Below are 144,179 nucleotides of genomic sequence, written 5' to 3' on the forward strand. Positions count from 1 at the left end.
TAGCTACTGTACATATGTATGTAAATAATTTAGCTACAACTTATATTTGTGTTAAATTTTCAGACGAATCTAATAGAAGCTTAATGCATAAGCTTAATTAAAATTTTATTCATTATGCTTTTCATTAATCTTATTAAGCTACTAAATATGCAAATGTAAATCATTCATGCAGTTTTTCAATAACTTATATTTCAGACTAATCTAAGAATTACACAAATCTAATAGTAGATTAATGAAAACGTTTATTTATTATGCTTTTCATTACACATATTCATTATACATATGTAAGTCATTCATGAAGCTTTTCAATAACTTACATCTTCAGGCGAATCTAAGTTTTAGACGAATCTAACAATAGCTTAATGAATAAGCTTAACGAAACTTTCATTTATTATGTTTTTCATTAAGCTTATTCATTAAGCTACTATATATACGTGTAACATAAATAGCTACAATTAATCTTTTTATGTTATTTCTTTTCCGTAAATCCTTTCCTTAATTTATTATTCTAATCGAAACACTTTCTCACACTTTTAAATTCACATCCTGTCCTTAAATTCATTAGAAATCATGACTATCATCCTTAGATACAACATATGTCATTCATGAAGCTTTTCAATAACTTGCATTTTCAGACAAAACTAACAATTACGTGAATTTTTAGACGAGTTTAATAATAGCTTAATAAGCTTAAATAAAATTTTATTCATCATACTTCTCATGAAACTTATTCATTAAGCTACTATATGATTGTAAGTTAGAATTAAGCTTTTTTAAGCTTTAATTTCAGACGAATCATACAAAAAATAAATTTTCTTTAAACTGTAACATAAGATAAACACCAGACTATTTAAACAAAAAACTAATTACTTTGCTTCGTTGACAAATTAAAATAGTAATTAAACTTTCAGAATATTACTTTTTATTTTCATAAGTAATTCATAGATTAACTTCTTTCTCTGCTCCTTAAATCTATAAAACATTCTCCTCAGGCGATTCCTATAAAATTAATACACTACAGAAAGTTCTCTACAATTTATTTATCCTGCGCGCCTGCTTCTTAAAAATCCTGACTCCAAATTACCCATTCCGGCCATTCGGCGTGGTTCTCCGTTTCCTTTTCAATAAAAACGGGAAAAATATTCCAGTTTTGGAGAAGATGCCGCACTTGTCCTTTTGCATAGCATAAAATTGGATAGCATTTTACCCGGAGAAAAAAAGGGGGAGGGAAGAAACTTATTTCAACAACAGATTCACCGTTTTTCTTTACGCTCTTCTTTAATGTATTCCAACTCCTTTTTTTTCCCAAAAATAATCTGGAAATATATATTTTTTATTTTATATTTCCGAGATACTAAACATAAAAGGGAGGCTTTGCTGGAAATAAATTCGGGAAACTATTTAGAAGTGATGGGCGAACGTATGTTTATATCTATATATAATTCGGTTTTTCTTTCTAAACGGGATAGGTTACAAGTACATGTTTTAAATTGGAGTATTTTTTTTTTTTTTTTACTTGTCAACTTTAATTGTGTGCTTATCCAGATTATATAATCCAGATTATTATTTCTTAAAATCCAGTTTATTATCCATAAACCTACATTTTCTTCTTCACTTTGAGATTATTCCTTCCTATTTATATTATGTTTATTTCCAAATCCATATTATTTCCATAAAACCAGAAAAAAAAATTTCTACGTTTAGATTTTCTTTTATGTTTATAGATTCCCCCCCCCCTTCACCAGAATGATGCAAACCCAAACCATTTATTTTCAAAAATTATCTGAAATTATACTGAAAATTAGATGTAAGAAGGTGTTTCTTTATGTTATTTAGCAGAAATTCTAGTTACTCGTACAGCGCATATTTCGAGGAAAGAGAAAAAAAGAAGTTTTGTGCTAAAATATCATTTTTGGAAGAAGTGTGACTTTTCACAATATTGCCCCAAAATTCCTATATAAATTAAGAAAATTTTTTATAAACTTGTGGCGTCCGCCCACTGATTTCTGATACTCCTCAACCCCCGAAGATCACTTACTTAAAAAATAAGGTGTTTTTGAGGTTAGTTGAGGTTGTTTTGAGGCTTAATGAAAATTTTATACATTATGCTTTTCATTGAATTTATTCATTAAGCTACTATATATACATATGCAAGTCATTCAAACAGTTAAAAAAATACACCTGAGGTAGAAAATGAGGTTATGTTTTTCACCAAAAATAACCTCATTAATAAACCTCAATTTCAACCTCATTTATACCTCATAAAATCATTCACACATAACTCAGTAATACTTTTAGTTGAGATTGGTTGAAATTATTCACACCTCAAATATACTTATTCGCTTGAAGTGTAGAAAAAATAACCTGTACACCTCAAAAATAACCTCTCTAAGCTGGTTGCTCAAAAGTAGATTTCCAACAGCCTCAAGTGCGAATAAAACAACTTCATACACCTTGGGGGGGGGGGGTTGATCTTTTAAGATTGTTTCTTGAAATCAACTTCAAATAACCCTTAAATCCATATTAACATTTCAAAACAACCTTAAATTAACCTAAAAAACACCTTAAATTTTTGTCAGGGAACGCCATGCACTCTTATATGGTTTGCATTGCAAATCACGCTCTTTTTGCTCGTTAAATTAATTCCTTTGAAATGCATTCTAGAGTAAAATCCTAATGACACCTAACTTGACCCCTTGCTCAACCCCGCAAGAGACACCCTCAGGGAGCATCTATAATGAAATATTGAATTTTTCTATTTTGTTTTAAAATGAACATTGTAATAATTATAATATAATAATTATTCTTTATAATAATTCGTATTTTGATTGGTTGTTGTTTGGATGAAAGAAATGGATTTCATTTTATTTCACGACCGTCATTGAGCACCCGAACCAGTTTTGAGTTTATGGCTACCTACCTATGTTCAACTCCGTAGCCTTGTAATTTATGAACCTGATTCAGAAGACAAGGAAACTTCTGGGTCTAGTATTGAGAGAAAGCCTTCGTGAAAGACATTTTGTGGAACTGACTGGCATGCAGAGGAAAACCACAAAAACCGCCCATGGTTAGTCTAACGAAAAGAGGACTCTAATCCATGATCTGCTTAACACTGAGGTCAGCACTGTGGTCGGTGAAAACCAGGTGCGAAATTCATATCGACCAGCCATCGTTGAGATTCGAACCCGGTTTTCCTCATTGGGAGGTCATTGCGGGGGTAATATATAAATTTTATTTTTTGAATTATTTTAATTTTCGATTAATGAAATTATTTCACTACCGTTATTTCATTACCGTATTTCATATTCCTGGGTTACGTTGGTCTTTTATATTTATTTTGATTATTCTAGCTGGATTATAATAGATAAATCTTTTCATCGCAGGTACCTCTAGTTTCCAACTTCAGATGCATATCCCCGAGGAAAAATTGTCGAAGGTAAAATATATTTATTTTAATTATTTTATTAAATTTAAATTTGATACAAAATGTATTATTCAACACTTACGCAATTTTATCTGCTATGTTGATGATAAATAAAGATTGTCGTCAATCTTAACGTTTTCGCACAGATAAAATATATGGATAATATAATTCGATTACTTTAAATTTATATATGTACAGTGTATATTTAAAGTTACAGTTATTATAGGTAAAATATATACGTATGAAATATCTTAGTATATAACTGTTATTTCAGTATTTCATGTGTGATAATCGAATGATTGTAGATAAAATGATGAATAATTATGGCTAAAGTCAGATTTTAATACTTTCCAAACAGAAATTGTACCTAATGTACCATTTCTGTGAACACATATGTTTGGTAATCAAAACTGTCTGTTTTATATCAATAGTTGATAGTAGTTTCAAATTCTAAGAATGAAGAAAGTTGCAATGTTATACATTTAAATGTCTCAAATAATTTTAAAAATTATGCCATCCAATTTTAATAATTATGCCATCTTAAATATTTTTTAATTCTTTAAAGTCAGTATGTTTGACTAAATTTTGTCACATATTCATATTTGTTTTGCTGATGAATTTACTTTTTATTGCCGTAGATTATTTCTAATGTGAGTCTTTTTTTTTAAAAAAAAAAAAATGTAATATAATCCAAGCAATTAAAAAAAATAATAATAATTGTGATCGCCTATCGGTGATCATAGGTTACTGATTGGCAAAATGGTTGCTGTCTATTTTTTTTAATTTTTTACCCTCTTTATTTGTAATATTTACCTGAATTAGTATTGAAAACGATCCAGTTTGAACTGTAGGTTAGAATTTTTGATTCTTAATTAAAACAACAAAAACAAAAATATCGTACAAATGATGAAATTCTCCTTTATTCGCAACTCAAGAAGTATTTATGGAATCTCTCTGGTCCCATATCTCAAAAATAAACTCACCAAATTAATGCATAACAAAATTAAAAGCGAAAAAAAGGAATTCTAAAAAAATTATCAAACAGCAGCGGTCGCCATAGCAACGCATGCAATGACGACGCATGCGCACTGTTTACTATTACTCTTGAACTCAGTTGAAAAGTGTGATGACGTCCAAATAAAGTGCGCACGCCATCAAACCCAAAACAACACCCATTTTGCCGATGGGTAAAAAGTTTGTAAAAATGGCTTTTAAATAAAAAGGACTCATCGATGTCAGTCATAGACTCATTAAGTTTGAGGAAAAAGTGGCTTCTAAGTCATTAGTCTACCGGTCATTGGTTACTAATTGAAAATTTACAATCGTTATTACATAAATCTATATTTTACATCACAATGAAGGAGATACAAACAAATTTTTCATTAAATATACAGTTTAAATACCTTAATCAAAAGTAATCAATGTAATTATAATCGTAGATTATGAATACTTATAAACAACATTAGGCTATCATGATTACTAACTATGATCTTAACTACACTTTTAATTGTTATTACAATTCTACCGACATTATAATTACAACATTGCAATCACGATTAAAAGTAATTCTTTTCTTGTATCGTGTTTATTGATTATATATGCGTAACCATAATTACGATTTTGGCATTTATGATTCAAGTAAAAGTAAAGATTTTTTTTCCTACCTCATTAATTTAATTATATTTTAATAATTTCTTTTTTCTTTCTCACAAAAATATTTATTTTAAATGCAAATTATTTTTTTATGAAAAAATTTGATTTAATCAAAAGTAATAAGAGTTACTTTCTTTAGTTTATTGTTATAACATTATTTATCTTATTAGTTGATTGTTATAATGTTACAACATTTTTACCTAACTCTCATATACAAGAAAAGTTTATCCAATTTTTTCATGTTTATAAATTTTATCACAGTTTAATAATTTCTTGTGAAAAATATTTTCAAGAATGAAAAATATTTTAAACAAAATTAATATAATTCGAACATAAGTGCTAAGAATAACCCCATTTACTTATTTCGTCTGGAATAAAGTTTTTTTGTCGAACTTAGATACATCTCTATAGTTACACTATTTTTTTTCATGTTAGAGTTACAGTTGATAATTTACAATAATTTTAATAAGGCAATAATTTATTCTTCGAGAAAAATGTTCCTTATGAATACAAAATATTTTTTACGAAATGAATATGATTCAAACAAAAGTGCAAACGATAATCATTTTTAGTCAACAGTTCTAAATACAAGCTAAAGAACATTTTTTTTTTTTTTTTTTTTTTTTTTTTTGCTTAATATTTAACGTTAAGAACTTTTTTTTATTTGAAGCTAAATCTTAGTTTGATCTTCCTATAAATATCTTTTTCTTTTGTAGTATCTGTTTGTATACATGACCTTTAAAGGCAAAGATCCATTTGATTCGTGTCAAAACCATTTTTTTACAAACTCTGCGTAGGAGAATATCATTAAAGTTGAGTAAAACAACCCGCGCTGTTTTCATTGTTGCCAGTGATCAAGAGACTTGGAGCGCCATCTATCGATTGAAATACAATCTTTCTCACTATCGATTTTCATTTCCCTCATTTCACCACTCCATCAGGTTAATTGTTTCTCTATTCGGTCTAAGCCAGTAATTCCAAAGGGGGTGTCATGCTACTGCTACACACCTGTCTTAAAAGGTGGGTGGGATCTGTCGCCAATTTCTTTTAAAAAGTTTCTTTTCTACGGGGTTTGTTTTAAGTTTTATTTTTAGAAACATTTTATTATTAATATTTTTTCGATGAGCATTAATATATGAAGGTAGTCAATCGGACTCTTTGTTTTCTAATTTATGTGTTTATTTCCTTGGATTAAAAATAATTGTTACAAAAAACACAATCCGCTTTTTTTCTGTGGAATTAATTGTTTAAAAATTAAATAGCGATTGGAAAGTGATAGTATAGCATTACTATCAATTTAATTTTTTTTTCTTTTAAAAAAGCAATGCAATTTTAATTTTTAAAAAATTCGTTTTTAGGACGTTCAGTATATTTATTTCACCCAAAAACAGCTAGACAAACAATAAGTACGGACCACACCTTTTCAATTTTGACCTAGTTTCAACTGTTAAAACAATTAAAGTGAAAGTGTAGGTTTTAGTCATACATTCTGCATTTTATTTTATCCAAAAACAGATAGACAAACAGTAAATATGGACTACAGTATTTCAATTTTGACCCACATTCAACTGTTAAAATAAAATCAGAGAAATTTAAAAATGTTTGAATTTTGTTGCACATAAACTTCGATTGACGCTCAATAAGAGTATTCCGCAATTGTAGTTTTATGAAATATATATATATATATATATATATATATATATATATATATATATATTACTATTGACTATCAAGTCGTGGTGGCTCAGGGGATAGAACGTTTGCCTCCCAATGAAGTGACCCAAGTTCAAATCCCAGCAATGGCTGGTTGATACGAGCTCTGCTCTCGACCCGCACCGACCACAGTGCTGCCATAAAAATATCCTCAGTGGTAGACGGATCATGGGTTAGAATTACCTTGTCTTCGGATATACCGAGGAAGGTTTTCGTGATTTTCCTTTCCATATGACGCAAATGCAGGTTATTTTCATCAAAAAATCCTCCACAATGGCTAGTTTGTCCCCATGCTCGATCCAGGAGTTCCCTTGTTTTCTGGATTGGGTTCGAAATTACAAGGCTATGTGAATTAAACACTGATCGCCGGAAACTTAGAATTCGGTCGGCTGATCAACTACTGTTATAAAATATGCACAAGATCCACATTTAATAAATACCCTAAAGTTTTTGAAAATGAGAAACTATTTATTTTTCTCACACGTTTCCTGGAGTTTCTTTTTCTCAGTAAGTAGATGCATTAACGAATTTCGCGAATTATCTTAACATAAACGTAATCAACTTCATTTTTATAAATAAAATATTTTCCCGGATTGCCTTGCAGCTTCCTTATTTTTTTTTCCAACAAGGGACTTTATCTTTTTCTCCTGCTAACGACAATTCCCAAAACTGAATGTACCATTGCCTTTCTAGTTTTCCCCGAAGTTATCGCGTGGCAGATGGTTGCGATGGAAAAGGGGAATAATATCGATCGATTCCTGGAGAAATTTTCTCTCCTTTACCCGTAATCGGAAGAAGTGATTCGCGGTTTTAAGAAGAAAATAGTTTTTTACTCCCTCGAAGTTTTCACCGGTGGATCTTCCAAGAAACTCATAGGTATTGGGTCGATTTTTTTTCTCTTCTTCCCCACTAGGAATATATATGGTATATCTATAGAATCTTATGGGAGAGGAACCATTTTTATTTCTTTCTTTTGTATAATGGAAAGGTTTGAAAAGTAGTGATGAAATTCTGGAAAAAGATTCATTGAAAGGGTATATTACATTTTTTTTTTCCTTCTCATCTTTACAACTAAACCCGAAATATATTTTCTCCAAGATTTTGCCTTTTAAAGGAATTTAGTCTAGTCTGAAGAAATGGTGATTTATTATCAGGTTTTACTTTGTTTGAGTTTTACGAAAGCATTAATCGTGATTTGAAAGTTTTCAATAGTGTATAATGTAAGCAAAAATGAATAATACTGCTAAATAATGCGTCTTTCAAAAAATTATAAAAATCTGATATTTTTAATGCCAAGTTTTGCTTTTGTTTAAGCTTTACGAAAGCATTAATCGTGATTTAATTTTCAATAGTATACATTATAAACAAAAATTAATAATACTACTAACACCTTTTAAAAATTGTTAAAAAAATTTATGTTTAATTACCATAATTTACGTTTGTTTTAGCTTTACGAAAGCACTAATCTTAATTTGAAATTTTTTAATCCTATACAACATAAACAAAAATTAATTTAACCATTAAATAGTGTGTTTTTTAAAAATAGTTTAAAAAAAAACATGTTTAATTACCATAATTTGCGTTTGTTTAGGATTTATGAAAGCTTACGATTAGAGCTTTATGAAAGCATTAATCGTAATTTGAAAATGTTTAATACAATTAGGTAATTCGTCCTTTAAAAATTGTTAACAAAAAATGATAAAATTCGAATGTCTACTGTTTTTAATTTTTTTAAAGCCTTATGAAATGATGATAATACGAACAAATAATATATTTGTTAATAAAAACTTAAATAAATTTCAATTAACTGTAATTTTTACTGTAAACGATTTAGTTATTTATTATTAATTAATAACAATCTCTCCTACCCACATGATCTCCACTACTCTATGAGGACAGATAGCGCGTGTAAGTTGTCTTGATTTCATAACAACTGTTGTTTAAAATTAGAGCATAACTACATAATAATCATGAAAATGCATAAATAACACAAGTCAGCATGGTAAGTTTAGCAAAAAAAAATTTCAAATTATCTGTGGAATTGAGGGCAAATTCTCCGAACTTTACTTTAGCAATATAGTTATAACAATTAAATATGTATCAATAGTTTAACTATTAATCGATACTCAGAGATTTTCCTGTCATAAATAAAAATGAGTGCATATTTTTGAAATATTAATTGAATCTCTTGTGAATGTTACCAATCTTAACGCAAACTAAAACTTCCAACTTAAAGGAACATAAAAAAGTTTAATAAAGGTACGGAATATTTCCACATATTTTTGTAGTGCCGGATTTCTAAATACCTGTAAGAATTTTCGAACATTGCTCTTTATGAGCTTATCTTTATTTTTCGGTATATTCTAAACCAACAGTTTCCAAATGGTGTTTCATGGAACCCTAGGGTTCCGTGAGTTGGTACTTTTTATAACTAGTGAAGAGTTTTGAAACCTCTGATTAAATTTAGATCCAATCTAGATTTCATAATTTAATTTTTCGGTTGCCTTTGGGAAATTACTTCAGGTAAAATGCAAATGAAACAGAAAACGTTTTTTTGAAGAATTTTTTTTTTTAATAACAATAAAATGAATAAATTATGAAAAGAACAAGCATTTATGAAACACTGCAGTTGTATTTCCCAGCGCGCTTTTCAAATCAAAATAAAATAACAAAATTCCTTCATAAAGGAAGGTGTTTGCCATTTATAACGTTGATAGCAGTTCTTTTCATGTTTTCATTTCGAAGTAAACTATAATTTGGCTTATTTTATTCATTCATGTATATACACCAAAAACTAATTCATAGCTATAGATACAGAACAAAGACAGCAAATTTAATTACCAGACATAAAACCCAATTTAAGGTTATTAATGATAAAACGATGAAAAATCTTCATTCTTCTAATTAAATATTTCTAAAATAATTTTTTAGATTATAACGTTCACAATTACTTTAATAAACTAATTTATTAAATCAGGGTTTCGCCAAAAGCAGGTTGATTATTTAGGGTTCCGTAGTCGATAAGAATTGGGAATCACTGTTCGAAACAATACAACAAATTAATGAATTTTCTACTATTCCCCAATTTTCATACGTTTGAAAGTTTTTCCCCTTCCCCATAGATCGATTTTTCTGTTTGATTCAATTTATATTTCCATTGATTTTAATCAGATTAAATAGAGAATATTTTGGTCAATGTGGCAGAATTTTTCCGGTTTATCTGCGAAAAAACTCTCAATCACTATCTTTCTGCGTGCTACTTTTAATAATAACAAATGTATATATTTTACTAATTTAAAATGACGAAAGCACTGTGTTTACAAGAAAAAAAAAACATGTATAATTTTTTTAATTGAACATGTAATAATTTTTAATTATAATATGATTGGTGATATTCTCGCATTTTATTGGGGGGAGAGGACGCACAAATTATTTCCTTCTTCGCATTTTGTAAATAATCATCAGAATAAAGAAAATAATTAAAAATCATGAAATCTGTAGTAGTAATTGCCCAAAAAAAATATCGACAACGAAAGCAAGCAAATCGGACTCCTCAAATGCATGTTTCGTTTCGAGATTAGGTTGTAATATATCAGGGCGGTCCAACTAGCGGCCCGCATGCAGCCCCCCCCCCAACACATATTGTGCGGCCCGCCAACTTCTTATTCAGGCTGATCGGCCTCAGTTTCCCCATTAAAATGCAAGCAAATCGTTCGATAATCCTTCTGTTCCATTGTTTTATAATTCCTAATTCAACTATTAATTGTTATTGTATAAGAGGTTATTGTTCAACTTTTTCAGTTGATCAGTGATCGGAATTCAGGCCCGTGGGCTCTTTGCAGTTGGACAGCCCTGTAATATATAATACCGTAAAAAAAAAATATCGGATTTAAAAACTATGGAAAAATCAATAGCTGCCAAAAATTTGACAGAATTATTTGCCTTAAAAAGTAAATACTCAAATGCACGATTTGAATTTTTCCATATGGTTCGAAATACATCGGAGTATTTAAATTCCACGTGAAAATCGATATCAATAACTTCCGAAAATACAATCGAAACATTAGATCGATTAACGATACTATGAGCGTAAATTGAGCGCGTTAAAAAGTGATTTTCTAAATGCATGATTCAAATATTACGTGTAAATTTCTGTAGGAAAGAAAAGTAATTTTTTTCACTTTTGAAAAGAAAAATCTTTCTGCAAAAACTCTGTAACGTTCTGCGATTCTGCCTCGGGGATTTTTGTTGTTGAATTGTTTTGTTTCTATCAGAGGAAAACGTTCGATTAAACAAAAAAATTTTATAAAGCAACTATGGAAATAATTTTGGTTATTGAATGGTATTGTTTCTATCAGAAGAAACGATTTTAACAAATTTTCTTTTATAATACATCTATATAGAGAATTTTGGTCGTTGAATGGTTTTGTTTTTATCTGAGAAAACCAATTTATGACACAAACAATTTTTGCATATTGCATCGATGAAAAGAATTTAGTTCATTGAATGGTTTTGTTTCTATCAGAGAAAACCATTCTATCACACAAAATTTTTTTATAATTCATGTATGGAAAGAAGTTGTAGTTCTTGAATGGTTTTGTTTCTATCAAAGAAAACCATTGTATTGAAAAAATTTTTTATAATACATCTATATAGAGAATTTTGATCGTTGAATGGTTTTGTTTTTATCTGAGAAAACCAATTTATGACACAAACAATTTTTGCATATTGCATCGATGAAAAGAATTTAGTTTATTGAATGGTTTTGTTTCTATCAGACAAAACCATTCTATCAAACAAAATTTTTTTTACAATGCATGTATTGACAGAATTTTAGTTCTTGAATGGTTTGGTTTCTATCAAAGAAAACCATTGTATTAAAAAAAAAATATTTATAATGCAAGTATGGAAAAAATTTTGGTTCTTGAACGGTTTCGTTTCTCTTATAGTAATTCATTCTATAAAACAATTTTTTTTTTATAATGCACCAATAGGAAGTTTTATTTCTAGTTCATGTGTGAGGTAAATGATATTTATATGTATAATGAGCAACATCAAACACACCAAAAAGATATCACTAGATATTGTTTCTTAAAAACATTTTTTTTATTATACATAAAAAACAAACATAAAATACACTAAACACTTTTTAATTATGAACTGTTTTTTTTTTTTTTGTAGCACATTTCAATCTCAATTGCAGGTTGCCATATTACAAAAATGCAATTATATAGGGAAAATTACCCAAAGAAGATGGGTAGAATATAGTACATAGAATGGGTATATAGCTATTCCATGATTGAATGTAAAATAACAATACTATATACTTTGTTTTATGAGGGAAAAGTATGCAGAGAAAGTTAAATTTAAAAAATTTTTTATTCTGAGAACATAGTGGAAGAGCATGTTAAATGGCAATTCGAAAACACATTTTTTGATTTTAACGCTATTTTTCGAAGCTCTGTCGCCAAGGAAAATGAAAAAAAAAAAAAGCCATAGTTTAAGTGCCTTACACTTGAAGCAAGGCGATGATTTTAAATAAATATATATAATCTTGCCGCGAAAAATTATCTGGGATTTAGCACAGACAAATAACTTATATATTTTAAAAGTTATTAAACTTTTTTAAAAGTCGCCAATTTGACGACGTTTTTCCACCTAGATGAAAATTATCAAAATCACTGTTGTATTCTCAGTTTTTGCAAATTTTTATGAGTCCAGGTAACGCTTTTCATTTTTACAAAACTGGCTTTTTTCCATATGGACGTTGTGCGCCATTTTAAAAATAAGCGTAGACAGCTCTGGCTTTAGATAGGCTAAACTTGTCCTAACAGTTATAAGTAAGGCCCGGATTTTGATGACATTTGCATTTTTTTGCATTTCTGGACATTTTTTGTCTTTTAGAGCATTTTTTTAGATTTATAGGGCATTTTTCCTTAAATTTTGGGGCGTATTTTGCATTTTAATGCATTTTTTAAAGTTTTCTGTTAATTTTTTCCAATTTTTATTATTTTTTATCAATTTTCAATATTACACTGGCTTTCAAACAATGAAGAAAATCTATAGGATATTAACAGGTGAAGCAAAATCTTTTCAAATTGAAGAAGAATTGTCAGTAAGTGAGACCGTCTTTTTCAAGTACACACCTATAACATCAGTAGACGTTGAAAGAAGCTTCTGCAGGAATGAAAATTTACTTTCAGACAAGAGACGCTCGTTTACATTTCAAATTATCAAAAAACATTTAATAATCCAATGCAATTCTGATATTTAGTAATATTATGTTACTAATATTTTGGTGTTATATCCATCAAAGTTTCTATACAAAAGAAAAATATTTTGGTGTCAATATATTTTCCTTTTTTTGTTATTTTAGGATATAAAACATATTTTTCAAACTTTAGTGAACGTAGAACAAGTATTGCATTGCTTTATATTTTGTAAATGACTCATAATAATTTTAAAGAGCAAAACATTTTTTTAATTCAATATTTTTACTTTATTTAAGGCAATTTTTGCATTTTTAAGGGCATTTTTTGCACTTTTTAAGGGCATTAGTTGAGATTTTTTAGGTCATCAAAATCCGGGCTCTAGTCATAAGTAACAGTTGCAAACTCTCAGCAGTTACAAAAATAGCATATTATTCGCAAAAAAGCATAATTTCATACTACGACGGAGCCTTCGAAAAACAACCTTAAAACATCTTAAGGTACGCTATAAATGAAGAAGGTTAGTTTATTGTGGTAAGTCCTAGACGGGGTAGTTTTCTATAAGATGTCAATTGTTTATTTATGTTTCTATACAACGTATATCAGATTTTCAAAAACTGATTAAAATGCCATTCAATGTATTCTTTAACTATGCTTCCGCAATATAAAGCTAATTTTCAGAAATGCATTATAATTTCACTTAACCTGTTCTTTCACTTAGTATATGACAATTAATTTGGTTATAGCCATTTTTGAAGTTGTTTAAAAGAAAACATTAATGTCAGAATGCTTAGTGGAAGAACATGTACATCTTGAAAGAAACTCAAATTTCTATTTTATAGAACAATTTATGTTCCGATATAAATAAAGTTAATTTGCTTGTAGTAGACCATAACATGTTTACATACCAGAAAATGTCACTTAACATACTCTTTCCCTAAGATCTATAATGAGCTCAGCCAAGTCTCTAAAAAACAGTTCTTAATGGTTCACATGTTCTACTACAGAGTTTAGAACATGTTAAAATTTTGGAAGAACATGTTAAGCGACTTTCTGATAGTACACAAATTCTTAAAACACTTTATGTTTCATTACAGTTTAAGAATGTTTACTTACTTATAGCTGCTAAAAACATGTTGTTCTTATATTGTGAAATTTGAGTATTTTTTAAATGCCACTTAATATATTCTGAAATCAAGTTCTTCAGTAAACAGTCAAATGTCTGACTCACAACATGTTCTTCCAGAGGTTTTAGTGGAAGAACATAGAAAATGAAATTTAAAATAATCTCTAACTCCCTATTTACAACTAAAGATAGTTATTTTAATTATAGTTGAGCATGTTTCTATACCAGGAAATTAGTGCTTTTAAAATTCCACTTAACATATCAAAGATTTTAGTAGAAAAATATGTTATGTCGACTCTCTATATAAAAAAAAAAGCCGTTGTTATTGGTAATCAACAATTTCCAGATGTTTCTGTACGTTCTTAAGCTGACATTTGTTAAATCATGAAAATGGCATTTAACATGTTCTTCCATTAAGCTCATTCATTGTATGTTGATAGGTTTTTTTAAAGTTACATAAAAGTAGAGGGGTCAACTTTTATGTAATTGCCCGAAACAAAATTCTCTACCCGGAGTTAAAAAAATTTTTGAACCAAATCTGGATTGTCATTTAAAATTTATCTTCACCTAATTTTTTTTTTTTAAATTTTTTCTAAGATTTTAAATTTCGTTTTCAACTGCAATAATCATAAATGGTTGATTATATAACTCACATTTATATGAGTTTGTTACTTGTAGAGATGTCACCTGTATGGATAATTGTGAATTTAAAAAAAAAAAAAAAAAAAAAAAAATTTAATTATTGGATACATTTTTTCAACTTCGCACAATTTCCTTTTAGCAATTATTGAGCAAATTATGTTTATTTTATACAAACTTTATCTGTTTATAATACCGTTTACACATTTCAGAAAATTCTTTTTTTTCCTTTCAGAAAATGCGGTTAGTTATATTTCTGGCATTTTTTTTTTTAAATGGTAAAATGTGGTTATTAGTGACATGGTTAGATTAAGGAGTATGCTAAGGTTTCGAAATAAAAAAAAAGTAAATAAATACATAATTAACGTTTTTTCAAACTATTAAGTTATTAGCTTGATTTTAATAATAGCAAAAAAACTCAGATTTAACATAAGAATATAAAACTTAAAAGAAACATAATTTAAAAAATATTAATTTCATAATAATATTAAAGAAAATCTTAAAGCTATTTAAGTACTTCAGATACATTAGCTGTACTCTTCCCAGGGAAAGACAATTTTTTTTTAATAAAATGAACTAAATAAACTCATTTAGGTGAAAAAGTTATGCATCAAAGCGAGAATCCTGTACTTAAAATTTTTTTGGCTAAATTCAGTGGAACAATAAAACAAGATGGGTATGAAACAGTACAAAAATACAACAGGAACAATTTTAGCACCAGACAAAAACAACTTATGGACAATTTATTAAATCAATAATATTAAGATATACTCACATGTATATTTAATTGGGTAATTTAATTATAATCGAGCTGTATTGCATTGTATTATTGTGAAATGAATAATAATTCTATGGATAAATTATACCTGAAATTTATTAGAGTAAGCTTTTAAAAATTAAATGAAACGCAGAATAAGTTTGTTTTTCCTAATTGTTGGAACAAAATCTAATATCCGAAAGATACTTAAGTCGTTTAATTAGAGTAATGGGGAGCTTCCAATTTGCAATAATCTATCCCTAGAATAATTTTTTTAAACATATTTTCATTTATAGTTATTTAATTAAAGGGTTAGAACAAAAACGTGGATCAGATTTATGAGTTTTATTTCTTACATTCTCAAAACCTCTACGGAAAGAAAAAAATCATTTGCTCCAAAATAAATGAAGGATGCCAACAAGTATTAAGCGCTCGAAACCGACGCTCTTTGTCAGGAAGTGAATGATGATAAACAGAAATTGGTTTGAAGCAAGAATATACACTGTGGCCAACGAAAAAAAATGGAAGGGAAATTAATGGGGTACTAAGTAAGATTGGCTTAGTGTGGATGGTGTTTTCAATATAAATGTAAACAACAACCATCTCGAGCTCTCGACCTGCTCTACTTCCGGTTAGAAAGTATACAGCTACTTACTACAGCGTATTCGCTCAGGCGATATTTTCAAACAGATAATTTTGTTTTTAATAAAAGAAATAAATTATATAATTTCTGAAGTCAAATTTGCTGTAATTCATAAGATATTTAGTGATTCTGTTGAGTCTCAAAACGCAATGATCAAGTCGTGAGCCACAATACACCGAAAACAGAAACCCGGAAGTATAGGCAGTAAAGAGCTCGCAGCGCACCCTAGTGTAGAATTGCATCATTCTAACAAGGCGCGTCGTGTTCGAGCCTCGAAACAGGTCTTTTTTTTTTTTTTTTGACAGCGAACATATCAATATATGATTCACCATAACTTTCCTTTACCAATTGTTTTTTACCTAAAAATAATGTATACAACTTTGTAGAATTATTCACACAAAATGTTCGTAAAAGTAAACATTTTATTGAAACTTAAATATAGTTGCAACAATTACTATTTAAAAAAAATGTAAAATAGCTCAAATTAAATTAAAATTGCCGATTTTAGCTGCATACGAAAGAAAAACTTGTCATCGATAATCTGAAGCAAAACAAGATATCACTGACAAAATAATTAAATAATGTTTAAAAATAAATTTTATCAACTATACATTTGTTAAAGTATAAATATTATAACTATACTAAAATGATGATATGCATGATATTAAGTAACATTTAAAATCAAACAAGAGCTAGGGGGAAACAAAATACTAATCAAGCATGATGTAAGTGCTAAAAAATATGCAATTAATTACAAACAAAACTATAATATAAAATGGCAACAAGATTCAAAAGAGAGTCATTAAAATAGTTTTAAAATTAGTTTTCTTAAAAATGGAAACTCATTCTTAAATAATGATTACATAGGGTGTTTTTTTTTTTTAATTATTTCTATATGTTTTTAAGACTCTTCGTCAAAAATGAAGACAAAAAGTACGGCGTAAAGGGGGGGGGGCGCAAAATGATGCTATTAAGAGAAAATAAAAACTTTTTAGAAACCTGAAAAATTACAACTTGAGTAAGAGGGTGCATTAAAATCTGTTTGTTTGTAGATTTAAACTTAAAAATGTTTTAATAATCGCCTTTCTACTCTTCTCTGTTTCCTTCCGGCAATCAAACTGGTTTTGATATTTTCAGCCCACGTGATTCTTCAGATTAATCAAACATGCGGTTCGAGCACCCATCTTCCACAATTGTGATCAGTTATACTGTTTATAAATATAATAGAGGTCTCAAGGTTACACGATTTAGACACTATTTAGACACTATTTCCCCCTCTCCGTTACTAAGGTTTCGTCAATAGGTTTCGTTTCAGTATGAAGTTGGAAAATATGGCATGAGGAAAAAGAAAAGAAGTAAGATTTGCCGAAACCATGGTATCGGAGAGGGGAAATGAGTGAAGAGTAGGAAAATGGCATAACTTTGAGACATCTATTTTATTTACTAAGACAATCAATTTTATCTATAAAATTAATAATATAAAATAATATTAATAAAATAAATAATATAAAATAATTACCTATTTCATTTATAAAGACTATATTAATTTTCTATCGCTAGTGGTGTATAATTTTTGACAAAGATTCTAAAAATATATATATATATATTAAGAACTGTCCTTACAGAACACCCTGTAATATTTTAAAGAATAAAAACACGTATTTAGAGAACAATACGAGATAAGGAAATTTCGAGTTTTTAGTTTTCACCAAATAAATCCACCGATTTGTTCCAATTTCATTAGTTTTCATAATCAGATTCAAATGACATTCAAAGAGAACATAAAAAGAAAAGCATGGCTCGTTTGGCATGATTCCATTTGGACTTCCAACGTGTACAGTTCTTTTTATTGCACCGATGTACACAGCATGTCTGTACAATGATATCAAAGAAAAGCAATAAATAGTGAGAAAGAAATTGAGGGGGTGCTTAAGTCGGCTGTGAATCATGTACAGTCACTACCGGCTCGTTTCTTGCAGAAAGCGCCTCGCCTGTTGTCCAGTTCAGTGGATGTTGACATAGCTTTATGGGGATCGTAAGGGACAGAACTTTCGTGGGGTGCGCGGGAAAAAGTATCTACAGTGGTAGCTGCCGATGTACGTAATTTTGAGGAGGATCTGATTTTATCTAATCGGGCAAACGATCCTAAAGAAGTTCCACTCCGTCCAATTGCATTCATGTAATCAGCAACCAGCAATGTTATTTCCAATATCTGTAAAAACATAAAAATATAATTTATGGTTGATAAATAAAATGTAACACATACACAATATTGTAGAAAGATTATAATGGAAGAAAATAATTAATTTAAGATTGTTTAAGTATCAAATATTTAACAGGAAGTTGAATATATAGTTTTATGCACATACTTTTCATAATTAAGTATCATGGTATCAAGTTTTCGACGCGCACTTTAATGCAGTTGTGCATCAAATTTATAACATAAATTTTAATGAGGTTGAGTATCAAGTATTATTCACTTTCATGCATTATCAATGTAACAGAGCATCAAGTTTTCAGCGTGTAATTTTTTGCAGTTGGGTATCAAGTTTTATACACGTACTTTTACGCAATTGAGTATCAGTGTATCAAGTTTTCAACATGTATTATGTGGTATCGAATAACACATTTTTATTTTAAGAACTTTTATGCGGTTGAGCATAAGTTAACGAAATGTAATTTTTTGCAGTTGGGTATCAAGTTTTTATTGATGAACTTTTACGCAATTAAGTATCAGTGTATCAAGTTTTAACATGAATTATGTAGTATCGAATCACACATTTTAAATACATACTTATGTGCCATTTTTATTATAAGAACTTTTATGACCTCTTTATGAGGTTGAGTATTAGATTTTCGAAAGTTAATTTTTTGCATTTGAGTATCAAGTTTTCAACATGTACTTTGAAGCAAATGAGTATCAAGTTTTCAACATGTACTTTGAAGCAAATGAGTATCAAGTTGTTTGATTAACAATTAATATTCATAAACGAAAATGTGGGGGCGGAGAATAGAGTGTTCAGTTGTCGCATGGGTGACCCCCGCTAAATTTGGGATTAGCCTGCACCGATCACAAAGTCGACCTAGAATGTTCTAAAATGCAAAATAACACTGGGAGGTTTTCCTTTCTGTTTTGCGATTTAGCTTAGTTAAAAAACGTCTTTGCAAAGGAAAGTTTGTTTTAAGATTTTTGATTTGGTCGTTGAATTTGACTTTTTCAATGGATTAAAAAAAGTTAGAGTATTCAAAATAAAGAACAGACCATTAAAAATCGCACATTCTTATAACATGGATAAGATGTTTGACAACAGTGATAAAAATAAAACGTTAATACACGACATACACAAAGAACATAAAAAAAAACAATATAATTGAGCTTAATTATGTTACAGACTTTGGGCAACTCTTGAATTTTAAAACTAGCTCAACTTTTTTTGATAATATTTTTGTTTCTTTTTTTTATTTTTAAAAAGTCTTTTTCATTTCCCCTTTCTACCACAATGAAAGCAAAAAAATATCGCCCCACACCATTTGTTTTACAAATCAAATTTTTATTATTTTGATGAAAAGTCAATTTTATTTAAGAGATTACACTCAAAACAAGAGTCAGAAACAGCGAATGATTTCAAGAAAGATGTAAAACGAGGTTTTGTAATGTCAACAACATCAAAATTTCAATAAAATTACAACTAAACTTATTCATCTTTCCCCCGCGAAGAATAGAAAAAGCATGAGAAATCAATTACAATAAAAAAAAATTTCCCAAACGGAAAATCGATGTCTGAACGTCAGTAACCAATAGAACTTGTGGCGACATCTAGGGAGAAGCGACGCAACGATAAAACCAAGAGTCATTTTATTCTGAATGATCTCTTGAGCAACTCCTTCATTTTGTGAGCATAGCCGCAAGTGCTCAGACGATTGTTTTCCATCACGCACAGTCGCGATTAGTGAAAGGGGATAGGGGAGGAAAAAAAAGAGGGGGCGCAGATCATTGATTGCAGCTGCATAAGTGCTCTCCCCCCAACACGGAATTCCCCCAAGGTCGTTCAATCAAAATGTGGGGAAATTATATTTTGTGATCATCTTTCCGAAAAGAGAAGCAATGGGGGAGTAAATTCCTTTTCTTCGAAATGACGATACGTCGAAAGATCGTTTGCAGTTATAAGAATAAAACCATCAATTGGAAAGATGCTTTAGTTGAAGCTATTTTACTTTATGGATTATCTTTAAAGAGATCTTTATGACGAAGGTTTAACTCTTATTCGGCATGTTCAAAATTTAAAAATACATTTATCCTCCCCCCCTTTTTTTTATTTATTTACTTCCGAATTTAAAATATTACTCTTGCTGTCACATCCAGCAATTATGGATAATTTTAATGAATTAATTGCACAATTTTAAAAAAGGCGTGTTCTAAAAAATGCAGAAATGACTGTTTTAAAAAGAGAGCATATTTAAATATTGCATCTGGAAGAGTGAGATATTGCATATTGTATTGCACATGTTTTTCCTAAGTATTTTTTTTTCGCTGAATCAAATAAGGTAAATAACAGGTCTGTAGAAAAAACGACTTCAAAAGTCTAAGAGTTTTATTTCTTAGTCAAAAGCTATATTTTTTATGTATTAAACCATCATAACTTCTAAATTATTAGTCAGATCGATTTGGTTTCATTTAATTCAAAGGAACTAAAAGGACACGCATAAAAATTTGTTCAAAGTTTCTCCTGTTTAATGGTGAAAATGAGGAGGAAAAAAAAAAAAAACTGTTCACGAAACACTTTTTTTCGTTTATAACTGCCTCATTCAAAATCTTAAGCGAAAAGAATAGTACTCTAATATCCAAAAAAATTTTTGAAATCGTAAATGATTATTTCGACTAGAATAGACATTTTTAACTTATACATAATTAATTTGGAGAATTATTGAAAATCAGCATTTAAAATTTCATACATTCGAACAAAAATTAAAGTACAGTTAAATAGTCTTGTTAAGCTAGTTAAAAATATAACTTGGCATTCCTTTAAAAAAAATAATTTTCTCAAATATTAAAAATGTAATGTAACAGAAGAACAACAGAGGAAACAATATCACGGCAATTCTTAAATCATGAATAATGACTAAGCGTTACAAAAACACTTTTAATTTCAAAGTTTATTCCCTCTATTAAAATGTTAACATATTCAGTTAACAATTTAATACAGCATTCTTACTCACAAAACAAATCAAAAAATGTATTTAACGCGTGGCTATTAAATATTTTTAAATTACACCATTAAAAACGCAACAAAAACATCGTTTAAATACACTTATTAACAAGCAATCGAGGAAGCAGTAAAAAAAAAAGGGGGGGTCATTAAAGTTCAGTTTTCAATCTAAAAAATTAAAAAGGGAGAAAATCCCATTAACTCGTCTCACCGACAGATATAAATAAGAGTATGACAATAATAAAATTAACTTAAAATAAAACCCAGAAAAGATTGGGGGTGATGAATGCAAATTCTTCAATCTCCTACACCCCCGCGCTTATTTATTTATCGCCTGCGCCTTAATACTACAATTCGGCGAGGAGAGCTTCACCCATTTATCACCACTCTCACTTCCCATTCAAAAGGTCGTACCACGCGATCACCATAATTTCATTCCGTCCCACCCCCGCCTGCCACCACCCACACACACCTCCGCTTCGATCATCGTTTGGACGGAGGACTTTTTTTTTTAACGATGGCATTAGCAAACAAGAAGCTTCCTAAAGTTTTAATACATCAACAGGGACCGAAAAAGGGGGGGAATGACAAAGATGGGCATAAAGTTCTTTCTTCAATCGAAAGCGTGGGTGGATGTCGGGGGGGGGGAAATATGGGTGGATTTCCGCTAGTACAGATATAATGTATTGAGATTTATAAACTTTTTTCCTCCCTTCACCCCTCTGAATGTTTTGTTCATAAAATGGGGATCTTTATTAGGGCGGTTTTTAAAACAAAACAGACTTTGCACCGGCTTTGTTTATGCGTCTTTAGTAAAGCCGCGTGGACAGTGTTGATCGCAATTTATGGCAATTATTTTTTAAATTTATGAGCCATTGTAGATTTTGGATCTGCTATGGGACTCATTATTTTCAAAAATATGTTTTACTACTCATCAAGCTTAGAGAAATATTTGGAAGCATTTTAGAAAAAAAAATTAAGGGGAGGAAAGAATGATTTTCGAATGGGTCAAGCTAACTAGAAATGTCTTCAGTACCTTCTAATTAGTTTAACACTTTTTAGGCCAATAAAGAAAGTCCATCATTTATTGCTCGAATAGCCTGATTTTATTTTAAGCTGTTGGCAACAAGCTCAAAATACTTATAGGCGGAGGGACCGTTCACATATTACGTAAGAATGCTTTTGGCAGTTTCGCACTTTAGTCTTGTCTACAAAAACAAGTAAAACACAAACCCCTTCCCATAACTCATTATAGCATCATCCCTTTCAGGTTCACAACCTCTTTAGCTTTTTTATTTTATTTATTTATATTTTATTTATTTATATTTTATTCATTTATATTTTATTTATTTATATTTTATTTATTTATTTTTATTTTATTTATTTATTTTTCTGCCTTAAAATTTTGCTGCAGTTACCTTATTCCAGGATTAAATTCAAATAAACGATGTTACGTTGCATAAAACCAGATCTATTTTTCAATTGATTTTTTAAAAAAAATTTGAGTAGAAAATTCTTTACGAATCTTATGTTTTCTTTCTGCGGTAAAAGATCTTGAGCTCCATAATTATAAAAAGAAATTTTTTGCCATAAACTTAACTTTTACATCAAATATTCGCTGTATTAAAAATAGAATGAAATTTCTTTAAAAAATATCTGTTGTAAAAAGACTGTTTTTTCTTTAATTAATAAATGGGATCCCTTTGGAGCCGTTCACATATTACATATAGCATGTTTTTGACGATTTTGAATTCGCCCTCCCCTCTTGTCGGAAAAAATAAGCAAATCACAAACCATCTTCCCATGCTCAGGCAAGAAAATTATAACAAACCCCTCCTTAAAGCCGTGGTGGCTCAGGGTATAGAGCTTTCGTCTTCCAATGAGGGGAACCGAGTTCGAATCCCAACAATGGCTGGTCGATAGGAATTCCGCACCCGGCTCGCATCGATCACAATGCTGACGTAAAACATCCTCAGTAGTAAACGGAGTTTCCACTTTCCAGGAGTTTCCTCGTCTTCTGGATTGTGTTCAAATGACAAGGCTACGGATTTGAACATAAGTAGTCGTAAACCCAAAAATTTGATCGACTGTTCAACGACAGTTACAAAATTAAATAACACCCCACTTTAGCGTTTTGCTTTGAATCTTATAGTAGTATTTTTATTTTAGGATTCAATTCGAATGAAAGATGCATTTTTGTACGCTTTTATACATTTTATAAAACTTAAAGTCGAATATTCTATATGAATCTTTTGTGATTTTCTTCAGCGGTAAAAACTCATGACATTCGAAATTCTTCAATTAAATTATTCACAACTCTTTCTTTCCCATAATTTACCTTTCGTGTCAAATAAGAATTTTTCCATTTCTAACTTCCTTGCATTTAAAAGAAGAAAAAAAATGAAAATAAGATTGATTTTAGCGCCTTTCGTTGAAAAAAATATTACTCATACCTACCTCCCCTTATGAGCAAAAATGAGCAAATCATAACCTCCTTTCGTAGGTTAGGTGCCTTAATTTAAAAAAAATGCCTGTATTTCGACAAAATTGCTAATTATATTGATGCTTACTTGTCTAAACCCTGAATTTTTTTTATGAAACATCGAACCCTACACCCATATGTCCAAGTCGCCCAGGGTAAACAAATAAAAAGCTAATCGATAAACAATTGGGGGTAGTCTATTATTATATGGATATTCTCAATTTCGAATATCGTTTTGTTCTTGAAACAAATGGAGAAAAACGAGTTTGGTTTCCCCTCCCACTTTCCTCCTTAACAAGTTAGAAACAGTTTGGCTGGGGGAAAAAGAGGGGAGGGAAATAATAGCGAAAAGTGAATACACAAATAACATTGCGGAAGTAGGCGAAGAACTTTTATTTATTTTTAAAACAGCAACAGATTTTTCCCTTGTCCCATTCTAGCCAAAGGGCGTGAAAGTAAAAACAGATATTTAATAACAGTTAATAAAAGTATGAAGCAATGTTTGAAAGTTTTTTTTTTTTTTTTGGTCACAACAATTAAGGAAGTGTCTTATTTTAAAGCGTGTCTTTCAATAAATATCGTTCTCATTTTTTAAAGCAAAAGTTGAGTACATTGCTTTACATGAGATATATGTTGATATTTCAAAGTTTAACACAAATTAAAATTATTACAACTAATTGGAAATGTCAAAAGAGTTTTGAAAAATAAATCATTTTGTTAAAAACACATAAGTTTAGAATATAAAATAAGAAAACGATTCTGAAAATGAGAATCGTTGCTCTAAAAACGTTGCTACTGAATCGTTTGCTCTAAAAACAGCGCACCCCCCCCCCTGTTCCATCTTATTCCTTCAAAAATCCTTCTTTCACTCGAAGAATTCAATTTATTTCCCCCCAACAACAATATTTTTTTTTTCTCAATACTATCACAAGTTGTCACGTACACTCCTTTTATTTGTCATAAGATTCAATTAGAAAAAATATTTTTGGAAAAATAAAGCGTGATTTTAATAAACCATAATCGTTCCCTTATCCGATTACATGATATATGAATAATAACTTAAAATATTATTCAGTGCCTTTATCCTTCAAATATCAAATCTTCAAATATTTCTTCGAATCTCTTAATTAAATTTTTGATTATCAAAACCATGACCTCGTAGCCTGCACTTATACTCGTTTCATTTGTCATAAGAGTATTAAATTAGAAAAAATATTTTTGAAAAAAGAAAAGAAGATAAAAAACAACATGATTTTAATAAATAAATAAAAAATAAATAAATAAAAAAAGCACAACATAAACGTTCCCTTTATCCGAATACATGATACATGAATACTAACTTAAAATTTTATTCATTGCCTTTATCCTTTAAATATTAAATCTCTAAATCTCTTAATTAAATTCCTAATTATCAAAACTATGACCTCGTAGCCTGCACTTAAAAAATAGACTATAGTTCGTTCACCAGGAGTTGTCACTTGGCTCCTCCTTCATCACGTGGTATCCGACGATACTATTTCGCTATTTTTGGGAGAAGGATGTGGGCAATCCCGAACAAGGTTGCGATGTGGCGATCGTATGACAAAAATACTTATTTTGCAATCTTTATGTGCTTCTCTTTTAACATTAAATATTTCATAAATTTAATATTTCTCTCTTTTGAGTGAATAGTTTGTCCTTTTTGAGAAATTTTGCTGGGAAAACAGCAGTTTTTAAATTTCAAATATAAATTACCTAGAGTAACAAAAGGTATAATAATAGATGATAAAGCGACTGTTAGCGTTTGGCGAGCATTAAGGGTTGTCTCAATTTCAAGCGCGGAGATGTTTATCTTACTCCAGCGCTGAAATGAATTATGCGTCCGAGGAGGTCAACACCTGATGAACGAACTATAGTAACATGGATATCTTATATTTCAAGTACAGAATTTTAATAAGCGTTCTATTTATTTTTGCCATTTGTTAAATCAAATTTCCAAGAAAAATATATCTCATTCAGATCCTCAAAAGATTTTTGAAGTGAAAGTCGAGTATTTAAACAATCGACCAAAAAGGGTGACAAAATAAAAGAGCGATAATTGCTGGGCTTCGAAAAGGAGAAAATATCGAGTAAATTAATTAATAATGCAACTAGCGTCATAAACTTCCCTGCATTTTCCCGAAAAGATTACGCCAATGCCAATTTCACGCCAAGAAGTGACTTTTCCGGAAAAAGGAAGAATAAAAGGAAACACACAAAATCGATTTTTCCTGTTAACAGGAGAAGAAAGTCCTAGACTTAACCCCCCCACCTACCACCGGAAGCATTTCAGGCGCAGAGGGTAATGTATTTTTCAAGAGAATTCTTTGGAACTTAAGAGAATGAAAAATGTTAAAATTATGACATTTTGTTTCACGCCAAAAGAAAAGTGTTTAATAAGCTTAGGAATAAATGATATTTTGTAGCGTTTAACTGTAACTGCTAATGAATTCTATTCTTTAAATTCTATTAAGTATTCCGATTAAGAAACGCTTTAATTGGAAGCATCGTCATTTAATTACTCACCTAATTAAGTTAAATGAATTGGATATTGAAAGTCGGGATACGCTAGCTTTATACCAATAAAGTTTAATTAGAAAATCGTAAAATATTTGCTTCTTTTTTCCCCCCCATCTTTATTCAAATACACATACGTTTATTGTCTCGAGACACAGCGTTCAATATATTGGGAAATCACTTGCTACAATTTTAGAACACAAAAATTCTATTTTAATATTTTTCTTTTTGTATGCATTAAAAAGTAATTGTCAGAGCAAAAATTTGATTGGATTTTTCCTTGTCTGAGTTTTTAATTAAAATGAATCGGAAAAGTAAGAAATTCGATTCGTTTGGATGCTTTATTTTATAGCAATAAATATTTTATTGTCTCAGTCAAGTGAATTTTATTTCCCGGTCAATGTGTGAAGAAATGCACTATAAAAAAATCCTGAAATTAAAATTTATCATTTTTTAATGCAATGATTAAAAATAACTAAAAATATTAAGTACGTTTAGTTGAATTTTTTTAAAATATTGTATCGTATTTATGAGTTTACTTTCAACAAAACTACTCAATAAAGAAGTAAAGTTTATAAGCTAATGAAGTCTATAAGCTTCTAATAAAGAGTAATACAGTAGGGAACCGATTATCCGGAACGATCGGGACCATCGCTATTCCGGATAACTGATTTTTCCGGTTTTCTGAATCGCTACAAAAAGCCGTTTTTTTTATTGTTAAACCCAACTAAAAAAAAAAATTTTTTTTTGGAAATAATCAAAAAATAAGAAAAAACGATGGAGTAATACACTAATGATTATTTCCAAAATGATGGTAAGGTAAACATCTTTCAAAAAAGAAAGAAAAGTCCTAAAATATTATGAGGAACATTTTTTTTTTTTTAAGAATGGCGGGAAAATTTATCGAATTTCGTTCCGGTTTTTTGGTTTTCCGGTTTTCTGATTTCCGGATAACGGGTTCTGTACTGTAATATAAGTAGTAATAATAATAAGGAAAAATCAAATTTTTTCCGTAATTTAAAACATAATATTGTTTAAGCTATCAGCATAGGCGTAGCGCGGGGGAAGGGGTGCACTCTTTCTATTTTAAGTTTTATACATACATTTATATGCAAATATAAATACATGTTTTATTTTATTTTATAACAGCCGACCCAATTTTCGGGGTTTACGACTGCTAATGTTCAACTACGTAACCACGTAAGTTTGAACCCAATCTAGAAGACAAGGGATTTCCTGGATCAAGCATTAGGAGAAACTAGCCTTCGTGGAAAACTTCTTGATAGATCTAATCCGCATTTGCTTTGCATGAAGAAGAAGACCACGAGAACCTCACACGGTTAGTCTGACGGCTAACGCATGATCCATCTACCATTGAAGATATTTTACGTCAGCATTGTGGTCGGTGCAAGCCGGATGCGGAATTTATATCGACCAGCCATAGTTGGGATTCGAACCTAGTTCACCTCATTGGAAGGTGAACGCTCTATCCCCTGAGCCATCACGGCTCCATAATACCTATTTTATTTTATAACCGTCGTTGCACAGTCGACCCAATAAAAAAAATACGTATTAAAAGTAAATATGCCTATATACATAAAACTTAAAATAAACGAACAGTTTTCTAAGAACAAAAAAGTGTGCCCTCTCTCAAGCTACGCATATGGTTATTAGTAAGGCCCGGATTTTGATGACATTTGCATTTTTTTGCATTTTTGGACATTTTTTGTCCTTTAGAGCATTTTTTAAAATTTTTGTTAATTTTTTTCTAATTTTTCTTATTTTTTATTATTACACTGGCTTCCAAACAATGAAGAAAATCTCTAGGATATTAAAAGGAGAAGCAATATCTTTTCAATTTGAAGAAGAATTGTCAGTAAGTGTGACGGTCCTTTTCAAGTACGCACCAATAACATCAGTAGACGTTGAAAGAAGCTTCTCCTGGTATAAAAATTTGCTTTCAGACAAGAGACGCTTGTTTACATTTCAAAATATTAAAAAAAAAATTTAATAATCCACTGTAATTCTGATATTTAGTAATATTATGAGATGGAAGTTGTTAGATTCATTTAAGTTTCTATACAAAATGAAGATGTTTTGGAGTCAATATATTTTCCTTTTTTTTGCTATTTTAGGATATAAAACATATTTTTCAAACTTTAATGAACGTAGAACAAGTATTGCATTGCTTTATATTTTTGAAACGACTCATAATAATTTTAAAGAGTAAAACATTGTTTAGTTCAATATTTTTACTTCCATTTAAGTCATAAGGCATTTTTAGCGCAATTTTCGCATTTTAAGGGCATTTTTTGCAGTTTGTAAGGGCATTTTTTGCACTTTTTAAGGGCATTAATTGAGATTTTTTAGGTCATCAAAATCCGGGCTCTAGTTATTAGTGATATGGTTGTGAATTAGAACTGAAACAATTCTTTATTGCAGATTTAGATTTTCTAGGGAAAAAAGTCCCTAATTCGACTAACTTGTTTTTTGAATAATGGGTCACAGATGGCGTTGTAATCGCGAAATGAGAAAGGGGTAAAAATTGTTTAAAATGGAAATTCATTGATGATGAAGTCGGCTGATTCATCGTTTCGCTCGTTCATTTATTACCTTAATCTTTAACTGCTAATTCGTTTATTGATTGATTCAATGACTTTGATTTCGCTGATTGGTTTTTTTAACATAGCTGCATATTTATCAATTCGTTCATTCAGTTACTTGATGCTTCATTGATTTTCGTTTGTTTTGGTAATTCGGTGATTTCAATTCACAAATTAGCTCTTTCATTGATTTGCTGATTCGCTCATTAGTTTATAAATTGTTTTGCTTATCAACCGATTCGTTGAATCATTGATCAACTCCTACATTGATTCTACGCAGAGTTTTTCATCATTTTATAAATTTGTTGAATCACCAATAAATCAATTTTGTGTACTTACTCTGTTAATTTAAACGTGCAGTCAGAACGAATTTTACCTAGAAAAAACAAGCTCTCTCCTAATTTCTGGAATAAGAATGCGAAATTACGAGTTCTCATAAATATTTTGATTTTTTACAAGTAATTAACGAGTAAAAATAGAACTTTCCTATTTACGATAACATAGGCAGTGTTAGGTGAAACCTATGAATGAAACCTCGACTCTTTTGTTGCTTAGTATTCTTCATTAGGTTTTTAGATTAAGTAAGTGGCTGCTCAAAAATTACGCACGAAGCATATTTTTGGCAATTTCAGACACTTTTTCCTGGTCAGCAAAATTAAGCAAATCACAAAGTCTCTCCAATGCTTACGTAAAAAATTCGCAACCATCCTAAGGTTTCGTAACAGTTTTGTCTTTCTAATTTTAGGATTAAAATTCATTTTATAATATTTTGAGAAGAATAATCTTTAGGAAACCTTTTGTATTCAAAACTGTTGACTCCTGAATTTCTCGGAAGAAATTTTTTCTTTCCTCAAATTTCAACTTTCACTCAAAATTTGAAATTTTTTATGCAGGGGTTATTCCAGACTTTTATGAAAGGTCCGGTTTCACGAAGTGAAAAACCTACTCAGAATTTTTTAAATTTGTTAAAATAAGGACCTGAATTTTTTTTAAAAATTAAAAAAAATCAGTGGTGGATTCAAACTTTTTGAGAAAGGCCCGTATTTGTGAAAAACTTTGTGTTGTTAATCGGCGTAAATAAGATTGTTTTTTTCGGAAAAGAAACATAAAAAAACATGTATTTCAAGAAGTCTTTGTTGTAGAAACCGTTTTAACGATAAACTATTTCTAGAAGTTTTCATTAACGAACTCAAATTTCTGATAAAAATGACCCTTGTTACGTTACATTTTTATTTTTTATAAATATATATTTTTTTAAAGAAAAAAGAATTGAAGATTTTAATGTCTGACATAAGCATAGAGCTCACACATCGCCCCTTGTCATTAAAAATCAACAAATCATACCCCCCCCCCCGGTAGTTGTTTACATTATATTCGAGGGGTCCCTAATACCTATTAATAATACCCCTACTTAAGCGATAAAAATTAAATCGAAAGTTTGCTACGCTCTTTAATCCAGAAACCACAGCGGATAATGTTCGCTAACAATTACGTGGTTTACATAAACAAACTTACTTTCATCATTTAATACATTTATAAAGGTTGGCCAATACTCAAAATGGCTTATAGCAGCCATTTTTGTTTCTTGTACCAAAACAGAAGTTTACTTCATATATTATTCCGTTTATTTCATCATCGATAATAGAGCAATAAAAATATGATTCTTCAGGAATTACTTTTATCTGCCCAATCGTTCCCCGTTCCGACATCCTGTTGCAACCTAATGGCCTAAATAGTTTCAGAACAAATAGAAGAGAGCTCTATTTGACACCCCACATGATAAACTTTCCCCCGATCCCACTCATAAAATAAATCCCCAGATCATAAAAATCTCCCAAAATCAATGCTCGCTCGGCCCATCAAGATTGAAAAACAGTGTTGAGTGAGTCACACACAGATGATTCAGTCTAGAACCTCCCCCCCCCCTTCACAGGACAAATGATTTGTCAGCAGAAATCAATGGTGTGTGTGTGCACCTGCATTTGGGAGCGGAATATTTGTCATCCGTGTACTTTTTTATACCGGTGGGTTTATTGTTGGCATAAAGAGATGTCACCCCCACTACTGTGGTTGTCATTTCATTGGAGAGAGATGATGCTTGAAGAGTTTTCATTCTGGTACCTCCCGTTTAGAGCGCCACACAGTAGGAAGATACTACACTATCAAAATGGTTAAAAGAGGGTTTCCAAATATGATTAGGACGTATCGACAGACCTTTAATATAGACACAAGCGGCGTTCGCGGAAAATGTATCACCATTCAAAATTTTATTTTATTTTATTTTATAACAGTTGCTGAACAGCCACCACAATTTTGAGTTAACGGCTACCGATGTTCAACGCTGTAATATCAGAATTTATCATTTTGACGATTATTTGTTTTAAATCAGAGATGGCGCTGCCATCGCATTGCTTTTGGTAGTTACCTCCTTCCTAAAAGGAGTAATTAATATTCTAACCGGCAACGAGCAATGTTGTCCAGCTTAAGATCATTTGTTTATGTTTTATTTCCTAATTTTTAATAAATGTTATTAAGTTTAATTTTGGAGTTTATTCAATAGACCCATACACAAGAACCGCTGATACCACAAACGCAGTAGCCTTATAATTTTGAACCCAATTCAGTAGGCAAGGAAATTCCATGATCAAGCATTGGGAAAAACTTTGCCTTCGTGGAGGACTTGTTGATAGATCTAATCCGCATTTGCGTTATATGGATATGAAAACAGCGAAAACCTCCCACGGTTAGTCTTACGGCCAGGGGACCCATGATCCGTCTACCACTGAAAATATTTTACGTTAGCACTGTGTTCGGTGCGAGCCGGATGCGGAAGTCGAATCCACCAGCCATGATTCGAACCCAGTTCACCTCAATGGGAAACGAACGCTCTATCCCCTGAGCCACCGCGACTCACCATTGAAAATTCATCACTATTACTAAAAAAGATAAAATCCGCCTCTTCAAAGAAAGTTAGTATTTTTCAAATCCTCCAGAAAAAGAAAAATGATTTTTACGCCTTTTCATACCAATGCAAGCGCGCAATTTAAAATTACATTTGCAAGATTTAAAATCACACATCGCGATTCCTATTGACGCGATTTAAGATCAGGCATTGTGTTTCGTATTTTCATAATTTTATATCGAACATCGCATTTCTTATTAACGTTATTTAAAAGCCCCTATCATGATTTGTTTTCAAGTGATTTCGATCTAAAAATGAAACATCGGGATTCGTATTCACGCGATTTTAAAATTAAATGTTGAGATTCGTATTCGCGTGGTTTGAAAATTACGAATTGAGATTCATATTTACGCAATTTAAATATATAAATAAAATCTCACATCGGTATCTTTATAAAAACGTTCATGCCATTCTGTGGATAAATGCTTCCTACATACTTTTTTCCTGCTCAAATTTCAGGTGTTTTTTCAATTATTTTAAAAGTACTTTTGCACATAAAATTCTTTGGATTTCCGTTTTCAGCTTTTTTCTTTCTTTTTTTAATCAAACTTATCCCTACAGTATGAATCAATATAGAGTTCTACAAAAATTAAACATTTCAAAAAAACATCCTTGGTTTTCAAACAAATTTCGCCAAAATGAGGTGGTGACAGTTAAAGTTAATTAAAATTTTCTACCCTCGTCTGCTCTCCTCAGACAGTTTGAATTTAGTTCCTCGATTGAAGACCTCTCACGGAACTTAAGGGTAGTGAATAAAATTTTCATTATGGGCTTTATTTCGTAAAAATTACGACCACTCGGATGATATTAAATTCCAGTTTAGAATAAAATCACTTGACATTTTTCATTTGTTTCATCAACTCATAAGAAAGAGTTAAATATTTTCACTCGCAAAAGTTAATTTCAACTAGCCTCAAAATGTGTGATATTCAAATACCCTGCAGCAATCAAATTTATTAAATGTGACATTGATTTTGTCTGGCAAAAATGAAAAATAATAAACTATAAATGTCAACATAGTATCATCATGTCGTGAAGCTATTAAAAGTTCGCTCGATATATTAAATTTCTTCCACCAGCCACATGGGGGGTGGTCATAGTTTGAAGCGTAGGTTGCCGCCCACGCCATAAAAAGAGAATAGAAAGGCCAAAGTTACCATGAAATAGAAACCCTAAAGGTCAAGTATATGTTAGATGATGCAAACGGCTATTCGTATACGAAATTTTTTTTTTTCCTTTTTCAAATTGTATTTATATTTATTTATTTTTAGTAACGAAGTTACAAAGCAAATTTCGTTTTCATGGAAAAATCTAATGCAGAACCTCTTTCCCAAACAATTACAATTATTGACAGTGCTTAGCAATAACAATCTGTTTTCTGCATTCAGGATACATAAAAGTCAGATCACCCTCCCTACATTTATTTCTGATATATTTACAGAAGTCTAAGTTTTTTTTCTTCCCAGCAGAATGAAAAAAACCTAAAATACACTCTAGAACAAAAAAAAAAAAAAAAATCGAAGCACCAAGAACGCACTAAGACGCTCGATCAGCTGGAATGATGCCGACTGGGGACGTATAGTCTTTAGCGACGAATCCCGCTTCCAACTGTGTCCTGACGATTATCAAAGACGTGTTTGGAGACACACAGAGCAGAGGGAAGATCCTGCCTTCACTATTGCACGCCACACCGGCTTTCAACAAGACATTGTGGTCTGGGGTGCCATTTCCTTTGACAGCCGGACCCCTTTGGTCGTCATTAGAGGTACACTTACTGCACAGCGGTACGTCGACGACATCCTAAGACCTATTTTGCTACCGTTCCTTTTGCAGCGCCCTGGGCTGGTTTTTCAGCAGGGCAATGTCAGACCACATACGGCACGTGTTGCAAGCTTGTGAAACTCTTCCTTGGCCTGCCAGATCACCAGATCTCTCTCCCATCGAGCATGTCTGGGATATGATAGGAAGGCGATTGCATCTGGTACGGAATGTTGATGACCTCGTTCGACAATTGAATCGAATTTGGCAGGAAATACCGCAAGAGACCATCCGGGAGCTTTATCGGTCTATGCCGCGCCGTGTGGCAGCTTGTATCCAGGCTAGAGGCGGGTTAACACCTTATTGAACTTGTTACTGTGACTCTGCAATAAATTATTCAATTGTTCTGAAATTTTAATCATTTACTATTCTGTACATTGTCTTCCTATCCACCAATTTTCGTTTCAATCGGACAACTCCTTCTTGGTGGGTCGATTTTTTTGTTATAGAGTGTAGTTAAAATAAATACTTTGCGACGAGTACTTTCAATACCGGTAAAACACAAATCTGGTTCGTGAAATAAGAGTTTATTGACGAACTCTGCTTCGGAATTAATTTAGTAACCAACCAATCTGTTTTATATTGTCTATAAATATATTATTTTCTTGTTTATACGTGTATTAATTTAATGGAGAAGATATGAATCACCTTGGTATTTTTTTTTTGCAATAAAATTTGTAACCGATTTATGAATCTTTAAAGTACTAAGCAAAATAGCAAGTGCAACACAATGATTCAAATTTTGCAATAAAATTTTTTACCGATTTATGAATCTTTTAGGTACTTAGCAAAATAGCAAGTGCAATACAATGATTCAAATTTTGTAATAAAATTTGTTACCGATTTATGAATCTTTAAGGTACTTAGCAAAATGGCAAGTGCAACAAAATGATTCAAATTTATACCAAAGTAACACAAATTTCGATTAGTTTTAATCAGTGGGGTGTAGAAAGGGGCAACGGTCCTACATTCAGTTGAAGGCTGCGTTTAATAGACAGCAAAGTTCATTAATACCTTACATCTATTGCAAGATTATTATTATTTTTATTACTGGACAAAAACTAGGGTTTAAAATATGATTTCCAAACAAAATTAGTAAGGAAGTTTGAGATTAACTCATTAAAATATTAATATTTACATCTAAGAAAATGTAAGAACATTTTGTTGGAAAAATAAATTTAAAAAAAAAGAATATATGGATCTAAATTGTTAGAGAATATTTGTTATGAAATGAAAAGGAAAAAGCAGTGAAATATTTACTTTTTTTTTTTTTTTCTGTTGCTCAGATTAAAGTTCTATTATTGCACACTTTACAGAGATCATAGAATTTGTCCTAAACATCCACATACCATGCGACTGATTTTTAGCAATTTAACAGGAGACATAAAATCAGCCAAATTCATTTTCAAGTATTTTACAGGAAGCAAAAATTATATTTCATTCAAACAATTGAATTCTGATATTTAATGTATTTGAACAATAGTTATTGTAAGTTAGCTATAATATTTCTTTTATGGAAATTCAAATTGAGCTGGTTGGCCTATTTAAAAAAACTTTATTTTTTTTTTTTTTTTGGATGAGTGTGAACTAAATTTCATAGAAAAAAAATTTCTAGAAATTTTTTTGTACCATTTTATTCAATTTAAAAAAAAAAAATATGCAATCATTCAAAAAGGATAATTTTTGCATAAAAATGCTAGAACGAAAAATTCCTTTTAAATGAAATTCAGATATTTAATATTGAAGACATGGTCAAAAAAATATGCTACATTCAATTAACTCCTTGACTTAAAAAGCCCATGATAACTCAGCCCAAGATAACAGATAAGTTAAAGGGTTAAATGATTAAAACATATTAGTTTGTTGTTCACTAAAATGAGAAAAATTTTAGTCTCTAAATATAGCTTTTTAATGCATACATTTTGGATTTTTAGAAAACCTGTATATTAAAATGCTTTTTATATTGCATTTTATACTTTGAAGCAAAATACAAATGATAAAATTAAGCATATTAAGAGTCATCATAAAATAATATTAAACAGGGTTGCCACAGAAAAAAATGAACAAAATAGTTGCTTTTAGTAGCCTAGAGCACGAAAAAAGTTGCCGAAAACTATGAAAATAGTTGCCTAAACAAAATTCAGCAAAATGAGACTAAAATTTTATGAAATGACTTAACTGTCATGTACCATGATTCATTTAGTCAAGTTGGTTGCAAATACGATAATTTTTACATAAACGTTAGTCAAATTCAAAATTTTTAAAATTATTTTTTAAGGAAAGAAATTCAGTGTGCTCAGAGATCCCAGGTTTTCAACCAAATTTATGCTAAAAAAACATCGCTAGGAGTATGGAAAAGTCTCCTGCTTTTTCAGCCTTTTCAGGCATAAAAAGTTGCCATAGTCGTCTCATGCTGAAAACAGTTGCATTTTAGTCGCCTGTGGCAACCCTGTATTAAACATGTTATCCTGACATGAATTTCTTTAGGTTTTAAATTTTTTTTTAAAATAAGAAAATATTAAATTTAGAGGATAAACAGAACATAGCATAACATACATTATGATAAATAGAACATTTATAAAGTCAAAACTGATTTATAATACGAAAGAAAGAAAACCCTGTACTTATTATTATTATTATTTTAACATATTTCACAACACAGTGACCTTAGGCAAGTCATTCTTTCTAAATGCCAAAACTGTCACAAAATATGAGCACTCTTAGGCTGGATGCAAAGTTATTTAAGAACAGTGACGAAGAAGCAATAAGAAGACCTGCTTGCAGTTTCAACAATCATTTATTTTGTACTCAGTACAAAAATAACTATTTACAAATGACTGTGAGGAAGAAAAGCAAGCCGATGCACAAAGTTTTCCAGGAAACTTTACAACATCTTGAAAAATTAAACGAGCCAGCTCACCGAACCTTGTCGTAATAAACAATAATATGAACACTAGCCATGATATCACAACATCCTAGGTATAAATACATAATACAGTTGCGTCATGAATCGATTCGTAATACCCTGGACATCCTGGATAATGAAAAAACAGTAACAAGTTTAGTTGTATACATCCTTCTCCTTCAATAAGTTATACAAAGGGTATGTTATTCCTATAGAAAGATGACATAACTTTTAACTTTAATTTTACCTTATGGTGAGTTAGGAAAAAGCGTAATAAAAGAGAACATCTGACTAATCAGTCAAGTTAATTCCAACAAGAACAAGCCCAACGCGAACTATATGCACAAACAATATTAGCTGTCGCGGGAAACTTTGTTTTACAAGCTGATATATAACTTCTTAAAAGAACCATAAGTTTACCTTTGGTTTAGGCATGGAGAAGAGGAGGCGCTCAGTCACCTGAATACCTTCTCCTGACGTTTTTTGGTCAACTGTTGTCTGGCACACGACCAGCATAAAATCCTCTTTACATCCACCGAAGGTAACAACTACGCCATAAGGATAGCGAACTATGGGTTGCTGAATGAGAGAAATAAATATAAAAAAACATTTAGACCACAAATAAATTATAAAATTTATTTATTTTATATCAAAAATAGCAGTTACTTTACCCATATTTAAGACATATGCACAATACCAAGAAACTTTTAATGCATCACATTAACAGAATTTAAATTTCTTATTTAAGTTGAATTATTGAATGCTTAAAAATCATTAAATTGTCATTAGATTATTTTAGGATCTTTCAATAAATACTTAAGTTTAAATGTCTAATTGACTTATACATCATCATTTATATCAAAAAGCTTAGGGAAATTTTTTAAACAGTTCTCATTTTTCTTATGAATTTATTCTAATAATAATCTTAATTTGAATAGAGCAATTTCAGGATCCAAGTACTTTATTCAGGGCCGTTTTCATCCCAGAAAATAGAAATAACTAAAAGTAAAGCTGTTTAATTTCTAGTTTGTTTTTGCAGGAAATAAATGTCTGATTTGCAAGATTTATTATGCTATTTTTTACCAAAGGAAACATTCTTGTATATACGTTACAACTTTTAATTAGTTTGAGTTCTTTATTTCTCTCGAAAACAAGCTAGATATAAAATAGTTTCACTACCATATTTTGTCTTTTGTAGGGTACAAATAACCCTATTTATTTCTAAGCACTCGATAAGACAATTGACTGTTTTACTGCTTACCATTGTAGTGAAATCTAATAATGTTATACAATCTTCAGAAACAGCTAGCCACACAGATGATGAGTCAACTTGTTTCAATTGAGTCTGAAAAATTATAAATATAAGATATGATAACTAAAACACAATTAATTAAAGCAGTTAGTTCTACTCCACTTACAAATAATGTCAGAATACAAAAAAATTTTTAGTATCGGAAGAAATTTAAAAAACAACCATTGTTGTAACCTGATGACAGTAGGTCAAGTGAGTTGATTCAATTAGTTTAAAATATCTACTATTGATTGCAGTTGAAATCACCATATTAATACATATTTTCTGAATATAATATATATCCTAGACATAGCTCAAAATGTATATTTTAGAAAATAGACACAGCATTCAATTCAGTTTTTTATTCTTCTTTACTTCCTTTTTTAAAAAAATAACATGTGAAACCAAATAAATTCATTATATGTCTCCCATTTGCATAAATCATTTATTTAAAACAATATTTCAAGTCTTTTTTATAAACTTAGTCGACAATCGTTTTTAAAAGGTTGTCACACGTCTTAAAAATTTTCACTAGTGGGAGTACATTTATGTTTAGGAATTTCAGATTTTTAAAAACCATTTTATCATTTATTTTATAGTTCTGAATACAAAAGTTACGTCTTTAAGACTCCTAGCCACACCAATCCCAAGGTCCCTAGCCACTTTGTCCCATGATGATTATGCTAAGCGTTTAAAAAAGTAAGTATGGAATTCTTTGCTTAGTTGTTAAATTTGAGAGGAATATTGAAAAGGTATATTTTGTTGCGTCCATTTTGAGCTGTACCTATTTTTATGCATTTTGAGCTATGTCCCGTGAAAAAAATCTCAGGACAATTTGCTGGTTTTAATGTTACAAACTACCATTAAAAATCCCACTAGATCTAGAGATATATATAATGTGATAAAACGTTCTCAGGCGAACAATTTATCAGCACTAAACTTTCATTTATTGTGTGTGTGTGTCCTGTATGGTCCAAATATTCTGAATGAAACCAGAGCTCTTTTAACTTTGCAAAGGAAAGAACAAAAAAATATATTTAGTCAATAAGTGGGAAGGTGCATAGTGAAGGGAAATTAAAAGAAGACTGTGTTTGACACACAGGAGGGATTTGTATCTTTGTTAAATGGTTAGAGAAGTATTTGAACACATAAGGTGTCCAGGGCAGTAAATAACTGATTAACAAAAGAGGAATGATCGTAAATTAACTATCTGAATGCACCTTTGAAAAATTATTGTTAATGATATGCATTTTAGTGCACATGTAAGAGTTTTTTTTAAAAATTTTAATAACAAACTGCTTATTACTAAAATTAATCTTAATTTTTTTCCTCACAAGAAACTTTGTGAAAATGAGCAAACATTTCTGCTAAAATAAATACAAAAATTATAATGTTACTAATTGGATTAATATGTACTAACTATTTCCTACCTTAATCAAAATTATCGAACCAAAAATCATTTAACTTGGTAAATAAATTAACAGGGTTCTCACTCAATTTCAGACAAAAGAAATTTCCTGACTTTTCCAAGTATATCAGGTAAATTTCAATGAAAATCCATACCATGCTATTTTTCATCAGCAAACTTTGATTTTTTTTATTTGTGACATCAAATGTTAGATTTTGTGAGCAAAAAACATAATACAATAAAATGAGAATGGAAACATGAAAACAAGTTTTACTAAAAAGCGGAGTTTTATAAAATAATTGTAATAGATGTTAGAATTATTTAACCCGAATCTCAATGATTGATTACTGTAATTGATAATTCCGAGACTGGTTATTTTTCAGTTAAAATATAGGAATTTTCCAATGTTTTTGTAAAAAATTGAGACTTTCTCAGACTATTTCTCATTTTATAGAATTAAAATAAAATTCCCAAAAAATTCCAGATATTCCTTGACCTGGGGAAGCCCTGATTAATGTTAATGAATAAAAGTTTATCTTTTGTGAATATAGTTATGAAGTATGGGCATCCATAGCACCACCTGTATGGTAATTACCCAGTTCACTGCCTCCTGTCCCTTTCCCAAAGAAGTGCCTTTAATAAAGTATATGGGTAGAAAGAATATTCAGCTGTGGCACTTAAGTGCAAGATTCACATTAAATCACAACGGTGTATTGATTACCATGGTTTATACACCCTGATGAACCATATATCCCCTCTTCCCTTTGCTATGGTTAGTATTGTTTTAAACATGAAATTTATGTTAGCTAATGGAAAAATGAGTTTTCTGAAATAAACAGTGATAAGGATTAAATTGATAATACAATTTTACAGATAGATTTCCAAAAATAATACGAATGTACTTTGTAAAATTTTAGAGATATCAATTTGGTGTAAAACTTACCTTGGCACTAAAAAGTTTGGCACCACACAAAGACCATCGTCTTGCACAATTTAAGTATATTCTAACACAGTCCATCACACTACGTCCTCGCAAACTAGACCACTTTTCCTTTATATTTTCTAGTAGTTGCCTGATAATTCAAAAAAAAAAGTTTTATTAGTTATAATTTGAAAAAAAAAACAAAAAAAAAAACAGAAAAAAGTTAAGAAAATTTATTTTTCAAATAATAATTCAATATTTATTAGTATTTCCTCTTCAAGTATGAAAAAATTAAATAGACAGAGGTGATGACACCTTACAGTCACATTTAATGCAAAAAGCCAATCTAACTTTGCAAGTATGGCAAACTTCAAACCCTTCTATGTTCATCTTTATCATAAAAAGAAACGAAACAGTCGGCTAAATTGTAAAGTTATAGCATTCAAATCAAATTATAGTTTGTGAATTTAATCAACATTAACTGTCTGCTGACTCCTAATTTATTCTAACTTTAAGACAATTAAAATTGCTCCAATAAGAATTATTTATGGGAAAGGTAAATTTTTGGCACAAATATGTAAAAAAAAAAAATTAATAAATAAATCAGATGCATCTTGTTAAAACTTTATGTAAACAGCTAAATTTGGAATATTTAGGTGTTTCAGGAGAGATCTTGAGCCCAACTTAAAAATCCTGAAAATTTCTTGAGTAAAATCATTAATGACGCATTTCAAAAAAGTAATATCTTTATAAATTTAAGTCATTGATACATTTAAAACATGAAATTCTAAATAAATTATATGTAACATAATTTAAATGAATAATTATGCATAAGTTAACTTTTATCTCTAATCAAAAAATTCGGAGATCAGGAATTTTTCAGGAGCACAATCATCTCTGGGTTTTGACATTGTGACTACATTTGTGGAATAAACTCCTCACGTTTGCTAGTTTAAAAAAGTAAGGATGTTGGTGCTATGGCAAATGTTATATTTGATTACTTATTTATGTTTTAACAAATGTGGAAGAGTATTTTCTTGAAGCTATGCTGATTTATTTGGCAATAATAAAAATAAACTCTTTTTTTTAAAATTTCAAGGATTAAAATGCATTGCACAAAAAAACTACCCTTTTCAAATAGTACATACATAATGCATCTAAAAAAAATATGAATATTTATCATAGAGAAAAACTAACTTACTTTTCATCACCCTTGTCTCTATAACGAGACGGATAAAACCTCTCTAATATACTTTGCATTTGCTGCTGAGGAGTCGTCGGTCCAGTACTGCATCTCACTTTATCTCCATTGTAATCACCATATTCAATCTAAAAGAAAAAAGAGTTTAAAAAATTTAAAATGTTCAAATGAAGATTAAGAAGGTGCCTCAAATAAAAATAAAAACTTAGCTTACTTGAGACATTAAAACTGCAAGTTCTAATGCTAAATCTTTACTTAAAGGAAACTTTCCACTAACTACATCCTCATTTATTTGATATGCTGTTAAAAGCCTTTCTTTATCAGTTTCTGCTTTTAACAATTGTCGGAAACATAACCTAAAAATATATACAATCCACGTATTAAATAAACAGTATATTATTACAGAAATTATCTGTGCTTATAATATACTATTACTATGCTAATTTTGTTAGAACAAACAGTTAATTTGTATTCAAAGGTAAATACATTTTACTTTAAATGTAAATCATAGATAAAAAATATTAAACAAGACAATCTGGAAAAAGAAGCTGACCTAACCTATCTTTATGATAACTGGAATTATGTGTACCCAGAGCTAAGAATATACAGAAGGGAAGAAGTCTAGCTTTCATTGACAGAATGTAAACTAGTCCTTTCTTCGAGTTTAGGTGTGGTCCCTGTGTATAAAGGAAAAAGCAACATTTAGGGGCACAACAGGGTTTGCACCCTCCTCTCCAACTAACCAATACTCGGAATGGGGAAGCGTTGGGGGGGAAGAAGAAAAGTTTTTTTTTTTTATCGTTGGTTTGTTCAGTATTTTTACACTATTGGTAAACAGCACTGTACTAATTAATTAAGATTATTCTTTGAGAATACATCTATATCATTTATGTAAGTAAATCTGCTAACATATTTTGATATAGAAAGAAAGTATAAAATGGCGATTGGCAAGAAGTAGTGTACCCAGCAATCCATGTAGAGTTGTTCACATGGTTCCTGACTGTAACTTTGCTTTTTACGGATATGAGCTGTTAACTTAGTTCAATTGACGTTCTGCTAAATCTGAGTATGCTCAACCTGTAAGTTGTTTTTCTAGTATAGCGTACCGAACCGAGCAGTACTTTGCGTTGGTTGTTTATAGGTTAATTAATCAAGCAATAATTCTAGTATGTTTAATTTGAATAATTTATGTAGATAAAATAATCTTTGTTGTAATTTGCAAACATAATATCTGTTTGAATGTCACTGCTCTATTTTAAAATTAACCCCTCAAAAATACTTAAAAAAGTGAAATTAGTCTCTAAATATATTTCTTCAGATAACATTGTATGTATTGCAATATTTAACTTCATAATTAACAAAAATTTTTTACATTCTATCTCTTATTAATAAATGAAAGTATCATGAGCTAAAATAATAACTTTATTAAAACTAATTTAAAAACTTATTTAAGCTATATTACAATTAATATGATACATAATAAAAATAATAATTTAATAAAAATGAAATACCTATTTTTATAAGTAAGCTTTACAACTTTAGTACTCTCAAATTTTCCTAAATGTTTTTCTCTAAGAGCTTGTTCCCATTTGGATATTACATCACAGAGCTGGAAAAAAAAGAGATAATTTAAAGAATATCAAAATAAAAATATTGCCATCAATAAAGATTATACAATAATTTAATTATAGATCTTGACTAATATTAAATACATACATAATATATATTATATATATATATATATATTAATGTAAGGTGGTATGTAGCAAATGCCGCCAAGTCCAGTCAAGTTTCAAAGTAGTAAAACAATGTTCAATTAACACATGAAATGACCATTTCAATTAATTTTAAACTTATTTGTTTTAAAACAAACACGCAATTTTTATTTTTATGAACTGTGTATATGTAGCTGCTTTTTTATTCCATAGGTATTTTTTAAAAGTGAAAACAGTGTTGGGCATGTAAACTTCAGTGTCCTTTTATTTGTAACTAAATATTTTATTTTTTACTGCAAATTTTTTACAGTAAAAAACAGCATTTGCCATGCGAAGACTGACAAAAATGAATTTCAATGTTTTTTAATGGGAAAAATGTTTCCTTGACTTTTAGAATGGTTTTTTTAAGAATGTCTTTTTAAATGTACAAAAAAAATTTTTTTTAGATAACAAAATTAAATAAAATTTGAATAAAAATACCATAACAGACAATATAAAATACTCCTTTATGCTTAGCTGAATTTTTATTTCTGTAATTTTTTTTAAAGTGAAAAAAATACAAGTACATTTTTATTTATTGTAGTGAGTTTTAAGTAAAAACTACCATTGGGAGTGCCTAGAATGCACTTTTAAGAGTAACTAAATTTAGATTTCATTTTTTGAACTTTTTTAAATGGAAAATAGTAAGAGGTTTACTACAGCAAATTTATTAGAATATAACAATGTAACTAAATTTTAAAAATATTTTAAAAAATGGAGCTTTATTATACTCTTGGGTGATTTTTTAAGAATACATTTTTAAAAGGCCCTTGTGCCATCTGAGTGGATGTCTGGGAGGGGGGGGGAGAAAAATTCTAAATATGCTTCTAAACCTTTTTATTTATTTATCACAAACTAGTGATGCATATTTACTCTATACGGCTGTATCTTTTGATACATATAATATACAGGGCCTCCGCCTAATCGCAATTTGGGATTTAAAAAAAAGGGTGAGGCATTTTGGATGATCTATAAATGCTTTCCAACAAATTTCGCGAATACAATTCTGCAATCAACAGTTTATGATAGGTAGTTAAACAGTTGACAGTTGCTTGTTTTTAGATAAATATCTTTGTTTTTATGTAATCGGATTTATCAGTTTAAACTATAACTATAATTGTTTTAAATTGCTTACTTAAAACCACAAATTACATAATTTTATTACTTAAAGTTTTGAGGAAAAATTTATAGAAGTTTTAAAAGTTATCAAGAGCAATTTCGCCTTAATCTAATAAAGCCACCACTTTATTTTCTACATTTTGTGAAAGGTGTCGTACTGTGATACTATACTATCACAAGTAAAGAGCAAAAAATATCAAAAAAAAAATTAATTAAAAAATTAACTTAAAATCCAAGATGGTAGGGATAGAGGTCTCTTAAGTGTAACAAAATTTTTATTTTTCATAAATCATTACAATTTTTCATTACATTTCAAAATTCAGTTTTTACTCACCCACATATTGAAACCCTTGATAAGCATCAAAATAAATGAAGAAAAACTAGAACTTACTTTAGCAGTACTTAGAAGGCAGTGTTCGAGCGTTTTGTCGATGGGGTCATCACTAAAAAGAGCAAATCCAGAGTGGGTAGAATCTCTTATCCCGGCCTCTTCATTAACAGTCTGAATGAATTCTTCAACAGTAGTTGAGCCATCAAACCCAACAACCTGAATAGAAAACATACATTTAATACACCACATTTATCATACTCACCAATACTTTTTGCAGCTTTAAAAATACAGTATAGTTCTAAAAACTTTAAATTTTGTAAATTTTCTCCCCACGACATTTACCACATAATTCCTATTTATTTTTCATTGCTACATTAAAATTTAATTTTTATTTAGTGCAAACAAACCATTTTGCAGATGTTTTAAAAAAGAATGTAGCCTTTTCTTATTGAACTTGTTGTTGGTACTGTAGTTCATGAAAGCACTATTGCAAAAAAAGAATTTTTTTTTTTTTTTTTTTTTCAAATTTCAAAATATTATTTATGCTTACATCTTGTCTTACAGAAGTTGTTTGCTTATTCACAGCATTATAACGTAATAGCTGTATTATATTTCAAAATTGTAGAATTTTTTGTTTTTTCTTAATGACTTTTTTTTGTTGAAAAAACTATACAAATTTTTAAAAAATCTGCACAAAGAAAAACTCAATATTATATTATAAAAACAATACAAGTAACTAGAACATTCATAACTGAGAAAAGACTTCTGACCAGAAAAACATCAAACTTTGTGAAGGCAATAACTCAGTGGTTAAGGCAGTGAATTGTTATTGTAAAGAATTAATATTTTATTTCAAGTGGCAGCTCAAAGCCCACCTAGCTTTAGATGGATAGGTACCAGCTTATCTATGAATTAAAGTATGCAATGCTGACGACATTGCCCCAATTATATGGTTAGCCATGGAATAGTGGGCTTAACCTCCTATAATAGGTTGTTGTGGGAATGATTTTTTTTTTTTTTGTGATAAAAAACATAAAACATATTTGAAGTGACTTAAAAAATGTCAAAAAGTAACACTCACCTGGTAGGTACCATTTAGAAAATGTACTGGAATGCTATGAGGAAGAGAATGATGATAGGGATTTTTTAAAAGAATGCTAAGAACTTCCATTCTAGAAGGTTTACTCTCCCTTCCTCCATTTAATAAAGTCCTTTCTAACGTCCGTTGACAGAAAATGGCATACTTTCCAGATTCTGTCCTAGATAGGTAGAAACAAAAAAATTAAATATAAATCATTAATAAATTAAAACAATTTTCAATAACACCTCATAGCATAGTGATTCCGCTTACATGCTTAGCAAAACAAAAATCATAGTCAGGATAAATATAAAAATTTATAATGGGGGGGGGGGTATTTCCGTTGCATAAAAATTAGCAATAAACTAGACTTAAGGCAGCTATTAAAACAGATTAATTTTGGTCTTGTAGGTAAAATTAAACCAAACTCTAAAAAAAAAAAATTCTCCCCTATAAACAAATCAACACCATATAAAGTTTTTATCACGATCTTTTAAAAAAATGGTATAGTAATTTTTCTGCGTAAAACATTCAGAAACATTTGCAGCTACAAGAAAGCTTATAAGAAAGGATATTTCTATACAGTTAGTTCAGAAGTGTTCACATCCCTGTAATTTCATTCAATATAATAACTTATTTTCATTCAACATCATCTGAAACATTTTAAATCATAATTTTGTACAAAAAAAAAATAAATAAATAAATAAAGAAAGAAAATAAAGAAAGAAAAACAGCAATAAGCAATTATTATACATTTAACTATTTAATTTGATAAAGATGAAATCATATATTTTGTGCTTAGCAACAAGTCCCTAAAGATTTTTTTCAAACTTGAAATTAACAAACTTAAATATGAAGCATAAGGGGTTAAAAGTTATTCTATTTCTCTGCTTGATTAATATTTTTAGAATCCAAGTCAAAAATAAAGTTGAAAAGAGAGATTGGAACATCAGGGATTAAAAATTAATATTTAAGCAAGAGTGTGTGACAAAAATTTATATTAATTTATGTCATACAATAAAAATGTGGCAAAATACTGTACAAAGGTAAGATTGAAAAACATCAAAATCCATTGCAGTATCAGTTTAAACCTGAAAGTATACATATTTTTTTATCTTCTCTGTTTCTTCCACAATTTTACACATTTTGATATATTGCAATCCTGCCTTTTACAATAGAGATGTCAAATTTTGATAGTGCTTTTTCATTTTCCCCCACTTAAATATTAAATTACAACCCCCAACTTGTACTATGATTCAACTTTTCTTTACTAGGATTCTAAATATATATATTAAGGGCAGTAATTGCAAAACTTCCAATATACGGGGCTCATGCTAATCATTCGCCACTTCACCAAAAATTTTGTTTCGGGCAAAAGTATTGACGAATGATTTTTTCTACCGAAAAGAAAAATACACAATACCCTGGATCTGGAAAAGAAGGCCAAAGAGAAGTTTTCTGAACTAATCCTGTATTTTTTCATTTGATTCGATTACTGTAATTTCCATTAGATACGTCCCATATTCAATTAGAATTATATTAAGTCCAGATAATATTAGCAATAAGTAAGCAAGCATGAGACAAACTACGGTAAAATGCAAACCACCATGTTCATTGCTGAATAACAAACATTTCCCCCTGCAGCTTGTGTCAATAAAACAGATTAAGTGGTAGCAAGATGCATTTTATCATCCAACTATTTTTGCAGAAATTATGTGTCCTCGAGACAATAACATATACAATATTGTGACGATAACATAATGTCACTTCAGATTTATCCTGCTCTAGTCTTAGAAGCTAAAAAAAAATCAACCCCAAACTATTCCGATTTCCCCCTCCCCCCTCAAAGATGATAAACAACATCTCTATTTTTCATCCTCTCTTTTATTCATTGCTTATTTACTCCTCCCAAACTACAAAGTATTCTAAATTTGAATTTGCATTACACAAAATAATTGAATTTTTTGTAAATTTGTAATTTGATTTAAGTTTACTATGGGGAAAAAATCAATCATAAAAAATTGCTAAGACTTGCCTTTGGCAAATTTACTGGCTAATAATTTGAAGCTCTTAGCTGTATATGTATACATATATACAGGGTATCTGCTACATTTTAGAATTTCAAATTCATGAATTTCCATGACTTATTCCCAGAATTTTTCATGACTTAATGAAGTTACTATTTTCTCCGACAAAAACACAACAATAAATTTAAAAAAGCATGATAATAACATTCATTGAAATGATACTCTGTTATACCCTGCATCTTCATATTTATAGATTTTAGAATTAAAAAACAGAGTTAAGGAAGAGTTGAAGTAATAAAATAACTAAAAATAAATACAAAAGCAAATATTTTTTTTCTCTTTTTTTTCTGCAGAATTACATTTTAAAGATACTTTTCTTGTTTATCGGAAAGGAAAGAAATACTCCTGATTTTTCTGTTCTTATTACAAAATTTTAAAAAATTCGACTAGTTTGCCTCAGCTAGAATTTTAAATTGATAAAATTAAAAAATAAATTATAACAAAAATTCCGAAATCACAGAAGTATAAGAGATAATTCACTCTAGAAATTATGTTTTTTCTTTCATTTTTTGAAAGAACACCACAATTTTTAAGGAACATGATAAAAACATTTTATATTTTAATAAATATGTTTGTGAGTGAGGATTTTGCTATAAATTCTGATATTTGGAACACCACGAAATTGGGGGGGTAAATTAAATTTTAAAAATTTGATTTTTTGGCGACCTAAATCCATGACTTTCAATGATATTTTTTTTAAAAATAGTTAAAATCATGACATTTCATGACAAATTTCGTCTAATACCAAAATTCATGACTTTCCATGATTTCTCATGACGTTCCAGGTGAGCAGATATATATATATATATATATATATATGTTCTAAAATGCACTGCACATAAGACAACATAACTGCACATAAGATAATAAAACTTACTTAGGATCTGAATTTCTTGCTAAGTGCATTCTTAGATACCATAATGTCCTATTTTTAGGTACAAAGAGTGAAAGTGCTAAAGCTAGTAGCTGCCAGCTTTGGACAAAGACAAATGGCGGTGGGTTAAGTTTGCTTTCAGGAGGTGGGATGCGATCATGTGATGTGGTTGAGGTAGGAGACAGCTTTTCAGAAGAGTCACACAAGAACAATGACTGGGTAGCACAAAGAAGCAATTGCTGTAAACATTTAAAGTAAACAAATATTACACCAGGAATATCTAAACTATACTTTGATATTGTGATGCCATAATAAAGCATTACATATTTTCCAACTTTTCAAATTTCTTTAATTTCATGAATTTAATTATTTTAATCATTCTTAATCCAATTTTATTGAAACCAATTATTTAATTTTTATTGCATTTTAAAAAAGCAGAGATAAATATTTTATTCATTTCTAAAGAATCAATGTAACGATCAACTTTTTAATCCCATACAAATGTATGTCTCATTAATTCAACGTCATGACTAAATCGAACATGAAAATCAATATTTAACACTTCATTTCTTTTACCGCAAAAATTTTTCAGTTACAGGGTTATTAAAACGTTAAAAAAATAAACTCGTAGCCTATACGTAACAGTAAACTGAAAAATAAGAACTTAATGATTATTGAGCATGTAAATTTCCAGTAACATTTTCTCAAGATGTTACTATCTTTAAATAAAAATTAAAATATTGCTAAAAAATAATATAATATTTGGTAACGTTTCAGTACTATGCATTTAGTACTAGTAGTTTTTGGTTCTATAGTACTACTTGCAGAATTTTGTACAAATGAGATAATAGAAAATGAGGTACCTGAACGCCAGGTTTGTGATAAGAATGGCGTGATGTTTGCTTCATCAGCTGACATAGAAGTTCATTTTGCAGTTCAGATTGCGTTAGGCACTGGTGCAAGGCATTTTGGGCCAGAGCAACATGATAATCGATGCCCGATGCATCAAGAGGCACTGAAATGAACAGCTGGATGGACTGAAAAAAGAAAAAAATTTTATCAAGATTAGCTTACTAATTTTGCATAAAAATTATTATTATTCTTTTTAATATTCGATAAAGATATACTATAGGGCATCTTTTTTGAAATATTGCAAATTTTTTAATATAGTGTTAGGGGAAAAATAAATCACAATATTAATTAAATTACGTCAAGAGAATGAGAAACATTTAGGGTACCTACTGGTTGCTATGTTTCTCTAGGGAAACTAGTTTCTCTAGCAAAAATGCACAGCAACAAAAGAGACTTAGATTAGGAGTGTATAAAAAGAATATTGGCGTGTCAGAAACCAAAAGATAAATTTTTAAAATGTAAAATAAATATCAAAGTATTTATTATCAGCTTAGTGAAAAACATTTTCGAATTGTAAATATTTATATTAGTAACAAACATTAAAAAAAAATCAAACCAAAAAGTTACTTAAGAAAATTTAAATCTAAGAAAATTTAACCTTGATTCAGTAGACTTTTTGTACAAAATATATGCAATCGATGATGTTATAGATCTATTTACTTTGAACCTCATTAAGAACATATTGTCATTGCTATCATGAATTTTAAGATAAATAAATCGCCCAAGTTTGCAGGGCTGCCAACTTTCTACTCTTTTAAAGAAAATTTCTTCAAGTGGTAGATAAGTTTATGTTTTAATGTATAATTCTTTGTTTAGTAAATTTGATATAAAAAAATTCTCCACACCACTGCATGTGAATGATTCAAAAGTTTATAATACAAACCATTTTGTTCCAGCTCTCTCATGCTGACACTTGCAAAATGTTGGCATGCAAAGTGTTTAACTGTCTACCACTCTTACGCAGTAGTTGGCAGCCCAGAGTTTATGGCAGAATTAAATATGCAAACTATGTCTAAATCCCTGACTATTTTTTGGCCAAAATTCCTGGAAAATTCCAGGTTTTCTTTTGAACTCTATCTTTAGTTCGTATCTTTAGTTAGTTTAGTTATCTTCGATCTTAAGTTCTTTTTATTCATGAAAAAAAGGGGAAAAAGAATTTAATTTCGCTTGATGAAACAGTAGATTAGCTTAACTAGTTACCATATGTGGCTTGTTTAGGATATACTTAGAAGTTAATTTAACATAAATGCATTGAAATTCAAAGTAAAAGTGATAATAGTCATAAACTTCACTGATAAGTAACATCCACATGTAACTTACACTTAATTTTAACTGTAAAAATTTTAAATTGCTACCTTAAAAAGCTTAACAGCCTCAGCTTGAAGTTGTTCGGACGGCAGACTAGTCAATGGCTGTGTCAAACTCTCCTTTGAGTATAAAAGTAAGGGATGTTTCCAGATGACATTATCTGAAAAAGGATTAAAATACATCAATTATAAACAATAAAAAATAAACTAAAAAGTACCTAAGTCTATGTATAAACTATAAGTAAAAATACATAAAGTGTCCTAGTTATTTAAGAAATATTATCTTCTTTTTTAGTTATTGAATGCTTCTTTGTAATTCAAAGCTTCTTTGCTTCAAAGTTTCAAGAATTTCTTTGTAATTTCAATGAGTGTTCAATTTCCATGTTTCAAATTTATCTTTTTGTTCGAAAAGTTATATTGAAAAACTAAAGCATATCATATACAAGATCTTTACTCCAACGAACAGCACCTGTTTCACAACAGTACTTTTCTGATCATTTGATGGTCAGTTACTAGAATAATACCATACAAGATTCCTAAACAGAATGATAAGAACTTAATCCAAAAATTCTGAAAAAATATTTATCGAGAGAGTGATATCATAATTAAACACTCAAAATCAATTGAAATATTTTTTCTAACCAATATAAGAGAGTGATATTAAAATTAAACATTCAAAATTGGTCAAAATATTTTTTATAAAAAATATAATACAAATTTTAATGAATTTATTAAATAGATTAATTAAACCTTTAGATCATAAATTCCTAACCATTTTTTAATCACTGCCCACTAATTACTAAGTAAACATTAAGATATCAGAAGTTAATTATATTTCTAATATCCTTTTGAATCAGAAGCAAAGGGAAACATAAATTAACTAAGAAATATATTCAAAACTTTTTTCATAAAATCAGTTAAAAAGGAGAGAAAAGTAAACAAGATCTTAAATATTTTGGTTAAAAACTTAAAAAAACAAAACAATATTAATAACATAACTAATTTAAATAAGATAACAATTTTAATAATAAATATTATATGGGTAAGTTAGAAACATAAATAATTTTTCAATACCAAACTGAAATATCAATGAGTTTTGATGAGCACTCAATACAAATTTCTGCTATAGTTAGTTAAAGACCCTCATAAAATCTTTAATAAATGGCCAAAATTTTCTAATATAGCCATAGTACTCAAATGGCCATGATTTTTATATCGAGTGAATATAAAATCGTGATAAGTGGTTTTTAAGTTACATAGTTAAGTTACATTTTAAAAACGTGTTACGAATATTTAATACGAATAGTGATGTGTAATTTTTATCGTGTGAATACGAATCATATTTTATTTTGAAATAATGTAAATATGGAGATGTTTTATTTTGAAATTATGTAAATAAATTGTGATGTGTAATTTTTGAACAGCGTGAATATGAATATCGATGTTTGATTTTTTAAATACGAATCACATTGTTTTATTTTTAAATCACATACATACAAATCGTGATTTGTGACTTTTAAATAACGTGAACACGAATCACAATGTTTGATTTTAAAATTGCATGAATAAAAATCACAGGTGATTTCTAAATGACATGAATACAAATTACCATGTAATTATTTTAAATTGCGTGCATACGATGTTTGATTTAAAAATTTTTGTCTATGAAATGCGGATACTCGAGGATCACAAGTGTCACTTGTAAGTCCAAATTAAATTGAGATTTGTAATTTGTAAATCAGGCAATTATTAATATTATAAAAAAAATTTGATTTAAACAGCATGTGAAATAAAAATGGGTCAATCACATCGTTAACATGAATTGTGATAAAAGATTCACAGAAAAATTTTTAATGAAGAAAATAAAATTGTAAATGAGAAACTAAATTTTGCCTATTAGCAATAAAAATTACACCTTGAAAGTTAAACAGAAATGATAAAAATCAATCAACTTCTATATTAACAGTAAATTTAAAATAACTAGGATAATAAAGGACTAAATGAACCAAAATATTAAAAAGAGGAGTAAAAAAAACTTTAAAAAACAGATTTGGGGGAACAAAAGAGGATCATTTGGGAGACTTGGCCATTATGTGGGGTCAATTGACGTAGCTTATTTTTAGTAAATTAATTTGGATAAATATTATAAATATAACTTACTCTCTTCACCATCTACTTCCATTAATCTAGCAACTAACTGCTCATATTGGGTACCTACTAAGTTGTCTCCACATGATACTATAGTAAGATGATACAACCAGGTATCCTAAATAAGTAGCAAAAGTAAGAAACAAATGCAATCATACTAACAAATGCAATTTTTATAAGCACACATTATTTCATTACCATCTCCTGTTTTCCTGGCATGATGAGATACGTTGGTCCTTGATGATTTGGAAAAATGCCGATTGTATACTCGGATTTGACCATTGAATCATCTTGGTCGTCCTCATCACTATCAGATACGTGCAAAACTTCTTCCACTCTTGCATCACGCATATTTATTTGACCCAAGGGCTTCTACATGAAAATGTTTAAGAAATTCTAAGCATTGCCTTTTCAAGATAATACAAACTGTTAAATATTACTTTGAATTTACCATGTGAATTTTACTTTTTGCAAGAAAAATAATTGAAATAAGAGATCTTAAATCTCAAATAAAGCTTACCGAATCATTTGGAGTTTTATAATATAAAAACATTCTTCCGACCAGAGAGCACCAGCATTTCTTTGAGTGGCCATGTTTAACCTAAAGGGAATTGACAAACATTTCAGGAAAATGTTTTGAGTGTTGTAAACTTAGTATAAACAATAGATTCTTTTTACCTTAGTAACCCAACCTTGAATTGAAGGTTTATTATCATCTTTATTTAAAGCTAACTGAGTAGTATTCCGCCTAATAACGTTTTGCAAAACTGAAACCAGAAAGCGTTATTAATATTAGAATGAGGAAAATATTCGTAAAAAAGTTTTATCATATCAATAAAATGGTGAAAGTTAGATTCTACAACGTTAAAAAATTAATCTGAAATCAAAATTTAATCAAAAATTCTTTTTCAAATCTAAGATTAGATATTTTTTTAAATAAGCTGACCAGATATATTTCCATAAGATCAAATGAACATTAAGTAATTAATTATAAATAAAATAAAAATCAGTACCTCTAATCCAATCTTCCATTGTGGAGTTAGAATCAGCAGTTAGGTAGTATGTTCTTTTAGAAGTGGCAATCTATTATAAGAATTGAACACAAAAATGAATAAAGGTAAAAATAAACAAATTTATAAATTTTGCTAGTGATGAGAATAATGTGGAATATATTACAAAGCCAAAAGCATATTTTATATTACTTGAACAATTTATCTTAGAAAAACCTATGCGTCTTTACCATGAGCATTTGTGACAGTACTGAGGTGCAACCAAGCTGGCCTTTCCATAATTAGCACTATATGAACATTAAATATGAGTTGCAAACTTCATATTTCGTGCCAGCTTGAAGATCGTCTAGATTCAGATCCAGTTAGAGACTGAGCGCTATTGTCTTGCAGAACATTTATTCAGATTTAACATCTTTTTGTCTCCTAATTGTGTACTATGTAGGAGAAATTCTGTTATGGATGCATGTTCTCTTATGAAATGCCTTGAGGCTTTTGGCATTTATATATATAATCGATATTAACAGGCAAAGAGAGAAACTTTACGATTTCCAGACTGGTTGACAATAATACTCTTCAATACTCTTAACATGTTTTTATTTTCCTTCTGATCTTTCACACTATCTTGACAACCAATTATAAAGGGAGCAATTTGTTTTTACAATTTATGTACAAATAATTAATCTGGCATAATCTAACTAATTTTAAAATTTGTCTTAAATAAAAGTCTAAAATAATTATTTAAAATAAAAGCAGGGGCTTTACATAGTGAGCAAAAAGTGTTGATATTTACCTCAAATGTTCCACCGTCTGCTCTATTTACTCTGGATACATCATCCAACATGATTTGGCCTTGAGGTTTCCTACCAACATCATTCTGCAGAAGAAATAAATTAACCACTTCATTTATAAAAAATAAATAAAATAAATCATGCTATTCATTGTTTATATCTTATACACTTTTTTATGCTCTATAGAACAACCCCCATTACTGTGACATTTTCATTATAACGACCAGTACAAGTAGTTCCGCTTGCCATTCCATCGAGGAAAGTCCTTCCTTCTTACTCCCATCAGGATGACGAAAGTGACGTGGTCTATTTATTGCGCGAGTGATATTTCTGGGTTGGAATGTTCAAAAGTAAAAGGCCAAAAAGATTAAAGCAATCCATTTTTATGCCTGGAATCATGTTTATTTCTCAATTAGTACTGATGGCAGTATCAGACTATGTCATATGTTTAGAGATATTACCCAATTAAAAACTACATTTGCTTCAAAAATATATAAATAGTAAATAACAGTGTTTCTAGCCCTTCAAAAACAGGCATCTATTTTCGAATCTTTCACATCTAGTAAGTCTTGAAAATGGGCATCAATTTTTGAAGCACTTTAAGTATGTCTACTGTTATTTGCTATTTATAATTGACAGTTTCTTTGGATTATTTGTTTAGTGTTTAGAGATAAATTATTTTAAATACCACATCAGCAATCTTCTGAATACATTTAATTTTATAAAGTTCCTTGGAGGAAAAAAAAAGTAGACACTTTTATGACCGTTTTCATTAATATTGTGTGACCATTAAAGAGTTTATGGCCAAAATTAACTTCATTCTAACCAAAATTTTGCATTATTTTTCTTTAATTTTCCTGATCTGTCATTGCCAAACAACGGAGATATGCAACAACAACAACACATTCTTCTTGATTTTAACTTTGCTTACAGTTCAAAAGTTAAACATTTTAAATGAAGTTGAAGTAGACAAGAAAATGTTTTTGTCAAAATAAGTCTAGTATTTATGATTTCTGAGTAAATATTTGCTATAGTTTTCATGCTTACGATACAGTGAAAATTTTATTTGCAACACATGGGTCGATATATCTAGTATTGACTGTAGATCCATAAAAATCAAATTATGGAATATGATAATTTCCTGCTAGATTAAAAAATTATCTCTAAGGAAATATTACACACCGTTTCCAAGTTCCACAGCAACAAAATTTTTCCTTAGCAAAAGAACCTTATTTGTTAAAAACTTGCTATATAATTCAGTGTTTTCACTACAGCGCGAGAACGCGAGAATCTCGCATATTTTTTTCTTTTCTCGCATTAAAAAATTATTACTGCGAGAAATTCGCGCATTCTATAAATCAATTTCAAAATTCGCGAATTTCTCGCATTTTGGAAGAAGCTTCGAATTACGCTATTTAGAATAAAATCCGTTTCACTTTTCTTCCTGGATCTCTCATTATTTTCAACATTTGCTCCGTTATCTAGCTTCCCTATTTACCAGTATTGTTCAGAACCTTTTCGAACAACAGAACACAACCGAACCACGGAACCCCTTTCAGAACACATTTCTCTGCAACCACGTGTTTACCGTAGGTAAGGTTTTTTCATGTAAGATGTTCACATTTTTTATGCACTAATGTAAGAGGGACAAATACCTAGTAAAGGCAAAATCTTCTTTGATGATGCAGCAAGAATATTCAATGCTTTAAAAAATAGAAGACGTTAAAAATGTATTATAATAAAAGAAATGATTTTTTTTCCAAGTCTATCTGTGTTTTTTAAGTTTTTGGAAATCTCACTTAACTTTCTGAAATCTCACCCTGTTTTTGAGAAAGGGTGAGAAATTCTCACCCATTTTTTTTCTATGATGAAAACACTGTAATTTTAGTTGTAATAATTTTTTAATCAATAACAAATCTAAAAAAAAGAAATCCAGCAAAAATATTAATAATTTAAGCTGGCATTTTTGAAAGTGGAATTCATTTAGAGATTAAAAGTTGTTTAATTTTTTTTTTAATTTTTTTTTTTAATAATTGAGGCATTTTGATGTTTTATTAAATTATTGTGTTAACAAGTATTGTGTTGAAAGTGGAATTTATTTAGAGTTTAAAAGTTGTTTATTAATTTTTTTTTAATAATTGTGGCATTTTGATGTTTTATTAAATTATTGTGTTAAAAAGTATTGTGTTGAAAGTGGAATTCATTTAGAGTTTAAAAGTTGTTTATTAATTTTTTTTTTAATAATTGTGGCATTTTGATGTTTTATTAAATTATTGTGTTAAAAAGTATTGTGTTGAAAGTGGAATTCATTTAGAGTTTAAAAGTTGTTTATTAATTTTTTTTTTTAATAATTGTGGCATTTTGATGTTTTATTAAATTATTGTGTTAAAAACATCACCTAAATTGATCATTTGCCAATATTTTTAAATTCATTCAAACACCAACTCTTAAGCCTCAGGCTTATTCCACTTTCAAAATTAACGGCTAATTTCAGCTATCTTTAGCTTTGAATGACAGGCTTAAGTAAATCAAATAAATGTTTCAAATGTAAAATGTTTCAAATAATGTTTCAACGTAAAATCAAAGTTTAAATTCAATTACTTAAATTTAAACTTTTATGAAATAATTTGATTAGTTAAAAAGTTACTTATAAAGCTAAAAGAAATATGAAAGATGCAATAAAATATAGGAAAAAAATTCTTAATATAAAAAAAGAAGTTTTAAAAAAAATCTTTTTTTCTTTTGTTTAATAAAGTTTCAAAACAAAAGTATACTTTTCTTACAAAGAACTCTTTTCTTTAGAAGCTATGAATAATTTTATCAGAAATTCGGAGTTAATAAAGATATGAATGGTGAGTTATAGAAATATGATTATATAATTCAGAATTTTACTCAAGCTGGAATAATTGTTAGCAGTTCCAATAATTAAACAATGATATAACCGCGTTGACAATTCTATTAAACTAACAATGAACAATTAATATAAGCTTATTGGAGTAATTTTCACAGGAGTTTAGTTTAATGTTTGTTTTTAGAGTGGATAACAGATTTTGTTAAGAGTTTTCAATGCAAATGTTTATCTTAGAGCAGAACTGTATCTTTACTTGAAGTGTATAAACATATATACTATACAGTGGAAACCCGATTTTACATTGCCCTTGCAGGTCGTGTAAATTACCTATACCTAATACGTTAAATAATCCCGGATTTTACATTACTCTATTTAAGAAAATACCACTTAATACGTTTTCGGAGTTATTTTTTTAAAAAAAAGAGAGAGCCTTACTTATTATTAATGTTTGAAGCTGTTCTGACTTTCTTTTTTCTGATTGTCCCTTCTGTCTACGAAAGGGGATTTGCTCTTGAGTCAAAATTGAAGGATGATTAAATGTGCAAAGCACAGGAGGAAGGGTGGTTAAAAAGTAAGGGAGCTTAAATCGTAAAATTTCAAGTGCTATTTCTTTTTCCAATGATAGTGATGAAGATGAATAAAGAATATCGCATGGCTTATCTTATCGGATAGCTTATCACATTTTTTCTATAGAAAAATAGGCTATATTTTTAAACCCGGATTTTATGTTTTTCCGCTTCATACGTTTTTTCTAACTCTAGTCTGTCAGAAACCATAAAATTGGGATTCCACTGTATACATATTTGAGGTTTTAATATTAGGAAACTAATGAATTACTTTTGAAGATTTAAACTTAGGTTTAGATACAAATATGATTTTGAAATTTCTTTTTAATTCCATTAAAAATTGTCAGTTTTTTTTTCTTCAATGTAATTATTTTTTTTCTGCATAAAAATATTACTAAACAATATTTTTCTTTAATTCCAAAATCTTGTTTTTAAAAGTTTGAAAAAAATGTCTCAGATATGGCACAATTTTAACTAGCAGTTATATTTTTTCAATTAAATAGCTAATTTCTAATAAGCATTTATTAAAATATCTTATTAAAAAAAAAACGAAAACTGAGGACTTACCTGTGTCTTGTAATAACTAAGAGTGCCATTTTTTAAAACAAACCACCTTCGTCTCCATGTTTTCAACTTGCCTCCCAATTTAGTTAAGTAGCCACATTTTTCAAAATTATCCTAAGGTAAAAAGAAACACAAGTTGTTGAAGAAAAATGCAAGTAAAAATTTATAATCTGGGAAAAAATTTCCCAGATTATATTCTGTTCCAGATTTATTCATGTTCTACACAATATATTAATAGAACACACAATCACTGTGCTTTTATGTTTGAGCAATATTAGGCTAACTATACTAATTTTATTTAATTGTTGAAGAAATTTAAGAGAAATAAGGAACAGCTCAACACACTTAAAACAAATGTCGCAATAAATGAAATAGTTTAGTATAGCTGAAACAGCATCCTAAAATATCCCATAGATTGCTTTTTGAGTGGTCACCATTTTTAAAAAGAAGAAATTTAGAAATAAAATTCCCGTATTTTTCTCTGTATTTGAAAAAATTAAAATTTCCCCTGTTATTTTAGGTGACTTTTAAATTCCCAGTATTTTAGATTTTCCCTGTTCTTCCTGTGGAGTTGCAACCTTGTACTACTAGTTTTAAAGATTAGAGATTTCAAAAATGATTTTGGGGCCAGGATACCCTGGTTGGTTGGTACTCATGTCCGTGAGAAGAGTAGTTCGAATCCCGCCGGCCTGAGACTCCCCTGGGTACAAAATGGTGACTGGTGCAGGCTAAATCGGTCGGTGTCACAAAGCCCTCCAAGTTCTCATAACCAATACTTCTAGGAGTACTGAATTGGTGATTGATCCTTCTTTGAACAGCAGACCCAATTTTATGGGTTTACGCCTACTAATGTTCAACTCCGTAGCCTGGTAATTTTGAACCCAACCCAGAAAACAAGGGAGCTCCTGGATAGAGTACTGGGAGAAATTTGCCTTTGTGGAGGACTTTTTGATGGAACTAACCCGCATTTGCGTTACATAGAGAGGAAGACCACGAGAACCTCCCACGGTTAGCCTGACGGCAAGGGGACTCAAACCCATGATCTGTCTACCACTTAGGATATTTCACGTCAGCACTGTGGTCGCAGATGAATGATTAGGGACACTCTGTAAAAAGGGGTGTGATGTGTATGGTTGAAATCCCATTCTTGACCATTAATGGTGCCAGTTAAAAACAATAAGTGCACCCTTCGGCTTAAATTTATTAGCAAGTCGTACTGGAAACAACAACAGTGATGAGTTTAATGAAGTCTTATTTACTAAATTTAATACTAAAAATCTCGGATAGTCTTATAAAGAGTAACTTGTCAATTTGAGTTTAAATGTAAAAGAGGTATGTAATGTACTAAGTTATACCTTAACAAAATTATTTATCTCTTATTTACCCTTTTTACGGTTTCAGCTATGATAGAAGAAAATCTGGGTGGTTCAACAGAATCTATGCTGTAAGTGTCTGCATACGCATCAGGAGGAATGGCATAATCATCAGACAAAACAGATTCAGTAGAAGTATCTGAAAAAAGAATTTTTTTTTCATTAATTACTTGAATTTTTTAAGCAAACATCAAAGAATGACATTATGTATTTTTGAAATTATTAGGAGTAAGCAAAATAATAATAAAAATAAAAAAACTTCAAACCTATTTTTTTTGGCTTAGTGCCCACTTTTCAAGAGATATCTTTTTCAACACCCCTTAAAAAAATTTTATCAAATGTTTATTGACTGATTTTAAAAAAATAACCTCCACTTACTTTATTTTAGTTACAGTAGACTTTAAATCATACCATTAATTTATTGGAAATCTCTATTGTTCAATGACTTTATATTTGAACTTTTCTAAGAAGTATTTCTTAAAAAGAAAGCAGCCGTAACATAAATTTTTTTTTATTCACTCCAAACGTTTAAGTAGACTTTAGAAAGTCTCAATGTCCACTGGAAACGATAGTGTTTATGTTGGAAAACTATGCGCAAGAGATTCATTTTTATTATTGGGATTCGTCTCTATATTTTTTATAATAAAAAATTACTAATACTTCAATTTGTAGAAAAAAACAGTTTTTTAAAACTCTACATTTTGAAGAAAAGACTCCTTACCAAGCTTGAAAATAACGAAAATAATTAAAATTCGCTTAACATTTTGTAAAAAGCAAATTTACCTCTTTTAACTGATTTTGTAGGAGAAGTGCAACTGTGTTTTGCAGGTGACTGATTTGTACTACTTTTATTTCTGCCTGGACTACCAGTAGAAGCGCTAGATTCTGTCTCACCGCTAGTGGTGTGAGTAGATGTGACTCTCGTATTTTCTTCATTGTCTGAAGAATCTGTAGATTCACCAGTAAAAGGAACAGATCTGATTTGGGAAGCCCTCTATAAAAATAATATTAATTCAGATTTATGATAGAAACATATTAGGTGAAAAGAACAACACTTTAAGAAAGCGGTTAAAAAAACAGAAGGGGATATGTACGATTTGCTACAATTGTCTCAAGAAACTAAATGATTTTTTTTAAAAATTATTTATAAAGTTTATCAACAACAATTAAACTATAATGCAGGTCTTGAAATTAACAGTGATCTATTGGTCCAAGACCACTAAAATTTAGCTCAGATGGATTGCTGGTCAAACGGAGCAGCAATCGATGCAGTAAGATGGTAAGCTGTTTAAGTCACAAAATAGCATATTTCATCATAATTGCGAACATTACGTGTTCTATCTGGGGTCGTTCAAATATTATGTAAGCAACTTTTAGGAAAGGGGGTTGTGATTTGTTTATTTTGCTGACAAGGGGGCAGAAAAGGTATAAACAACGCTTATGTGAGACATTAAAATCCCGTTATTTTCAAAATTTTCTTAAAAATCAAAATAAAAAACTTAACAAAAAATATCATAGTGAAAAGTTTAAAATGTGGACTATAAGTTGAATTCAGAAAGAGAAAATTAGAAAGAAAAATTCTTCTAAGAGTTTCATAGGTCAAGAGTTTTGAACACAAAAGGAAAGCAAGATATTCCTAAAGAATATTTAAATCAAAACGTTCCAAAATGAAAACTCCATATAATGTATAGTTGCATCTTTTTCCTTGAATTAAATTCTAAAACTATAGTAAATGCCAAAGTTGAAGTGAAAAAAATCAAGGGAAGGATTGCAACTTTCTAATCTAAGCATGAAAGGGGTTTGTGAATTGTTTATTTTTGGTGACTAAAGAAAGGAGGTTCATAATTGTGCCAAAAATATACTTAAATAATATTGGAACGATCCCTGTCATTTTAATTAATTAATAATACTTACTCTGTTATTTTTTTAAAAATAAAATCTAATCGAGACATGTAACCAAACCAGTAATGCATGATAAGTGATGTAACATCTTTTAGTTACTGGTCCTACCAAACAGTGACTATATTTTCTTAATTTCTACCCAACCCATAGAGTATGTATTCAGAATATTGAAATATATCTGTTATAAAAATAAGTCACAAGCATAGTAAAAAGCCCAAGTAACTTTCTCAATATTTCATAATTTTTAATTTCTTGTACTGTAGTCAGTGTTTTCACTACAGCGCGAGAATCTCGCATATTTTTTTCTTTTCTCGCATTAAAAAATAATTACCGCGAGAAATTCGCGCATTCTATAAACCAATTTCAAAATGCGCGAATTTCTCGCATTTTGAAAAAAATTTCTCATTGCGCCATTTAGAATAAAATCCGTTTCACTTTTCTTCCTGGATCTTTCATTATTTTCAACATCTGCCCCATTATCTAGCTTCCCTATTTACCAGTATTGTTCAGAATCTTTAAGAACTACAGAACACCATCCCTCCGAACCTCTTTCAGAAAGCATTTCTCTGCGACCACGTGTTTACTGTAGGTAAGATTTCTTCATGTAAGACGTTAAAATTTTTTGCGCATTAATGCAAGATGGACAAATACCTTGTAAAGCCAATATCTTCTACTCCGAAACGGACAAATGAAAACGAAACAAATGTGGGTAGAAACGATCAAAACGAAACAAATACGCATTTGAGTTACCTTATGAGAATAGCTGATGAAAAAGTAGATATAGAACATTTTCCATGTGATGATGCAGCAAAAATATTCAATGCTTTAAAAATTAGAAGATATTAAAAATGTATTATAATTAAAGAAATGATTTTTTTCATGTCTCTCTGTGTCTTTGTTTTTTAATTTCTAGTAATCTCTCTTAACTTTTTGAAATCTCACCCTGTTTTTGAGAAAGGGTGAGAAATTCTCACCCATTTTTTTTCTGCGATGAAAACACTGTGTAGTGTATTGCACATCGTTTTATAACCCAGCTGCTGCTGAATATAATGAAATGAAACAATTTATACAATTATCATAAAGTTGTAACAAATACCCCATCCCAAAAAATAAAATTAAATTTCTACCAATCAATGATTAATTAATTGATCTGGTCTTCAAAACTATGATGAAATGAAAGTTCTTAAGCAGAGCAACAGTTTTAATTGGTTCCAAAGCAATTCTGTGAAACATTTTTGAACTTTCACAGCAATTATAAAAACAATTTTGAACTTTTGAAACCAATTGTAACAATAGTTCTGCTTTACCTTTAATTTTAAATGGAAATTAAGGTTCAAAACAATTCAACTAGAAAGTTGTGTTTTGAAAAGCTTACTATGTAATGTGAAACACAAGCTTACATAAAATGTGTAAAGCTCAGTAGGTTAAATACACTTGTGACACAATTTATGAACTTCAAAATTTGAGAAAACCAAAGAATTTTAATAAGTTCTCATGAAAATTTTAATTAAATAAGAAGACAATGTTATTTTTTAATATAAGAAAACAAGAAAAGTGTAATGAAGTTATTCCGTTTCAATTTTCTTCGTCTATGTCACACTGTTTTTTTTATCATTAAAAATTAGTTTTAAATAGTGTGATAAATCAATAGTTGACATCATAACTATTTAAATCTTCATAAATGAAATAAGTAAAATTAAAAAAGCAAGACACTTACACCCTTAACCATGGCATAAACTGGAATACTCATATCAGTAAAAGAGTCTGTCATGTAACTATCTTGATTTTTTTTGGGTTTATGAGATGGAACTGTAAAAAGAATGAAGTAAGTAAATAGAACAGTACAAAAAGACAATAATCTTTTTTAGAGATAAATTTATAATTTTAAACATAATTCTGAATTAAATTATAATGAAAAACTACAATATCAATGCTAATTTTTTATATTTTTTTCAGAAAATTTTATACAGGATACTAAAATAGCAATAAAAATACAGTCAAACAAAGCAAAACTATTTTTATTTTGTTAGCATTAAAAAACATCACAATGATTACCTATTTTTTTTTACTTTTTAAAACTTACTTATCTAGGCAAGATTTAAATTTGAAAGCATAAATTTTGTCACTGCAATCATACTCATCTTAAAAAGCAAGAGGGGACCTAAATATTTGCTCATCACAACCGAGTGGTTGTAAAAAATGGGTTCAGAAAAAACTATAAAAGTTCATACATACAACCAAATTATAAAAATACAACACTTCATTCGCTTCAAAAATATACAAATTGGAAATAATAGTGAGCATGCTTCAGGTACTCAAAATTAGATGCCCATTTTCAAGATTTACCACACACGTATGAGAAGAAACAAAAGCGATATCAAACAAGTTGCCAACAAAAAATAGAAAAACAATTATGGCTGAGAAAAGAAAATCAGGGTAAAATGCATTTCCATGCGTTATGGAGAGATGGTGAGGATCTAATGTCGTACACAAGGGAATCAGCATTCATATGAATAAAACAAGATTCTTGGGAATCAAGATGAGCTGATATGACTGAGGTGGAAATGATTTTGGCTTATCGAAATTGAATTTATTTCCAACATTTGAAAATGTTCCGCAATTAATCATTTCTCGTAATTGATGATTTTGATGTCTCATGTAGCAAAGGTCACACAATCAAAGATTGTGGTAGAAAATCAAGTAATATCTAACCCAGTGTTTTCACTATAGCGCGAGAATGCGAGAATCTCGCATATTTTTTTCTTTTCTTGCAGTAAAAAATTATTAACGCGAGAAGTTCGTGCACTCTATTAATCAATTTCAAAATGCGTAAATTTTTAAAAAAATTTCATCTCTGGCCACTTTGAATAAAACCCGTTTCACTTTTTTTCCTTGATCTTTCATTATTTTGAACATCGGTCCTTGTTATCTAGCTTCCCTATTTACCAGTATAGTTCATAACCGGTGCAAACAGCAGAACACCACCACCTCGAACCACGAAACCCCTTTCAGATCACATTTCTCTGCAACCACGTGTTCATCGTGGGTAAGGTTTCTTCATGCAAGACGTTTACATTTCTGTAAATGAATGTAAGATGGAGATACCTTGTAAAGAATGTAAGATACCTTGTTAAAGCGACATCTTCTACTCCATAACGGACAAATTAAAATGAAACAAAACATATACGGATATTTTTCAGCCAAATAAATATAATAGCTGATGAAAAAGTAGATATAGAACATTTTCCATATGATGATGCAGCAAAAATATTCAATAAGATGTTAAAAATGTATTATAATTAAAAAAATAATTTTTTTCCAAGTCTATTCGTGTTCTTTTAACTTTTAGAAATCTCACCTTGTTTTTGAGAAAGGGTGAGAAATTCTCTCCCATTTTTTTTCTGTAAAGAAAACACTGTAACCGCTTAAATTTCTTAGGATTACTTATTTAATATCACTTATTTTTTATTTCTGTACATAAAAGGAGTTAATTAATTTGCTTTGAACTATTTTATTCTCTTTTATGTGCAACTGTTCTTCGAAGATGGCCCAAAAAAACATCATCAACATCAAAAAGGAATTTGTCGACACAAAAACATTAAAAGAAAAAATTTTCAAGAAGAGATTAACTGAGGTGCAGAGGTTGAAATTAAGAAGAGATGGAATAAATCATAAAAATATTGTATGTTAAAATTGGGGTCATCACTTTAAAAGCAAGCTAAGTTTCAATAGACTTAACATTGTTCCAAGTATTTCCGATTTTTTCATTAAACCCAAGTTCGATGAAAGCAAGCCGGAATGTATTAAAATGAATTTTTTTGAAAAAAGTATTAAAATTGGCTACTATCATGAAAACACGAAATTTACTTACTCATAGGACAAGAATGTAGAGCATCTCTAGATAATGATATGCCATTCATTGCAACTTCATATATTCTTGACTCCTGAAATTAAGTATAAATGAAAATTGAATATTTGAACAATAAAAATTAAGTTTTGAATGAATTGTGAAAACGTTGAAGAGAACAATGCAAAAACCACGCTTTTGCATAATACGTGGCGAAAATCAACACGGTAAAGAAAAAAATTATTAATTCAGAAAGGTAAATTAAGCACTTTTTAAAAACAAAAATCGAAAAAAAAAGCACCTTTAAACACTTTCAAAAAACGCTACACAACATGTCAATAGGTCGACTGAAACTTATGTACATGCAAATATCAATGGCTTCAAAAAATAAACAAAATTAACTGATTATTTTATTAAATGATTACTTTTTCTGTTTGAAATAAATTCATGTTTATATTTCTCTTCTACACAAATGCAAAAAAATACGACTTACTGGAAAAAGCCTGCAATGTTCATCTGAAGAAAAAACTCACCATGAATCTGAACTTACCCAAGAAGGGAACCTGTGCAAGGGAGGAGTTGGGGGTCGAATGTCCATATCAGAATCCAGTCCGACAATCATTTCTTTACTGGGTGTATAAATTTCAGCATAATCATGAAGATCATTACTCGTCTGTACGGTTCTTCTCCTCTCACCCGAGTGTCCGTTTCCAACATTCAGCATCTTGAGTTTGCGATCTAAGCTGCCATAAATATTCCCGTATGAGTTGTGCTTGTTACTATTGTTTACATCATTTTCCATATTAGTTTGTGTGGTGGTATTTCTAGAAGCTAAAATAGAAAAATATATATCAATCAGATTTCTCATTGAGTTTAAGAAATAAATTTCTGCGACGATTTTCTTAATTTTTAATTTCATGTTTTGGTTGGTGTTTTTTGCCCATAAAATCCTAATTTTGAAATTACAAATTCTCTGTCTTATAATTTTTCATTTAAATTCACTTAATCAATAATTATTATTTTTTTTAAAAAAAAAAAGCCTAATAGAGACAAGTAAATAGATTAAAACTGTGTCTAGACTAGTGATATCTTTTTGTCACTTAGTCTCCAGAGCCCGTCTCATCGCTAATTTCTACCCATGAGGATAAATTTCCAAATCGAACTTCAATTAAAACATTATTTAACATAATTATATTTAAAATCCTAGAATTTTTTCTCAATTAAAAAATGAGTTTCAATTATAAATAAAGGATCTGATATAATGTAACAATTAACCACATTTTCAAATTATTCAGGGGAGAGCTTTTGGCTGAAAACTACAATTTCCACGCAGGCAATAAGGTGTTTCTGTGTTATTATTTTGTAAGAAAACTTGCAAAGTCTTAACTGTAAACAATATTAAGGAACAGTCAGCTGTAAAAATATTTCCTTTGAAAAAAGGTGGCTTATCGCTATATTGTCCTAAGTCATAGAAATTAATGGCAGATTTTAAGACGAAAAATTAAATTAGAAAAATCTACTATGAATTTTAGATGCATATACTCACATGGGATATTAGTAACATGCATAGAAGAAGAGTTTCTAGTGGTTTCTCGGGGAAGTGACCGGGAATGTTGTTTTTTGGAAGGGGTTTTTTTCACATCAGATGTTGACCTTGATATTGATGATTGTGAAAATGGTAAAGTACTAATTGATGAAGTGTGGGGAGGAACAATGGGAGGAAGACCAGCCTATGGGAGAAAAAGAACCATAAGCAATATTAAATCAATTGCAAAGAACTGATAATTAATATCATAATTAGAATAAGTGAAAAATTTCTCAATACAAAAGAATCCAATTAGAACCCATTATTAAATACAAAATTAGAACTAAGAATGAGAACTCTCATTTTATAGTATTTTTTAAACTCTGCGACAGTCCTTTTTTTTTGCATGAACAAATTTAAATAAAAAATGCAATAGAAATTAAAAAATTTTTATATATATATATATATATATATATATATATATATATATATATATATATATATATATATATATATATATATATATATATATATATATAAGTTTAATAATGTAGATAAAACAAAGGAAAATTACAGAACAATGAAAAAAGGGGAAAAAGAAAAATAATAAAAAGAAAAAGAAAAAAAAACTGGAAGAAAAAAATCCGAAAAAATGGAAAAAAAATTTTAAAAAAACCCTGGAAAATAAAAGATATAATCTTTTCATCAGCTCACACGATTATATCCGCAAAAAGAGTGCTTTCCAATATTTTATCAATATAGCCTAAGCAAAATATATAAATACAATAGTGTGAGGAGCACTCAAATGAATTTTTTGAAATTTTTTGAGTGCTCGTCATGCAGGGATGGCGAACCAACGGCACGCATGCAATTTATGGCCCGAGACACAATATTTTGGGCCACCGATCACAATTGTTATTACACTATGAGTTGTTATTACACAAATGTTATTACACTATGAAGCATATGTAACAATTAAATTTAAATTCACAAAAAACAAATAAAATAATAAACAATTATTAATTAAAAAAATTAACAATTAATGCTAAAAAACAATTAATAACCATAAAAAACAAGCTAACAATAAATAACAAGCAAAAAAAAACTAACAGTACTGCTTAAACAAACATCTTACAACCTAATATAAATTATTTGTCTTCTAATCTGCAACAACAGAAGTCACACTCGTGTTACTTTAAGTTGAATTACGCATATAACTGAGACATTGCAAAATGTATTTTTTTCAATGTAAATAAAGAGTTTTGAGTTGATAGTACAGTCAATTCGCTATAACTCGAAGTACGATAACTCGAATATTACTATAACTCGATTTTTTTATGAGGTCCCGACCCTTTTATCTTCAATTTCATGTCAATTAGTCTCGATTAATCGAATTTTACTCCCTTTAACTCGATTTTTTTTGGATCTTTTGAAGCAAGAAAAAAAAACCTAGGAGCTGATATCTTGTCCCTTCCTTTGCAACACACACACAATGTCTTTCGCACTCTTCATGGAGAAGCTAAAGCTGTCCCTCTTGAAGTATGTGAACAATGGTTAAATGAAACGCTACGAAATTTACTTCAAGGATACTGTTAAAATAATGTTTTCAATATTGATGAAATGGGTTTATTTTTTAAATGTCTTCCAAATAAGACTATGATGTTTAAGAATGAAAACTCCTCAGGGGGTAAAATGAGCAAGGAACGTTTGACTGTCTTATTTGGTGGAAATGCGTCTGGGACAGAGAAATTGCCCTTACTTGCTATCGGAAAATACCGAAATCCCCGATGTTTCAAGAATGTAAAAACGTATCCTTTGGATTACAAGTATAACAAAAAGTTTCGGATGACATCAGTATTATTTGAAGACTATGTAAGAAAATTGGATCGGAAATTCTTCGCTAAGAAAAGAAAACTGATAACTACTTTATGGATAAATGCACAGCGCAAAGTGATCTACCTAATTTGAAAGCAGTAAACTTGCAGTTTCTCCCGCCAAACACAACAACAAATTTGCAGCCGATGGACCAAGGTATCATAAAATGCTTCAAACAGTCTTATCGTAAATGGCTTGTCAGTAAAATAATCTTAAATATTGTAAGCATTTAGAATATTTGTAATTAATAAGCATTAATTAAATAATCCGACAATATTTTGAAAGTCCAAAACCGAAACTAACGGTAAGTCGAACTTCCGATATGTCGAAGTTTTTTGTCAGTCCTATCAGATTCGAGTTATCGCGAATTCACTGTATTTAGTATCATTATTTTCCCAATAACCACGAAGTCAAAATTATTTGACGGCACGTCTATGACCTCATTAAACAATTTTTTAGAAAAAATGGCACGCTGGTGTATAAAGGTTCGCCACCCCTGCACTATTGTATTAATATATTTTGCTTTGGCTATATTGATACAATATTAGAAAGCACTCTTTTTTGCAGATATAATCATGTGAGCTGATGAAAAGATTATATCATTTATTTTCCGGATTTTTAAAAAATAAAATTGTCCTTTTTTTCGCATTTTTTTTTTCTTCTTCCTTCCAGTTTTTTGTTATTTTTATTTTTATTATTTTTCTTTCCCCCCTTTTTTCACTGTTCTGTAATTTTCCTTTGTTTTACCTACATTTTGAACTTATTTAATGAGTTCTATTTACTTGCACCTTATGCGCAATAAATAAAACTTATTGTTTTTCTTAATTTTCTTCGTGTTTTTTTTTGTATTTATTTATTATGCTATATATATATGGGTCATTCTCACAAAACCAGTCATTTTCATGTCCCCAGTATATTTTATGTTTGTTTTACAGCTTACGAAAAAAAAAATTCAGGGAAAGTGTCCTTCAGAATGCAAGCTAACAAAAGAATAAAAATAAAATTATCAATTTTTATTTTTTATTTATTTTAGGTAACTAAAATATACCAATATGTCATTCCCTCACTTGTCCCCACTGCTGATTTAAAAAAAAGAAAAAAATTGTTACTGAAATATAAATTTTTTTTTTACAAATTCGTGTTTTTTATTTCAGAATACTAAAATATAGAATTCAGAAAATCAATTTTAAATTTAATTTCTGATAAAAATATTAACACAGCACTATTTTAAACTTTGTCCCCAGTGTTTCGCGTCATTCCCTCACAACAATGTTCTTATCACCTGCAATCTTCTTAGAATAAAAATATTTTAATAAAAACTTCAGAAGTTAACAACTGGCATCATAGAACAAAATTGCAGTATGTTTCCATCTTCAACTTAAAGAAGCCTTGCTGTGGAATAAATTTGAATGAATCAAACCAGGTAAAATTTTTTACATTTGTCATTCCCTCATGTCATTTTTTAGAGTAAAATAAAATACAACTTCATCGAGAAAGTGGATAATGTTGCTTTCTTGTATGAATATAATTGTATGTGATTGACTTCAGAAATTAATTAGGCCTAACTGTTATTTTTAAATTTCATTGAATTCGTCATTCCCTCACTAGTGTATAAAGTGAGGGAATGACGCTGAAGTGAGGGAATGATTCAAGATGAGTATATTATTAAATTTTTTTTTGTTCAATCGTGCCAGCCAATTTTATTTCCCAAACCTGTAAAAACTATTAAATATATAAGAGTAAATTATAATAAATATTAGATATACTTAGTATGTTATCATTTTCAAACTTTAGGTAGATGTAACTTAGATAAAAACATGTATTAAAATAAAATATCATTCCCTCACTATTAGTGTCATTCCCTCACTTTTTAAATAGTGAAAATAATTAATTTACTTATTAAATAATTTGAAAAATAAATTAAAAAATTAATAAATAAATTTATTAAATCAATTAATTTCTTTATTAAATTAATTAATTATTTAAAAAATTAATTAATTTAAAAATTAAGTATAATTTATAGGATATATACTTTCTTTATAATGCCATTGCATATTTCTATTAATATAAAAAGTTTCAGAGCTTTTTATTCACTTTACTTTTTCGGGATTTTATGAACTGAAAAATGACAGTTTTCGTGAGAATGACCCATATATAAGTAAAATGCCACAATAAAAAAAGGCTGCGGTAAAAAACCAGAAAACTGTACTTTTCTACGGTTTTAAAACTTTCAGAAATTCTACAGCTTGAACTAGAAAAACGTTAGAAATTTAAAGATATAAAAATTTATTTTTAGTATTTTTGCAATTTGCAAATAGTCCATGTCTTTTGCATGAACAAAAATGAAAAAATACTTAATTTTTTTAAAAAAATTAATGAAAAAAGTAAAATTGCGATGTGATTTGTAAAAATCTCAGAAATGCAGAATGTGATGAGATTTTTAAATCACACGAATGCGGATCACAATGTATGATTTTTAAATTGCACAAATATAGATCATAAATCTAAACTTTTAAATCATGTAGATGCAAATTGTATGCGTGATTTTTTTTTTATCACACAAATATGGATTGCGATGTGTAATTTTTAAATACTAATTGCTATGCGGGATTTTCAAATCGCCCAACAGGATTAAGGGTTCCAATAGCTAAAATCCATGACAAACTGGAAGTTTCCATGATTTTGTAGTGTTTATCAATGAAAATCATGAATTTCCATGACAAATTTCCATCAAGGACAAAATCCATGACTTTCTACAATTTTCAATAGCTTTCCAGGTGAGCCGATACCCTGTTGCATGTTTAGTGTTAAGAAATGTACACAATCTGGGGCTTTAGAACGGAAAGTTAACTTAAATAATTTTTAAGTTATTAAATGTCTTAATAAATCTCCGATTCAACGAGATCTTTCAACCTGGATGCGTATTAAATCAATTTATCATTCCCAATCTTTGCAAATTCTTCTGAGCCCAGCTAATGCAACCTTGGAGTAACCTTATAAATATTAAAAAATTATATCACAAACACTTTTCATTTTCATAAAATTTAGTTTTTCTTAATATTAAAATTTTTCACCATTCATAGAACTAGAACAGAGGGCACTGGTTAAAGATAGGTAAAATTTGACTTAACAACCATGAATAATTGTAGCGAACTCACAGCAGTTATGAAAATGGCATATTATTCAATAAAAAACATTATTTTAGGTGACAACAGAAACTTCAAAAAACAGACTTCAAAAAAATTTTGATTTAACTTACTTAAATTTTTTTTAGATAAACCTCAAATATCATAAAAATACAGCAAGTAAATACACAGGGTAAAAAAAAATATAAAAAGCCACCCAAGTAAGGTTTTTATAAGGACAATAGACGTGACAATAAAAAAAAATCATGATATTTACTTCTACCATATATTCAAAATTCAACAACTGGTGGCAATCCTTATTCTCAGAGTCACATAGCCTATCAAGCCCACTGAACATTTATTGTTTGTTATATCACTGACAACAGGTGATAATAAAAAAAATCATGATAATAAGCTTCCACCATAGATTTTAGAATTCAACATCTGGAGGCAATCCTCATCCTCAGAGTCAGATCATCTTACCTAACAAGTATGCCGACTAGAATTTTATAACCCTGACAATAGGTGACAATAGAAAAATAATATTTACTTCCACCATAGATTCAGAGTTCAAAGTGGCAATGAAAAAAAAACATGATATTTACTTACTTCCACGATAGATTCAGAGTTCAACATCTGTAGGCAATCCCCATCCTCAGAATCAGACCGTCTTGCCTGACAAGCACTGTCTATCCACTGATCAACACGAGCTTGTTGAGCTGAAGCCCAGGAGGAAGTCTTCTTGCTACTCTCAACCAAGGAAGAATTGAAGGACGGTTCATTATTATTAATGAAGTTGGCACGTTGATTGGCGCTTGATACTGAACTGTGCGGGGGAGCATCGTCGGATGAACCTTGCTCTTCCCAGCTCCCTCTGGAGGAATCCTGAGGGAAAATAATTCATGGTTATTAAAGTGAATGAAATAGTTCTAAAATAACACAGTGCCATAGCATATCATCCGCATTGGAATCATGTAATACACTTAACTAAAAAAGAATACACATAATTAGATTTTAAAAAAATATGTTACTCGATTATGATTGGCATTAAGTGTATGAAAATACGGTTATTTAAAAAAGTTATTCAAGGAGATATCTTTTATTGGTACCTTAATACGTAGATATCTTTTCTGTATATAAAAAGAAAATCTAGTAAAATCTAGAATAACTGGTTTCAAGAAAAGTAAAAAGAAGTCAAATTCCAAAACGCAGAATTTAAAATTTTATAATTTTAAAAAAAAATCCTACACATTAAATGATAAAGAAAAAGCTTCAACCACCTTTAATTTAAATTGAAAAAGTCATTAATTTACAAAACAAAGTGCCTAAATCTGTCACTAAATTTAGTGTAAAATGAATTTAGTGGAAAATTTTTCAAAGTTTCAACGTTAAAACAAACTATTGCATTTGAAATTTTACCCAGCTAAAAATAACCTGCAGTTTGAAGGATTTATTCTACAGTCAACTATAGATTTTCTATTGAGCAATCCTAACTGTAAAAATACTTCAGTTATTTTGCAGCTGATGTGAAGTAATTTTTCTGTGATTTATTTTAAAATTTTTTTTAGCTATTATCTACAAAATTATTACAGTTTTATGTGAAGTCACTTTAAAAACAGAAATTTAAATGATAATGAAACTTTCAATCCTTGGTTATACTGCAGTAAATTTGAAGTAATTATACAGTCATTGTTTCAGAAGTATATTTTCTGACATATCTGCAGAAAAAACTACAGTTATTTTGTATTGATAAAAAACTGAGCTTCCGGTTTTCCAGCAATCAAATAGATTTTGATGTCTTCAATCTTACTTTACTTGTTGATAAATCTTTCAACTTTTTGTAATTTCTTTTTTTTTTTTTTATCTTTTGATTATATACATTAATTTTAGACTATTAATTTTTCATATTTAAATAAGGATTCTAAACATATATATTTAGAATGTAGATAACGTACACAGTCTAAATTTATAAAACAAAAACGCATGAAATACATATTTGGCATAATTGCAAGTAATTTATAATTTAGAAGCATTGAAAATTGTTAAGTAAGATTTTTACACATTTTAATTAGTTTAAAATCTGTTTAAAATTATGCATTAAAATATTTCAGTAAATATATTACTAATTTTATTTTTATTAAATTATTTTTTACTTAAAAAGTTGCTTTTATACAAAGTTATGGTGAAAACAATACAATAGTAAAATGTGAGTAATTTAAATTAATAATTTATTTTTTTAATTTAAATTCATACTAAACTTAAACTATTTCAGAGCCAAAATTATACTTACTTTATTTAAACAAAATAAACTTTTAGTTTGGGTTTTAAACAAATTTATATCAAAATAGAACTGAATACATAACTGAAGTTGAAAATGGATATTTTATCCCAGATTTCTTAGGTTCAAACCTCTCCTTCATAATTGATTAATTTCAGTCTGTTTTTGAAATTTGTCTTAAATAGATGTCGATAATTTAAAACAATATATCTTTTTTATTGTTTAAAAATAACTGTGCTTGAAAAAATAATATGGCTCATAATATTTTCAATTGAATATAAATTAGCATAAGAATTATAGAATTGTTTGATTTTAAAATTCGTTCTATACATTTAAAAAAAGAATACCAAATCTATAAACTATGGAGAAATATGCAAATTTACATTGTTAGGAATTTCTCGTAAAATATAATACTAAATAAATAAAAATTATAATTAATTGCTGAATAATAATTCATTTAATTGATATCTTACCCTATTCCAACAAAATAATCATAAAAAGACTGTATCCAAACTGTTATACAAAGAGTTAATGGAAACAGTTTATTAACTGTTTTCACTTAATATGATTAAACAAACAAGAATTTTATCCGCACCAACTAGGTCAACCTTCTGAAATCACTTAGAGTTCCAAGCAATAAGCATGTTGCTGTAGCCGAGAGGGCTAATCGGCCAATCTCACATTCCACTGAACAGGAATACAAATCCCAGCAAAAACACCACAGTATTTCTAACATTCCTTGAACACATGAAGAATTTCCTATCTCCTGCATTTCCCAATTGATGCCCCAGACTACAAGAATAGACTCCACAGAAATGCTTAAAACAAAAAGTCTAGTATTTCCCATCGCTTACGATAGATGGCGCCATTAATTAATCTAATATCTATACAAATTTATTGCACAATTTTTGAAGTTGGTACTATTATAAAATTACAGTTTGTAAACTGCAGTAATAAAGCAGCTCTCCGATCTCAAATATTTTGTAGAGGAATTGGACAAATAACCTGCCTTCAAAGTGAATTTTTTTTTATAAATTTTCTGCAGCTTATTTTTAGTTGGGTATTAAATTATCATATCATGTGAATAAGTAAAAAATATTAAAGGAAAAAGGCTGATAAGTAAGGATGTTGTTAAATACTTTAACAAGTTATTATTTAGAGGCTTATGTAAAAATAAAACGTAAAAAACCAGTTAGGCCTAACCAGAAGGCTTTGAAATTAATATCATAATAGTTGCCCCAAGCCCTCATCTTAAAAACTGTCTTCAGATAGCACTGCTTGTGCGAGGAAAAAAACCATAATCTTTTTCTCCCCAAAAACAAGTTAGTTGGATTTGTGATAAGATGCAACTTGCCACAATTAACTGTTAATAACATTCATCACTTTGTAAATCCTTTATTATATTAATCATCTTTTTATATATTGTAGAAAAGCAGTAATAAATGTTTAATCACATTTAATGGGATTTTGACATAATACCCCAAGACTTCATCTCAATACTTTTTAGCTTAAGAAAGCAAAGACGGTGATCCACAGAAAAGGTAAGTGGTACTGACTCTTACCCTTACTTTGTATTGATATTAAGAAACAAGAATATATTGGATTGAACAATGGTAGAAATGTGATCAGCAATGCCCACTAAATACATAATCCACAATTTTTAACATTTACAGCTCAGTGCCCCTACCACTGTTCCATTGCATATTCTTAAGTTCATATAATTTATTTTAATTCAACATTTTTACTTTTTTCTAAACAAATATAAAAATTTTCTTGATAATAGTTGTGTTCAAATATTCATATTTACTTCAGCATTGCTTTTTTCTTTCTGCTGGGATACTAAACTAAGCCTCTTTTTTAAAACATCTAGCTGCGCATTACATTTCTTGTTTTCTTCCCTAAGATGAAAGTTCTGTTCTTCTAGCTGAAAATAAAATTAAACACACAATAAAATAAATAAGAAAGAAGAAAATTTTTTATAATGTCATTAAATATTCCAAAATATAACAAAATTTGCCACCCTTAAGTATAGAAATTGCATTTTACACAGGCTTCATATAGTTTTGTAGCATAAAAAATTATTTTAATGTTAAATTCATAAGTATTTTATCACTAATAATGATATATGTGAAATCATATATGCATCCTCTGGTGTTTCAAGTTCCAATGTGATAAGCTACTAATGCCAACTGGAATAATTGTACAAATAATATACCTTTTAAAATAACTAAAATTACTACAAAGCATTTAAACTTCCTTTTTATTGCTTTTGAAGAAAAGAAAAATGTTGATAAAAATATTCTTTCTCTATAAGCCAAATTTTTCCTTTAATTAATAATAATTTAAAAAAACACATATGGCAATTTGGTTTTATCTTGCACATGACACTCGATTCAATTGTTGTAAAAAGTAAATTTTAAAACTTTCAAAAGGGACACACAGCTCATAGAAATTGCATAAAATTTTTATTTGCCATAAATATTCCATTAAAGAAGCTTTCTATATATTATTTAATTAATTTAAGCAGCCTGTTCTAGAAATTATTTTAATAAACATTTCAGAAAAAGGCTGGAGTTTATAAAGTTACAATTAAACAATATGAAAATATAAATCGGAACTTTTCAAGCTTTTTTTTTTTTTTTAAAGTACACAATGCTTGAAAATGCCAGTTTTGTGAAACGCAATTTTTTTTTTTTTTTTTTTAAATAAAAGAAACTTTCAGATGTATGTCACAAATGAGAGAGACATGTTCAAGCAAACTAAATACAGAAAATTGAAAAAATAGTATGTAACACAGAAAAAATAGTATGTAACACAAAAGTTTCAAGTAATGTACTTTATCTAACCCTTCATTGAAAAAATTTCATCCTTTTTTTTTCACTTTTGTACATAAAAGTATCAACTACAAACAATTTCAAGAAACATGCTCAACTTACTTCTTTGAGCTTATTTGTGACCCATTCCTTAATTTTTGATGCCTTCGCTTCAACTTTCTTTGCATCAAGTATCCTCAATTTTTTCTGTAAAAAATAAGAGAAAATAGGCGTTGGTACATTATAAATGCAAAGTAAAACTACCCATTAACCCTAGCAACAATTTAAACCTTGGCTCCATTTGGGATTCAAAATTGGCTCGATATGGGTACATGCACCGACGGACCAATATTGGGAAGGCTATATTTTTTAATATTGATCCTAGAATGGCCTCAGGGTGCTTAGCCAAATTATTCGACAAAAAATAAGCGCCATTTAAGCACTAAAAAAATATCATAACTAGGCAGGGTTGGAAACTTTTGACAATTGACGGTTTTATCTTGTTTAAACCGTCATGTCAAAAAAAAAAAAAAAAAAGCCTTTTGGCATTGTTTTTGACAATTGTCAAAAATCACGAAATTTTGAATCGTGTAAAACGAATGACGTTTTCCCACTCTACAGACAGACAATACGCCAAAAAGATCGAGGTTGAATTGATTGTGAAAATGTTGAATAGAATAATGTAAACTATGTCTTTTTGCATAATTCGTAGCGAAAATTAACATGGTAAAGGAAAAATCTCATTTTGAAAAAGGGAAAACCAAGCACTTTTTAAAAACACCCAATGAAAAAAGCACCTTTAAGGGCTTTTAAAAACCGAAAATAAGCACCATTACGCACTTTTTAAAAATACTACGCACCCTGGGCCTATATAGGACCTACATTGGCTAAAAGAGAACCTACATTGAATCAATAATGGATATAAAATAGTCAGTGAAGCTAAAAATTTTATATAAGACCGATATGAAAAAAATAAAGGCCCTTTAAACCTTTACTGAACCAATCTTCATGAATATTGGCCCAATAAGGGCCCAAGTTATTTCGCTGCTAGGGAAGATTTTTCTCTATATCTCCTTATATAATATATATATATCTTTAGATTATGATTCTTAAAAAAGATTTCTAATTTAGTATATGGAGAAAGAGAACACCTATATAATGTAAAATATTTTCAGTATTGATTATAAATAGCGTTATAATAATGTATAGCTCAAATTAAATTTCTAATAAGTCTAGCTATCAAGAGTTGGCAGGTATTTTAAATGCAAGGTAATTAAAAATAACATTATTATGGAATCAAACCACTGCTGGATCAATCTATTTCAATATTTACTCATAACATAACTGCAAAGTTGATTTAAATTAATTTTTAAAAAAAATTTATATATAAAAAACAATGTAACAATACAATATAAGAAAAAAATAGATTTTGATTAATTAAAGAAGTAGTTTTCAAAAATCAGTAACAAACAAGCTTGTTTAAAATAGGAATAACCTTTTTTGAGTTTTACTGAATGTTTCACTGAATTTGTTTCAGAAATAAAAAAAAAAATTCAACTATAATCAATTCTTCACAATATCAGTGTTTGATATGTTTGATGAGTAATATGGGCTGTATTTGCCCTAATAATTCAATAATATGGCTCCTAATACATATTTTATGATTGAAGGATAATTAAATATTATAAGTTTTACTAAAATTTTACTTTCAATACTATTTCTCTTGATGCAAAACATAAAGAAAATTTTTAAACACTTTATTAACTATATATTGGGTATTTTTGAATACTGTGTATTTTGGATTGCCAAAATTCTACTATATACTATGCTTCATTAGTTCAAATCAACTTATTTTTTAAACGAAAATCCCTCATATGATAAATAACAAATAAATTATGAGATAATTTAATTTTTCGTTAAATTTTTAAGTTATAAAATTTATTGTAAACATATTGCTCTGTAAATAAGTTTCAGTTAGCAAAATTACATCATAATGTGATGTTTAATAATAATTTTAATACAAATAATGTATAGGATATTAATGAAAATAATATTACTAATAATAATAATATGCTTCTATTCCAGTTTCAATACATAAGAATCTTCAATGCTTTAAAAGGTCGGTGTCAAAATCAAGAAGAAAAAAAATATATTCTAAGTTTCCATTTAATTTTAGAAAAAAATTCCCTGACTTTTCCAGGTATTTCAGGAAAATTTCAATGTAAATCTAGACCATATCTTATCGGTACTGCTCAAGTTTTCACTGGAAACTATAACTTTTTTTATTTGTAAAGTCAATTTGTGAGAAAAAAATTATTTTGAATAAGGATTGAAACGTGGAAAAGTTTCACTAAACTGCGGAGTTTTTTTTAACTAATTGTAATAGATAATAGAATTATGTACTTAACTCGAATCTCAATAACTAATTACTGTTACTGACAATTATACGACTGGTTATTTTTCCAGAAATGATGCAGGAATTTTCCAAGTTTCTGTAAAAAAAATTCAACTTTCCCCGACTATTCCCTGCTTTTCTGAGTAAAATTAAAATTCTCTGAAAATTCCAGGTTTTCCCTGACTTGTGGGAGCCCTTTATATTCTCTGGATTAAAGTGAGCAAAAAACCGAACTGTTAAGTAAAAACACACAGAAACTGTACTTTTATCTAAATACAAGCTCAAAAGTTAAAATGTGGAAAAGTTAACTGCTTAAAATTTCAATGTAGAATTGGTATAATACAAAAATGACTCACCTGTTCTTCAACTTGTTGCTCTAAATTGGTGATAATTTGATCTTTACATGACTGATCTGGATTTTGATGACAATCTTTAAAACTGTCTCCGGAAACCCCTAAAGATTGTAATCTTTGTTCCATAAGTGCAGCCTTAGAAAAAAAGAATATGATCATTTAGCTATGTTTAATGCAGCATGAAAAAGCATGTCACCGTGAAAAGATGAACATCACATTTTACTTAAAAAATTAGATAAAAGGAAAACAGAAGAACATTAAATGTTTTAAATAATAAATTTTTCAGAAGCAGTAAGAAGTGTTTTATGTAATTTAATTTTCAGAAGAGGGAGGAAGATGACATTGGGGGTTTTGGACAATATGAAAGAAAGTATTTGATGAGCATTTCCAGCAACTGTATAAGAAATGACAACAGCATGTTGTAGCTAATGAGAATTATTTTAAATGACAGTAATTTTTTTCTTCTTCGATATCTTGTTTACTTTATTTTATAAAGCGATTCACCAAGTTTCTACTGTATTGTTACAGAAACATCGAAGAATTTTACCAGAGTTTCATCTTTGTTGGCCAGCAGTAAAATAGAAGGATTTGATAAAATTTGACATAAACCTGGGCTTGATTTGCAGGATAGCTCAACTCCTATACTTTTTTTTTCAGTAACTTTGTCACAACATAACTGAGATCTATTACTGTTGTTTCACTACATTTTGTTTAATAAATACCATCATGTTATACTTGAGTATAACAATAGTTATACATCCAGAAAATATTTAAAGCATTATTTATGTCAGGTTTATTACGTCAGATTTATTATCAAATGCGCAAAATTTTACATTTTGCAACTTTTTGAAGTTAGCTAGGATGTATTTATTAGCTAGGAAGAATTTTGTAATTTTTTGTTAAAAATTAAGTATGATCGAAATAGGTCAAAGCATTTTCTTTTCTTACTAATTTGAAATAAAAACTCTCAAGAAAACTTAGTCCTTAAATTCAATAAAGATTTAAAACTCCAGTACATGAAAAAATAAAATAATTGCTTTTACCTTCTGACGTGCCTCTTCCCCTCTTCTTTCTGCATCATTCGCTTTTTGTTCCAATTCAGACAACTAGAAATAAAAAATATTGTAGCGAGCAGTGGTCGGAAGTAGTGAACTTCATGTAGCTAATATACTGTAACCTAATATACTGTAACCATTTTTTTTTAGTAGTTCATACTGTCGCACGCTATTTCTTAAAAGTAGATCAAGTAGTGTGATACGAAAAAAAAATAAAACAGTAGCTCACGGCAATTCCAGACAACTACTTTTAACATAAGTTAAGTTTAAAAAAATACCTGCTACTTCCTCCTCTCCCCCAAAAGCATTGCTCCCTCAATTTGTTGAAAAATCTAAAAATTCCCTCAACTAACACTTACTACTGCATCTTTAACCTAGTTTCTCAATTTTATTGCTAATTTTTTTAAATACACTTCACTTGTTGTATACAAATAATCTACAGCATTTACTAATATAGTATCCTTTGTTTGAACCTTTAAAACTTTTCCCTTTCACAATAAAGAATACAGAGCTAATCATGTTGCCTTACATCCACAATTTGTATCAATCCACAGCAATTTTAAAATTTTTGTGGATGATATTTTATATTCATCGTTGAACAGCCAATTCAACCGTTTGACCCAATTTTGGGTTTACGATTACCACAGTTCAAGTCCGTAGCCTTGTAATTTTGAACCCTAACCAGAAGACAAGGGAGCTCCTGGATCAAATGTAGAGAAATTTGCCTTTGTGGAAGACTTTGCAATGGAACAAAGTCGCATTATTGTTACATGAAGAGGAAAACCATAAAAATATTGCACGGCTACCCTGACTGTAAGGGGACTCTAGCCCAGATCCATCTACCACTGAGGATATTTTATGTCAGCACTGTGCTCAGAGCAAGCCGGTTGCGGAATTCGAGGGCCAGTCATCACTGGGAATTGAACCCAGCTCACCTCATTGGAAGGGGAGCACTCTATCCCCTGAGCCACCATGGCTGTTTGTATATGATAGAATAAATTTGAAGAAAATAAAAAAAAATCAATAATTAAAAAATTTTGCTAAACTATAAATTTTTCCAGGTCTTTTCTCATACCCCCATTAGATTTTTAAATAAAAATACTTAAAAAAACTATAAAACAGAAAAAATTGAACCACAACAGCATTTAAATCTCTGCAAACAAATTAAAAAAAGGCAAATGAAGCTTTACATAAATTGAAATTGTATCATTATGTCTAAACAAATAGGCCCCATACTATATATTTACTAAAGCAGAAAATTGCATCACATTATTTGATTAAAATATTTCATTACCTTCAAAAAATGTGCAAATGGAAATAAAAGTCTATACATTTCAAGCACTCAAAAAACAGACACCCATTCTCAAGACTTGTCAGACGTATGGAAAGTCTTGAGAATAGGCGTTTATTTTTGGGGCATTTGAAACGTGTCCACTTAATTTCCATTTGCATATTTTCAATCTATCATTGATATCTATCTGCATATCTTAATCAAGTAATATCTCACTGCTTCTGTTTCTTGGGATAATTTGCTTAATTACTTAAAATATGAAGGGAAAAAAAGTTATTCAAGGGAAATTAGATCAAATTTACAGAGTTTAACCACAATCATAATAAAGAAACACAGACTAGAATCGAAAAAATTTTATCAATAGAACACCACCCCGTTACCCTAAATTGGGGATGATTGGTCGCTGATCAGGAGGATTGGATATCTAAAAATTCTTCACAGCGGTGCTGGTGAGTGAGACTAAAGTGCTCTCGGATTATTGAACCACTCTTAATTTGGAATCCAGTCATCAATAAATTGATATAAACATTGAATCTAAGCTATATTAGAACAGTTTCTTTTTAATACCAATAATTTAAGAGAAATATATTTAAAATATTAAAAACAGTATTCCCCCTAAACGTTCTTAGAAGGGCGGCCTGCCCAACCTGCCCTTTCATCCCTATAAATGTGCCTTCTTTGCCCTTTTTGTAAAAATAAGTTGCCATCCCTTAAAAACACTGCTTTTTTACTCATATTCCAATTTTAAAAAATATCTCACTGTTTAAAAAATAATTACACACTGATAAAATCATTTGTGCTTATAGGTTTAATTCTGACAACTATAACATAACAAATACAATTACAAATACAACTATTAACAAATTCACTTTGTTAGGATTATTCTCAACTGGTTTGATTTTTATAGGTTTCTCTTTTTTTCAGGGGTATACTTATGAATTTTTTAAATTATTTAAATTCTAAAATTATTTTATAAATAAAAACTTTTTTTAAAAAAGGCACTTTTAAATGTTCATTTTTTCATAATTTTCAGTTTAAATTATAGAAATAAAGCTTTCAGATGATTATGCTAGATAAAGAAAAAATTATTAGATTTATCAATTAAGCATTTTATTTAAAGTTTACTTTCTTTGAAGAAAAAAAATTATGCTTAGAGATTTTCTTTTAGCATAACTTTAATTATTTTTTTTATAAGCTATGAATTTTTCTCTTGTTTTGATAGCGTGCAGAAATTTTCTTTTTGAAATATACACATATAAATTTTTACGGTGCTAAGTGAGTGCCCTTCTAAAGCTCAAAGTGTCCCTTTCTGCAAGGAGAAAGCGCCCTGACCTTTTTCATTCCATTGGAGAATTCTGCTAAAATATAAATTATGTTTTTAAGATTCTGTTTTAGAACTAAGAAAAGGTAGGGTTTTCATTAAAATTATGTGCTCTGAAGAAAGAAAATATTTTATCAATAGTTATTTTTTTTAAATTTTAAAATACCATTTCAAGGGCCAGAATAGCCTGGTCGGTAGGGAGCTGGGCACCTGTCTGAGAGTTCATGGGTTCGAACCCCGCCTACCGAAGACTCGCCGTGTAGTAAATGACGACTGGTGCACGTTAACTCTGTTGAGTCACCAAGTCCTCCATGTTCCAATAACAAGTCAATACCTCTGGGGGTACTGGATAGGAGATTGATCATTCTCTGATTCAGGTCAAAATTACAATCTGTTGATGAATGAATGTATGTATGAATGGGTCCGCCCCATAAACGGGTGTGACGCATGGGTGTGGCAGAAGTCGAATTCTAGGTCATGGATGGCACCACTGGAAAACAAGAACAATCGCACCTCTCTGCCTTAACAGGCTAAGTCAACAACAACAACAGCAACAAATATCATTTCAAAAGAGCTGTAATTTATTACAAACTACTAAATACTAATGTGATGCAGCTAATTGAAAATTACTAACACAGCAGTGATCTATCCACAATGAATTTGAAAATCAATAAATACCTCTAACAACCTCATGTTAAAATGCTTTATAAATTTCTAAATTGATGATTTCTTTTAAAAAACCTAATTTGATTCACACCAACGAGTGAAATAATTAAAAATAATAATATAACAAACCTTTTCTTGTAGTGACCTTTGAAGTTTTTCTGTTTCTATTCGAAATCTCTCGAGAGAGCGTTTCAGTTCATGGTACCTCTGTTTCCAATTAATGTGTTGAGGGGGGTGAGACTCTTCGATTTGACACCAACCCATTAAACCATCTCGATCATCCTCCTCATCTTCTAGAAGGGATGAAAAGAAAGAGGAGGAAAAACCATCATTAGGAGGAGGAGGTGCAGGAGGTGGGGGAGGTTCGGATTCTGTCATCTTGTAAACTTAATTACACGAAATCCTGAAAATAAATGTTAATTCCATTAAAACAGGAAATAAATATTTAACACTTTTTAAAGCATTAAAAGAGAAATTGAGCAAATTTTCCAATCTTTTTCAGGAAAAAATTCCTAACTTTTCAAGGTTGCCAAAGAAAACCATAAACAAAATTTATCGCAAATTGTTTTTTGGGTCATATTTTTTGTCAAATAAAGCAGTTCCTTTGCAGAAAACACCATTTTATTTCAATATGCAAATTAAGGTAACAATTTGAAGCAATAGATTATTTAAAAGCTTTATTGAAGGGGGAAATTAATGATCGCCATTAAGGCGGTTTTTCGAAGTCTCCGTAGTAATATGAAATTATGTTTTTTTTTTTTGCGTATTATATGCTATTTTTATAACTGCTGTGAGTTTGCAACTGTTACTTTAGGTCAAGTTTAGCCTATCTAAAGCCAGCGCTGTCTACGTTTATTTTGAAAATGCAGCAATACGTCAATAAGGAGAAAAGCCATAAATTCGTGAAAATAAAAATCGTTTGTGTTTTAATTTTTTAATATTTAAAAACTAACTTCAATGCTACATTACTTGGGATCATAATAATTTGAAAAAACTAAGAATAAGGCAGTGTTTTTTATAATTTTCATCTAGGTGGAAAAATGTCGCCAAATTGGCGACTTTTAGAAAGTTTAATAACTTATAAAATAATTAAGTTATTTGTTTGTTCTAAAGCCCAGATAATTCTTCAAGCAGAGATTATATATATATTTTAAAACCATCGTATTGCTCCAAGTGTAAGGCACTTTAATTACGGCTTTTTTTATTTTCCTTGGCGACCGAGTTTTGAAAAACCATGTTAAAAGAAAATGCTATACTCTATTTTTTATTATTATTTGAAGAAACGTAATGTCATAGCACAATTTTCCAGATGCTTCAGATTGTCACATCAATTATTAAACTTATTTTAATGCTAATATTGCAAACTATTTCTATGCTAAAACACAGTGCAGTTTTTGTCAGAATATCTATTTAAGAGCTTTATGAATATTTGCTCAAATGTTGAGTCCAAAATGGCGTTAAATATCTTGATTGGCGACCAAATATACAAAAAAAAAAATCGAGTAGTGACAAAGGAAATATATATATATTTCTTTTATTACAAGTAGTAACTTTGGGACAACTGGTTTATCGCCTTTAAATTGACAAAAACATTATTCTAGAACACAGTAAACTTTCTTGATATAAAATATAGATACAAAGTTTTAAAATGTGACAAAAACTTTCAATGAGTATTTTCTTTTTAATTGTTTAAGGAGAAAATAAAAAGAAATCAAAATATAAAACAATGAATGATTTTATTATAATTTTTCTTTATTTCAATCATTAGTTACAATATTATTGAACATTTTTTTTAAAAAATTATTACAAGTTAAAACTACCATTTTATAACCATTCGGGTTCTGAAGTAAATTTTTCGTGCATGCGAAAAAATAAAATATTAATTCATGTCAAAAATGTGCTAAAAAAAGTTTACATTTTTAAAATTTCAAAATATTCATATAAAAATTTCGTATCCCGAGATAAACTTTAACTTAATTGATATAAGATTATATTTATAGGTGCAGATAACAAAGAAAAATTGAGACTCTCTTTAGAATTTTTTCAAATTAAATTTAAAAAAAATTCAAATAGTTAAAAAGAAAATTTTTAATTATACTCAAAGCGAATTCAATTCAATATAAATAATTTCCTCATTTTATTTGACTTTCAAATTGACATCAATCGAAATTATTTGGAGAAACGTCAAGAATTTAAATTATTATAATTTCAAAAATCTAAGATATCAGGCTTAGTTTTCAACATTCCAAACTAATTAGCATCGACTTCAAATTAACAAAACTACATTTAAAAAGGAAAGAACGCATATCGCCAAATGACGGGAAAGGATTTTCTTTCCGAAAGGAAGGAAAAGTCGATATTTATAGCAGGGATCTCCCCTGCCTGAGTCATCGCCCCCGTTAAATTAGTAGCCTGAAGGGAAAAGGTGCTGCAACTGCAACCATTTAAAATGTATACCAAAACAAGCGCAACGTAGCTTTTACGTCAATTTGAGAGAACGCGCATTTCTTAGAAGGCTGGGAAAAAGCGTAAAATAAATGAAAAAGAAAATTGAAAAATACACCCTTCTCTGAAATGTGGAATCATTTCCTTCGAGTAGGAAAAATTAGAAAAAGCTGAAGTCACGTAATCCTGACAACTGATTCGATGCCAACAGCAAAGGCATTTCCATAAAATCGGATAGAAAAAGATTTGCTTAATGGATCTTAGCTGCCCCGGCTAAGACATTAGTGTGGTTTTAAGCCGGAAATCACTAAGTTCACACTCAATCATTGGTTAAAAAAAATTCCGCAAAAAAAAAGGAAGAAAAAAAAATTAAGAAGAAAATATCTCGAAAAATTTCACAAATAATCGTTTGCTCTAAAAAAAATTTTTTTTTTCTTTGAAGTATTATTGAAAATAAAAATAACTATATTATTATCCGTTTTGAGAAACTAACTGACAATAGTGTGCAATGGGAATAATTTGAAAGCAAGGTAAACTTCAATTTTTAAGAGAATTGTGTTAAAATTGTCTTTAATATTTCACACAATTTAGAAACTGTTGCCATGAAATCGTATTTTATTGAAAAGCAAAAGTTCGTCCGCATAAGAAACCGATTCTGAAAATACACCACGTAATACAATCGTCTGCATAAAAAAAAAATTTATTTTTTAATTATCTGTCATTAAATTCATTTTGATAAAACAAAACATCAATGCATTTTCTTAATTATGTCGCAGTTTTAAAAATGCCCAAGTTTCCTATGGAATGCTTTCGTAAATTGAAAGCAGATTATTTAATCATATTTTAATTATATTATTTAATCACATTTCATGAAGAGACAACCTGCCATTTTAACTTCATATTAAGATTACTGCCAAGATGTTACACAAAATAAAAAATTTTAAATAGTAAATATTTCGAATAAAATAAAAATGGAAGACATAACTTTCAAAGAAAATAAATGAATATTTGGAATCGCACAGTTCCTATAAATTCCCCTCAGTACAATAGAATCCTCTCAGTATAATAGCTCAGTGCAAATAGTTGAATCCAGACGCTGTCTAGAATGTCTGAAAAATTTTGTTTTAGCTCCGTTCCATTATTTAAAAGCAATTTATTTTTTAGATGAATCGATCTGAAACAGCAATTTGGATTCCGCAATGCCAAAAACAAAATGGTGAATATGAAACAAGAATCCGTTGAAAAGAAAGGAGAATGAGAAAAAAATTCTTTCAAACATTATGTTCTAAGATGGAAATAACAGTTATAAACACCGATTTTTTCCATTTGTTCAACCATTTCATAAACTAACTCAGACAATACCATGCAAAATCTCAATTTATTTGTGAAAAAAATTCATTTCGTTAAAGTAAAAAGGGTTTTTTTTTGGGGGGGGGGAGAAAGAAAAGATTCGAATTTAAAATGTAAAGTAAATAAGTAAAATGCTAAGAAAACAACAAATAGGTTGAAATTTAATATTGGATTTTAATGATTTAGAAATCGTTTTGAGTAAAATGTTACGAGTTCATTGAAATTTTACACAAAATATTAGAAAGTGAAAATACAAAATATTAAAAAGTGAAAATACAAAATATTAAAAAGCGAAAAATATTTATTCTAATTGACGATCGTTCGAAACAGGTAAAATCTAAGCAGAAATGCAATATTTTAGAATTTCAAATATTTTTCCGAAAATGAGGAGCATTTTAATTAAGCAATCAATATTATATTGTTTCCTTTTTCAGATTTAAAGGGAAAAAAACTTTTATTCTCCGTGTGAAACACATTTCAAAAAACTATTTTTACAAAATAAGAACTTTTTAAAGATTTAGAAAACTAAGTTTTGAGCGTTAAAAAAAATTGAATCGAACTAGGGTGGCATATTTTTGAATGAAAAACTGAACCCAAGGAAACAATTTATTCGAAAATTCTGCTGATATCGTAACTTTATTGCTTTAAGTTTTTAAGAGACAAGCTAAGCAAGCACAGGAATAATGCTCCCAATTTCGAACATTTAATACAGCGAATCTATGGTGATGTACATAAATAGATTTTTAGAATCATAATCGTAATGAAGTAAAAATATCCACTGTAAAAGACGGATCACAAATTAAAGTTTTCTAGCCATACGGCTACGGAAACGCATATTTAAAAAGTTTCTTACAAAGGCAATATTGACCAAATGCTTGATTCAAGATTACCCTTTGTCTTTTGGGTTGCGTATAAAATTACAAAGCTTCAGAGTTGAATTATGATAGCTTTAAATTTGATTCATATGTTTCATTATATGCGGATCATCGCTATAACTCCAATTTCGTTTGACAAGGATTATAGTAATTTACTTTCTTTAACAGATTTTTAAAAAAATAATTCTGCACCACAACGACGATTTAGAAACGTTCAATAGATAACACTTTTTATCAAATATATTTAAATAAACAAAGTTATTAATTAAGAATTTATAACTTAATTATTTATCCCAAATCTTGAATGAAATTCTTTAGAGGAAACGTTTTAGAAACGCGTATCTTATTTTAAAAAATTATTGCTATCGGAAAGTTCTATTTCTTGTAATCGTTGATTGATTGATTGCGTCATTGATCGGTCTAGGTAGGCTCAAGTACTAACGTTGCCAAATTGCTTCTGTCCTAGAACATTATTCTCCTCCCAATGGAAAGAGTAGAAGCGAAATGAATAATGAATTACCGAACTCATTTTTTTGTTCCATTCGTAGACATTCGTCCTATAATGAATTTTCCAACACCGCAGTACAATGTAATTTTAATCGAAGAATTTTCCAATTGTAAGTAAAATCTATTGAAACACACTCTAAAAATAGTCAAGAAATTTCTTGTTTCTTTACTGACTATAAATTAAATATTTAATAATAATTGCTTAAACATTTAAAAATTAAGTAATTAGATTTTAAGAATGAATGTTAAGTTTAATAGAACACGAGTTGAAAGCGGCTAAACCACGTCACTTAATATGTGAGTACGTAATATATTCAATGTTAATCGTTTCCTTGATTACCCCGAGTTTATTAGTATTGCAATTATATAATTATTATTCCGGGATTTGTAGAAATTTAGAAAACTTAGTAAATTCGTAAAAAACACCAACATACACCGCTGTCAATACGGAAAAAAAGTAACGAAATATTATAAACAGACTATACAGTGCGCCATATCTAAGACAAGGACTTTTAGAGATTTTTATAGTTAATACACAAAAACTATAATAGACCGATAACTATAAATTTAAACTGACGGCAATATTATCTAATTATAATTGAAGAACAAGGAAGAACGGTTTATCATTTTTCAAAAAAAAGTACGATCTGTTGGCCATCTGTTGAATTTCGAGGATTATTAAGTTCTGATAAATCAATGATGTGAAAAATTGGTTTTCCCGGGATTCATTATGCAGTGAAGCTGTGCTCGTATTGTGGAAAAACCCTTTCTTTGCGCACTTAAAATGATTTTTTTTCCCCTCTGAATCAACTTTTATGGGCATAAACAGTTCGTCACTCGTGGAGTTCAATTAGGATTAAATGGAGTGGAATACAAAATGCTTTTATTGTATTTATTATATTTTTGAAGTCTTAATTTTGAATAGTATTAGATAGATATTGAATTTGTTTTTAGACAGTTATAACAAAGAAAACTAAGCTCTAAATTGATTGCAATAAACAAGACTTATATCATTATTTAGCAATAATTCTTTAGTTATTTATATAATCAAGCAAGCAATGTACAGAAACTTTAATTTTTGGGAATTTTTCAAATGTATACAAAAATTAGGAAAATTTTCGATTAAACCGAGAGCAACACTTAATTGCCTATTGAAAATTTCAAATAAGTTGGCAAGCATAAATATGGTAAGGCTCAAGCTCGAAGGCCGGTAATGTGCACACTAATCAGCAGATAAACTAATTTTCTCAGTTAAAGTGCGGAATCAAAAGTGTTCGGCTATTTACTTAAGTAATGAGTGTGTTAAAAATCTCCGTATCGTTTAAGTTTAAAACTTAGTTTCGCTCATTCTATAACTAGTGTGTTTATGGTTTTGACTCTATTCTTGAAATATAGAAAAATCGATAAATTGTGTGATGTAAATTTCCTTAATTGTTAAAATATTGAAACCATGTGATTTCTTTCTTATCATATTTTTAAAGTTATTGATGACTGATTATATCTACTAATGTGTTGATTGATTGTAGTCACTTGATTTTTTAGATGACGAGAAGTAATTAGCACAGCATTGTTAATTTATGCGTTCAGAAACGTTGCTGCTTTTCCAGCTAAGTTCTTATTTTCCCTTTAATGGGTGCTTAGTGGGTGATGTGCAGATGATCTAGGTAGTTTGCAGATTTCCTTGGTAATTAAAAAAAGGAACAGTTTTCGGTAGTTTAACGGATTACTCTAGTTAATGTGATTTTTGCACTTCAACTCTTTTTCGCCATTAGTTATATAGTTTAAAGTACATAATTAAACGCAAAATAAAAAACGGATCACCCTGAATAACTTTTGATCTAAAGATCGGATCTTCACGTTCTAAGACTCAATTTTAAAGGTTCGAGGGAGTGGCTTCAAATATGCTAATTAATTAATGCAGACGATATTAAGTATCAGACACAAATGCCTCAAAATATAGGAGGTAGCCGCAATCAGGAAAATAAGAACCCAAGAGTTAGGTGTCTCGCGAACTTTTAAAGCAAATTTAAAAAAGTTTTCACAAAATTAAAAAAAATTCGTTTATCTAAAGATAATTGCATGAAAAAAATATAATTTTTAGTGAATTATTATTTTTTATTACTTCATTTAATAATAGTTGAAAAAATTTTGAATTGTAAGGAATACAATTTTCGACATCATTTTAAAGAATGCAATTTTAAATAACAAAATACAACCCGAAATGGTCGAATAGTTCTTGAGAAATTGGATTTTGAAAAAGTCGTATTTTTACCCTTTAACATAGGTTACTCTTTCGAACCATTAGATTGAGTCCTAGAACCTCCGATCATATATAAAAAAATGCTAAGATAAAAAATTATTTAAGGTGGTCCATTTTTTTTTTTTTTTTTGCAAACAAGAAATGGATTAATAGGTTATTCGGCTCAAAATGCCACTCTTTTTATTCTTTTTTTTTTTGTTCAGAATTTTTTTTTAACCTTTTTCAAAAAAAAAGAAGAAGAAAAAACGCGTTTTACATCAAATTCTATAAAAAATCTTTTACGTCGATTATCCTTGTTGGTGTATCTCATTTTCCGTGAAAGCTCTTGAGTAAACAACTTATATAGTATTCAATTTTGTTCCATGCCTCTCACAATCTCTTTTTTAACGCAAGTTTCTTCGATTTCTTTATATTTTGGTTTTTAGCTTGCAACGAAGATCATCTCCTTCATCCATCTTTCCGTCTCTTAACTTTTCATCCTTCACGCACTGTCATAAATTTCAAGAATTTCTTACGCTTACATCAATATTTTGATTTTTAACTTTCTGAGATTCGAGCTTTAAATAAAGGCAGAAATCGGAAATTGGAAGAAAAAAAAAACACGGATACCCACGCACGTGAGCTATGACGCCAGCAGGATCGTTTATAAGCAAATTGGCTAAGTTTCTCAACATATGTTAGAATGCTAATTAACGTGAAGTTAAATGCAGTGTCGTTTCACATGTCGGACTTATTGAAATATAATTCTTCGATGTCTTTTACTTAACTTAGATTTATTATTTGTGTATTTTGTTGTAACCGTGATATAATTTTGCTTTGTGTACCTGAAAACTTCGATGCATAATTAGGTTATGTTCCGCGTGGCTTTATGTGTTAAGTAAGAAATACATAGAGAAGAATCTTTGTGCTAAATAAGAAATATATAGAGAAAGCAATGAAATCTTTGAGAGAAAAAATCTTTTTGTAAGAATATAGAACGTATCACGTAAGAGAATTGATGCTTGACAGGCTTGGCTTACTCGAAATAGAATGGAAAAAACAGTTGTAACGTAAACAAATGCTACGTTTAAACAACCAATCAGTATCGAGATACCCATACTACGTCACTTGCAGGTATCCCATTGCGATTTTTACTTAGAATTGCATAAACTACTAGATGCAATATTAAAAAAATCCAGTTAATTCAGAATTAGCTTTTATTTATTTTTAATTTTTACAATGAAAAAATTATAAATTTTAACTTATAACATTCTTCTTTTTACCAAATTGTAGGATATTTTTAATGTGTATTTCATCACATTTTGGTTATGGAACAAAATCCACTATACTCTAATAATTTATGTGCCACAAAACGTTCTAAAAGGTTTTTAAGTTATTTGTCCGTTCTATAGCCCAGATAATTCTTCATGGTAAAATGATATACTATAGAGTTTTAAAATCATCATTTTGCTTCATATGTAAAGCACATAAACTGTGGCTTTTTTATTTCCCTTGGCGACAGAGCTTTGAATAACCATGTTAAAAGAAAATGCTATAACTCTTTATTATTATTATTTGAAGAAAGGGGTCTTAGCACAATTTTCTAGAAGCTTCAGATTGCCACAACAATGATTGAAATTATTTCAATGCAAATTATTTCGATGTTAAATTACTGTGCAGTTTTGTCCGAATAGCCATTTAAGCATACTCAAATATTGAGCCTTAAAATAAGGACAACATCAATTTTTATCAATCACTTCTTTTTAAAAATGTGTGCTCTTAAAAACTGAAGTTGTTTTTATTTTAGATCTTTTTTTATTAGCAGAGAGCTCTCTGGTTAAGATAATTATTACTATGAAGGGTTCTTAATATAGCGAGTGAATAAAGGAAGGAAAGGAGCGAGTCAATGAATTGATTCATAGATATTAATAAAAGAAAAGTGCATAAACCTATGATTAGTGGTTACGGTAGCTGACGATTCACAATTTTTTTTTCTTTTTTTCTAAAAAAAAGTTATTTCTTCTTTTCAAAAAAGTTGTACTGATGGTTATCAAAAATTTTTTATTCAAATTTTATACTTTTTTTTCACATAGGCAGTAAATTTTTTTTTTTTTTTTGATTTTTTTTTCCGAATTTTTACTTCTTCCTTTATTAGTATTATTCATAGTATATCAATTTCTCTATGGTATTGTCAGTAGTGTATCAATTTCTCAAGCTGGACAAGCACAGAAATTAATATAAATGAGTAAATCGAATGACATGATACCTTGCTTGTCATTCAGAATGATGATCACTGACCCCAGCAGTGAAGCTCTGGAAAATTCCAATTGATCGTAATCGAATATCAAAATGCGGGAAGCATTCATCAAATTGACCTCCTAACCTTGGATCAAAGCCAACACAACCGACGACAATGCATCTCTCTCTCTCTACCACAAATTATTCATTTATGAGTATGCAGTAGCCAACTCCTATTGTTAGTTACAGACTTGACATGTTCTTTTCTTTTTCGAGTTGTTAGGCCTAAGAAGAACATCGAACTTATTGGCCTTTCTTTTCCCTCATTGTTAAAATACGTATACGGATGAACTTCACAAATCTTTTGGAGTCAATTCTTCCGAATTAAAATGTTTTTAAAAGTGTGTGATCATTTGGAGCAGCTGTTGTCAAATGGTATTCCGCGGACCCTTCGAATTCCGTGGAAAAGTTAAACGGGTTCCGAGAATTAGGATTTTTCATTAAAATTTATTTTTAGCTTTTTTGAAACATGTAATCATAGTTATATCCAATCAATAATCTGTTATTTATTTGATTACCTTTAAGTTTTTTAAAGTAAAATGCCAATAAAAAAAAAAAGAAATAGCACATTTTTCGGGGGTTATAATTTTTCAAATAGCATTGTATTGAATTAGCTATAAAACTTGTATGCAAAATAAAATATTGTATCAGCACAGTGAAACTACTGTAGTCGCTACTCTTTTTTTTCGTATATTGTACTGTACTACTTTTTAAAAAATGTAGTGTAAAGAAAAGAAGAAAAAAAACAGTAGTTTGCAGCGCTTTTTGGCAACTACATTTAACGTCAGTTTAGAAAAGAAACATGGTTCTAAGGCAAAAATTACATATATTCTTTGTCTAAGGCAACTAATTTTTTGAATTTGATGGGTGCACTGAAAAAGACCACGTGACTGCAGCTGAACATTAACAGAAATTACGTATTTGAAATCACTTGTAACTAATATTTAAACTAGCCATTACAAAAAAATGGATAATTAATCACTTTGTTCACACTTTCACTTGCAAATGCACACATTGAACGTATTTCCAACGAAAGCACAGTAGGCCAGCATTCAAGGTTTCGTGGCCAAAATTAGTATTTCGATAAAATTTGGGAATTGTTATTTAGGGGTTTTTATGTGCAGGTAAATTGAATTCATAGTTAAAATTTTGAAATACACTAAATATACCCAAAAAAAAAAAAAAAAAAAAAATGGCGGCTGAAATATGCCGAGCAAAAATTAAAAAAAATAATATAGTACGCTTAAATAATTAAATATAGCAATGAAAATATAATAATTTTCGTAATTTTATATTGAAAATGAAAAGCAAATTATATTTCCGAAGTAATATTACAAAATAACGCGAAAACATGAAGAAGAAAAAACATAATTTTTGTTTTTCGGTATATTTAGTCCACTTTTGCAATACGAGCTAAATGGGGCAGATTTTTTCAAAAGAAGAAACATCAAAGAAGGCAACAAAAAAAAGTTTAGCAAATTACCTCGTGGAACTTTTTGGAACTAGGTTTCGAAAGTCATTCAAACATTGTAAAATGTCAAATGATAATTATAAGTTTGTCAGGAGTATTAACTAATCCAACACATTGAAAAATTGTACTATAATTTCAGACTAATTACTCTGATAAAAATGTAACAGTAAGATGAAATTCCTATGTATATTTCTGAAATAAAAATTTAAAAGTTACATTAATAAAAAAATTTTTTAACATATTTTTCATTACATTGTACTCTCGTCGGTCCAAAAAGTAAATTATAATGTTTGGAATGATTATGAATACTTAATTTGGGCTATATTAAAACTTCCTACACATATTTTAGTTGAAAATTTACTTTTTGACCAAAGATCATGGTCTTCTGGCCTACAGTGGAAAGAAACGTATTCTCGATGTACTTAATTTTTTAGGGGAAATTAAAGAGCATTAAACAATTTAAAAATTGCAAGTATTTGATGCTTTCGCACTTCTTAAATTAAAAATTCGTTGTCGAAAAAGGGATAAAAAGTTGAAGGTTAACACAGGTGTAAATTAACTTTTCCAATCAAATTCGTCTCCTACTACAATTCCAAAGTAGTTTGTAGTCACTACATTAAAAAAAGTAGTTACAGTCAACTATTTTTGTAGCAAAGTAGTAGTTAACTACAAAATTAATGTAGTTTTTCCGACCACTGTATTAGCATTTCCCATCGGGCTTTTCAAATCAAAATAAAATTTAAAAAATATGTTTCCCTATTATTCATTTTCAACTTTTATATAAGTTTTTGTTAGTTTTTCAAAGAAAGCCATAATCCGGTTTATTTCATACATTTTCAACTAATGTTTATACGCCAAAAACAAATTCATAGCAAAACTAGATTGGCTAGATAATTAAGTTTAGTCTTTATTTAAAATTAATCAAAACCCAGCTATATTATAGGTATGGGGTAAAGGGGAAAAATTTATAATAGTTATTCATTGGAAATATTTAAGATAAATAAAAAATTGACGAAGAGCTATTAAAAAAAAAAAAAAAGAAAGCTGAGGTCGTAAAGTAAGTTGAAAAAAAAAAAAGAAAGAGAGAAATAAGGAAAAAATCCGTCTTAATTCATAAAATAAAACTTTAATGCTAAAAGAAACATAATCTATCAGAAATGCTATCATAAAAGGCCAGAAAAACAAAAATTAAAAGCAAAATGAAGAAGAAAAATAGGTCTTAATTTTTGAAAGAAAATTTTAAAGTTGAACATTTCAATTTTCCAATTCCTGTCTTTTCAAGAAAAAGTGGGGGAAAAAGGAATTAAGTCTAATAATAACAATCTTAATTGCTCAGTAATAATAAAAATATCAATAATAACTAAAGTTTTCTTCTTTTTAAATTTAAAAAAAAAGGGTAGATACAGAAAAAAACCGTTTTTAATTTTTTAACGAAAAATTTAAGGCCGAAAATCTAAAACTTTTTACTGTGCGGGTTTTTATTTTAAAAAATGGACGATAAAAGAATAACGCCATGAGAAGTGCTCTTCAAGAAAATATTGTGTTATAATAAAAACACTGATACAAAAAAAAAGTTTTTAAAAAAAGCAATAGAAAAAACGATTTTTTTTCCTTTCAGTTCTATAAAAGTCACAGTTTTCTAAGTTACCGGTTCATACCATACAGGGGTAAAAATGAGAATTAAAGAATTAAGTCTATCAGAAATGCTTCGTTAAAATGCCGAGCTGTAATAAAAAGCGGAAACGAGAGAGAGGAAGAAGTTATTTCTTTAAAACAATCCCAATCCGGAAGAAAAGAGAACTCTTGGATCAAGTATTGGGAGAAATTTGCCCTCGTGGAGAATTTTTTGAAGGAACTTACCTGCATTTGCGTTACATGGAAAGGAAGACCACGAGAAACTCCCACGGTTAGTCTGACGGCAAGGGGACTCTAACCCGTCTACAACTGAAAATATTTCACGTTAACACTGTGGTCGGTGCAAGTCGGATGCGGAATTCGTATCGACCAGCCATTGCCGGGAATCGAACCCATTTCACCTCATTGGAATGCGAACGCTCTTTCCCCTGAGGCATCGCGGCTCCTATTTATGTATAGTAAGAAATAGGATTTAAGATTATTCTATATTAACGCTATTCCAACTATTAATTTTAAAAAAATACTTTGCCGGATATTTAGCCGAACATTTGACAAAAGGGCCGAATACGGAATAGTGGCCCAATATTCGTCACATTCCCACTTCGTATTCTTCAGTCTCAGCTGAAATAACCATTATTGTTTTAAATTTGTCTTCACATTATTCCGTTCTTTACATTAGAATGAATCTTTTTGTTTACACTTTTATTTCTAGTTTTTTTAGTAATTTTTTTTCCCTCCTTGATTACCTTAAAGGTCTCGTCATAAATTTTATATTCACGTCCTTTCACCAATTTTTGACATAAATGACGTGCAGTAGTAGCCCGTAAGTGGAATTATTAAAACGGTTATCAGAGAAACATAGTTCTTTATTCTGAAATTTAACTATTTTGATTTGAGAAATTAGGTAAGGTGTGAAATACGTAAGCATTATTTGTAAATGATCCGTTCGTAATTTATTTAATTTATTGATTTTTTTTAAATCTTGGTATTTCTTTTTTAATTAGCATTTTACATAAATAATTTCATAAAACAAATCGAAATATTAGATAAATAATGGATTATTGGCTGAAGGCTGTATACAAATATAGTTGCAAACTTAAAAAATCATTTCTGGAGAATCATTAAAAGGGCCTAACTCGTGGAATTCTTGTTACTTTTCAACAGAACCTTTTTGGGAACTGCTGATATGGAGGTTCTACACATAGTTATGACTAGGACTGGGCTATAAATCGATATATCGCGACATATCGATTTAACGCCTATATCGGCAAACCGATACAGTAACTTTCATTCCAAGCGATACACCAGAAATCTGATTTAAGCCGTCGAGTGAAGAAGATGATATAACGATATAGCGATACACGCAAGGACTTTCTCTTACGTTCCGATGCCAACTCGCGCTGTGGAAGACGATATTGTTTCGTTATGTTGAGACGGCCTTGACTGATGAGCGGTAGAATCAGAATCACTTTTGAGACCTTATATCGTTATATCACATGTTCGTTTTCGCACCTTCGCGATTTGAAATCGTTTCTTGTAGATTATTTTCAATGGGATTAACTTCGTGATCGCCGTCATAACCTTGTTCTGAACGCAATCTATTATTGAAAAGAATTTGTAAAGAAAAGTTTCTTCATTAATTCGGTAAGTTTTTTATTTATTTTCTAACAAAACTTTTTTTATATTTTTAAATGTGAAAATTATCGGAAATCTAATTTAAGGCACCCATAAGGAATTAAATTACAAAGTAAATAAATTTGTTAGGTTATTTTTTTACTTTCTTTTAATTTATTAAAAACCTTTCGGATAAAACTTCTAATAATTTAATGGGCTTCTATTACTGATTTTAAATTTATAAATCTTGAGTTGTTTTTATTTTTAGAAATAAAGTTAAAACAAAACTTATTTTTTGGACATAAGTCAATAAACTTTATTTGTTCAAAAGAATTTGAAAAGTTTGCGAATTTTATTCATTTCTTTTTTTTTTTTTTTTATCAATTACTACTTCGTTTTATTAGAGAGTAAAATCATTATTTTTTTTTTAATTTTCGTTTTATATTATTAGTTAATTAGCTAAATATATTACCGAATATCACAATTCTTTTGTTTTTATTTTTAAGAATTTAATTAAGAAACGTTGCCTTACTTTGTTTTTCGTTCATAATTCGGTCATTATTTAATTTAATTTAATTATTTATATGAAATAATAATAAAAATAGTGTTTAAGAAGCATTTTTTTTTGTAAAATTTATTTAGCTCTTTGTTTTAAGCATACAAATAATTTTTTAACGAACTTATTTTTTAAATTTTGTTCCTATGCTGTTAGGTAAATATATTGATAAATTTCACTTTTATTTATTTTTTTTATTTTTAAACTAAGAAATCTTTTGTTATTTGCGTGATCATTTTCAGAAAATATAACAAAACTTGTGTTTACTTCTTCATTAAGAATTTGAACATTACGATCGAACTTAATAATTCTGTAATTATTTACGCATAATAGTACAAGCAAATATTGATTTGTTAAAAAAAGTTTCTTTTTTTAAAAAAAAAAAATATTTTTAACACTTTGTTTTAAGTGTATAATGAATTTCTTAACAAACTTTTTTTTTAATTTTTTAACTTTTCTTCCAATAATTTCAGCTAGATATCTTTATAAAATTCCCTTTTTATTTTTAAACTGAGAAATCTTTCAGAGAACGAAAATTTTAAGAAATTATTACAAATCTTATGTTTACTTTTTAGTTTAAAATTCGAACATTTTTAATTTTAAACTTCGGCTTTTAGTCAATCTAACTTTTATTTTAATTCAAATATATTTTGAAATTTTAAAATCAGCTTTTGTTTAATAAAAATTTTTTTTTTTTCATTAAGGGTGTTTTATGTGTTAACTTAAATTAAGACTGCTTATACCTTATAAACTATAAAGAAGTGCAAATATTTCATTCTGTATCTACACACATTTTTTCAATAAATATTTTAAGTAAGATTTGTACATCTTAGTCAATTTATTTAATATCTTTCTTTAGCAAAACATATATATTTTCAAATTTATAAATTGATTTAAATCAATATGCGTATGAAGTCTTGATAGAAATCTGATTTTCTGTGCCTTAAAGTAAATGAAATTCAAAAATACTATATCGCGATACATCGCTATATCGCGATGCAAAACTGACGATATATCACGATATATAATTTCTAATATCGCCCAGTCCTAGTTATGACATTTATGATACATTACACATAGTTATGGTACATTATCATTTTGATCACGAATATATCACATTGAGAATATTATGAGACTAAAGTTAAATGGAACTATTGAAGGAAAAAAACTAAATTGAAATACAGCAATATAATACATATTTAACCCGTTGAACAATTAGATTAGATGTGACAAAAAAGTTCGTTTTTTTGTGTTTTGTTTTTTGAGAATTGCGGCTATAGACATTCACAGAAATGCTACCAAAACGTTTTCAATGAAATTGCTACACACATGCGAAAATCAACAGTATTTAGTTACAACAATGAATTGACGTCTATGTTTGCAAGACGCAATTTTAAACGATTTAAAACAATTTTAAATCGTGGATATATGAAAGCAACATTCAAAACCAAACAATACTATCTCCACAAGTGTATTTGATTTAATATTTTTATCTTTCAACGTATCTTTTTTTAATCTGTGTAATATATTTCCTAACAGGATATGCCGAAAGCGGCTTATTCACATTTAAGAATAATACTAACAATAAGCGGAAACTTACCGATTTCAGAAGTAATTTTAAAAAACACATTTAACCTAATATAAACAACCAGCTTATCCTTATTAATACATTTCAACCTATGATTCACATCTTTTTTTTTTCTTCTTCTTTCTGAAATCAGAAATTTCCTTATCTGTAAAAATTTTAAACAGAAGAAAAATAGAAATAAAACATTATTTGCAGTTGAAAGGATATTATTTTATCTCATTTCATTTCTTCATTCGCCTGCACGATAACAATCGGATTAAAAACAAAAATGCCAACACTTTCATCACCCCCGCGACAAGTTTTGAGAACGAGGAAAGAAAGAAAAGAAAAAAAAACGAACATTAAAATTATAACAGAAGAGTTTTTCTTTTCGCACGGATTAGATCCAGAAATGCTTTAAATTTTGATTTTTTTTTTTTTTTTTAATTGTAACTCTTAAAAGTTGCAGGGGAGAAAACCCCCGAAAATGCTAAGTGCAAAAACTTTATGTCTATTGATGTTTAATATTAATATATCTCTCATAGATGTTCACGATTCTTTAACTAAGATTTATAATTAAATTACCAACCAATGGAGAACATCACACCTTTATAGTAATTAATTTTTAAAAAAATTTAGTTCCTTACAATAATAGCGATATCGGATTTTAAATAGCGTGAATACGAATAGCGGTGATCGCATGAATAGGAATCGCAATTACGTATAAATACGAAAATCGGTGTTAGATACCAAAAACGCGGGAATACGAATCGGAATCGCGATATTAATTTTAAACTTTCGTGAATGCGAATCACGATATAGGATTTTAAAATTACGTGAATCGTTATGTACGATTTTTAAATCGCGTAAATACGAATCTGAGCAAATAACTTCAAATCCCGTAAATACGAAAATCGATATTAAAAACCGGGAAATACGAATCGCGATGTTGATTTTAAACTCTCGTGAATGCGAATCACAATTTGTAACTTTAAATTCCGTAAACACAAAAATCGATGTTTGATATTGCGTGAATAATGATGGATGCATCGCGACTTCAGATTCTGGCGAAGAATCCAAACATTCAAAATCGTAAAAATTCACCAAACCAAAAGAATCGAATTGGCGGAAGATCCATGTAATGTAAACTTTAAGTTAACGGGTTCAAGCAAAAGTTTCAAAATTTTAATTTCAAATTGTGGAACTCCGTATAAATTATATATCGCCGTATAAATATATAGATCAGCATATTACATATCTTTAAACTTGCCCATTAAACATGGCAATATTTATCAGGAACAGATCTATATCGAAAGGTTTTAAAAATTTTTTTAGATACAAGTACTTCACAAAAATATGCATCTAAGTATTTATTATTTGCAGAAAAAATTTTAATTTACACGAGCATTAGAACTAATAAAAAATAATTTAGCTATTTTGGCTTTTTTCAAATTTTGAAATTGTCTTCTTTTACTAAGTAATTAAACAAATAATGTAAAAGTTAATTGTTCTTGCTTAATTGCAGATATGTTTTAACTGCAATTTTCATTGTTTATATTTGCACAGCTAATGTGGTTTATGAAAAGGCTTAACTAACTTTATTAAAAGTCTCTGAAGCATTAAATTAATAATAATAAAATACTTCATTTACATAAAACCTACCACAGAAACTCCAAGTATAATAGACACATTGCAATTTACACATAAATTGCTCCAATAGTTCATTATATACAGTGAAATTTAAAAAAAAATAGCTTAGAATAGGGATGCAGAAGAAACGGCCCGCGGGTCAAAAATGACCCCTAAAGCACGTTAACTTGGCCCTCGACATGTCTAAAATATTAAAAAATATAAAAGAAATAAGTTAATTTTTTAATGTTCTTTAACAGAAAGTTACTGATCTAGTTTGGAGAATTTCTCAAAATATTAAAGTTCTATTTATGCAATGGGTACAGAATTCGCAGCGAAACGTAATTACTTATGAAATTGAACAAATAAACTAAAAGAGAAGAAAAAAAATTTCGCAAATATAAAAAAACAAATTTTGAAATCTGTAGCTATAGCCATAACATTCTGATACTGTATCAGTAACACATTTTGTTTTCTGAATAATAGTGTTATGTGCCCTTTTTTCTGTTATGTGCCCATTAATTTACCATAATTTGCTTTGTAATCTAATAAGTAAATCTGTTTAAATTTATTCACATTAATTGTTTTATTATCTGTAAGGGAGCAAAAGATTTATAACTAATTCTTATTACTTTCAAACAGAACCTAAATATTTCTCGCATTTATGTAGTTCATAGGGTTAACTCAGACAGGTGAGGAAATTGTATGTATTAATTAGAATGCTGATTTTTAAAAAAATACTAATCTAATTGTTCTTATAAGCCAGTAGTTCATAACCAACGAGGAATCCCTACTAGAAGGGGTTATAGTCTTAGAATAAGATCAGTTAGGTAACTCTTAACGCTTTGACGCAGAATATAGATTAAACACGCCTTTTCATTTTTTTATATTAATTTGAAGTCAAAATAAGTGAAAAATATAATATTTAGTATTTTAATAATTTATAGTTATGAAATATTTCATGAAGCACCGGTGTTTTTTTCTGCATTAAAGGTAAAATTACCAAACAATAATTTGCAACTATTTAGATCTAAGAAAAACAGTTGAAACAATAAAATTTCTTTTATTTACAATTGCTAAATTTTTGAATATAAATGGAAAAAAAATTTAAAACTACTTTTTGGGTGTTTTATATTTTAGTACAAATATAATTCCGATAATCTAACAGATTTTTTTAGTAACTATTAGACAGTTGTTCATTTTTTTTCTTTTTGCTTGCAGAGCATCAGAAAAAATATATAAAAAGGACACCTGTGTCTCATCTGCATCAAAGGATTAATTTAAACTGAAGACTTTGTATCTTCAGAAAATAAATTTAGGATATGATTTCTTGATCTCTTTGAGTAGAATATAAATTTAGCTTTAAATTCGTGTCATTTGTTCATCGAAAATTTTTTTGATGTTTTGCAAGATGAATTTCTTGCTCTGAAAACTGTTCCCCAAAACTAAACACATGCTGAATGAGTCCCAGGAATATTTAATCACAGAATTTTGTTCTTTAATGTAGAAATCTTTACGTAAGAGCAGAAAGCGATATAAGAATACTGTAACAATTTGTGTCGACTTACAGTCTACAGCCAGTTTATTTTTTAGATTTCCTACTATTTGACTGTTTAAATGAGTGAAAAACCAATTTTTATTTTATTTATAATTAGAACGAAATTCATAAATATTCAGTGTTATTTATAAAAATATTTGAAAATATAAGAACTACAGTAAGCATTATTTTCATATTCAAAAGTCTCAAGCCAGATTTTAATTTAATTAAAATTATTTTTATTAAATATAAGTTGAAAAATGAATACAACAACTAAAAACTTGTGTAACACTTGTAATACTTCATACTTTGTAGCCACACCTTTTGCAGCAATTACAAATGCAAAGTCGCAGCACAGACTTCAATAAAGTTATCGTTACATGCAGTTAAAATTTTAACTATTGACGATTGCAAACCTTGAAATAATAGGTTTTATTTGAGTATAGATGCTTTCTTACGCGAAGCTTAGCTCTATCCATAAATGACTAGAGAATGACTTGGTCTGTGCAAAACATCAATATTGTTATGTGCAAACCGTTTCTTCACAAGCTTTGAAGTTTAATTTATGTTGTTAATAATTCTGGCTAAAACACTAACAACATTGCTAACACTGTTGCATTTGTTTAGCACAGGGATGGGGAAACTACGGCCCGCGGATAGAATTTTTATTTGCCGATCAGCGGCAAATATAAACAATATACATCCATTTTATTGTCGATTATGTTTAAAATTATTTCTGTTTTTCTTTTTTTAACAAAGTACTGATGACATTTTTACTTTCTCTATTTTTGTTCTACAAAACATAAATTGATGGAAATAGTTAGCACAGACAGCTTCTGTTGGTAAAATGTTGAAAGCAGAAGTTCTTTATAGAATAGCCGTAGATTGGCTCCAACTAGCGTTTGTCTTTCTCGAGGAGCTGACTTATGGAATCAATATAGGTAAATTGTACTTCACATTTGGCAGACTGCGCATTTTACGCTCCAAAGAGCGGACAATCTAACAATCATCTGAAGCAGTTGTTTCTAAATATGCCTAAGTTTGACAAATCATTACCAAAAGCTAGTTTCCAAAATTTAAAATTTCACGCCCAGAAAATCAGTGCTATGTTAGCTTAATCTTATATACGTGAACAAGAGTTTTCAATTATGAACCTTAGAAAAAATTATTTCAGAAGTAGACTAACAGAAAAGGATTTAGCCTTGTTCCTTAAAATATGCACATCTCACTTCGAACCTTAATATAAGGAACATTTAGAAATGAAATCGCAATTTCCTTCATCCCACTAAATATTTAAATTAAAACTTGTATATCGCTTTTTTCTTTCTTTCTTGAATTTTGAAGATCTTATTTGGCCCACCAAACATTTTTTTTTCTTGATTTTTGGCCCTCGACCAAAAAAGTTTGCCCATCCCTGGTTTAGCATATTATAAAAGATTGCTTTGTAAAATATACCAATACATACAGCAATCCATAAACTTGAATAATGGTGTGGGAACTTGATCTGAAAGACATTCCATATTAAAACATCGCCTTTACCCAGTTTGTTAAGAGTAATTTTATAATTAATTTCTTCTTCTAGGACATTGAACATACTTTTTACTCTGACTCTCGAATAAACTGATTTCGTATTTATCAGAAAAGCATACTTATCATAATTTTCTAAAGTTCTCTTCAAGTGTTTTAAGGTAAACTGAAATCTAGCCATCTAAATTTTTAATTAAATAATGTCTTTATTATGGAAATTAACCCATGCAATCCAACAATATACAAACGTCTTGTAATATTCCTGCGACTACAATTACAATACTTTTTCGTGTAACTCCAGTGCAATTTGGATTGCAGTTTTCTGAATGTCTTACCTTAATATGCTTTTGTTGTGCTGCTTACTTTTTTCCTTGCTTTTCTAGACTTCATATAATGTCAATTAATATAACTCAAAGCATATCTATATGTGTAATGATAGTTTTGTCAAAGCAAATTGAATGTTTATAAAAAAAACTTGTTAATTTTTTAAATTATACTTATTAAAAATTATTTTTTAATTAAAAACATAATTGGGTGATGACTTAAGAACACAAAAATATTGTAGTTTTAGTTTTTATAATTACAAAACTTTTTATATGTATAATTATAAATAAATAATATTATATTATTTAAATTTGGCTATAAAAAAATAAGTAGAATTAAAATTTACACACTGAAACAGTTAAAAGTTGAAAAAAATATATTAATATACTGGTTGGAGTTTTTTATATGCTTTAATATCTTTGAAAGTCAGACTTTCCAATTACATAAAAAAACAAAAATGACTTAGATTAGAAACGAAAGTGATCTGTGTTTTGCTAAGATTTTCCACTTACAAAAACAATTCAAATTCTATTTATAGTTGTCACAGCTATTTTATGTATAAATCAGGGTTGGAGTTTTTGCCGGCAAAAAGGGGTTTTTGCCAGGACAGTGGCAAAAACCTGGTAAAAACCGGCAAAAACTGGTAAAAACCGGCAAAAACCAAATTATCTAAATTGCTGATTAAATATTATTACAAAATACTTGAAACAAATTTAAATCAATCATAAGGAATAATAATTTTGATACATTACATGAAAAAATTATTTTTAACATATTAATAATTAATATACCTAAGGGTAATAATTTTTAAAAGATTGAAAGTTTTTGATCTCTTTTCATTTTAGAATCCTAAAATAAATGTTTTTTTACAAATAAATAAATATTATTTGCATAATATTATTATTTATTATAAAAAATTATTATTTGTACAATAATTAACTACACATATTGATAGATATTTTATGTTTTAAATTATAGTTATATTAATTTAAAATAAGTTCATTTCACTGGAAAAAGAAGAATAATCACAAATTTTCCAATCAATAATGTTTTAAACTACTAAAATGATATATTATTACATTATCATTTAATTATGGAATAATAATTTTGTTAATTTTTTTGTAATTATTTATATTTATAGTATATATTTCAATTTTAGGAATAATTTTGTATCAAAAATGTGTTTTTGTTCTCTCATCTTGGAAAATATAGGTTTTTGCCACTTTTTGCCAATTTGCTTGGCAAAAACCTGTTTTTGCCAGGACGGTTTTTACCGGTATTTACCATGGTTTTTTCCACCTGCGGCAAAATCTTGCCAACCCTGGTATAAATATATGAACTTGTGGCCATACGGCATATGCAAGAGAGCAGTTCTACACATCAGAACTAGACAGCACATAATACATCAAGTTTTAATGAATCAAACTAGCAAATCTTTTCTTTTCCCTCAGAGATTCAATATCTTTTTTTTGCAGGAGTGAATCGTTGGCTTGGACATTCAAAACAATTGGCTTGGACATACAAAGGTTCATAGAAGAAATGCACACAGAAGTCAGTGCCCATACCATTTGCAACCAGCAACTATAATACTGCGATCAGAAAATAATTCACCAGAGCTTCCATTGCGAAATCCTTAATATGCTTGCATCAAATGTTGATCTTGTTGTGCTCTTCAAAAATATTTCCTGAACATAATACAATAAATTTAAGGTTTCTCTCGCACTAGCATTTGAGCGTCTTTCTTACATAAAGAATCATCAAGATCTCCAATAATGACTTCAATTTCACAGGTGACGTTTGTGCCGAATGTCTTTCTCTGGAGTCATTAGGGACCAAAAACATACAGTGGGTAGAATAGCAGACCTCAAATCATGCAGTGTTTTCTTAATAAACATTGACTTAAGATAAGGTTACTGTCTAGATGAAAGATCATTTTACAATGATACATAACATTGGATGTCTTCCAAGAAGGCAAAATTTCTCCCAATACAGTGCTGACGTAAAATATCCTCAGTGGTAGACGGATGGATTACAGGCTAAAGTCCCCTTGCCACCAGGCTAACCGAGGGAGGTTTTCCTCTTGACGTAACGTAAATGCGGGTTAGAAAAGTCCTTCACGAAGGCAAATTTTCCTAATACTTGGTCCAGGAGTTCCCTTGTCTCCTAGATTGGGTTCAAAATTACAAGACTGCGGGATTGAACATTAGTAGTCGCAAACCTGGGGTTGAGTCGCTGTTCAACGACGGTTATAAAAAATTATATATAATGCATAGTTGTATTAAAAAAGCATATTTTACTCATTACTTTTCATAGACAGCTAGCAATTTGTAAGCATTTTAACAGCAACAAATTTTAATTGTATTAAAATATAAATTTATACTTTCAGAAGTTGTAGGCACCTTTATAAATCTATAATGCAATGTCATGAATTTCATTAAGAAAAGTTTTGTAAAATAAACAAATTAAACACATTTTTAAAAAACAAAAATATTCATCTTTTTTAAAAGTGAAAAAAGAAAACTTTTCTTTAAAAAAAATCGATTATTATCAGGACTTGCATTAAAGACCTCAAATTATCAGCCAGTAAATCAGCCAAATATCAATAATATTAGCCAAATTTCAAAATTCTTAGCCTAAGGCAAGTCTTATGATTGATTTTTTAACATAAGAAACCTCAAATCAAAATCCAAATTGAATTATTTTATGATACACAAATTCAAATCAAGAAGTATTTTGCAGTTGGGGAGGAGTAAAGGAGCAATGAATGGGAGAGAGGATGAAAAATGTAGATGTTGATTTATCTTTTTTGAGGGAAAAAAAATAGGAATAGGTTGGGTTAATTTTTGATAACTTCCTAGACTAGAGCATTAATATAAAGATAAATCTTAGGTAACATTAAATTATTGCACATTATTACATATGTTATTGTCACATTTTTATATATGTTATTGTCAAGAACAATATTTTACGATACTTTGTCTCATGCTTATCCAATCTCTGTAGTTACTTACATTATTTGGACTTTAATTCTAATCAGTTATGAAACATATCTATTAGAAATTACTGTAATTGAATAAAAAAATTCAAGATTTGTTTTTAAAAGTTTCCTTTAACTTTTTTTTCAAGATTGAGGACAATATATATATTTTTGGGGAAGATTTCTGTATCGTGATCTGTGGCAGAATGATCGCCAAGTCTTGGAAACTTCCGGGCAGTGGCCCTGCGAGAAACTAAAAAAGAAACATCACAGAAAGGGACCAACTCGAAAGGTATAACGAACAGCCACCCCTGGCAAACATCTACATCTTTGTTGTTTCTTTTAAATTTGTAAATTTGAAATCTATTTGGCACCTCGGCGATTGTAGATGGCACGACAGATTAGGTTACGGATATATCCCCATTTTTTTTTGGATAGAAAAAAATCATACGCCAATAATTTTATCACAGCACACTTTTTTGCCAAATTTACAATTTATCACATTGCTTAGGCTAGCCATGATTATAACTGGTACAGATGTCATAAATTTCATTAAAAAAAGTTTTGTGAGATAAACTGAATAAAACACATTTTTTTTTAAAATGGATAAAATATCAAAATATTAATTTCTCTTACAATATACAAAAAAAAAGCTTTTTTTAAAAAAAATATTATCCACCTCCCTTTGATTCCTTATTTTACAATTCGCAAAGTACAAAAATTAGACTATCTTAAATGCTGCAAAAAAATCTCATGAAAAATTCTTTCAGGCAAAAATATTTTTATTCCAAATGAGATGCTCTTATTATTGTGTTTTATAAATTAAATAAACTAACCAAACTTTGTGTATTTTAACTCAGAAAAAACCTTCAAATTTGAATCAATCAAAATTAATTAACAAACAATTCAATTTTCAAAGCAGGAAAGAAAATATTTATGAACATAAATTAGATATATATTAATAGAATATTATAATATATGTACAAAACAAATATGAAATATTTATAGGCCAAAATTTATTCATCACACATACAAAGTTAATTTCTAAAATATTAATAAATCAAATGCACCAGCAGACTTGAACAATGTAATTATATTAATAAAGAAATAACCCACCACATTTTACCAACAATTGGAAATGAAATACTTTTTACTGTATTTATAATAATCAGTAAAAAGTACATTGTTTACAAATTATTATAATAAATGCATTCAAATTTGATATTAGAAATAGGTATAAACCAAATAAAAAAAGAAAGGAAAATTCTTGAACAAACAATCATTGTACATTTGTAATCAGCAAATATTAATCACGGCAAAACACACCTAGTTGAATGTTTATTGTTTACTAAAATTGAAATTAGATGCACCCACAACAGGTTTTTAATAGTAATAATAATAAAACTTTTATTTTCTTACAACAGAAATTGAATTTAACTGGTTGTAATTAAAACACAAAACGTAGTTTCGTTCAATAAAACAGGAGTAAAATAAATTATATCAGTTTAATATGAACTGAATTTTTATAATGGTAAATCCCACTATTATTCACTAACAATAGAAATTCCATTTAATTTCGCTGTATAAAATTTAACATAAAATACGTTCATGATCGTCTTAAAGTCGGATAATTAATAATTGTTTTATTATTGTCTCTCTCAAATGACATAATTATTTAAGCATAAATAAGCCTTTTTATAAAAAATACTAGGATTGTTTAAAAACTATATCTGTTAAAAATTACGGTCAAAATTATGTAGTCATAAAAACAAGCAGATAACTGCATAAAAAAAATCGATTGATCAGCTCATGATTTGTCATTGTGATTTCCAATCGAATTAAATGATTTATCATTCAATGCTTATAACTCAATGGTTACATACCTTTTAATATCCAAACGTCGTGAAGTCAATCTTTAAAACAGATGCTGATGATACACAATCCACTATGCATCCTATTTAAAATCGGTAAATAAAGTGAGTCACAGTTCACAAAATTTTATACTTGAAAAGGACATTACACATTTGGGCGAGCGAGAAAAACATTCAATGAAACTTCCTTTAATTTCTAGACTTCTTGTCTCCTACCAGTTTCCATGTGCATCACCACAACCTCCTCAACACACAACACGCCGCCATCACTAACGCCTGTAATAGGGTTGCCTTATTCAAGGTCGCTGTTCCAATCACTAACATTAAAGAGTTATCGCTCCTTTGGCAAACCGCAATGATAAAATTGTTGAGCCAAATGAAATCGGTAATACACCTTTCCAGCAGATAGTAAAATTAAAACTTTTTATCCATTGAGAAGATGAGTGTACGAGTTTTTTAATCATAAATAAAGAGTTGTAAAGATCAACAAAAAAAAATGAGGCTAACGTAAGCATTAATAAAAAAGCGGCACAAGATCAAATAATAAAGAAAAGCAGATGATAATTTGGGAACTTATTGGAGTTAACTTTATTTTGTAAACTAAGTTTTTCTCTTTATTTTCCCCAGCGTCCATTTCTAATGTTTTTATATGATATCAAGTTAAAGTAATGCATTTAATGTTCTTTTTATTCATTTTTACTGTTTATTTTATGTCCATTATAACTTATTCATTATTACTGTCGTGTGTCAGCGATTTTAATATAAACACGAATAATTGAAAACCAATTCATCCTACCCAATTAGACGACATGAGGACAAGCATCAATTAATATAGTTTTTTGCAACCTATGACTTGAGGTGACTCAGGGGATAGAACACTTGCCCCCCATTGAGGGGACAAAGGTTCGAATCCCAGTGGTAGCTGATTGGTACGAATTCAGGTCTGGGATCGCACCGACAACAGTGCGTACATAAAATATAACAGTGGTAAGAGGATCATAGCTTAGAATTCCCTTGACATCGGGGTGACCGTGGGAGGTTTTCGTGGTTTTTTCTCTCCCTGTAAGATAATTAGGGATTAGTTCTATCTAAAAGTCCTCCACGAAAGTTAGTAGTCCTAATGCATAATCCAAGAGTTCCCTTGCCTTCTGGGTTAAATTCAAAACGACAAGGCTACGGTGTTGAAAGATGATAGTCGTAAACTCAGAATTGGGGCGGCTGATCAACACCAGTTATTAAATATAAAATTTAATTAAAAAAAATAATGAAAAAATAAAAAATTACTCTTGATTTGAAATGTGGTGTTTATGAAAATCTATACAAAAAAAAAATTGACTAATGTGTAACTAGTGATCTCAACAATGCAATAACAGTTTTCTCTGTCTTGACGTTAGATTCTTTTTTTTAAATTTGTTTTTAAATCTATGAAGAGATTTGATTGGAGGTGGACAAATTTTTTCCTTTAATAGAAGGTCAAGTAATTAAATTATCGAAATCCCGTTTTTTTTTTTTTTTTTTTTTCCCCCTTCCTTTTTTTTCTTTCTTTTTACGTTTTTTCCAGAGGCGTACAGGTGCGAATGATGACGGAGATTTTATACATGATTAAATAACTCTGAAATGGAGAGAGGAACACATTGAAAAATAATCTAAAAAAAAAAACTAAAGTCTCAGATTTAAATTTCGTTTTCGTGTAAACGTAATCAGAAATTATAATATGATAAAATAAAATAGACATTTCTAATAAACTATTCTTTTTCCCTGGTAAATAAAAAATAAATTTTAATTTTATTGAAGAACTTTTTTTTAAGTTTTTTTAACGCTCTAAAGCTTCATTAATTTTATTTTAAAGTAATATACTTTATACATTATATATCATACCTTATTATAGTTTGCATATTAATTGTACTTTCCATAAAGCCTTTTCCTGAAATTAAATATTGATCTGTTTAAAAATTTAATTTAATAATAAAAATAATTAGCAATTCTTGCATATAGAATTTTAGTGTTTTGTCGACCCGGTCTTGGCTAGATACCTGGGGTTTCGCCAAAACTAGGCGATCATTATGCAGCAATCACCAAACTTTCCCATAGAATTTTTTTTCTGTTTTTATACTTTCCTTGAATATGTTAGCCTCCTTAAAGCTATTTACATAAAATATCCTCATTATACATGAAAAAAGAGTTTAGTCTGTGAGAAATATTAGTTATAAGTTAACTAATTATCTTTATTACTAATTAAACCCTTAGAACCTAGTATTCTATTTTGTCAATGTGTGTTTCAACAAACGTCAACCAATTTAAAGAATATTCAAAACTCTTCAGGGTTCAGGAACTAAAGCGCTCTTCCATTTTTATATTTGAAAAATCTAAGTCCCGGGCTACTTCAAATAAAAAAAGGATCAGCTCAGACCTTTAAAAAGATGTTTTTCAACAACCTTTAAATTAAATAATAAGATTAAAATAAATAAATAATGAGTTTCTTGCTGAAAATTTTTTTTAAGTTAGTTATGAAAATGGTATATTAATAACTTTGTCATCAGTAAAAGGAAGGATCAACTGATCGTTGAAATTTTTTTTTTCAAAAACCTCTATACAAAATAAAAAAACCCACAAAAACAAATAAATAACAAGTTTTTTTCCCCTACAGGATTTTTTAAGTTATTTATGAAAATGATAACTTTGTCATGACAAAGTTACTTATTAAAGTAGTATTACTTATTAACTTATTAAAGTAGTATAAAGTAGCAAACTTATTAAAGTAGTATTAATAACTTTAATAAGTTTGCCATGGGTAAGAAAAGGTCAAAAATCGTGAAAAATTTTGGAAATTTCATACTAAACAAATAATTCAATGAATGCTCTAAAAATATATTATTTATTATTTTTCATAATTTTATTTAATAAAATTCAATTAAGGTACATAAATTTTAACATCACTTTAAACAACGTAATTTCAAATAGCGAAATACAAAATTTGAATCGAATTGTTTTTGAGAAATTAAATGTGAAAGACAGACTTACAGAATAGAAGAGTCCCATTAGAACAGAAAAGCAATTTTTAGACGCTAGGAGGCGTCGAACATCAATTTGAAGTAATAATAAAGCTGGCCAAAAAAAAATTTTTTTTCTTTATATGAAAAAATTCTTGATAACTACTTTTGAATGTCCATGAAACAAAATAATCCTAAAAATAAAATTAAAAAAAAAAAAAAGTATTGGTTTCTTTTGACTTAATTACGGGCAGAACTAATTTTTAACAGCGTTTTAGAAAAAAGAAAGAAAAAAAAAACAGGCATTAGCATCTGGAAAGTTAAACAGCGAAACAAAATTTTGACATTTCTTTTTTTAACCTTATTAAAATATTGTCTTTAATAAACGCAAGTGAGTAAGCAAAATGCTCTGGCAGGGAAAACCAGGTTGGTAGGGCGTTGGACCCATGTCTCCGGGGACGTGAGTTCAATCCCCGCTCTCCGAAGGCATGTATGTAGTAAATGGTGAATGATCTACGTTGAATCAGTCGGGTCACAAAGTCTTCCAAGTTCCCATAGCAAATCAATGCCTTTGGGGTACTGAATTGGAGATAGATGGTTTTCTGGTTCAGGTCAAAATTACATTCTGTGGATAAATGAATGGAGTATAATAAGGTCCTCACTGTAAAACGGGCTGTGACTTGTATGTGGCTAGAGTTGTATTCTTTGTTATAGATGGCGCAACTGTAAAAACAAGAAACGCACCTTCTACCTTAAAAATTCGCTTGATTTCAAGCAGGCTTGCTGGTATTGGCAAGTAGCATAAGTTACAACAACAACAACCGAGAATGGATAAAAGAAATTATGTAACTGGTATAAGGACCTTTCTAACCGATAAAAAGAAATTTTACAACATAGTTTCACATGGAGAAAAATGAAGTTTAGATGTTCCTACGGCAATTTTCTCACTCGTTATACAGCGTTGTTCTCATGCTCTGTAGGATTGTAGGAGAAAAACTGCGATTGCCCGCCCCTGAGCATCCTATATATGTTTTATAATGTTGATCCTAAGGTGATCCAGGGTGGTCCTAAAATATATGTCAAAAATGTAAAGGTAGGTAGAGGGGACATAAATAAGCATATTTCGTACAGGAATCTATGTGCGGTAATGGCACATTAAAGCACTAGCTTGTAAATCAGTATGAATCAAAGGAAACTGAAAAGACAAAAGAAAATTCGATTCCCTACCGGCTCAAGGCGGCATTACCGCACACATAATCCTATACGAAATATGCTTATTTAGGTCCCCTCTACATACCTTTACATTTTTGACATATATTTTAGGACCACCCTGTATATATAACCGTCGTTGAATAGGTTCTCAGGTGCCGTTGTCTCTAATTCACGGCCAAAATTACGATCTGTGGATGAATAAATGGATGTATAAATGATACCGTCCCCTAAATCATGATGTGGCATGTGTGTGGCTGAAGTCGTATTCTTGGCGATAGATGGCGCCACTGAAAAACAAGAATCACACCAAACAGGCTTGTTGGTATTGGCAGGTCGCATTAGAAACAAAAACAAAATGTTCTTTCATAAGATTTAAATAATTATATATTTCATCAACAAAACAATCTTTTAAAAAAAAAGAAAGAAACAGTGACTTAAAAAAAATATGATGAATGAGTTCGTAAGTGGAGCGATCAGGGGATGAAACATATCACCCAATATTTTTAAAACTTTTACACAAAATTTATGTCTGGCAACATTTAATCACTCTCTCTTGTTGCTTTCAACATCAGCTCGAGTGAGAGTCTTATAAAATAAAGATCTCTCGACTGATTAATAAATTTAACTACATCTATCATGGATAAACAGTCATTATTTAAAGCAGAACATATGAGAAAAAATTCGGGAAAAGGCCCTTAAAATTGCTGTAATTTCCGAAAATATTGGAGTTCCGAAAAAAACTCGTGATGAGTTCATAAATGAAAACGGCCCTTTTAGCACGTCAAATTTCAATTCCACAGCTGAAGCTCATGCGGATGCAGATTACTCTGTGTATTATTTTTAACTACAGTTGGTTTAACATCGAACATTAATTTTTTTATTATTCCGTCGTACTCCCTGCATATTTTCGTACACACCAGCGTAATTACAAATTTCTAAGACTGATTGTTTTTATGCAACAAAACAAAATACATCGTAAAACTGAACACATGAAACAGTGGTGGAGACGTTACTTACGTTATTTTAATATTAAAAGAAAGGAATTGGCATTTGCATATCTCTTGTTGTTGTTTCTAATGCCACGTGCCAATACCAGCAAGCCTACTTGGCGAAACCAAGCGAATTTAGGGCAGAGAGTGTTTTTTTTTTTAGTGGCACCATCTATGGTCAAGAATACGACTTCAGCCACACACACGTCACAACCCATTTACTGGGCGGATCCATTCATATATCCATTCATTCATCCACAGATCGTAATTTTGACCTGAACCACTGAAGGACCCATGTCCAATTTAATACCCTCACAGGTATGATTTATTATGGGAACATGGAAGACTTTGTGACCCGGCAGATTTAACGTGCACCAATCACCATTTTCTACACGGGGAGATTTAGGCCGTCGGAGATAAAACTCATGACCTCATGTACATGGGTCCAATGCCCTATCAATCAGGCTATCCCAGCCCATTTGCATATTTAAACAAAGTAGTTTTCCTTTTTTATTTTGTTTTTAGGTTACGCAGTACGGAATTCTCAACGATGTATCGAATTATTTCTTTTATCTCTAGCTTTGAATATTTTATGAACTTTGAAAAAAAGCTTTAACAGAAGAACATTTAAAAAATCGAGATATATATATAAAAAAAAGACCATGTTAAAAGCCTAATAATCTTTAGCAAAAAATTGGAATAAACAATTAAAAAGATAGTCAGCAAAAACAATATTCATTCTTCCAAAACTATTTGCTGCTCACAATTGTGATCTTTTCATTAAGGACAGGCAGAATAATCTAGTCATTACCCTTTAAAAAATTTAAGTGATGTTGAATTAAGGATAGATAGTCAATAAGTATATATAGACTCTATGGAGAGCCACAGATAGTGCAGGTCATCCGAAGCAATAGATCAAGACTGCTCGACCATGTCTGGACAGGTCCAGAAAATAATGCCGTCCGAATCGCCACCTTTAAAAATCCTTCGGGATCTCGGGATAGAGGAAGACCTCCAACTAGATGGCTGGATGACACTGCTAAAGATCTAAAAGCATTAAAGATAAACAACTGGAAAAAAGTCGCCATGGACTGGAGGCGTTGGAGTCTACGTGTGGTTGAGGCAGCCAAGGCCTGTAAGGGGCTGTCGTGCTGAAGAAGAAGTCAATAAGCATCGATCACAAATATTAAAAGCTTAATTACAAAGACAATTCCATTCAAAACATAATTTTAATATTTTTTTTTATTATTTTATTTATTAATAATCAAAGAAATTTCAAATTCTGAAGTATACAAATTTCCTTAATATATTTTTCTTAAATCTATCAATGTTAAAGAACGTTATTTTCCACGTTAAAGAACGTTACATCAAAGTATATGATTGTAGCGCATTCGGTCGAATAGTTTCTGAGTTATCGAATCTTAAAAAAGTCGCATGTTCAGCATTTGATTAAACAAGAACTATTCCACCAATTTCGTTCAAAATTTTTTCTTCCTAAAATAGGCAACAACAAAGAAAAAAATCATAAAATATAGACAAAATACGCAAAAAATAAAATTAACATTAAGGGCTCTATAGTTTCGAACTGTCTCCTGACCAAACTGCTTGGACCCTATTTGCCGAATTGCCTATATTGCGAGTTTGCGAGTGTCAGGACTCCAAATTCGTCGGGGGGGGGGATTATGTTTTTTTTTCTTCAGAGAAAGTACATTTTGTGTATAATTTCGTAATTTAAAATATCGAATGCACTAACTATTTAAGGTGAGCCCCTTCAAAACATTCAGATTGAATTTTATTACATAAAAACCCGATTAATTTATAATTTATTCAAGGTATTTTTTTTGTTATTTATTTATATATTTTCCTTCTGCGCACTGTACGATACGCTAAAAGATAAAAGATAAATTCCAATAAAATAAAAAATACTACCTATATAATAAAACAAAATATTTTATTATGATTTTTGTGAATTTTTTTTATTACCGCTTTTGAGCAACCAACTCAATTCTGAGTTTACGACTATCTACGTTCAACTACGTAGCTTTGTACTTTTGAACCCAACCCAGAACCAGAGAAAAAACATGAAAACCTCTCGTGGTTAACCCGACGGCAAGGGAATTCTAACTCATGATTCGTCTACCACTGAGGATGTTCGTACGTCAGCACTGTGGTCAGTGCAACCCGGAAGCAGAATTCTTACCAATTAGCCACTGCTGACATTCAAAACTGGGTTAACCTCTTTGGGAAGCGAACCCTCTATCCCCTGAGCCACCGTGTCTCCTTATCAAGATTTCGAAAAGTTGTTATAATTGTATAATTTGTTCAAAATTTTTATAATGGTAAATTTGAGGTTGAGCATCGTTTTTAGTGTGGTGGACAGCTGATTTAAATATGGTGGTTTTACAGATGCACCATCCTGAAATTTTCGAAAAATAAATTTCCTTTTTTGCATTTTATGATTGCTTATAATAAGAAAGATAATGCCTCGAAATAAAACGACCAATACGTAAAGCACACACAAATCTTCAATCTTGTTGAAAATATAATAAAATTAAATTAAATTTTAAAAAAAAACATTACATAAGTATTTCTCCATTTAATTTCAGTGAAAAAAGAAGCGGAAGAAATGTAAGTATGTAATTTGGTCATATTTGAATTATTTTCTTTATTATCCCAGCGAATCTTACTAAAAGAAGAGAAGGAAAAAAAAATAAGGAAAATATAATGACGTAAGAGAAAAAATTGTGATCACAATCTCGCGATCAGTGGTAACCCATCGGTCAAGCGTTTCATTTTTTTATTATTATTTTCCTTTTCCTCAGTAGACTTTCATAAACGTCACAACATTTGAAGTACTGGGTTGAAAAAATGGCATCAATTAATGTTTGTGTAATCTTCCTCTCGTCCAATGAACTGGATACGCTTTTAATGGTTCTGCGTCAATACGTCGAGGGCAGTTCGTGGCAGCGAAAATTCGTCGCAGCGAAAATTTGTCTAGTACAATTGGGTATACTATAGCCTACGTCACAGATCGTGTTATTCCTACTAAATTTAACTAGTAAACAGCATTTTCTGCGAGCCTGATTACTAGCAACAAGTAAAAGCATCAAACGAAGTGTCTTGTTATAAATCGCTACTCGTCAGGTTGGAATTGTATTAGTCTAGTTCCTTTGGAAATAATTTATATTGTTGTTTTACCGAAATTTATGAATTTAGTAAGCATATTTAAAACTCAGTTTATTAATTAAACTAAAAGGTAAATGTTATTCCTAGTAAGTGGAAGTAGTTGTGCTTTTTTCATATTATACCCAATTTGTCATGGAATATTCCGACGTGAGCACAATTCATTGCAGCGGCAACTCATCGAATCATATACAGGGTGTTCCGAAACGACCGCATAAACTCTGCACAGCTAGATTCCTCGTTGGGAGTACATAAAAGCTGCCCAAGGAAGCGTTCCTGTACGATCCATAGTTTAAGAGAAACAAAGTATGACGTCACTGCCGGTGCAAGAAAAAAACACTTTATTGGACCTATCAACAGCAGTATACTATGCACAATTTAAAGTAGAATATACGCAACGTACGTTTTAAACATTATCGTCTTGAAAGATATGCAAATACTGTTGTTGATATGTCCAATAAAGTGTTTTTTTCTTGCACCGGCAGTGACGTCATACTTTGTTTTTCGTATTTTCCTCGTAAACTATGGATCGTACAGGAACGCTTCCTTGGGCAGTTTTTACGTACTCCCAACGAGGAATCTAGCTGTGCAGAGTTTATGCGGTCGTTTCGGGACACCCTGTAATTAACAATGTAGGTCGGTATCAAGTTTGATTTGTTAACTAATCGACTCAATAAAGATAAAAATCAATGATCTGTAATCAAAAACTTAAAACCAATTTTTAGTTTGGCTGTTTTCTCTTAGTCCCTTAGGACCGGCAGAAAGGAACGGAGCGCGTCACCAGATCCTCATGCTGCGAGAGTATACGTACTAGAGAAAATATGTACTATAAAAGTACATATATTATGTATGATATGTTCTGAAATGATATTATTGAAATCAAGTCTGTGTGATCTTGGACCTGTAGAGTCAAAAAGGCACTTTTCAGAAATGATACTGTGGGGTGGGCCACGATAGAAGAATCGCGTGCTTACGTGTATGGGATCCTGGTCCTGAAAAGGTTGAATAAATTAGATTCTAATAGTACACTAAGTAAGGCAATGTTCTGCCTATAATGTCCTATAATATCCAAAAGTTTTTCTTAATTTTATATTTTCTGAAAATTTGCAGAATGTAAAGGGATAAGTCAAAAGGTTTTTTTGAAATTTGAACTTCTGGACAAGTTCTGATGTTCTGAACAACCGATTTGGAGTTGCACAAAGAATGGTGTTTTCGATATAAATGTAAACAACAACAATCTCGAACTCTTGACCTGCTCTACTTCCGGTTAGGAAGTAAATATGGTTTTTTTCTGCGATGCGATATTTTCAAACAGATCATTTCGTTTTTAATAAAATAAATAAATTATATAATTTCTGACCTCAAATCTGTATTCGCGATCGCAACAAACTATAGGGGGCGTTGTTGTATGAGACGCTTACCTGCGATTTCCATATGAACCGTCATTCAGTTACTCTGGAGACGTCGTTAATGTAGCGTGTAGCATTGCAACGTTCCTTCTTTAATGTGGCTTATTAAATTTAAAAAAGAAAAATGCTTGATCTTCTTTCTTGTACAACCGAAAACAAAATGGTATCTCTTTTTATTAGAGAAGGAATATCCAAAACACATCGGAAAAATATTTGTACATTAACAGAAAAAAATATGTATATTCTTATAAGAGTTAAAACCTAATGCCCGAGAAATAGTATTACTAAATTTAATGATATAACATGAAAGGCCCATTTAAACTTTACATTCTATAGTTTTAAGAATCATATTAGTTCAAAAATTAAAATGAACAAAAAGTATACATAAGCCTCATAATTTTATGAAATTTAATTTTGTAAACAACGTTTTTTGACAACAATTTTTATCAAAAAATTTCAAGTTTCAATAAAAATCATTATTTAGAAACTAAGAAACGTAAAATAAAGAATGCTGAGGAAACAAAAACAAAAAAAAAAAAAAAACAATTCTTTTTTGTCGCCATTTTTAGTGCTACGAATATTCGTCTTTGGGATTTGCCAAAAACAAAACAAGATGCAATTTTATTTTTTCAGGAGGGGAATATTTTACCGAAAAAACGAAAATGTACCAATTCCCACAACATAAAACTTTATCTTGGCAAACGTACGTTTTGGAAATGTTATTTCATTTGGAATCTTATTCATCAGAGTTCATATGGCGATATGATTGTTTTGAATCTATGCTAAACTCTATATCGGCTCATTTTCCACCGAAATCCAATTAACTATTTTGATTTTAAATAAAGTGTTTTATTTTATGAACTGTCGCAAAAATTTTAAGTGTAGATTGGCGGCACTTAAAAACCGCCAAATCTGTAGCGGCGGTGGCGTTAATACGTCGTAAGTACCGAATTTTTATTCCATACTTTTCTGAATCATATTATTTCAAACATTGGAATATACAAGAAGTATACATAAACACATAATGTTATACCATTTAATTTTTCAAAAGTATTTTGAGAACAATTTTTATCAAAAAATTATAAACTAAAAAACGGAAAATAAAGAATTCTTAGGATAAAAAAAACGATTTTAAGAATTATTAACATTGAAATAAAAACTTTCATATTGTTTCTTTTTTTATTACTCTTATAGTTCTTAATCAGACGTAAAAAACCATTCTGTAGAGAACCATCATCAAATGAAAAAAAAATATTTACAAGCAAATTTTTTATTGTAAAAATCATTGCACTTACCTGATTTATGATTCCCGCAGAATTCCAAAATGATAAGTTCCTTGTTTGAAAACTTTATTCTCAAATAATAGATACATAGTTTATACCTTCATTACTTTTAGATAACATACTACACAGCAAAATTTTATAATTGATATGAATTTGAATATGTAGCTAAAAACAGAATAGCTGAATTCTAGTTGAACTTATTCTTTCAAAATTAAAAAAAACTTACCAAGAAAACGATTTAAATTAATTAAGAATCAGCACAAATGACACTATTTCAAGTAACTTGGATAATTTTTTATTGTTGTTTTCCGAATTATATGAATACAGAAATATATACTATTCTATAACGAAGAAGAATATGCTATAACTATTACAATTCTGTATGTTCTGAATTCATATTTTTTCACTGGAATGACGAAAGCAATGTTAACTTCACTTTAATTCGTAATGAATTGAAGACAGAAGAAATGCATTTTACCTTAATACACACATCTGTAACAGTATCCGAAATCGGAAGTCATCAGTTGCAAGTTTGTTGATAATAGAAATTAAAAATTATTGAGGAATTTTTCTTCAAATGTTTGGCGTGTTCTGTTCCTGAAAGATTTACTAATATTCTGGAGATTTTTTTCAAGTTCTTCGGCCTTTTCCTTAGGGAAATTTTGTTTCTTATTTGCTGCTAAAAAATGGCGTCTGATTCAGTCAATGACTTTGATGGAACTAAATGAAAACGTGATAAATTAATGTCCGATATTTACAGGCTCCCGCTAGACGGCGTACTCGAGCGTTGCGATCGCGAATTTCATAAGATATTAATGATATTAAGTAATTCTGGTGAGTTTGAAGTGAAAATTTGTTTTAGTTATTTAGAGATGCATTGTTTAGAAATAAGACATGGTTGATAGATTTAGAAATAACTCACTTTCTTGGCAGTTCCGATTTGGCCTCTTTTTACTTGTTTATTACTGTTTGCTCTTCGATGCAAGCAGTGCACTACCATACGTTAGTGTTAGCATATTGTCCGAGCAGCGAGATTAAGTTCCTTTTAAACATTATCATTCAGGTTTCGAGGTTGGTATAATGTTAACAAGGTGCGTTCCTCAGCCCCAGTATTGGTTGGGAAGAGAGAAGGGCGTTGCTTTTTTCCTTTACACACAGGGACCGCCCCAGGCCTTGGAGGACCGATTTACATTATGTCTGTTGAAGTTCGCCTTCTTCTCCATTGAATATTCTTTGTTAATACGACTGAACTACTTATGAGAAGATTGATAAGTACATTCTCAACAAATTAACGTTTGATATTTTTTCCTCATGATTTACTACTATCCGTACAGCTGACCGGCCTGTGTAGGGGTCAGGGAGCTGCCCTTGCATCAGAAAGTTTCTGGGTTCAAATCCCGGGCAAGGCATGGATGTTCTTTCATTCTCTGCACTATCTGTCCTTACTGTGGGAGCAACGTTAGCCCAGCTAATTGGGTGCCCCTGAAAGAGTGGTCAACAAATCTGCCATTTAGATGCCTGTATGACCTAGGTCAGTGGTCGGCAAACTTATTAGCCAAAGAGCCAAATATGAACATAACAACAATTTTTTAAAAAAATGGGAGCCAAATCTGTTTGTTTAGTAAACTTTTATTACACTAAATAAGTAGTACACTAAATAAAACTAAATTTCATACTTAATAAATATTTATTAATGCGAACAATGTGCTTGCATCTCCTTGGAAAGTTTGAGTAAGTCAGGTTTGTATGTTGTTGTTTTTAATTTCAGGCATGATTCCAAGTTCTCATCAATAAGACGACTTCTCAGTTTACTCTTGATAGTGTTCATGTTTGAAAAAGATTGTTCGCATAGATATGTAGAACCGTAAAGGGAAAGAACAGCAAATGCGAGCCTTTTCAGCTGATCGTCAGGAATACTATTCCAAATGATCATGTCGTCCGTCTCCAGGTCATTCAAAGCAGACCACTTGTGTTGTGAACTAAGATCAAATTTTTTCTTCTCCAATATTTTCAATTCAACACAAAGACGTTCGAATTTAGAGCACCATATCTCCTTGTTTTTTAAATCCAGCTATTGTATTTCAAAGCTACCAATGTCAATTTCAAAAGGAGAAAATTTCAACTCGGTTATCGTAGCATTAAGAGGAATTTTGACAAATGCTAAAGTTGCTCTGCTGTTTTTACATTCCCGAAACCTGCTGAGAAATGCTTCCCTCATATTTAAAATTATTGTTTTAAAATGGTGTTTATCAATAGAGGAATTATTTTCTTGGCGATGCTTCAGCAGGCTCGGAAAGTGAAACAATGTTTCCCTTTCAAAGTCCTGAGCAAAAATGGATAATTTGTTTTCGAATGTTATTACTTCGTCTAACATCGAAAAAATTAAATTTCCTTTCCCTTGTAGTTTACGATTAAGCTGATTTAGATGAGACGTAACGTCTACCATGAAATAAAAGTTTTGGATCCACTGATCGTTTGTTAGTTCTGGATAGTGAACGCCCTTCTCAAGAAGAAATGCTTTAATTTCCGGAAAAAGGGACGCGAAACGTTTTAAAACGTTCCCTCTTGATAACCAACGTACCTTGTTATGAAGCAGAAGATCAGCTCCTCACTCTCCACTTCAAATAAAAATTCTTTGAATTGGCGATGATTAAGAGCTTTAGCTAAAATGGAGATGATAATGGTAATCACTAATTCTATAACTTAACAAATTTCATCCGGAAATGTTTGCCCACAAAGCGCTTCTTGGTGAATGATACAATGGTAAACAAGTATCTCGTGATTAATTTTTTCTTTCAAAATAGCAACAGACCCTTTTCTTACGCCTGTCATACTTTTAGCCCCATCTGTTTACGTTTACGAAAACTAATAAAGTTAAACTCGATGTTAGTTACGTATTTTCACAACAATATGAAATTTTAATTACATATCTATCTTTTAACTTAAACAAAAAATTATACATGTTCACGATTTATAGAAGAATTTTAATTTATCAAAATAAGATGTCATTTTGTTCTTACCAAGTTTTTTTTTTTAATGAAAATATTATTGCGCCTTCCGTGGATATTTGTGCCAGAGCCGCACTTAAGGAGCCAAAGAGCCACATGCGGCTCTGGAGCCGCACTTTGCCGACCACTGACCTAGGTCATTCTCCGTGGGCATTAAAAAAAGAAAAAAAACTACTCTCCGTACATCACCGATAATCGATCATACAAGCTTTGTTGTGGTGCAAAATCTTTTTTTTCGCGGAAAGATTTTGCGATTGTTCAAAATTTCTATTGTATTGCTATTTTTATGTGATAAAGAACTTAAGATTCTTTAAAGTTCCATAAAATTCAGACATTTAAAAAATACATATATTATCTAAATGGACGGTTGACCGCATAAAGCTAAGCGTAGATGGTGTTCGGGGGTTAAAATTCGTCACATGACTTCCAGGTTACTACTTCCGGCTCATTTTTAGGCTTAAGCTTGAAAAAACGCCCCTTAAAATTTTATTATACTGTGTAGTGATTTCAATATAGCGCGTTCTTTCAATTTAACTTACAACGAAACAAACATTACATGAATTCGAAAGACTAGACAAATATAGCCAAAAAAGTGATAACATTTAAAACATGGCTAAGGTTAATCTTCCACTTTATTTATGATGTGGTATTAATTTTGTTAAATTTCTTTTAGGCTTACGACCTGTTAGAATTTATAAATTACGGAAAACTCTAAATGAATATTAAATTTACGCGTAAATTTAAACATAAACCACAATAATAAAACCTCCTAAAATATTAAGCCTGTTCACACATCATCTCGTAAGCATAACATAAGCGGAGGGATACACCGGATGTTTTCTAAATTTCTTCCGGTTTAGGGAAGCTTGTTGTTGTTTATATTCAGTCGACCATTCATAAAATCAATCTATGCGAAAATAGCCCATCGAAAATTCAAACTGCATTCGTTTGACTACTTTTTGACTATAAATGACCACTTTTAATTTATTTTTTTTACCACCCTTATTTTGGACATAATCCTAAAAATTAAATTCGGAGGCAAACTTCGCGTTTTTACGCCAAATAAATAAAAATCCAATTTTTACAATGTATTAAAATAGGCAGTCATTTGTGGGAAAATCAAAAATTCAAACTGCATTCGTTTGACCACTTTTTGATTACAAATGACAACCTTCTAGTTTTTCCAACAAACCTTATTTCAGCTTTTCTTTTATCAACGTCAATTTAATATACACTCTATAACAAAAAAAAAATCGACGCACCAAGAAGGCGTTGTCCGATTAGAACGAAAATTGGTGGATAATAAGACAATGTACAGAATAGTAAGTGGTTAAAATTTCAGAACAATTAAATAATTTATTGCAGAGTTACAGTTACAAGTTCAATAAGGTGTTGACCCGCCTCTAGCCTGGATACAAGCTGGCACACGGCGTGGCATAGACCGATAAAGCTCCCGGATGGTCCGGTATTTCCTGCCAAATCCGATCCAATTGTCGAACGAGGTCATCAACACTCCGTGCCAGATGCTATCGCCTTCCCATCATATCCCAGACATGTTCGATGGGAGAGAGATCTGGTGATCTGGCAGGCCAAGGAAGAGTTTGGCAAGCTTGCAGACAGTTCATAGCAACACGTGCCGTATGTGGTCTGGCATTGTCCTGCTGAAAAACCAATCCAGGGCGCTGCAAAAGGAACTGTAGCAAAACAGGTCTTAGGATGTCGTCGACGTACCGCTGTACAGTAAGTGTACCTCTAATGACGATCAAAGGGGTCCGGCTGTCAAAGGAAATGGCACCCCAGACCATAATGCCTTGTTGAGGGTCGGTGTGACGTGCAATAGTGAAGGCAGGATCACTCTTCTGCCCTGTGCGTCTCCAAACACGTCTTCGATGATCGTCAGGACACAGTTGGAAGCGGGATTCGTCGCTAAAGACTATATGTCCCCAGTCAGCATCATTCCAGCCTGATCTGTTCAAAACATACATGCATACGAAATTTCAAAGCAATTGGATGATTGCTTATTGGTGCGTCGATTTTTTTGTTATAGAGTGCATTTTAATTACAACTCTCATCCAAACGCAGTAATGGTCAAAAACTTTTCCTTGTAGCATAAAAATGATAAAAATAAATTCCAAAACGACTTCAAATGCCATGATTATAGTCCTCAGAAACGAAGAAAGTTTAAAAATATATATACATAATTCTTGTTCACATTAATCATATCTTTATTTTTTCAAACATTACTTTAAAATAGTAACAGAAGTAGGAAAATAAAAGTTGATTAAGATGTAGTGAATCTAAAACATTCCTAAAAAATTATTAGGTTGCTGTACTTTTTAAAACATATTTCTCAATAAGATGTATAAAATTCAACATGTTTAATCTCTAGAAGAGTAGAAATTCTTTCATAATAATAAAATTATTTCAGAAACTGATTTCGTTTTGATTTACTATATAAGAATTCGTCATCGGCATAAGCAATTAGGCATTTCATTTTTAAAAACATCGATTTTTGTGAAATATAGAAATAATTATATAAAAAATAGGAACAAATATCTAATCATTATATTAAATTATATTTTCAAACTAACATAACTTTTATTCATATTTAAGCATGGAAATAATAGAGTTTAAGATTTGAAACTGCCCAAACCTTACCAATGTATGCAATCGGGTCTTAATTATTAGAATTTTCTAATAGAAAGGAATTTTATTTATTTCTTTTTTTTTGTGCTATAACCAAATAAATGTTTTAAATAATTACTCTGATTTAAGTAAGAACACATGGGAAATAAGTACAAATTAGGTTGAAATAGAATATTAATTATTAAATACATTAAAAAACATAAAATAGAGGTAATTCCAAAAATGTATTGACACATTTTTAATAATGTATTCCTTCATGAGTTATTTCCTTACTTTTTTAGAAATCGAACAACTCGAAATCTCGTAGATCCATTTAAATTTAAGTTTAAGAAAAGGCAAATATTTTAATGTTTACAATTCAATTTTTCAAAAATATTATTCAATTCAATGATAACGGCTAAAATAAGGGTGGTAGGAAAAAAAACAACTAAAAGGTGGTCATTTGTGGTCAAACGAATGTAGTTGAAATTTTTTATTTTCCTGATTTTCGGGGGCTAACTTCACTCAAGCCTCATTTTTATGGAATTCGGCTAAAATAAGGGTAGTAAAATAACTAAGAGGTGGTCATTTGTGGTCAAGCAAATACAACATAAAAATTTGATTTTTATTTATTTGGCGTTAAAATGCAAAGTTAGCCCCCGAATATAATTTTTAGAATTATGTTCGAAATAAGGGTGGTAAATTAAATAAAAGTTGATCATTTATGGTCAAAAAGTGGTCAAATGAATGCATTTTGAATAATTTGAATTTCCTCATTTTCGGGGGCTAACTTTAAGCAGCTCATTTTCATTAATTTAAGGAATTTGAATGCATGCTTATACTAAACATCTCAGTCACACAAACTGTTAAAGAAATGAATGTAGAGGCATTTCATTTTGATGAATAAATAAAAATAAATGTTTTTCTACAATAGGTTTTATTAACTTGCTATCGTATTTGTAATGATGGAATCTTGAAATCACAATTTCGATCTGTTTCCGATCCGTTAAAATAACTCTTTGCCAGATGGCAATGCAAGTTCCAATCTTTTTCTGATCGATACAAGCAGAATTAAATGTCATTTTTTGGAATTTTGAATTTAATGTCATCGTCAATCGAAATTCCAAATACTTTCTGAAAAGTTAGTGTTAAATTTTTAACTGCAGCTCCGTGTCGATTTTATCGGATAAAACTTGTTACAATCGTTTTCAAAAAGCTTCAAAAAGTAAATAAAAAAAAGGAATAAATAAACAAAATTTTAAAAAAATAAGTAAATAAAAGAATAAATAAACAAAATTTTTTAAAAAAAATCTCTAATTAGAATTATATCCTATGTCAAAAAGTCACACATTTAAAAATTCGATTTCTATAAAACTTTATGACCAATTTCTTTCTAATTTTACATTTTGTGATTTTAAAAATTGTGTACTTTAAAATGATAGAAAAACTTGCGTACCTTTTAGTTCAAATTTCTTTCCACAATCGTTAAAAAATTTTTTAATTAATTATTAAAAGAATTTTGTAAATTATTTTTAAATCGACTAATTTTATAATTGTGTTTAACAAAAATTTTCGATTTGCTTAGAAAGCTCTCTGAAAATCGCTTAAAAAATACGATTAAAAAATTCAAAATTTTGATTGTTTTCCTAATAAAACTATTAGTACCCTATTTTCCAAAATGCGGCTATTCGCCCTTATTTTAAGGGTCAATAAACCAAATCCATCGAAAAAAGTGAAGTTTTATTTATTTATTTTTAAGAAAAAGTACGTTTTCATGTTGGATTTCCTAACTTAATAAATCGTCTTTACTAATTAAGTAACATATTTAAGATACGTCATCGAGCTATTAAAATTAAGTCCTAATCCGTGAAAATCCGGACATTAAATCAAAAGTTATTGTCACTTTTAATTTTTTCGCTCTCAATGTATGTTTTTTTTATGTATTTAATGGTGGTTAAAATACTTCTAAATTAAAGTTATAAATCGTAGAAAGCATAAAAGCAGAAGTTTATCTATCATTATACATGTGTTGCGTAAAATAATGATTTAGACATTATATGTTTAGTCTTATTTTAAATGTAGTTAGAATATGACGCTATGTTTATTTTCTCCTAACAAACACATATTTCAAAAAATTCTAGGAATTCCATGCAATGGACAGTAAGTCGTTTTTGACGTTCATTGTCAGTGATTGGCGTGTTTTTATGGAGACAAATTATGTACAATCATTCTCTTTTTAATATAGAGAACTTTTTTTCACAAAGATAAGAACTGGTGACTTTATTATTTAAATTTTTAAATTTATTTCCGTGAAATAAACACATTCTTGCTCTTCAAAATATATTATACTACTCACATATATTATATATTACTACTCATATTATATACAATAATATGAGTAGTTATATTTTTACCTAAGTTTCACATTTAGAATATTTTTTAAACATATAATGCTCGTTACGTAAAAATTATGAACTGAGCTAAAGCAATTCTCGACTACTTTTTTAAAGAAAGTTGTTCCACCGATACGAAGTATAGCATAAACGCAATTCCAGACTTGAATGGGTTTTTAAAATATTCCTTTATGATAACTATAATTTTTATGTGGACATATATATAAAATGTCACTTGCATGTGTTTTAGTATTATTAACTGTTAGTTTCATATTTTTACCACAACAAATGACGGTAATGAATTCAATCACAAAACCAATCTGTATGCATAGAAATTCGTATAAAATTTTTATAATTTAAATAAAATTTCTTGAAAAAATGTTTGTAGTAATGGTTAAGGAACTAAATTGTAAGTAAATAAGTTATTAACACATTTGCGCCATTTACCAACAAAAATGTTCTAACAAAAAAAAGAAGAAGAAAAGAGACTAATCGAAAAAATTGCTATTTTACTTATTTATTTGTTTAAGAAAGTAAATTCTACTTCATTTTAAACTTTTAGGTACTTTTCTGTAATGCAGGTAATTCAAGTAAATCCAACTACTTTCTTGAACACGAAAGAAAATCGCCGTCAACTAATATAAACAAATAAATAAAAAGGTGAATTTTCTAATGTCCTGCCAATTGAATACTCATTTTTACTTTCCTTACAAGCTTTATTTTATGTATTATGATGTATTTTATGTATTGTGAAACATCCGTTGATATTTCAGTAGCAAAATATTTTCCGCCCGAACAGGGACTCGAACCCTGGACCGTTAGGTTAAAAGCCTAACGCTCTACCGACTGAGCTATCCGGGCTCAAGCAATCAGATAAAAATTATTATGAAAAAAAAAAGAATATTTTTAAGTGCTGACTCTTAATTTGAAACCGAGGCTACAGAAACAAACTGATGCTTTCATAAAAATGTTTATCCATTCTCGTACTTTGTTAATCCCAATTTAATTTTTCAATCGTTTCTTAAATTCTTTTATATTTTGTAATTTAAAGGCGTATTTTATTTTTATTCGTATTGAAAGGGACATCGATACATTTTATAATTTAAGAAAATGCTTTGCAATTTCTTTTATTATAATACTTAAACTTCAGTTGTAATAAGTAGTATATGTGGCGCCATCTGTTACGGGTCTTATTAAATGATTTTCAAAGTGATGGAGTATTAAAATTTAATTAAAAACGCAAAATGCTAAATTATAATTTTGTTTATAGAGAATGAATTTATTCAGTTAAATTTTGTCTCTGATCTATGATTATTTTAATTAAAGTTCCGTAGTGGACTGGTCGCTAAGACACGGTTCCTAGCAGATCACCGAAGTCAAGCATCACTGGCTGCGGTCAGTGTGCGGGTGGGTGACCACTTAGATCAGTCTGTGTAGGGACCGAGGGTGTGCGGTATTGGTCCTCGTTAAACTGTTCTACCGTAAAGTGCTCGACTTCGCGTGCAGGTCGTCGGGCTACCGAAGCGGGGGTGACATGACATCCCCTCTGCAGAGGATCAAAATTGTAATGGCATGTCTTCGGATCATCCCCAGGGATGCTTCCTAGACCGTCGCCAATAGCCCATTGTGCAGCTCTAGAGCGACGTAAATGAACTACAACAACAACAACTTTAATTAAGAGTCTCAAATTTGAAGTAAAAAGAAAGCAGATTTAAAAATAGTTTGTTATAAATTCAAAAATAAGTTCATCTTTAAAAGTTAAATTAGAGAAAGCTGGGGTTGAAAGTAAAAAATCTAATTAATCCCATTACTCTTTGCAATAGTGTTAGTTTAGTTTTTTTTTCCTTTTTAAAGAAACTTTTCGACCATAACATACGTCTCAATTATGTTCTTGAAGAAAGATGAAAATAAAAGATAACTGTTAAAAAAACTGGCAAAAGTGGGAATTTTTAGAAAATAATTTTAAAATTTAGGAAGGAAAGTTTCCAAGTTCTTAGTTCTGTAAAATTGTTAGTCTAAAAACTAAATTAATTACATAGATGGCAGCACAATACATTATTTGACTAAATGAAACTGTTTGTTTACATAATTCAATAGATGGCGACACTAACTATATTGAAATAATTTTTTTTCTTCTCAAAAATGTTAAAAAAGTGTAATTTTCATTGCAAGTGCTGTCTCGTGTAAATGGTGGGCTAGTAATTATTTTTGCCATTTTATTTTAAAATCATATGATAAATAAAAGTAAATACAAAAATAGCACAATGTGAATGTTTTAAAATTGTTCCGACAATTTATATGAAACAAAAACATTCCACATTTATATTATTATTTTTGAATGGTCAATTACATATTTTGTATTCAAATTGTTTGCTATTAAATTTTTTTAAATTTCTTTTCTTCATAAATTTATGCTCAAATAAATTTTAAAATAAAAGATCAATACAATAATTTCCAATTTTGAACGTTTTTAAGAAAAAGATTTTCCATAAGCAGAAGTAAGAAAGAAAAAAAAAATAAATAAAAACTAACTAAATGAAGAAATAATTCATAAAATAAAAAAATAAATAAGGACATTACAACAAAATTATTATGTCCTTTTTGTACTTATTTTTGAGCTATTTACTTTTAGTGGGCAATCTAAATTCCTTAAAGCAATTTAAATTAATTTAAATTGGCAATTTTAATATATTTAAATAAAATCATAGATTTTGTAATTATTCCTGAGGGGTATGTGTATGAACAGAGCGAAAAATAAAAAACGAGCCACCCTGAATAACATCTGATCTGATCAGATCTTTATATTCTAGGACTCAATCTTAATAACTTCAATCTTAATAACTTCAAATATGCTAAGTAATAAGTGTAGACAATATTTTAAGTTACGATATTAGACGCAGCAACTTGCTTTCTTCGAAGAAGTTCTTCGAATAAACATTTATTTTTTCTGACGGATTCGGGTTTCGGACCTCCAAAATGTAGGGAACTTTTTAAGAGAGTTGAAAACTTTTTGTGCAACATCAGAAAATTCGTTAGTAAAAAGATAATTATATTATTATATTATTTAGCAAAATATAACTTTTAGTAAATATTTATTATTTTTCATAATTTCACTTAATAATAGTCAAACAAATTTGAATTATAAGGTATACAATTTAAGGAATACAATTTTAAGGAATACAATTTAAAATGGAGAAATATAAAATTGAAGCATAATCGGTCGAATAGTTTCTCAAAAATCAAATTTTGAAAAAGTCGTATTTATAAAATTCAATTTCTCTTGATCTATTCGACCGATTTCCTTCAAATTATGTATTTTGCAAATTTAAAATTACGCTCTTTAAAATGATGTAAATAATTGTATAGCTTAGAATTTATAGTTTTTTTTTGGACTATTATAAAATTATATAAAAAAAATAATAATTCAATTAACTTAAAAAGGACTCGAGACATTTTGAAATACTCAAGAAATAAAGTTAATATTAAGGGTTCTAAACTTTGGATCGTTTCCCTGACCATATCAGAACTATATTTCCCAGATTGCAGCTACCCCCTATATTTTGAAGATCAGATATAATTGTCATTCGGGAAAAAAATTGTTCTTATTCAGAGAAAGCACGCTCTTTTGTCTGATTTCGTAGCTTGAAATAACGTCTGCACTAACGTATTAGCAAATTTAAGGTCACCCCCTCGAACTATTAAAATTGAGTTCTAGAACGTGAAGATCTAATCATTAAATCACAAGTTATATAGTTTTTTTTTTTTTCTTTTTGCGCACTGTACAGTGGGATAAAAAAAATATCATTTTCTAAATTTTTGTTTCTCTAAAACACAATAAAGATATTGGTGCTAAAATAATATTTGACTCCAAAAATAGGACTTTACATAAAATTTTTCACCGTTATGAAACTTCTATAACTTTGTTCTAGTTTATAATACTTTAATAATTATTTTAACCTTTTTTTCTTAATAAATAATGTAATAAATATTCAATAAATAATATAAATAAATGGATTGCAATTTTTATAAAATAGCTACAAAATGATGTAATAAAAATATCATCTATTCTTTGCAAAATCTATTCTTTGCACAGAGATGCATAGAGAAGCGGAAAATTTCGAAAAAAATAAATAAATAAATAATGTGCTGAAATAATAGCGAGAAAAACATTTGGAATCCCGAGAAGTGAGCCATCTTACTTAACTGAATAACTTCACAATTAAATTTTTGTAAGTTGTTTTGAAAGTAAGTTTGTTTTCAATTTTTGTTACATTTCAAATCAGTTTTTAAAAATTAACTAAAAAAACATAATTTTTATTTAATAAAATAACAAATTTAATAAAATAATAATTTAATAAAAATAAAATGTAAACAACAAAAACACTTTTTTTATTTTATTTTATGAATGATATATACCTAAATTTCTCGATTGTCTCTCATACCGGGTCGAAAAAGCGAAAAAACGACGGAAGAGAAAAAATTTGTGAAATAATACATCTAGTGGTGCTACCTGTCGATCCATAAAGTAACTACACAGTAAAGTAAGTTAGTTCTATAGATTTTTATATCCTATTTTAGTCCCAGGGTAGATCGCATACTGGAAAGATATCAAACATTTTTTATGGAAGAAAACGAAGGTGCATGAATGCAACTAACCATTTGTGCTTTCCGTTACAAAGAAATCAAATATCGGAAAGAAATGGTATCAGAAAAATTTTTAATTCGAAACATTAAAAGCTAATAAATATATTAACAAAAATCTTATTATAAATAAATTTTAAAAATAAGTTTTCTAAAGAGATCTATTTAGTGTTCATCAAAAACGAAATTATTTTTGAAATAATGATATTTTAATGGAAGGTTAAGAATTGGGGGGGGGGGGACTAATCCGGAATTCCAAGTTCGCGCTCTATGAAATGTAACAGATTTATCTTTGTCCAGGTTGCATCACGTGGAGGCCTGCTACATTACAACTCTGATTGGATTCTTAACTGGCAGTTAAGAATCAATCTACCACAAAAGGAAACAAAATGCAGTTTCTGTTAGAATTAATGTTCTTTTTCTTCTCCGTGCTTTTTATACGTTTTATTATAGAACTGGCGTTGAACGGCTGAGCCATTTTTGGGTTTACGGTTATCAATCTCCAATTCCGTAGCCCTGTAACTTTTAACAGAACCCAGAAAACAAGGGGACACCTGGTTCAAGTATTGGAAGTAAATAGCCAACGTAGAGATATTTTTGACCTCTCTGCTGAAGGAAACGTTCTGCTTTGTTAAAGTGTTATACAGATGCCCGGAAATTACTAATTGTTATAAAAAGTAATAGTAACCACCACAAAAAGAAAACAAAATTTTTTACGCTTATTTAGAAACATCAATTTTAGCATTAAATTCAAATTTCGTTAAAATATCTTATTTATTTGAAACTGACCATCTGTTGCAGTGGACAGCCTATTCAAAAATTAATTACTATGTTAAAATAATTGTAACTATTACAAGAGAAAATAAAATATCTTTGTTTATTTTTTTCCAGAAAAATTGAATACGTAATAATAGTAAGACTGACACATTTTAAATGTTATAGTGGGCAGCCTACTCAGACATTAAGGTTTTAACTGGAAGTATTATTATCGAGTTAGAAAATGCTTAGTTTTGTAAAAGTGGTACATAAAAACAACACTTTAAAATCTATTGTCATGAAAAAATAATAGCTACTAATGAAAGAAATAAAATAGTTTTATTTAGAAATATTGCATACGAAATACGATAAGACCAAATATCAGATATTAAATGATCTTCAATCGCCTTACGTAGTTTTAATTCGAATCATAGGTCTGAGTTTTCTTCTTCTAAAATCATTCAACACTGCTCTTTATCGACCGAACTTGATTCCTGGGAATCTTACTTTATATTTTGAAAAATTCTAATAATTCAGTTAACGACCTTTTTAATATCCCACCCTTTCCCAATGAATGGAAATCTATTCTAATTTTATCTTTTGTCCCTTGGGTTCCCGCCAAAAGCTCTCACTCCTGTTTTTTACCACTTTTATTTTTATTAACTTGTTCAAACTTGTTTCTCTGTTCTGATTGGTTAAACCACTTTGCACGTCTTTATCTCTTTATTTTTCTAATGTCATTTGGTGTTTAAACAGTGAGGGAAGGTTCTTGTCCAGAGAACCGATTGACTATAGTATGTCCACATACGATTCGATTGACTATAGTAAGTCCACTAATGTAATTGATTTGTGATTTATTCACGGTGTTTTTCAGTTCAATGTTAAAATTTGAATAACTTAATTTCCGTTAGGAAACAAACAAACATAATAATAAGTATGCACAGTCTTGTAAAATGAATTCTTTTATAATCCAAGAACTATTTTCAGTATCTTGATTATTTTGCCTTGTTCTCATTTTCAAGAAAGTATAAATAGAGTATTAGAAAATTCTTTTGAAATATATTTATTTAAAAAAAAAAATTTAAATTTTTTTAAGGAGGATTTTTTATTAAGCCAACGCATTAAAAAGGTGAAGGGGAAAAAATAGAAAAAGAATGGCGCAGTGTCCAATTATATTTTACCTCACAAAAGGTTATGTAGTTTTTGATAATAGATATGTTGCACAACGCGCAAAAAATAAACAGACCCCTCTGAATAACTTTCGTTCTAATGATCAGATCTTCACGTTCTGGGACTCAATGTTAGGTTTGAGGGGGTGACTTCAAATATTCTAATTAATTAATGCAGACGATACGTTAAATTTCGAATTCAGACACAAAAACGTACTTTCCCAGAATAAACATTTTTTTTTTCTCCAACGGATTCGGGTTTCTGAATTCCAAAATATAGGGAGTAGTCACAATCTGGGAAAAATATGCTCCCCATAGTTAAGTGAGGAGAGCTTTCCGAAATTCGAAGCCCTTAAAGTTAATTTTACTTTTTTGCATATTTCACGATATTTCAAGAAATTTTTCGAGAATTGAAGCATTTTTGTTCAAAATTATAATATTTTTAATCCAAAGATAATTTTACGTAAAAAATAACTTTTACTATATATTTATAATTTTTTTAATATTTTATTCGAACATTGACGAAAAAATTTTAATTATACAATTTTTTTATATCATTTTAAAAAATGAAATTTAACATGGCAAAATAAAAAAATTTGAGTGAAATTGGTCGAATCCTGAGAAATGCAATTTTTAATATTCGATTTTTCTTAACATACTGTACATATATTTATTGCTTTTATTTAAAAACAAAATGGATAACTTTTATTTGCTAAATGATTGATATTTGCATAAAAGACTACAAACAATACACAAATATAACAATACACAGACTATATAACCCTAGTGAAACAATAAATCTTTTATTTATTTCATTTTTTTTTCATTCATGAGATCAAACAATTCGCGACTTTTTAAAATTTTATTTTCATAGTTGTATTCTAAAAAGTTTTATCTTGTTTAAAAAGGTGTTTGTCACCTATTTATGATTTTCCCGTTGTCATGTTCATTTGACAATCTGCACGATAAGAAATGAAGTGTTGTATCCCCCCACGTATTCATTTTATCAGTTAGCTTACCGCTCTCTTCGAGAATTATCTCAAATTTTCTTTCAAAGGCGGTAAAAGGGTCGTTGATCCTGATTTCCTTGGAAACTAATAAAAAGTCAATCTAGAGAAGGCAATTGCCCCATATCATTCGTTCTTTTCGACCTTTCGTTACAACTGCAGCTGATAAAACTCAATGAAGAGTTAAGATGGGAAAAACATTATTCTTTTTTAGCAGACGATTGCAAATAACAATTCGATAACGATTCAAATTTCGATAAAGAACAGCAGGTTTGTTTACTTAATAAGAAGAATTCGGCTTTTCCATTGAAAAATTGATTAGTGAGCGCAGGTAACTGAAAAGTCAAAAGTGTGTACTGAGTTCAGTAACATTTATTTTATCGTTATCCCTCCTCTTTATTTTAATTGATGATGAAATTTCTTTTTTTAATAACCTGCGATTATTTATTAGTATCGTCTGCTGCTACAATGTCATAGAAATCAATATTTTAATTTGGTTTTTCGATTACTCTTTGATATCAGAGCATTAGGAAAATATAAAAGCATATTTTTTAAATAAGGAATACAGTCAATAACTTTTAACTTTTGCACTAATAAACGCAGCAACAATATATCTCAATGTGGCTTATTAGCAATTAATATTTTAGATAGAAACTTAGAAAACGATAATAAAAATTAGACGTTTATAGAAATATATATCTAAAATTTTATTTTATTAATTAAAATATTATTTTTCAAAATTGTACGGAAATTTACATTACGGATTTTTTAAAATTAGACTTTCAATTTTTCTAAAAAACCAAAAAATTCATTCACTGGATTGCAATTATTGCAAAATTTGAACTTAACTTCAACTTATGCTTCAAACTATGAGCTGTGCTAAATATTTGTTTGTTCATCTCGTATTTTCTAATTTTCTATTATAAAATATGGTAATATATTTCTATGGCACATTTGTTTGTCATACGTTGCTGCCATATGACTATCGATTAATTAAAACTCTGAAGCAGGCGGAATTTTTAGGTTTCCACTCCTTGATCCCTATATCAGGAATAAAATTAGCAAGACTTATCCTACAATATTGATATACATAATTATCTACGATCAATTAACGAATTTTTATTTTGATCAACATTTCGTTTACGTATGTTATAAAATTGCTCTTAATTTCCATTTTGTGTTTGTTTAAATAGTTATAACTGTTCTTTTTTTGTCTTCAAGTATCACAGATAATAAAAGGTATAATGGACAAAATATTAATCTTCTCGTTGGGTATGCTGCAATTTCTATGCCAACTAAGAATGCGATTTCCACCAATCCAGTTCTCCTTTCTATTGGATTTTCAAATAATTTAAATCCCAATTACTCTCTCTGAGCACAGTCACTTTCCTGATTTGCATTACCATAAACCATAAATATTCGATTTGACCATTACAGACATGAAAATTCCCATGGCTTGCACTTTTATTACGACCTGTCATCTGACCACCATCAAGTTCTCCTTTCCATTGGATTTTCAAATAATTTAAATCCCAATTACTACCTGAGCACAGTCACTTTCCTTGTTTGCATAACCATAAACCAGAAATATTCGATTTGACCATTACTGACATGAAAATTCCCATGGCTTGCACTTTTATTACGACCTGTCATCTGACCACCATCAAGTTCTCCTTTCCATTGGATTTTCAAATAATTTAAATCCCAATTACTACCTGAGCACAGTCACTTTCCTTGTTTGCATAACCATAAACCAGAAATATTCGATTTGACCATTACTGACATGAAAATTCCCATGGCTTGCACTTTTATTACGACCTGTCATCTGACCACCATCAAGTTCTCCTTTCCATTGGATTTTCAAATAATTTAAATCCCAATTACTACCTGAGCACAGTCACTTTCCTTGTTTGCATAACCATAAACCAGAAATATTCGATTTGACCATTACTGACATGAAAATTCCCATGGCTTGCACTTTTATTACGACCTGTCATCTGACCACCATCAAGTTCTCCTTTCCATTGGATTTTCAAATAATTTAAATCCCAATTACTACCTGAGCACAGTCACTTTCCTTGTTTGCATAACCATAAACCAGAAATATTCGATTTGACCATTACTGACATGAAAATTCCCATGGCTTGCACTTTTATTACGACCTGTCATCTGACCACCATCAAGTTCTCCTTTCCATTGGATTTTCAAATAATTTAAATCCCAATTACTACCTGAGCACAGTCACTTTCCTTGTTTGCATAACCATAAACCAGAAATATTCGATTTGACCATTACTGACATGAAAATTCCCATGGCTTGCACTTTTATTACGACCTGTCATCTGACCACCATCAAGTTCTCCTTTCCATTGGATTTTCAAATAATTTAAATCCCAATTACTACCTGAGCACAGTCACTTTCCTTGTTTGCATAACCATAAACCAGAAATATTCGATTTGACCATTACTGACATGAAAATTCCCATGGCTTGCACTTTTATTACGACCTGTCATCTGACCACCATCAAGTTCTCCTTTCCATTGGATTTTCAAATAATTTAAATCCCAATTACTACCTGAGCACAGTCACTTTCCTTGTTTGCATAACCATAAACCAGAAATATTCGATTTGACCATTACTGACATGAAAATTCCCATGGCTTGCACTTTTATTACGACCTGTCATCTGACCACCATCAAGTTCTCCTTTCCATTGGATTTTCAAATAATTTAAATCCCAATTACTACCTGAGCACAGTCACTTTCCTTGTTTGCATAACCATAAACCAGAAATATTCGATTTGACCATTACTGACATGAAAATTCCCATGGCTTGCACTTTTATTACGACCTGTCATCTGACCACCATCAAGTTCTCCTTTCCATTGGATTTTCAAATAATTTAAATCCCAATTACTACCTGAGCACAGTCACTTTCCTTGTTTGCATAACCATAAACCAGAAATATTCGATTTGACCATTACTGACATGAAAATTCCCATGGCTTGCACTTTTATTACGACCTGTCATCTGACCACCATCAAGTTCTCCTTTCCATTGGATTTTCAAATAATTTAAATCCCAATTACTACCTGAGCACAGTCACTTTCCTTGTTTGCATAACCATAAACCAGAAATATTCGATTTGACCATTACTGACATGAAAATTCCCATGGCTTGCACTTTTATTACGACCTGTCATCTGACCACCATCAAGTTCTCCTTTCCATTGGATTTTCAAATAATTTAAATCCCAATTACTACCTGAGCACAGTCACTTTCCTTGTTTGCATAACCATAAACCAGAAATATTCGATTTGACCATTACTGACATGAAAAGTCCCATGGCTTTTCACTGTTATTACGACCTGTCATCTGACCACCATCAAGTTCTCCTTTCCATTGGATTTTCAAATAATTTAAATCCCAATTACTCCCTGAGCACAGTCACTTTCCTTGTTTGCATAACCATAAACAAGAAATATTCGATTTGACCATTACTGACATGAAAATTCCCATGGTCTTGCACTGTTATTACGACCTGTCATCTGACCACCATCAAGTTCTACTTTCCATTGGATTTTCAAATAATTTAAATCCCAATTACTCCCTGAGCACAGTCACTTTCCTTGTTTGCATAACCATAAACAAGAAATATTCGATTTGACCATTACTGACATGAAAATTCCCATGGCCTTGCACTGTTATTACGACCTGTCATCTGACCACCATCGAGTTCTCCTTTCCATTGGATTTTCAAATAATTTAAATCCCAATTACTCCCTGAGCACAGTCACTTTCCTTGTTTGCATAACCATAAACAAGAAATATTCGATTTGACCATTACTGACATGAAAATTCCCATGGCCTTGCACTGTTATTACGACCTGTCATCTGACCACCATCAAGTTCTCCTTTCCATTGGATTTTCAAATAATTTAAATCCCAATTACTCCCTGAGCACAGTCACTTTCCTTGTTTGCATAACCATAAACAAGAAATATTCGATTTGACCATTACTGACATGAAAATTCCCATGGTCTTGCACTGTTATTACGACCTGTCATCTGACCACCATCAAGTTCTCCTTTCCATTGGATTTTCAAATAATTTAAATCCCAATTACTCCCTGAGCACAGTCACTTTCCTTGTTTGCATAACCATAAACAAGAAATATTCGATTTGACCATTACTGACATGAAAATTCCCATGGTCTTGCACTGTTATTACGACCTGTCATCTGACCACCATCAAGTTCTCCTTTCCATTGGATTTTCAAATAATTTAAATCCCAATTACTCCCTGAGCACAGTCACTTTCCTTGTTTGCATAACCATAAACAAGAAATATTCGATTTGACCATTACTGACATGAAAATTCCCATGGTCTTGCACTGTTATTACGACCTGTCATCTGACCACCATCGAGTTCTCCTTTCCATTGGATTTTCAAATAATTTAAATCCCAATTACTCCCTGAGCACAGTCACTTTCCTTGTTTGCATAACCATAAACAAGAAATATTCGATTTGACCATTACTGACATGAAAATTCCCATGGCCTTGCACTGTTATTACGACCTGTCATCTGACCACCATCAAGTTCTCCTTTCCATTGGATTTTCAAATAATTTAAATCCCAATTACTCTCTCTGAGCACAGTCACTTTCCTGATTTACATTACCATAAACCATAAATATTCGATTTGACCATTATTGACATGAAAAGTCCCATGGCTTGCACTGTTATTGCGACCTGTCATCTGACCACCATCAAGTCTCCTTTCCATTGGATTTTCAAATAATTTAAATCCCAATTACTACCTGAGCACAGTCACTTTCCTTGTTTGCATAACCATAAACCAGAAATATTCGATTTGACCATTACAGACATGAAAATTCCCATGGCTTGCACTTTTATTACGACCTGTCATCTGACCACCATCAAGTTCTCCTTTCCATTGGATTTTCAAATAATTTAAATCCCAATTACTACCTGAGCACAGTCACTTTCCTTGTTTGCATAACCATAAACCAGAAATATTCGATTTGACCATTACTGACATGAAAAGTCCCATGGCCTTTCACTGTTATTACGACCTGTCATCTGACCACCATCAAGTTCTCCTTTCCATTGGATTTTCAAATAATTTAAATCCCAATTACTCCCTGAGCACAGTCACTTTCCTTGTTTGCATAACCATAAACAAGAAATATTCGATTTGACCATTACTGACATGAAAATTCCCATGGTCTTGCACTGTTATTACGACCTGTCATCTGACCACCATCAAGTTCTCCTTTCCATTGGATTTTCAAATAATTTAAATCCCAATTACTCCCTGAGCACAGTCACTTTCCTTGTTTGCATAACCATAAACAAGAAATATTCGATTTGACCATTACTGACATGAAAATTCCCATGGTCTTGCACTGTTATTACGACCTGTCATCTGACCACCATCAAGTTCTCCTTTCCATTGGATTTTCAAATAATTTAAATCCCAATTACTCCCTGAGCACAGTCACTTTCCTTGTTTGCATAACCATAAACAAGAAATATTCGATTTGACCATTACTGACATGAAAATTCCCATGGTCTTGCACTGTTATTACGACCTGTCATCTGACCACCATCAAGTTCTCCTTTCCATTGGATTTTCAAATAATTTAAATCCCAATTACTCCCTGAGCACAGTCACTTTCCTTGTTTGCATAACCATAAACAAGAAATATTCGATTTGACCATTACTGACATGAAAATTCCCATGGTCTTGCACTGTTATTACGACCTGTCATCTGACCACCATCAAGTTCTCCTTTCCATTGGATTTTCAAATAATTTAAATCCCAATTACTCCCTGAGCACAGTCACTTTCCTTGTTTGCATAACCATAAACAAGAAATATTCGATTTGACCATTACTGACATGAAAATTCCCATGGTCTTGCACTGTTATTACGACCTGTCATCTGACCACCATCAAGTTCTCCTTTCCATTGGATTTTCAAATAATTTAAATCCCAATTACTCCCTGAGCACAGTCACTTTCCTTGTTTGCATAACCATAAACAAGAAATATTCGATTTGACCATTACTGACATGAAAATTCCCATGGTCTTGCACTGTTATTACGACCTGTCATCTGACCACCATCAAGTTCTCCTTTCCATTGGATTTTCAAATAATTTAAATCCCAATTACTCCCTGAGCACAGTCACTTTCCTTGTTTGCATAACCATAAACAAGAAATATTCGATTTGACCATTACTGACATGAAAATTCCCATGGTCTTGCACTGTTATTACGACCTGTCATCTGACCACCATCAAGTTCTCCTTTCCATTGGATTTTCAAATAATTTAAATCCCAATTACTCCCTGAGCACAG

General features: G+C 29.7%; 1 protein-coding gene and 1 non-coding gene across 3 annotated transcripts; both read right to left on the reverse strand.

Moving 5' to 3' along the window:
- Positions 1–17,844: 17,844 nt before the first annotated feature.
- On the reverse strand, positions 17,845–111,422 carry LOC107440829 (uncharacterized protein CG43867). 2 transcript variants are annotated; one of them, XM_087149855.1, is made up of 32 exons: positions 111,141–111,422; positions 84,836–85,109; positions 81,417–81,479; positions 80,377–80,508; positions 77,749–77,832; positions 76,620–76,736; positions 73,144–73,419; positions 67,556–67,739; positions 66,560–66,840; positions 66,034–66,106; positions 63,880–63,971; positions 61,044–61,254; positions 60,272–60,399; positions 58,891–59,001; positions 54,909–54,992; positions 54,122–54,191; positions 53,787–53,875; positions 53,629–53,709; positions 53,307–53,480; positions 53,121–53,226; positions 51,009–51,121; positions 49,605–49,778; positions 48,745–48,980; positions 45,784–45,961; positions 44,763–44,918; positions 43,010–43,107; positions 41,713–41,854; positions 41,499–41,626; positions 40,319–40,448; positions 37,938–38,021; positions 37,097–37,255; positions 17,845–18,376 (listed from the first exon to the last, which is right to left on the reverse strand). In XM_087149855.1, the coding sequence occupies exons 2-32, from the start codon at positions 85,082–85,084 to the stop codon at positions 18,110–18,112; spliced, it is 4,470 nt and encodes a 1,489-aa protein (XP_087005981.1). In that variant the 5' UTR covers positions 85,085–85,109; positions 111,141–111,422; the 3' UTR covers positions 17,845–18,109. The 2 variants fall into 2 exon arrangements, with proteins under 2 accessions (XP_087005981.1, XP_087005982.1); XM_087149856.1 differs by lacking the exon at positions 111,141–111,422 and adding an exon at positions 101,297–101,395.
- Positions 111,423–131,008: 19,586 nt separating this feature from the next.
- TRNAK-UUU (transfer RNA lysine (anticodon UUU)) lies at positions 131,009–131,081 on the reverse strand. Its single transcript has one exon. It is a non-coding gene; the product is annotated as a tRNA-Lys (tRNA).
- Positions 131,082–144,179: the final 13,098 nt, after the last annotated feature.

Source organism: Parasteatoda tepidariorum, chromosome 8, assembly GCF_982258835.1.
Source record: "Parasteatoda tepidariorum strain Cologne lab strain chromosome 8, Ptep-v5.0, whole genome shotgun sequence".
NCBI classification, from domain to species: Eukaryota; Metazoa; Arthropoda; class Arachnida; order Araneae; family Theridiidae; genus Parasteatoda; species Parasteatoda tepidariorum.

What these genes read in the sequence shown, in the direction of transcription:
- LOC107440829 (XM_087149855.1), bottom strand. Translation starts at nt 85,084, where the DNA reads ATGACAGAATCCGAACCTCCCCCACCTCCTGCACCTCCTCCTCCTAAT. An exon ending in AAAGGTCACTACAAGAAAAG is followed by an intron (nt 81,480 to 84,835) that starts GTTTGTTATATT and finishes TTTTATTTCTAG; the next exon opens with TTGTCTGAATTGGAACAAAA. An exon ending in AAGCTTACTTATAAAAATAG is followed by an intron (nt 41,855 to 43,009) that starts GTATTTCATTTT and finishes ATATATTTTTAG; the next exon opens with GTTATGTTTCCGACAATTGT.